This window comes from Pseudophryne corroboree, chromosome 8, assembly GCF_028390025.1.
Source record: "Pseudophryne corroboree isolate aPseCor3 chromosome 8, aPseCor3.hap2, whole genome shotgun sequence".
Classification (NCBI taxonomy): Eukaryota; Metazoa; Chordata; class Amphibia; order Anura; family Myobatrachidae; genus Pseudophryne; species Pseudophryne corroboree.
In genome coordinates this window covers 130,307,165-130,451,343 of record NC_086451.1, presented here as the reverse complement: position 1 = coordinate 130,451,343, position 144,179 = coordinate 130,307,165, and the positions used below count along the sequence as shown (strand labels likewise).

The 144,179-nt window shown below is 47.3% G+C and overlaps 1 protein-coding gene across 1 annotated transcript; it reads right to left on the bottom strand.

The window, feature by feature from the left end:
• Window positions 1–37,332: 37,332 nt before the first annotated feature.
• On the bottom strand, window positions 37,333–115,446 carry PDCL (phosducin like). The gene is made up of 4 exons (XM_063936923.1): window positions 115,239–115,446; window positions 63,055–63,214; window positions 39,536–39,717; window positions 37,333–38,257 (listed from the first exon to the last, which is right to left on the bottom strand). Exons 2-4 carry the CDS (start codon window positions 63,206–63,208, stop codon window positions 37,712–37,714), a joined length of 882 nt encoding a protein of 293 aa, XP_063792993.1. The 5' UTR covers window positions 63,209–63,214; window positions 115,239–115,446; the 3' UTR covers window positions 37,333–37,711.
• Window positions 115,447–144,179: the final 28,733 nt, after the last annotated feature.

Sequence of the window (144,179 nt, the reverse complement as noted above, 5' to 3'; positions counted from 1 at the left end):
CAATGGCATAGAACAGAAACGCGGACACACGCGTGTTCCGCCGTTACTCTGACAGCTTCGTCAGCTGTCTATAGCTGTCTATAGCTGTCTATAGTATTTTACAGCAGATAGACGTAATAGTTAATGACAGAGACCTGTATTCCTTCCAATGCCTAGGGACAATGCAATCAGTGCAAGATTAATTAACAGACGTTCTGATACAATTCAATGAAAAGACTCCAACTGCCTGAATTCAGTAGATATGTGCTGTATACTTATCATTATATAACAGGCAGACGGAATACTAAATGATAGAGATCTGTATTCCTTCCAGTGCTTATGGATAATGTAATTAGTGCCAAAGTAATTAGCAGATGTGCTGATATAATCTAATGAAAGGACACCTACTGCCTTAATTTAAGCAGATTCATGTTATATATCTATGCTAGTGAACAAGCAATGACAGACAATGTTGTGGATTAAACAAACATGGGAATGTTACAATGTTTCACATCCAATCCTTGAGGCCACCTGTTAGTCATGAGGAGACATTTATGATACAAATTCAACAATTGCTAACAGACTAAATGTATCAGTGTTAACTGGAACCTGTGCTATTTGAGAATAACTAGCCCAGACAACTCAGTACGTTTATATCTTTAGAGGCAATAATAAAGCCAGTAAAGTACAAATTATAATGTATAACCGTTTGGTTATCCGTAATTAAAAGGGGACATAATTATCTTCTCCTAATTGAGATATATTGAATTTATTGTCATAATAAGGTGCTCTCCCCAAGTGGGACATCAGCATCTGGTATAACCAAATGAATATAATAAATAGCTATACACTCACAACATTGACACTGAGAAATGAGGAAGGTATTTATTCTCATTACCTGAAATAGTATGATCTTTGTTACAGTCGCCCCATGTGATTACAGAGAGTCTCACTAAAGCCACAAGTATATTAAATATAATCTCTGAGACATACTAATACATTGCATTCTACTAGCACTATCTACAACTATAATCAGCACACAAGCACTATTTGGTGTAATTAATGTGCCAATTTTTAGGCAGAAGAATTTAATCTGCCCTCTCTATGAACGCCCCTTGGAAGGCTTAAGAAGGACGTATTAAAATACTGAACTACTGATACATATATAGTAATTCATACTCTTTCCTAACAAGGCTCTTCTACGTACAGAATAATAAATAGACAGCGTTGATATCTATATAATATATTATACTTGCTGTCTGAAGGATACTGTCAGCTGTCAACATAAAAATACGAGTGAAACAGTTCTGATACTATATATATATATATATCAACAAATGATCATATAAAGACATAGTGACCAATTGCTGACAACGATTATCAGACTGGTGTAAGATTGAGAGCAATATCATATAATAGGACATAAGAATCAATACGCGGACACATTTTTAATCTTTAATCACATTTATTATTCCAATTGCACTTGTGGTATATGTTGTATATGTCTTGATTTTAACCTCTATGTTTCATCTATACTCGTAGTTTGTGTGTTTGTTATTGTCACACTATTTTAATTTGACAACAATAAAAGTTAAATTTTAGGAATTTTTGAGAACGTGGTGATAATTAGGTCACTCTTATTCTTGTGCATCAACAATACAGCCTTTTCTTCTTTTTTCCTTGTAAACTTGAAAATGTCATGATTGTGAGAGACGCAGACCAAGTAACGTAAGCATTCCAGACCCTATGGTAAATCCGAGCAGAAGCCGGCTTACGGGTCTTCAACATAGTTTGAACGACCGCCTCAGAAAAACCTTTGGCCCTCAGGACGGAAGCTTCAAGAGCCACGCCGTCAAAGCCAGACGGGCCAAGTCCTGGTAAACACAAGGGACCTGAACAAGATCTGGTCATTGTGGAAGTAGTAGGAAAGGATCTAGTGAGAGGCCCTGTAGATCGGAGAACCAGTGCCGCCTGGGCCACACTGGAGCGATCAGAAGTAGGTTTCCTCCTTCTTGCTTGAACTTCCGTATTACTCTGGGCAGCAGTGACACTGGCGGGAACAGATACGGCAGCCGAAAGTTCCATGGGAATAACAGAGCATCCACGAACGCTGCTTGAGGATCCCTTGTCCTTGCTCAGAAGACCGGAACCTTGTGATTGTGTCGAGACGCCATCAGGTCCACATCTGGAAGGCCCCACATGTCCACGAGAAGTTGAAAACACCTCTGGATGAAGGCTCCACACTCCGGCGTGTACGTCCTGATGACTGAGAAAGTCCGCTTCCCAGTTTAAGAACCCCGAAATGAGCACTGCAGATATGGCCGGCAGATGGCGTTCTGCCCACTGAAGAATCCGTGATACTTCCCTCACTGCTATGCGGCTTCGAGTGCCGCCTTGATGATTGATGTACGCCACCGTGGTGGCGTTGTTCGATTGTACTTGAACAGGTCTGTTCTGTATCAAATGCTGGGCCAGTGTTAATGCATTGATCACTGCCCGCAGTTCCAGAATGTTTAATCGGGAGTAGACTCCTCCCTGGTCCACCGACCCTGAAGAGAGTGTTGTTCCAACACCGCACCCCAACCTCTCAGACTGGCATCTATCGTCAGGAGGACCCAGATGGATATCCAGAAAGGACGGACCCTGCTCAATCGTTGGTCTTGGAGCCACCAGCTCTGTGACAGACTGACCTACGGAGACAGGGAGATCGTATGTGATCTGATCCGGTGAGGCAGGCCGTCCCACTTGGTCAGAATTAACTTCTGTAGAGGGCGAGAATGGAATTGAGCATACTCCACCATGTCGAAAGCCGACACCATGAGACCTAGCACTTGTATTGTTGAATGTATCGACACTTGCAGACGACATAGGAAGCGTCAAATCCTGTCCTGAAGCTTCAGGACTTTCTCCTGAGACAAGAACAACCGCTGGTTGTGAGTGTCCAATAATGCTCCCAGGTGTACCATGCTCCGAGCAGGAACCAGGGAGGATTTCTTCCAGTTGATTACCCACCCGTGGGTTTTCATGAACTGGACTGTCAGTTCTAGATGAAACAGGAGTACTGTAGTTCTGGGGAATTTGCCAGGATCAACAAATAGTCCAAGTACGGTAGGATCCTGACCCCTTAACGGCGGAGTGTAGCCGTCATGACCGCCATTACTTTGGTGAAAACTCGGGCAGCCATTGTCAAACCAAAGGGTAACGCCCAAAATTGGTAATGAAGGTTGCCCACCGCAGACCTCAGGTACTGCTGATGAGCACTGCAATAGGAATATGCACGTAGGCATCCTGTATGTCCAGGGAGACCATATAGTCCCCAGGCTCCAAGGCCAGAACAAGAGAGCGCAGTTTCCATACGAAACGTGGAGACCCGCACATACTTGTACAAGGACTTCAGATTGAGAATGGGCCGCGAGGACCCGTTTGGTTTTGGGACTAGAAACAGCGGTGAATAGTGCCCCTTGCCTCTCTGAGCCAGAGGCACCTGTACTACCACTCCTGTGGTCAGGAAGGAATGTACCACCGAATGCAGAGTGTTTGCCTTTGCCGGGTCCAGAGGAACATCTGTCAGGCAAAATCGATGAGGGGGGCGATTCTTGAAGGGTATGGCGTAACCTCCAGTGACGACTTCCATTACCCAGGCATCGGAAGTGGTCTTCAACCATTCCTGGACAAAACCTAGAAGTCGGCCCCCCACCCTGGGATCTCCCAGAGGGAGGCAGGCTTGTCAGTTTTGGAAGCAGGCTGATGCTTCGGTCTGGGCTTGACAGGTCTGGAAGCATGAGCTTGCTTTGGGTACGACTGACCTTTTGCTTTACCTGGAGGACGAAAGGGCAGAGGAAAAGTACTTTTAGCCTTCTGCGTGGAAGGAGCCGTACTAGGTAGGCAAGCTGTTTTAGCAGTAGCCAGATCAGCCACAATCTTATTGAGGTCTTCTCCAAAGAGAATGTCTCCCTTGAAAGGAAGCACCTCCAGGGTTTTCTTGGAATCCATATCCACCGACCAGGATCTCAACCAAAGGATACGTCTGGCAAAGACGGACGTAGTAGCAGCCTTGGTCGCCTGTACGCCGGCATCGGAGGCCACCTCCTTAAGGTACAGAGAAGCCGTGGCAATATATGTGACATTGTCGAGCATGCTCAGATGCATTGGAAGGCAACTCCGCCTCTAGCTCCTGAGCCCACGCCTCAACAGCTTCATCAGCCCATGTTGCTGCAATGGTTGGCCTATTCACAGCCCCCGTTAGGGTGTAAATCACTTTCAAACACCCCTCCACACGTCTAATCGTCGTTTCCTTCAGAGAGGTGACGGTAGTTACTGGCAGAGCAAAGGAAACTACCATATGAGCCACATGAGAATCTACAGGCGTAGGAGTTTCCCAATTTTTACATAGCTCCGCAGAGAGAGGATAGGGAACCAACAGTCTCTTATGCGGTGTGAATTTCATACCTGGGTTTTCCCAGGATTCCTGACGTATGTCAGCCAGGTGTTGAGAATGAGGTAAAACTTGTTTAACCACTTTCTTACGTTTAAATCTGTCTGGATTTTTAGAGACAGCTGCAGGCTCGGGTTCATCAGACACCTGAAGAATGAGCCCGATAGCCTCAATCAAATCAGGGACATCCACCATTGACTTCCCTTCCCCATCCGAAGCATCTGAGTCAGTGTCTGTGGGGTCAGTATATGCACCATCCTCCCCAGAGGATATGTCTGGAATAGCAGTGGATTGTGAGGAAGTAGCGGCCCGTTTAGAAGACGTCTTAGTCTTAGGTGGGCGAGAGTGAGATTTAGATTTAGTCAGTGACCGATTCAAGTGCTGTAACTGAGTTGAGATTTGATCCGCCCATGACGGATTGACTGTAGGGACCATAAACTGCTGCATTTGCACAGGTGGTCCCACAGGGGTCGTCAGTTTAGTTACTTGCGTATTCAACAGTGTGGAAAAGGTAGCCCAAGGTGGGTCATTAGTTGCCCACGGTGCTACAGACCCACTGGGGGGTAAGAAACCCCCTGAACCTGAACTCTCTGCTGCCATATTTTCCTCAAAACTGTCTGCAGCATCACCACCATGCAATGTGGCAGAAGCCCCAGCTCCGTTGCCTCCCCCCTCAGGTTATAGAATATAGGAGTAGCACGCTGAGTGAAATACCTGAGATGGCAGCCACGCAGCAGATACATGCGCACACACATATATAGTCACAAGCGTACCATGCAGAAATTATACACCCGGCCGGTCCTCGGTCATCTGATAGATAACTTTGTGAGTCTTGTGCCTGACCAGGCCTGCTGCAGGCTCTCTTTATTCACTTCATCCAAAACATAACACAATGGATACTGTAATCTCTTTGTCCATTGGACACAGGGATGGTCATTCACAGTACAGGAGAGGTCATAGGTCTGTTTGAATAGGTGGGCGATGTCTATTTTCACTGCTCTTGTGGGTGGTCTCCTCTGGATTCCCGCCGCATACATAATGTACAGTAAATACAGTTTATATCTATATTCTGCTCCTGCACATAACTATCCGCAGGAACATGCGATCTTCCTCAAACCAACACCGGAATGTTTCCCTTAAAATACCCTACAGCTGGATACCAAACACCACCTTGTAACCTTGTTCTGTCCCCTCCTATCCTGTAAAGGTGAATCCCTTTGTTCTGTTACCATTTAAACTGATGTTAATTTCTGATGTGGTGCAAGGAGTTGTGCACTATTTGGATTAAATATGTAATGTATTTTGATAGCCTTCCATGCGTTCACAAATTCTACCATAAATACTCATACCACGCGCTAATGCGCAGGACCGCAGGAGTGACCATACGCAAATTGCGAATATGCGCACGCACAGCAGAGCAAGGACGCGCATGGAGGCCATCTGTGTGTAGTTTGTACATGATGTGTGTACTGCAATATTTTTCGACTTTGACAGTCCACCATTTGGCAGTCACCAATAACTGCCACTATCTAATCAATAAAAACAGAAAAATATCTACACAATATCTACAGAAGCTTGGAGTTGTCAGAGGAGAGTTGTAGGTGGGAAATGTATGACCTAGTGGGATAGTAAAAGTATGTATGTATGAATCCATGTCTGAGGGGCATGTATCATCGTGCCGTATATGTTCTACATAAGCTTCGAGGTATTGCGAAGTATACATTAAATCCTTCTCATCCCGTATTAAGGGTCTGTAAATGGGCCAACAAACACTACCAAGCTCTTTTCGGCTTCTTGTTCCAACAAATGGGGTGCACATTTGGTTGATGATACATGGAGGGGGAAACATAAGTGAGTGCTAGTATATGTGGATATCACCTGTCGACTATGTGTGCTATTAACTGAAGGTTGCAGAGATGAAGATAAGGCATATAAATAAAATACATTCACATAAACATTTTGGGTAGGGCTGATGTCTTTTTCCGGATGGATGTATCTGGGCAGAGGGGGAGACAAAAGAAAAACAGGTGAACGAAACAGGCCATGAAATTCATTTGCAATCCTTATCATTATCACTGTCTCTATGGAATGGTCATGAATTAAATCTGCTGCTATAACAGTACCCTTGCTCCTTAGACTCATCAACTTTGTGCCGTGCTTGCGCCGCGTCAGAATTCGAACACACCTAAATATCAAACCAATAATTATGCCGACTCCCAGGATACAAAGGAGAAACTTCCCTACACTCAAAATAACATTTTGAGCCCACTCTCCTAAACCTGAGAACCAATTTCGTGGGTTCAACCATGAGACCCAGCCGGTCAGTTCATTACTCACAGTTGCCAAGGTAAGGCTGTGTTTCCTCCTGAACTCCCACTTCAACTGCAAGATATCGTCCATCTTTTGATCGATGATCTCCGTTGGGTCGTCCGTACTGTTCGTAATATACGTACAGCACTTCACCCCATATTGAGTTGCCAGCGTAACACAGTACCCACCTGTCACGGCTGTGATATAATTAAGGACCATCCTGTGCTGAATCAGTTCCTTCTTGTAAGCTTGTAACTCCCTTCCCGTATACCTGAAGGTGTCGTCATACATCTCAGTGATATAATCTATCAAAAAAATGGTAATTTTCCTGATTGCGCAAAAAAACAACCAGTGGTGCAGCTATGAGAAAAAGGGGATTCTCCACAACAATCCCAATAACATGTAAAGCAAAAAGGGGTATTTTCTCAAATAAGCGCAAACACATACATGTAATAGTTTTCTTTTTCTCCTTCAACGGTAGAAAAGATGGTACCACAGTTTTAACTTCAAATATATGGAGGAATTTTCAGGCAATATTGGTTCTTTATAATGCCACAATCAGTAGAAGACGTTGGATCTCAAAATAGAAAGAAACTTCATAGTGCAATAATGCCATAAATTAAAATCAGTGTATTTATTATCAATTATGCACTCACAATATGTAAATAAAATAACAGCATATAACCATAAAAATGGTAGATGGTTCTCAGCCTGGGGACACAGCAGATAACACGGACACACCCTAAATGGAACAGATCCGGACTATTTCACAGAGAGGGACCGTTTGCAGCTCACCCGACCCGACCAACGTGACAGCTCACACAGCTTGAAGCTTTTCGGACATCCAGGTCCTTCGTCAGAGGCATAGTGAGCAGTTAAATGAATGTTAATTTTGTATACACCTGTTCCTCATGCTACTGATTATATGGGTTATTTAGTCTCTCTGTGCTTGACTGCTCACTATGCCTCTGACGAAGGACCTGGATGTCCGAAAAGCTTCAGGCTGTGTGAGCTGTCACGTTGGTCGGGTCGGGTGAGCTGCAAACGGTCCCTCTCTGTGAAATAGTCCGGATCTGTTCCATTTAGGGTGTGTCCGTGTTATCTGCTGTGTCCCCAGGCTGAGAACCATCTACCATTTTTATGGTTATATGCTGTTATTTTATTTACATATTGTGAGTGCATAATTGATAATACACTGATTTTAATTTATGGCATTATTGCACTATGAAGTTTCTTTCTATTTTGAGATCCAACGTCTTCTACTGATTGTGGCATTATAAAGAACCAATATTGCCTGAAAATTCCTCCATATATTTGAAGTTAAAACTGTGGTACCATCTTTTCTACCGTTGAAGGAGGAGAAAAAGAAAACTATTACATGTATGTGTTTGCGCTTATTTGAGAAAATACCCCTTTTTGCTTTACATATAATCTATCAAGTTCGCTAGCGCATGGATATACCTATAATTTATAGTTCCTCTGGCAGTACGGGTAATGTCTAATGCGAGAAGGATCTGAATCCCGGTGGATTCGTGGATCAAATTAGAGGCTGCGTGCTCTGTCCTATCTATGAGGTGTCTCTTGATGATGTGTTCATAGTGAGTATGAGTATAAGGAGCCTGAGCACTGCGGTGAACATCTTTCATTTTACCATGGGTTATGGTCATGACCTCTGGCAGTACTCTCCCAATATAACACAATCCCTCTGAGCTCGGGGCAAGCCACTTGTACACCTTCCTCCCACATATGAAATAGGTATCATCTGGGAGAACATAGGGGACAAAATATAACATCACCATATTACAAATTTTCCAAGTAAAGAAACCTATCCCTAGTTCTCCCATCTGCTCAGTACAAGTATCGGGCTGGATGATATGAGCACAATACCCTGGCGATACTTTTCCAACCCACATGGTCTTGCTTCCATGAGTATACCTATACCAAAAATACCTCCCACTGTTGGCTATTTGGCGTACAAGTTCAGAGTCTATGGGTATCCTATCAGCTCTGTGTGAAAAGGTCATTGTCTGGTTATTCCACATCACTTCCCAATTTCCCGGTTTTCGGTAATTGGAAATATTAAAACACAATAAGGACCTGTCTACATGATACTGGTGGAGCTTCAAACTAGGGGGTCTAGAGATATTGAATTTCTTGTCCACCGGTCTCCCACCCAGCAATTCGAGTACCTCATCTATTGCTAAAGGGTACGGTACTAATCCTGACTTGCTCTGACCTTGAGGTACCTGGGAGCACACCCAGCATTCTGCCTGGTTTAAGACCTTACCCACTAGTGAGTGGTAATCACTCAACGGATGATGGTCCATGTCGATATTAAGGTTGGACTGACATCTCTGGATGCACCCATCCTCAACTATATTCTCATAATTCCTACAAATACAATATTCATCAGACAATAACCCCTCACAGTGCCTCCGAGCTCCCTGACTACCAGAGCGCTTACTGATGCCAGCCTTTACTAAAGTGATGTGCTGATCCTGAGATCCTACAAATTCATACTTGCCATCAGAACCCATTCCAGATCCCTGCTCGACCTCTCTGGGACCCTCACAAAAACAAACTGTCCTTATCAAAACCAGAGTTACTAATAGAACCCGAAACGCAGTCTCTTGTGATCAATCCATTTCGTTTAGGGAAAGGAGGAAAATAAGGGGAAAAGACAGGAAAATGCAGGTGAAAAAAAAAAAAATTAGACTACAACCGTTCTAGATCTGTGCTCGGATGCCCTTCAACAGTCCTGCCTCTCAACCTTCCCGGAACAGACACTCCAGTGATACGAGGTTCTCTACACTCTGCTCTTTGTCACAAGTTCTCTCCGGGTCAGCGGCCTTTCTGTAGGGAACATAAATCTTGCATTTCAATGTGTTTAACTGTTGTGTATTATCAGTTGTGTGAAGTGAACCATCTGTGGAAAGTGAAAAGAGAAAGGAAATAATAAAAAGAAAATTTTTCAGATTTGCGTTCACCATCAGGCTGTCACACCATCATGCATATCGGTGTCTATGCACAGTCTCCCTTCACCAGTATTCTCATTCTTCACCCTTTGTGCATGACCAGGCACACTGCGTTAATACTGGTGTCCCTATGCTGGTGAGATATACTGGATTTGGGCAGAACTCTGAAAGAACGAGTAGGCCTGTGGCGTCTGAACTCTAACCCTGTCGGTGGGCGTAAGAGATGAAGAGGAAGCTTTGAAGACAAATCACATAGAGTTTAGTAACACATAAGTTGGTAGAGGCAAAGAAGATTTTACAAAGTTTGACATCTGGATTGGGCACTAAGGGGAATGATTCTCTACTCGGTCTGCTCCCCAAAAAAAAAAATCTATGTGTGTTATATCTCTACTGGGACTATCCCAGCCATCAATCCAGTGTCCTGTCCATTCTAAATTCATAGGGAACCCGGTATCTTTGAGATAATTTCCTCTACCTGTGATGGACATGTATCTAGAACAATGAAATGCAACCTTAGTCTTCGTGGGTATCCAACATAATTCGTACTTCCTGGGCAGGAGCACGCTATATGTATACCATCTCTAACAAAACTTCTGCTAAATTAATTAGAGGTCACTTCTGCTAGAGAAAGAAGCAGAAGTTTAGAGACCTCCTCCTAACCCCAGTAAGTTCTGTCAAAAGGGTAAAGTTGCATTTATCCCATTCTTCCCATTAACCGAATCTGTGTTTTCTATATGGCTCGTGACTCCTTACTATATGTCCCTTGATCCCGTCTATGTGTTTAATAACGTGGCTTGTTTTCTCTGTCTAGGGGTCTATATTGGCTATGTGTACTCTTGCAATCTCTAGCAAAATGTCCTTTATTTTTTTACAAATGTAACAATTTCTCTGTCTTTTCTAACCACTAGGGTTTTTGGGGTTTAGGCTGATGAGACTCTGATGTAAGAGCCTGTATACTTTCAATCCCCAGCCTCTCCTCCTGCAGTTCTCTACCCCTAGCAATATTCTTATGGTGTTCAATCGCGCACTCTCTACGACAAGCTATCCAATCAGGCAAAAAATGTTTGTACCCTGTCCCTTACTGTCTGATTGAGTCCGTCCATTAATACAGAAACAGCTACCTCCCTGTAATTCGCATCGTTCCCTGTATCTGATACCCCCATGTATCTATCTATTATTTGCAGGTCCTGATGGAAGTATTCAGATGTCATTTCATTTTCCCTCTGTTTTATGGAGAAAATTTTTCTCCACTTAACAGTTGTGGGGAAATACAACTCTAGTTGCATGTTAATTTGCTCTAAGTTCTCCTGATTGTGTTTTGTCAGTCATAAGACTACCCGACTCTAATCTACAATCAGTGATACATTTTTGGGTGTCAATATTAGGAGGTAGGCACGCTTTCAAAAATATCCGCCAGTGTTTGTTTGTCGGTTCATACGCATTACCCAGATCTCTGAAAAATCTGGCTAAATGCTTCCGAGGGTCGGGGAATTCTGAAATGATTGATCGCAGCTCATCTCTGGGCCACGGGCAATACATTGCATTATTGCTGGTGAGGATTATTCCCTGACTGTCGGTTCCCCCATTGGGGGTTACTATTTCCTAGACAGGGTGTAATCCTACCATTCCGTTCCTAATCTGTTTACTGTGAGGTGTTGTTGTCTCTGTGCAATGAACTGTCTCACACTTACCGGTACCTGTGACCTCACCAGTTCTTTCATTGGGGAATATTGTTACTGCTCTACCTGGTTGGACAGGCCCCACCTGAGTTTCCTGCAGCGAGGTGACTGCTTGGAGAAGAGCTGCGATTTGGCTGGATATATTTGTTATTAAAAAAAAAAGATATAGATTCAATATATATATTACAAAGTACAGTATACCTATAGTTACAACTCATACAGTAAGCAGTTAAAACATACAGTTACATACAGTTACAGGCCAGCGATACAATTACCATTCCCTCCAATGCATCTTATGTCTCTCTCTCTCTCTGTAAATAAATACAGGAACTGATCTGCCAGCAAGTCCATCATCCTCTTGTGACCTATAACCTTGAAAAGACTTCAAAACACAGGATACATCTTGCAAAAAAAATAATGAGGGTTAATACATTGTTTTTACATACTACTATATTTTACGGATATACCATTGACTGTAGCCATCTTCTCCCCCGCAATATACGGTAGTGGTGGTGCGGTCGCGATTGTTTTCCCGCTAGGTTTGGAACCTGCTGCACGAGCTAATTCCCTTTGCATATCCCCCTCTTGCTGCCATAATTTTAAACAATCATTATGTCTAATCCTTTGTTTTCTGGATTTAATCAGACATATCTTTAACCTTAAGTTCTGTAATACCTCTGGTTCAAAGCTGCTCACCTTAGGGAATGGTTCCCTATCATTGTTAGTCATACATACCCACTCATTGCATAAAACTTCTGTGTGTGAACCATGGAGGTCATTCCGAGTTGTTCGCTCGCAAGGCGATTTTAGCAGAGTTGCTCACGCTAAGCCGCCGCCTACTGGGAGTGAATCTTAGCATCTTAAAATTGCGAACGAAGTAATCGCAATATTGCGATTACACACCTCGTAGCAGTTTCTGAGTAGCTTCAGACTTACTCGGCATCTGCGATCAGTTCAGTGCTTGTCGTTCCTGGTTTGACGTCACAAACACACCCAGCGTTCGCCCAGACACTCCTCCGTTTCTCCGGCCACTCCTGCGTTTTTTCCGGAAACGGTAGCGTTTTTCCCCACACGCCCATAAAACGGCCTGTTTCCGCCCAGTAACACCCATTTCCTGTCAATCACATTACGATCGCCAGACCGATGAAAAAGCCGTGAGTAAAATTACTAAGTGCATAGCAAATTTACTTGGCGCAGTCGCAGTGCGGACATTGCGCATGCGCATTAAACGGAAAATCGCTGCGATGCGAAGATTTTTACCGAGCGAACAACTCGGAATGAGGGCCCATATTTTTCACACATGATAAACCTTGCTGAGCCTTTTGGCCACAATTCTGCCTGAACCCTGTCTAAACTTCTCTTACTTGAGCAACTGGCTCCCATATTTGTGGGTCTTTTCTATTAACTTTAAAAAAATTCCCACAAACACCAAAATACTCAATATAAGTAGACGGTGGAAGTATACCCGAGCGCCTTCCACTCGCCCACGCTGGCCAGTACAACGATACACTGTTGGTAGCGGATCGCAATGTACCCAACTTAGGGCTCCTATCAGACCTTACACCGTAATTTCTTTCGGTGAAAGTTCTGTTTGGAATATTTTCCTGAGAGAGGCAGTGAAAATTTCCTTTTCGCTAACTTTCAACTGGAATTGTTTGTAGGGTGAAAAACAGAGAAATTAGATAACTATCTTTCACCCTTTCCAGTGAAGCCCACCAGGGAGATTTCCCGAAGTTATCAAAGAAAAACCCCTTTGTCTATACAATCACGTCTGCGTATGCTCTTCCACAGCGCATATGACACAATAATATCACGTTGCGCTGTGCAGAACAAACGGACATGTGATGCAATAGCACAGCCTATAGATACTAGTTATCTATATGCCCTACGATTGCTGCAGACCACCTAGCCTAGACCACTTGAGACCACTAAGAGTTGTATGGGATACCACTCAGTCCACTAATTCCACCTAGTTAATAACGCAGGGTTGCAAACCTTATGCCACCGGGCCTCTACTAACCCAGTGTGTCCACCTAGACCACCTAGCTTAGACCACCTAGACCACTTCAGTTCTTGGGTTCAGTATCCACTCACTCCTGCATTCGCTCACTCAAATACACTTTATTTTTCTGTACAGAAAATTTAAATTCATTCAGATAGGCAGCCTTACCCCAGACAATACAGTTTTTTTTAAACTAAATTTAGAGTAACCTGCTTTTGAAATCTGATAGTTATGTGCTATTGTATTAAATGTCTACTATCCCACCTTTGAACTAAACGACACTATTGTATAATTTGTACTCAGCGCCCGCATTCTTACGCACTTTGCGCAAACAAGCGACCGTGCGTGTCCCTTACTTTGTCCGACACGTGTACAAAACCCTGCGTCCGCAATAGATCTCTTTCCACGGGAAAAACAAACTCTTAACCGATCAGTATCTAAACTTATTCCCAACTCCGATCTCAGCGTCGTTGGGATCAACAGCGATTCTTTGTGACGAAGAACTGCCAGAGAGAAACAACGAATTATACCATTTTTTTCTTGACCTCGCCGCAGTCAGGAGAGCGTCCCAGTACAGAAAAATAATGGCTCTTACTATAGAAGGAAACCATCATACCACCATCACTCAGGTGAAATGGCAATGACAATCCTGAATAGCAAAAATAGGTAAGTTTAATGCGGATGACACCGCACTGAAAACCTTTTTCTTCTTTTACAGGTCGGAAATCCCTGCCCTGAGAGATTCCAACCTGTAGTTCAACCATTTTAAGAAGAAAGTTTTTGGGATTGTTCTGACCGAGCTGTCCGGTCTCAGAATCACGAAAAAAACTGGATAACAGCTTATTCCCTCTTTTTTTTTTTTTTTGACAGGGACAGCAGGACAATGTCCTGACCCTGAACCAAGCCTTGTATGGCGTCGCCTACTAACTCCCCATTCATAGGAGAATCGGTAAGATCTATTTTAAAAATCAGCGAGGGGAATCATCTGGAAACTCGAGCATGTCCCCCTATGGACTGTATTCTTAACTCACTGTGTCAAGTCCATTCCAGGACTGACTGAGGAGTATTAGACGAGTTCCCACCGGTGTGGGCTCCAGCAAGATAGACCCAGCGATCTGCGGCAGACGTGGTAGAAACAGAGGACGATATCTTGCTCTGCGAACTTGAAAAGGCCGCAGACCTCTTACCTTTTCACCTTCCTCTACCTGCAAAGAAGGGGAAACAAAACGGTATTGAACCGGTCAAAATGACTGCATCCCACAAACAATGCGTCACCAACCGTTGTGAGGGAACATAGCTCAGGACGGTAGACATACCAGTGGTATCTGCCGAGATCCATTTAACCAATCCATCCCCAAACCAGATTATCCCTTCATAGGGAAGATGCTCCAGTATTTCTCGGAGTCAGTGCATACCTCTTGTAGTCGCTCGGCAGCAAGCTGAAATGGTCTAGACAAGACCCAAGGAATATAACATTTCTCCCCAGGGTAATTATCCCCAGGGTAATTATATCGGATAACAAACTAACCGACCATCTTTGAATACAAGTACATGCCCATGCGCATGTAATGCAAATATCATCAAAGCATATAATTAAAATTATAACTTAGCTTCCTGTATACGATCCTTGGTGACAGGGCCCCGTTTAAACCAGGGGTAGACATTCACTTTATTCCATCCACTGCGGGAGAAGAATAAACACTCGGACTCCTCGTGAGGATTCGAGACCATCATGTCATGGCTGACCTAGAGCTTCATCGACAGAGCGACCAGCACATGAGAAGGAATAACATTACTTCCGCATTCATAATAAATTGTAATATAACCGTACACATTTAAATACACATATACCTATATATACATCTCATATATATATATATATATATATATATATATATATATATATATATCTCCTATATATTAGCCCAAGTCTGACTCTGTGCCTGGCCGTAACGCTGGGCGGGGTCACAGTGGTGGGTGGAGATAGCAGCTCCTGCCCTGTTCCAGCACACCACTAGCAGAACGGAGCAGCAGCCACAGAATCTGCCCACCAGCCACAAGCCACCAGTGCATGGACGCCCCACAGTGCCAGGTAACCACGGACACCCCAATGCCACCCGCACACCCCAAAACCCCCCCCTCCACCAGTTCCCACATCCAGCCATGGACGGCCCAGACACCTCCAGCCCCGACGCCCGCATAACTGACACACTGCCCACTCTAACCCCACATCCATCAGTGGCATGGACACGCACCACGGCCGCACAGCACACCGCCCCTCCCATCAGCAGCACAAACCCACCTGCACCTCGCGCACCCTCCTGCCCCACCACGGACGGCCAGACTGCCGCAGCCCACACCACCGCTATCCCACCCGCCGCACAGCACCATCAGTTACCTTACAGCCGCGATGCGCCTGCACAGACCGCTCTCCCGCCCTCCCCACCACCCCAGCACAAACTGTCTCCCGACCCCAGCCCACACTGTACCGCCAGCCCCAGTCACCACAACGCCGGGACCCACTGCACTCGCACATCCCCGTCACCCGCACCCGTCTGTGGGGGTAATTCCAAGTTGATTGCAGCAGGTCATTTTTTAGCAGTTGGGCAAAACCATGTGCACCGCGGGGGGGGGGGGGCAGATATAACATGTGCATAGAGAGATAGATTTGGGTGTGGTGAGTTCAATATGCAATTTAAATTGCAGTGTAAAAATAAAGCAGCCAGTATTTACCCTGCACAGAAACAAAATAACCCACCCAAATCTAACTCTCTCTGCAAATGTTATATCTGCCCCCCCTCCTGCAGTGCACATGGTTTTGCCCAACTGCTAAAACATTTCCTGCTGCGATCAACTTGGAATTACCCCCTGTGTGCAGGCGACAGGGCTCTCGCTGCTCCAGCCCCCAGCTCCACATACACAAAGTCTCTCCCCTCCCAGCACCATACACCAGCAACCAGCCATCCCGCCCCCCAACCAGCCATCACCCCCCTCCCTATCAGCCATCACCCCACTCCCTATCAGCCATCACCCCACTCCCTATCAGCCATCACCCCCCACCCCCCCGTCAGCCATCAACCCCCCTTTCAGCCATCACCCCCCCTCCTTTCAGCCTTCACCCCCCCTCCTTTCAGCCTTCACCCCCCCTCAGCCATCCCCCCTATCAGCCATCACCCCCCCTTTCAGCCATCACCACCCCCCTCCTTTCAGCCTTCACCCCCCCGTCAGCCTTCACCCCCCTCAGCCATCACGCCCTATCAGCCATCCCCTTATCAACCATCCCCCCCTGTCAGCCACCCCCCTATCAGCCATCCCCCCATATCAGCCATCGCCTCCCATCAGCCATCACCCCCTAGCAGCCATCACCCCATGACCCCCCTTTCAGCCATCACCCCCACCCCCTATCAGCCATCACCCCAGCACCCCCCCTGTCAGCCATCCCCCACCCTTTCAGCCATCACCCCCCCCTTTTCAGCCATCACCCCCACCCCCTATCAGCCATCCCCCCTATCAGCCGTCACCCCCCCTTTCAGCCATCACCCCCCCTCCTTTCAGCCATCACCCCCCCATCAGCCTTCACCCCCCTCAGCCATCACGCCCTATCAGCCATCCCCCCGTATCAGCCATCGCCTCCCCTATCAGCCACCACCCCCTATCAGCCATCACCCCCCCTTTCAGCCATCACCCCAGCACCCCCCCTATCAGCCACCACCCCCTATCAGCCATCGCCCCCTATCAGCCATCACCCCAGCACCTCCGTCAGCCATCACCCCCTATCAGCCATCACCCCCCCATCAGCCACACCCCCCTCTATCAGCCATCCCCCCCTCTATCAGCCATCTCTCCTATCAGCCACCCCCCCATCAGCCATCCCCCCCCATCAGCCATACACCCCCCCCTATCAGCCATCCCCCCTCTTGTCAGCCATCACACACCCCTATAATCCATCCACACACCCCTATCAGCCATCCCCCGAAGGCCATAAATGAGCATGCCTCCCTTTTGCTCACATCTTACTCATCTCAGGGTGGGGGGGCCTGCGGTGCTCCCTTTTACACCCAAATATACCATGGTCTACTATACTTTTACTTACACACACACACACACACACACACACACACACACACACACACACACACACACACACACAGCCTGCACAACTTTCACACCTACCCCTATCACCCTCACACCACAATAACATACACAAATCACACACACACCCAACACACCTTCTTACACACACCCCGCACACCCTAAGGTCATCCCACACCCACCATAACCCCATACCTGCCAACCACCCACCGCAAATACAACACCCATCCAGCTTCTCTCCCCCTCCCCCTTAAAAAAAAAATATACCTCTGCCTTCACCCAATGCCACCCCCCCTTCCATACACACACCCCTACCCACCCACCCCCAAAAAAAACCCTCCACCCATCCATCACATATCAACACACTCCACCCATGCACACCTGCAACTCCATCACACACTGCACGTCCTGTCACCACCCCCATCCCTCACCCCTACACCAATACATATACAGGCACCCACCGCCACTCTATTCCGCAAGCACCATACATCACTACCCAACTCTTTTTCTTAACCCACACACACACACCAACGTACCCTTCCTACATAACACTCCAACACCCACATTCCCTTCCACACACTCCACAATCCTGTACAACACCACGCTACCCCTATTACACACCCACCTCTCTCTCTATACAGCCCATGGATTCTGTCACACCATCACCACAACAATTAGGCCACAACAGTACCCGTCTCACAACCAGGCACCCACATGCCAATTGCTGCCCCCACCCCCAACCTCCCAGCCACACACCACACACGACACTACCCTACACAAAGCAACCTATGCAGAAAAACCAAAGCCATGCCACCTTCCAACAAACTCACTCTAAAGCACACACATACAACTCCACCAACTACTACACCTCCTAACCCCTCACACCTAGCCTAACTTATACACTGGCCAGACCACATCCACCGTCCAACCTCACTCTGCTCAGCCCCCCAAACACACCATTTTCTCTACACCACGCACAATCTATGTACCCCTTCCACAACAAACTAAACACCAAACATGGTTTCTTCACCCCCCTCCACAATGCAGCATGCAATATATACAACACCTACCACGTACAAACTCTGACCCTCAACACGGATTATATCTACCCATCACAACCACTGATACCCCACAACACTACCCCTCTACCCTACAACCAACCACATGCACTACACACACATTTACAGCCCCACTCCACACAATCAACTTAACACACCCTACCACCACTCTAAAAATCACACAACATTCTTCATCCTCCACAAATCCTATCACAAGACACCACAACCCAAAACTCATAACTTCTATGCCCCTACCCCTAACCCGCCTACCTTTACACAAGTACAGCAGCTATGCACCCCCTCGACCATGCCCAACACCCCATTTAAAACCAACTATACACCAAACCACACACACACACACACACACACACACACACACACACACACACACAACCTCCCTTCAGACTCACACATTCACATCCTCCACACAGGACACCCACCACCACCACTGACTACAGCTACATAGACCTTTTTATAGTACACCTCTACAATAACAACCCCATCCACATCTCCCCTTCTATAACCACACAGACACCACACGCACAACCGTCGCCACCACATTCCCTTTTATCATACTACATCTACCCACGAACAAACCTCCCATTCCACCAACACAAACTATACAACTACTATTCTACACCTTCACTTTTCAGTAGAGATTACGGGGGCGTAGCCCCTTACGACGGCGTGAAGAGCGCCCGTAGTGCGCGATGAATCACCTAGTATATATATATATATATATATATATATATATAAAATCTGTCAGGAACATCAGGGTCCCTGGTGACATTTATGTGTTCTGAATGTGTATGAACATGTACTGAATGCCAACAGGAAACATTATGGCTGACATAGAACAAAGTATTCGTGTCGACGACAGGGAGTAGTGACTGGGCAAAATAACATTTTTGTGACCCCGAAGGATCTGAGGGAAACATACCTAATTTTACTAGGACGCCCCCACAAAATACTATCACGTCTGTGCTCGAGCTACAGCTCACTGCAAGGTACCATACATATATACACCTACAGGTATAGGTTATCCATATATATTCTTACACCCAGTCATCAGAGTTGGTGCCGACAGGGTCACCCACATACTTCTGTGTTCCCCAAATAGTGCTTACTCTGGCAAAGTTTACCACTACTGACATGCTGACACTTAATCTCACGAACCAAGTACCATCTGGAGTCGGCACTGCCGACAGAGAGATACCCATATCTGTTTGCGGTAGATCACTCACACATGTCGACACACGTGTACTAAATACCGACCAGAATTTCTAACATGGGCAGATTTCTGACAGGGAAACCACAGAAAACTCTAACCAACTCTGTGTACACACGCACCTTATATACATATATCTATAGTGCATCATGGTGAACCAATAAATGCACTACATAACTGTGCCCCCCCCCTCATTTTACACTGTTAGGTGTTTTGGCGGGCCCAGCATCTCTGTGAGGAGAAAATGGCGCTGTACAGAGTTGTGAGGGCTAAGCCACGCCCCCTTCTCGGCGCGCTTCAGCCCCATCTTTTTACAGTTTTATAGTGGCAGGGGTCCGTATACAGTGCCTATGCACTGTATACATCTTTGCCAGGTTTAAACTGTGAGGTATATTGCTGCCCAGGGCGCCCCCCCTGCACCCTTGTTGTGCCGCTGGTATGTGGGAGCAATGGCACGCAGCGCGACCACTGCACGTTACCTCCGAGACACTGAAGTCTTCTGCCGTCACTGAAGTCTTCTATTCTGCTAATACTCACCCGGCTTCTTTCTTCAAGCTTTGTGAGGGGGTGACGGCGCGGCTCCGGGAACGAGCAGCTAGGCGAACCAAGTGATCAGACCCTCTGGAGCTAATGGTGTCCAGTAGCCTAAGAAGCAGAGCCATGAAACTCACAGAAGTAGGTCTGCTTCTCTCCACTCACTCCCACGATGCAGGGAGCCTGTAGCCAGCAGGTCTCCCTGAAAATAAGAAACCTAACATAAAGTCTTTTCAGAGAAACTCAGGAGAGCTCCCCTAGTGTGAGTCCAGTCTCCTCTGGGCACGAAGTCTAACTGAGGTCTGGAGGAGGGGCATAGAGGGAGGTGCCAGTTCACACCCATTCAAAGTTTTATAGTGTGCCCATGTCTGCTGCGGATCCCGTCTATACCCCATGGTCCTTTTGGAACCCCAGCATTCTCTAGGACGTAGGAGAAACGGGGTTTTGTAAGAGAAAATCCCCCACCTGTGCCCTGCGTCCGGTGACTAGTGAAGTGGCTGCCCTTTACAGTGTCCACGGGCGCGCCGGATCGTGGTAATAGAGGGCCAAAGAGACCCCTTACCTCCCCTTGTACCTGCGGCCACGTGATCCCGGAGGTCAGCGGCAAGTGTGTGTGACTAACCGAAGGACACTTGAGCCTCCGCTGTAGTTACCCGGCAACCAGGGCGCGGGAGTATACAGCGCCGCTGGGGGAGTGATGGAGCTGCAGCAAAGGATGTCTATTTGACATACATAAAAGCTGCAGCCCTTGAAGTCTTAAAAAGTTCTTCTTTTCTTCTGAAATAAGCTATAATATGGGCAGCAATGGCAGCCCTCCTGTTGATTACCTGGAGGCGGGGTGATAGGAGGCGGCGCTGTGCATCTTGGGAACAGTCAAAGCTTTGAGCCTGTTGGTGGCTCGGATCAAGATCCTACTCTACACCCCGTACCCCACAGCAGAAATACATTAGTGATGAGCGGATTCGGTTTTACTCGGTTTTACTCGGTTTTACTCGGTTCTCAAAACGGCATCTTATTGGCTCACGGATGTCACGTGTTTTGGATAGCCAATAAGATGCCGTTTTGAGAACCGAGTAAAACCGAGTAAAACCGAACCTCGCTCATCACTAAAATACATTGTCCTGTACTGCATAAAGTCCCTTAAACATGGTAAAGTGGATTACACATACATAAAAAAATGTCAACACAGTTTCACCACCCAGAATATCTTCAGAGAGTCACAGAGCACAAGAAGCCAGCCACAGTGTGCCCTTATAGGCTTTTATAAAGATATAAACCCCGGTGACTAGCGTAACCTTAACAGGGTAGCTAGTACAGAATATCACTCCCCCCTTGTTTATTACACCTTTTACCTCAGTGTAGTTATGTGGAGGACAGCGTTCCCTGTCAGCGTGTGTCTGCAGGAAGAAAATGGTGCTGGATAGTACTTGATCCGCTCTGAGACGCTCCACCCTCCCCTTAATGGCGCGTCTTCCCGCACTTAGAGGTTATACTGGCCTGAGGTAATTTACGCAGCAAACAGTGGGTTAGACCTTGAAAGCTATGTTTGACCAGTGTAGGGTATCGCGCTGGCCCAGGACGCCCCTCACAGCTCCGTACACAGTATGCCGCCGAGCCTTCCACAGCGCAGCCCGTCAGAGCTGCGCTCCCACCCTTGTGCCGCCATTCTCGCCGGGGACCTGCTTACCGGGTCTCCGGCATCAGATTCACCACTCTTCTTCTGGCTCTGTTAGGGGGTGGCGGCATGATGCGGGAGTGAGCGGTCGCCTCAGGCGGCTAACGATCATCACCCTCAGGAATCAGTGTCCGCCGATCAGCGGAGGCGGTGGCCATTAACCTCTCTGGGTTGGACACTACTCCCCCCCCACCAAGTCCCACGAAGTAGGGAGGCTGTTGCCAGCAGCCTGCCTGTAAAATAACAAACTCTAGAAAACAATAAAACTAAGAAAACTCCTAGGAGCTCCCCTAGCTGGGACCGGCTCCTCCGGGCACATTTTCTAAACTGAGTCTGGTAGGAGGGGCATAGAGGGAGGAGCCAGCCCGTATTGTTAAACTCTTAAAGTGCCAGTGGCTCCCAAAGGACCCGTCTATAACCCATCATACAAAATGGAACCCCAGCATCCTCTAGGACGTGAGATAAATGCTGATATCGCGCCCATCAGCAGAAACAATTGAACAGCCGCCGGCGGGCGTGGGAAGGGGCAGAAACAATTGAATTCTGCCCAATGTGTGCAATTTGTTAAATTAATCTTATGGTCTGTAAATAGTTAGAGATGTGCACCGGACATTTTTCGGGTTTTGTGTTTTGGTTTTGTATTCGGTTCCACGGCCGTGTTTTGGATTCGGACGCGTTTTGGCAAAACCTCCCTGAAAATTTTGTGTCGGATTCGGGTGTGTTTTGGAGTCGGGTGTTTTTTTTTTCAAAAACCCCTCAAAAACAGTTTAAATCATAGAATTTGGGGGTAATTTTAATCCCATAGTATTATTAACCTCAATAACCATAATTTCCACTCATTTCCAGTCTATTTTGAACACCTCACAATATTATTTTTAGTCCTAAAATTTGCACCGAGGTCGCTGGATGACTAAGCTAAGCGACCCAAGTGGGCGGCACAAACACCTGGCCCATCTAGGAGTGGCACTGCAGTGTCAGACAGGATGGCACTTAAAAAAATTAGCCCCAAACATCACATGATGCAGAGATAAAAAAAAAAAAAGGTGCAAGATGGAATTGTCCTTGGGCCCTCCCACCCACATGTTGTATAAACAGGACATGCACACTTTAACAAACCCATCATTTCAGTAACAGGGTCTGCCACACGACTGTGGCTGAAATGACTGGTTGGTTTGGGCCCCCAATCAATCTCTCCTTGCACAAACTGGCTCTACAGAGGCAAGATGTCCACCTACTCCTCGTCCGATTCCTCACCCCTTTCACTGTGTACATCCCCCTCCTCACAAATTATTAATTCGTCCCCACTGGAATCCACCATCTCAGGTCCCTGTGTACTTTCTGGAGGCAATTGCTGGTGAATGTCTCCACGGAGGAATTGATTATAATTCATTTTGATGAACATCATCTTCTCCGCATTTTCTGGAAGTAACCTCGTACGCCGATTGCTGACAAGGTGAGCGGATTCACTAAACACTCTTTCGGAGTACACACTGGAGGGGGGGCACCACCAAATTCAATGTATGTGCAAAACATGGGACGTGCTGGAATTTGCCCACATGTAATGCCCGCACAATATTGGTGGCGTTGTCCGATGTCACAAATCCCCAGGAGAGTCCAATTCGGGTAAGCCATTCTGCGATGATGTTCCTCAGTTTCCGTAAGAGGTTGTCAGCTGTGTGCCTCTTATGGAAAGCGGTGATACAAAGCGTAGCCTGCCTAGGAACGAGTTGGCATTTGCGAGATGCTGCTACTGGTGCCGCCGCTGCTGTTCTTGCTGCGGGAGGCAATACATCTACCCAGTGGGCTGTCACAGTCATATAGTCCTGAGTCTGCCCTGCTCCACTTGTCCGTGGTTAAGTGGACATTGGGTACAACTGCATTTTTTAGGACACTGGTGAGTCTTTTTCTGACTTCTGTGTACATTCTCGGTATCGCCTGCCTAGAGAAATGGAACCTAGATGGTATTTAGTATCGGGGACACAGTACCTCAATCAATTCTCTAATTCCCTGTGAATAAACGGTGGATACCGGACACACGTTTAACACCACCGCAGCTGCCAAGACCTAAGTTATCCGCTTTGCACAGGATGACTGCTGTGATATTTCATCTTCCTCGCAAAGGACTGTTGGACAGTCAGTTGCTTACTGGAAGTAGTACAAGTGGTCTTCCAACTTCCCCTCTGGGATGACGATCGACTCCCAGCAGCAACAACAGCAGCAGCAGTAGGCGTTACACTCAAGGATCCATCGGAGGAATCCCAGTTAGGAGAGGACTCGTCAGACTTGCCAGTGACATGGCCTGCAGGACTATTGGTGTTCCTTTCTAAGGAGGAAATTGACACTGAGGGAGTTGGTGGTGTGGTTTGCAGGAGCTTGGGTACAAGAGGAAGGGATTTAGTTGTCAGTGGACTGCTTCCGCTGTCACCCAAAGTTTTTGAACTTGTCAATGACTTCTGATGAATGCGTTCCAGGTGACGTATAAGGGAGGATGTTCCTAGGTGGTTAACGTCCTTACCCCTACTTATTACAGCTTGACAAAGGCAACACACGGCTTGACACCTGTTGTCCGCATTTCTGTTGAAATAATTCCACACCGAAGAGGTGATTTTTTTTTTTGTAATTTGACCAGGCATGTCAATGGCCATATTCATCCCACGGACAAAAGGTGTCTCCCCGGGTGCCTGACTTAAACCACCTCACCATCAGAATCCTCCTTGTCAACTTCCTCCTCAGCGCCAGCAACACCCATATCCTCATCCTGGTGTACTTCAACAGTGACATCTTCAATTTGAATATCAGGAACTGGACTGCGGGTGCTCCTTCCAGCACTTGCAGGGGGCGTGCAAATGGTGGAAGGCACCACCTCTTCCTGTCCAATGTTGGGAAGGTCAGGCATCGCAACAGACACAATTGGACTCTCCTTGGGGATTTGTGATTTAGAAGAACGTAGTTCTTTGCTGTGCTTTTGCCAGCTTAAGTCTTTTCATTTTTCTAGCGGGAGGATGAGTGCTTCCATCCTCATGTGAAGCTGAACCACTACCATGAACATAGAACAGGGCCTCAGCCGTTCCTTGCCACTCCGTGTCGTAAATGGCATATTGCCAAGTTTACGCTTCTCATCAGACGCTTTTAATTTTACTGAACTTTTGTTTTTTGGATTTTACATGCTCTCTACTATGACATTGGGCATCGGTCTTGGCAGACGACGTTGATGGCATTTCATCGTCTCGGCCATGACTAGTGGCAGCAGCTTCAGCACGAGGTGGAAGTGGATCTTGATCTTTCCCTATTTTACCCTCCACATTTTTGTTCTCCATTTTTTAATGTGTGGAATTATATGCCAGAAATATATCAATAGCAATGGCCTACTGTACTATATATGTATACTGTTGGTCACCAAAATGCTGCACTGTAATACTAGAAGCTATAGAAAAGTATATATTATTGTGTGTGTGTATATATATATATCTATATCTATCTATCAGTACAGAGCAGTGTAACTGTGACACGTGTGTCCTGAAAAGCAGTATAGAAGCTATAGAAAATGATTCAAAATGATTGTATATAATTCAGTACAGAGTGGTGTAACTGACCATGTGTCCTGACAAGCAGTATATAAGCTATAGAAGTGTGTGTGTGTGTGTATATATATATATATATATATATATATATATATATATATATATATATATATATACATATACATATACATATACATATACATATACATACACGTATGACCGGCACTCCAACAAAAATATGTAAATACCTGGGTGCCCTCCCGTGGCACTACAAGGCCCAGCAGACAGCACGGATTGGTGGGCGGCACTCCAAGGATTTGAAAAAAAGAGTCACAGCTACGCAAGCATTATGTCTTCAACGTTTCAGACGCCTTTTATTTGCGCCTTTCGCCTGACGAAAGGCGCAAATAAAAGGCGTCTGAAACGTTGAAGACATAATGCTTGTGTAGCTGTGACTCTTTTTTTCAAATCCTTGGAGTGCCGCCCACCAATCCGTGATTATATATATATATATATATATATATATATATATATATATATATATATATATATATATATATATACATATACATATATATATATATATATATACATACATACACACATACTGGTGATCCCCAGTCCCCACAATGCAGCACACTGATCAGATATTTGCAGCTCACTGAGCACAGATATGGAGCGTTTTCAGGTTGAGAACGTAGATATTTTCAGCACACTGAGCACAGATATTTTCAGCACACGGAGCACAGATTACGGAGCTTTTCAGGGAGAGAACACTGCCACGTCCTCTCCGTTCAATCTCCAAAGCACGAGTGAAAATGGCCGCGGCGCGCAGCTCCTTATATAGAATACGAATCTCGTGAGAATCCGACAGCGGGATGATGACGTTCGGGCGCATTCTGGTTAACCGAGCAAGGCGGGAAGATCCGAGGCTGCCTCGGAACCGTGTAAAATGGGTGAAGTTCGGGGGGGTTCGGATCCCGAAGAACCGAACCCGCTCATCTCTAGTAAATACTGAACAATGTTATAAATTTTTGTTCTGTCACTTACAGGGGAGAGACAAGTGTACAGTACCTAAAGAAATGCAACTAATACCCCTTTCACATCGCACAAATAACCCGGTATCGACACGGCCTATTGCCATGTCGACACGGGTCAGTGTGCGATGTGAAAGCACTTTCCGAGAATTAGCGGGTCGTCTGACCCGGTAATTCAACCCGGTATAAAAGAAGGATTATACCCGGGTTGAATACCGGGTCAGGCGCAGTGTGAATGGGAGCCGCGTCGATGCAACACGGTTCCCATTCACAGCATAGGGAGAGGCGGCGCAGGAGATGAGCTCATCTCCCAGCGCCGCCTCCACCCCCGCCCCTGCTGCGCCCTTCTCCATCACGATAATGCACCTGACCACAAGTCCAAGAAAATTGAGGGTTTTCTGGCCCATGAATGCATCCATCCACCGTACAGTCCAGACTTGGCCCCCTGCAAATCTTTTGTGTTCCCACAAATCAAGCGCAAAATGCGTGGGTTTGTTTTGAGTCTCCTGAAGCTTTAGTGGAGCCCTTTTGCTTCCCCAAGTGGTTTGAGCGCATGCAGCTTTGCATAGACTTCTCTGGCGAATACTTTGACAAAATATAATGTTCACTTTGTAAATAAAATACTCTTTGTGGATCCAGAAACATATTGCACACCCCTCGTATATTAGATATAGAGAGTACTTCCAAAAATTTCTCATTGCTGCTGTTGTAGACCGCTCATCCCTCAAGATTTTTGTATTTTTTTTTCCCCTCTTTCTTTCTCAATAGTGGAGCCTGGACTATTCAGAGTAGGGTTAATCAACATGCGGCCATCCAGCAGCTGTGTAACTATACATCCCAGCATGCCCTATTACAGCTCTATTAGGGAATGCTAAAACAGTGGCAGGACATGCTGGGATGTGTAGATCCAAAAGAGACTGGGAGGACTGCATGTTGGCAAACCCTGATTAAAGGGGAAGAAATAGGTCTGGTACTGTATTATTACATCCAGATTACAATATAGAGAAAAAAATAAGAATTTACTTACCGATAATTCTATTTCTCGGAGTCCGTAGTGGATGCTGGGGTTCCTGAAAGGACCATGGGGAATAGCGGCTCCGCAGGAGACAGGGCACAAAAGTAAAGCTTTTACAGGTCAGGTGGTGTGTACTGGCTCCTCCCCCTATGACCCTCCTCCAGACTCCAGTTAGGTACTGTGCCCGGACGAGCGTACACAATAAGGGAGGATTTTGAATCCCGGGTAAGACTCATACCAGCCACACCAATCACACCGTACAACTTGTGATCTAAACCCAGTTAACAGTATGATAACAGAGGAGCCTCTGAAAGATGGCTTCCTAAACAATAACCCGAATTAGTTAACAATAACTATGTACAAGTATTGCAGATAATCCGCACTTGGGATGGGCGCCCAGCATCCACTACGGACTCCGAGAAATAGAATTATCGGTAAGTAAATTCTTATTTTCTCTATCGTCCTAAGTGGATGCTGGGGTTCCTGAAAGGACCATGGGGATTATACCAAAGCTCCCAAACGGGCGGGAGAGTGCGGATGACTCTGCAGCACCGAATGAGAGAACTCCAGGTCCTCCTTTGCCAGGGTATCAAATTTGTAAAAATTTACAAACGTGTTCTCCCCTGACCACGTAGCTGCTCGGCAGAGTTGTAATGCCGAGACCCCTCGGGCAGCCGCCCAAGATGAGCCCACCTTCCTTGCGGAATGGGCCTTAACAGATTTAGGCTGTGGCAGGCCTGCCACAGAATGTACAAGTTGAATTTTGTTACAAATCCAACGAGCAATCGACTGCTTAGAAGCAGGTGCACCCAACTTGTTGGGTGCATACAGTATAAACAGCGAGTCAGATTTTCTGACTCCAGCCGTCCTTTAAATGTATATTTTTAAGGCTCTGACAACGTCCAACAACTTGGAGTCCTTCAAGTCGTCTGTAGCCGCAGGCACTACAATAGGCTGGTTCAGGTGAAACGCTGATACCACCTTAGGGAGAAAATGCGGACGCGTCCGCAGCTCTGCCCTATGTCGAATGGAAAATTAAATAAGGGCTTTTATAAGACAAAGCCGCCAGTTCAGATACTCTCCCGGCCGAAGCCAGGGCCAGTAACATAGTCACTTTCCATGTGAGATATTTCAAATCCACATTCTTTAGTGGTTCAAACCAATTGGATTTTAGGAAATCTAAAACTACATTTAGATCCCACGGTGCCACCTTAGGCACCACAGGAGGCTGTATATGCAGTACTCCTTTGATAAAAATCTGGACCTCAGGGACTGAGGCCAATTCTTTTTGGAAGAATATTGATAGGGCCGAAATTTGAACCTTAATAGATCCCAATTTGAGACCCATAGACAATCCTGATTGCAGGAAATGTAGGAAAACGACCCAGTTGAAATTCCTCCATCGGAGCACTCCGCTGCTCGCACCACGCAACATATTTTCGCCAAATACGGCGATAATGCTTCGCGGTGACTTCCTTCCTTGCCTTTATCAAGGTAGGAATGACTTCTTCTGGAATGCCTTTTCCTTTTAGGATCTGGCATTCAAACGCCATGCCGTCAAACGCAGCCGCGGTAAGTCTTGAAAAAGACAAGGACCCTGCTGAAGCAGGTCCCTTCTCAGAAGTAGAGGCCACGGATCGTCCGTGACCATCTCTTGAAGTTCCGGGTACCAAGTCCTTCTTGGCCAATCCGGAGCCACTAGTCTTACTCCTCTTTGCCGTATAATCCTCAATACCTTTGGTATGAGAGGCAGAGGAGGAAACACATATACCGACTGGTACACCCAAGGTGTTACCAGCGCGTCCACAGCTATTGCCTGCGGATCTCTTGACCTGGCGCAATACCTGTCCAGTGTTTTGTTGAGGCGAGACGCCATCATGTCCACCATTGGTTTTACCAAACGGTTTAATAGCATGTGGAAAACTTCTGGATGAAGTCCCCACTCTCCCGGGTGAAGGTCGTGTCTGCTGAGGAAGTCTGCTTCCCAGTTGTCCACGCCCGGGATGAAAACTGCTGACAGTGCTATCACGTGATTCTCCGCCCAGCGAAGGATCCTGGCAGCTTCTGCCATTGCCCTCCTGCTTCTTGTGCCGCCCTGTCTGTTTACATGGGCGACTGCCGTGATGTTGTCCGACTGGATCAACACCGGTCTTCCTTGAAGCAGAGGTTCCGCCTGGCTTAGAGCATTGTAGATTGCTCTTAGTTCCAGAATGCTTATGTGAAGAGACTTTTTCAGGCTCGACCACACTCCCTGGAAATTTCTTCCCTGTGTGACTGCTCCCCAGCCTCTCAGGCTGGCATCCGTGGTCACCAGGATCCAATCCTGCATGCCGAATCTGCGGCCCTCCAATAGATGAGCCTCCTGCAACCACTACAGAAGGGATACCCTTGTCCTCGGCGACAGGGTTATCCGCAGGTGCATCTGAAGATGCGACCCTGACCATTTGTCCAACAGATCCCTTTGCATGGAATCTGCCGAAAGGGATTGCTTCGTAAGAAGCTACCATTTTTTCCCAGGACTCTTGTGCATTGATGTACAGACACCTTTCCTGGTTTTAGGAGGTTCCTGACCAGGTCAGATAACGCCTTGGCTTTTTCTTCGGGAAGAAAAACCTTTTTCTGAACTGTGTCCAGAATCATCCCCAGGAACAGCAGACGAGTTGTCGGCATTAATTGGGATTTTGGAATATTCAGAATCCATCCGTGCTGCTTTAGCACCTCTTGAGATAGTGCTAAACCCATCTCTAGCTGTTCTCTGGACCTTGCCCTTATTAGGAGATCGTCCAAGTATGGGATAATTAATACGCCTTTTCTTCGAAGAAGAAATATTATCTCGGCCATTACCTTTGTAAAGACCCGAGGTGCCGTGGACAAACCAAACTGTTTTTATTTGGGTATTTTTTCCCCAATAGTACTACAGGTACCAGCGGACCCGTTTTTCTCCCGCATGCTGGTACTTGTGGTTCTCCAAGTACCAGCTTGCGGGGGAGGCTTGCTGGGACTTGTAGTACTGCTGGAAAAAACAATATCTTTTTATTATCACAAAAGGCTATCAGCCCCCCCATCCGCAGCCCATTGGATGGGGGGGACAGCCCCGGGCTTCACCCCTGGCCCTTGGGTGGCTGGGGGGGGGGGACCCCTTGATTGAAGGGGTCCCCACTCCCCCAGGGTACCCCGGCCAGGGGTGACTAGTTGGATATTTAATGCCACGGCCGCAGGGCACGGCATAAAAGTGACCCCCGGCTGTGGCATTATCTGTCCAGCTAGTGGAGCCCGATGCTGGTGTTAAAAATACGGGGGACCCCTACTCTTTTTGTCCCCCGTATTTTTGGCACCAGCACCAGGCGCAGAGCCCGGTGCTGGTTTTAAAAATACGGGGGATCCCTGGCCAATTTTTCCCCTGCATTTTTAGAACCAGGACCAGCTCGATGAGCCCGAGGCTGGTTATGCTTTGGAGGGGGGACCCCACGCCATTTTTTTTCCGGGTTTTTCACGTTTTTTTACAGTTTTTTTAAAATCGCGGCAAAATCCGCCAAATCGGACGATTTTCGCCCGCGACTCTGGCGAATCCGTTTTTCATTGAATATGGTGAAATCCGGAAGCCACCTTCCGGGATTCACCTGTCGAATTGAGTCGAATTAAAAAACGGCGAAAATTGCCGCAAATTCGACCGCAATTGCATATACCCCTTAGCCTTTGTAAGGTGCCTGGTGATGATCCAGCCATGCTTCTGAGAGCTTTGTTCTGAGTGTAGCTACAGTACATCTGTCCTCTGAGGCCATAAGCGACTGAACCCTGACCTCTTCTCTAGCCAGGAACTACATTCCTGTGTGACTAGTTCCTGGGGGAGGGGTCTCTCTTGCTTTGTATATGCTGATCAGGTTCAGCCCTGAAACTACCAAAAGGGTTGTCTTCAGTTCCCTGTTCACTGCATTGTTCTAACAAAGTGATTTTTTAGCTTTTATACATATAATCATATCTATCCGCTGCAATGTCCCACAACTTCGCAACAAGTATCAAATTAATCTACACACCAATCTGCTTGTTTCAATATTAAACATGACGGGTATCTCTGGTTCTGTTCAAATAATACACATTAATGACATTAATTCATTAGCTAATTTTAAATCTCCATGATGTCTGGTGCTTGATATTATTATAATTATGTACTGTATGAAATAAGTGTCGAATCCATCTCTGTGCCATGTCCGTGTAAATGCGTGTGTTACCATATATTGCTGTGCTCGCTGCGCATATTTGCAAGTATAGCGACTTAAATGTGTGCAGTTTGTATGTTCTCTCTATGTAATATTTTTGACTTTGACAACAGTATGACAATAACATAGCATCAGTTCACGCCCGATGCAACAATAACGTAACCCTTATTGAAGCAATAACTATATACAAGTATTGCAGAAGAAGTCCGCACTTGGGACGGGCGCCCAGCATTCTCTACAGACTACGAGAAATAGATGTACCGGTAAGTAAAATCTTATTTTCTCTAACGTCCTAGAGGATGCTGGGGACTCCGTAAGGACCATGGGGATTATACCAAAGCTCCCAAACGGGCGGGAGAGTGCGGATGACTTTGCAGCACCGATTGAGCAAACATGAGGTCCTCCTCAGCCAGGGTATCAAACTTATAGAATTTTGCAAAGGTGTTTGTACCCGACCAAGTAGCAGTTCGACACAGCTGTAGTGCCTAGACCCCTCGGGCAGCCGCCCAAGAAGAGCCCACTTTCCTAGTGGAATGGGCCTTGATCGATTTAGGTAACTAATCCTGCCGTAGAATGCGCCTGCTGAATCGTGTTACAGATCCAGCGAGCAAGAGTCTGCTTAGAAGCAGGGCCGCCAAGCTTGTTGGCTGCATACAGAACAAACAGTGCTTCTGTTTTTCGGACTCTAGCCGTCCATAAATTTTCAAAGCCCTGACCACATCAAGGGACTCGGAATCCTCTAAGTCCCGTGTAGCCACAGGCACCACAATAGGTTGGTTCATATGAAAGGATGAAACCACTTTTGGCAGGAACTGATGACGTGTCCGCAATTCCGCTCTATCCATATGGAAAACCAGATAGGGGCTTTTATGTGATAAAGCCGCTAATTCCGACACTCGCCTAGCCGAAGCCAGGGCTAATAACATGACCACCTTCCAAGTGAGATATTTCAACTGCACAGTTTTCAGTGGTTCAAACCAGTGTGACTTTAGGAAGCCCAAGACCACATTAAGGTCCCAAGGCGCCACCCGAGGCTGAATATGCAGTACTCCCTTAACAAAAGCCTGAACTTCTGGGAGAGAAGCCAATTCTTTTTGAAAGAAAATGGATAGGGCCGAAATCTGGACCTTAATGGAGCCTAATTTAAGGCCCAAATCCACTCGTTTGTAGGAAGTGAAGGAAACGGCCCAGATGGAATTCTTCCGTAGGAGCATTCCTGGCCTCACACCAAGAAACATATCTTCGCCATATACGGTGATAATGTTTTGCTGTTACTTCCTTCCTAGCCTTCATCAGCGTAGGGATAACCTCCACCGGAATACCTTTTTCCGCTAGGATCCGGCGTTCAACCGCCATGCCGTCAAACGCAGTCGCGGTAAGTCTTGGAACAGACAGGGACCCTGTTGCAACAGGTCCTGCCTTAGAGGAAGAGGCCACGGATCTTCCGTGAGCATTTCCTGCAGATCTGGACACCAGGTCCGTCGTGGCCAATCTGGAACAACGAGGATTGTTCTCATTCCTTTTCTTCTTACTATTCTTAACACCTTTGGTATGAGAGGAAGAGGAGGAAATACATAGACGGACCGGAACACCCACGGTGTCACGAGGGCGTCTACCGCTACTGTCTGAGGGTCTCTTGACCTGGCGCAATACCTCTGCAGCTTTTTGTTGAGGCGGGACGCCATCATGTCTATCTGTGGCAGTTCCCACTGACTCACAATCTGTGCAAAGACTTCTGGATGAAGTCCCCACTCTCCCGGGTGTAGGTCGTGTCTGCTGAGGAAGTCTGCTTCCCAGTTGTCCACTCCCGGAATGAACACTGCTGACAGTGCACTTACATGATTCTCCGCCCAGCGAAGAATCCTGGTGGCTTCTACCATTGCCGCTCTGCTCCTTGTGCCGCCTTGGCGGTTTACATGAGCCACTGCGGTGATGTTGTCCGACTGGAACAGAACTGGTTGGTCGCGAAGTAAGGCCTCCGCTTGACGTAGGGCGTTGTATATGGCCCTTGATTCCAGGATGTTGATGTGCAGACAAGTCTCTTGACTTGACCAAAGACCCTGGAAATTTCTTCCGTGTGTGACTGCTCCCCAACCGCGGAGGCTTGCGTCCGTGGTCACCAGGATCCAATCCTGAATGCCGAATCTGCGGCCCTCGAGAAGGTGAGCACTCTGCAGCCACCACAGGAGTGACACCCTGGCCCTGGGGTACAGGGTGATCAACCGATGCATCTGTAGATGTGATCCGGACCACTTGTCCAACAGATCCCATTGGAAAGTCCTCGCATGGAACCTGCCAAAGGGAATGGCCTCGTATGAGGCCACCATCTTTCCCAGGACTCGAGTGCAATGATGCACGGACACCTGTCTTGTTTTCAAAAGGTTCCTGACCAGAGTCATAAGTTCCTGGGCTTTTTCTATCGGAAGATAAACCCTTTTCTGGGTCGTGTCCAGAATCATGCCCAAGAAGGGCAGACGAGTCGTAGGAACCAACTGCGACTTTGGGATATTGAGAATCCAGCCGTGTTGTTGTACGCTGTTCAGAAACTGCTCTCTTGATCTCGCTTTTATGAGGAGATCGTCCAAGTACGGGATAATTGTGACACCCTGCATGCGCAGGAGCACCATCATTTCCGCCATTACCTTGGTGAAAATCCTCGGAGCCGTTGAGAGACCAAACGGCAACGTCTGAAATTGGTAATGACAGTCCTGTACCGCAAATCTTAGGTACGCCTGATGAGGTGGATAAATGGGGACATGAAGGTACGCATCCTTTATGTCCAGTGACACCATAAAATCCCCCCCTTCCAGGCTGGCGATGACCGCTCTTAGCGATTCCATCTTGAACCTCTTCAAGTATAGGTTCAGAGATTTTAAATTCAATATGGGTCTGACCGAACCGTCCGGTTTCAGAACCACAAACATGGTCGAATAATACCCCCTTCCCTGTTGAAGGAGGGGAACCGACCACCACCTGCTGAAGATACAATTTTTGTATTGCATTTAACACTATCTCCCTCTCTAGGGGGGAAGACGGTAGGGCCGATTTGAAAAACCGGCGAGGAGGCACCTCTTCGAATTCCAGCTTGTAACCCTGAGACAATTTCTATTGCCCAGGGATCCACCTGGGAGTGAACCCACATGTGGCTGAAATTCCGAAGACGCGCCCCCACTGGCCCCGACTCCGCCAGTGGAGCCCCAGCGTCATGCGGTGGATTTTGCAGAGGCCGGTGAGGACTTCTGTTCCTGGGAACTAGCTGTATTGTGCAGCTTCTTTCCTCTGCCCCTCCCTCTGGCAAGAAAGGACGCACCTCGGACTTTGTTTCTTTGTGAACGAAAGGACTGCATTTGATAATGCGGTGCTCTCTTAGGCTGTGAGGGAACATAAGGCAAAAAATTTGACTTTCCAGCCATAGCTGTGGAGACCAGGTCCAAGAGACCTTCACCGAACAATTCCTCACCCCTGTAAGGTAAAACCTCCATATGCCGTTTTGAGTCGGCATCACCTGTCCATTGCCGAGTCCACAGGACCCTTCTGGCAGAAATTGACATTGCGTTTATTCTAGAACCCAGCAGACTAATGTCTCTTTGAGCATCTCTCATATAAAGGACAGCGTCTTTAATATGCCCCAGGGTCAATAAAACAGTATCCCTATCTAGGGTATCAAACTCCTCTGATAAGTTATCAGTCCATGCCGCTACTGCACTACAGACCCAGACCGACGCGATTGCCGGTCTGAGCAAGGTACCTGAATGTGTATAAATGGACTTCAGGGTACCCTCCTGTTTGCGATCAGCAGCATCCTTGATGGTAGCCGTATCCTGCGACGGCAGGGCTACCTTTTTGGATAAGCGAGTTAAAGCTTTGTCCACCCTAGGGGAGGATTCCCATCGTAACCTGTCCGTTGGCGGGAAAGGATACGCCATAAGAATCCGTTTGGAAATCTGCAGTTTTTTATCTGGAGATTCCCAAGCTTTTTCACATAACTCATTCAGTTCGTGTGAGGGGGGGGAAAGTTACCTCAGGTTTCTTTCCCTTATACATATAAACCCTTGTGTCAGGGACAGGGGTTTCCTCTGTGATGTGCAAAACCTCCTTAATTGCTATAATCATATATCTGAGTGATTTAGCCAACTTTGGCTGTAACTTTGCATCATCGTAATCGACACTGGAGTCAGAATCCATGTCGGTATCTGTGTCAACAATTTGGGATAGTGGGCGCTTATGAGACCCTGACGGCCCCTACGACATAGGATCAGGCACGGGTTGAGACCCTGACTGTCCCACTGCATCAGCCTTGTCTAATCTTTTATGCAAAGAATTAACATCATTTAAAACCTTCCACGTATCCATCCAATCAGGTGTCGGCGCCGTCGGCGGAGACACCATTCATTTGCTCCCGCACCTCTCCCACATAGCCTTCCACATCAGACATGTCGACACAAGCGTACCGACACACCACACACACAGGGAATGTCCTTTCTGAAGACAGTTCCCCCACGAGGCCCTTTGGAGAGTCAGAGAGAGAGTATGCCAGCACACACCCCAGCGCTATATAACCCAGGAATAACACAGTAACTTAATGTTAACCCAGTAGCTGCTGTTGATATACTTTTTTTGCGCCTAATTATGTGCCCCCCCTCTCTTTTCAACCCTCTTCTACCGTGTATCAGCAGGGGAGAGCCTGGGGAGCTTCCTCTCAGCGTGCTGTGGAGAAAAAATGGCGCTGGTGAGTGCTGAGGGAGAAGCCCCGCCCCCTCGGCGGCGGGCTTCTGTCCCGCTTAAATTTTATTTCTTTGGCGGGGGCTCCTACATATATACAGTGCCCAGCTGTATATATGTGTTTATTTGCCAGAATGAGGTCCCAAATGCTGCCCAGGGGCGCCCCCCCCTGCGCCCTAACAGTGACCGGAGTATGTGTAGGTGTGTGGAGCAATGGCGCACAGCTGCAGTGCTGTGCGTTACCTCCAGTGAAGATCACAAAGTCTTCTGCCGCCTGTGAAGTCTTCTTGCTTCTCATACTCACCCGGCTTCAGTCTTCCGACTCTGCGAGGGGGACGGCGGCGCGGCTCTGGGACGGACGGCGAGGGTGAGATCCTGCGTACCGATCCCTCTGGAGTTAATGGTGTCCAGTAGCCTAAGAAGCAGGACCTAGCTTCAGAGAGTAGGGCTGCTTCTCTCCCCTCAGTCCCACGATACAGGGAGTCTGTTGCCAGCAGAGCTCCCTGAAAATAAAAAACCTAAAAAAAAAAAAAAAAAAAAACCTTTCTATCAGCAAACTCAGGAGAGCTCACTGAAAAGCACCCAGCTCCTCTGGGCACAGAATCAAACTGAGGTCTGGAGGAGGGGCAGAGAGGGAGGAGCCAGTGCACACCAGGAACTAAATTCTTTCTTAAAGTGCCCATGTCTCCTGCGGAGCCCGTCTCTCCCCATGGTCCTTACGGAGTCCCCAGCATCCTCTAGGACGTTAGAGAAAATAACCATTTTAAAATACTACTTTAAATATACAAGAACATAAACCTGAAATACAGTGTGGGTGAATTACATTTAACTATAATAAGCATCAATGGTGAACTTAATGAGAAGAAGGTCAAGTTTATTATTATAGTCCACAACTTGTTATTTATTGGTAAATGGTCTTCCCGTTTCACATCTGCCACTTTTGGAAATGCATAAATTACCCTGTAGCTACTAATATACATAAATATAGAAAGTATTGGGATTAATAGAAACAAACACAAAGTATATGAAATGAAACTGGTTTCTTGCGACTTCATAGCTAATGAGAGATTGACAAACATTATGCTAAAACAGGTTACACTTTATTTTACCTCTTATATATTTAAAAAAAATATATATATATAAAAAAAAAATTGTATTAAATAGTATGTAAATAATGTTGCTTCTATGTACAATTACTGGCAGGATAGCTCTGAACTAGTGATATTCATCATTTAGTCTATTTCTAGGTCGCTGTCATCACTATAGCAATGAATAGACGGATTACAAATTGTAGAGCATAACAGATCCTTCTCTGGTAATAAGCTGCATTCGTGCAAAAACGATTCCAGGTCAACAGCAAAAAAGTCTTCTCCAAGTTGATCTGTTATCCGAACAAAATTCCCAATCAATTCCCCCGCTTTATATACAAGTAGAGCTGGCAAAGCATTCTTGGTGAATTTAGTGCTGGTTCCTAAAAGAGAGCTTTTTACTTTACAGAATTTCACTCCGGGGTACTCTGACGCCAGGCAGATGATGCTGCCATTTGCAGCCTCTGCACCAGGAATATCATCCTCGTAAATGAGAATTAGCACAAGAGTATTTTTATGTTCTTTATCTACAGTATCCAAGAATTCCTCAGCACTGTTAATTTCATACACTTGCTTGAAGAGCTTAGATTGGCAGAGTTGATTTTTCATCTCCTCTATTCTTTGTTTCCTGTATTGCTGCAAGAAATCTTCATCTTCCTCATTCAGCTTATTGTATTCTTGCAAGTTCATCTGAAAAGAAGAATGAAAACCTCAGCAATATTTGACACTATTACAATTGCTATCCTCCCCAATATTCTTTTCAGTGTTACTGCTGTCTCTTAGGCTGGGTACACATCAGACGATGTATCGCACACACTGTCTGCTGTATACTCGTTATTGCGCACTCCCATCTGCCAATATTGGGGTAGTCACACATAATGTTCTGCAGTCATGCGCTATATCGTTTTGTGTATGGGTGACCAATATAGTCATCTGTCAGCCACGATTCAGCTGGTCGTGAGGTGTACCCAGCCTAAGAGGACAAGATTGCCATAATGTGTATATTGTTACTAGGACTATTTTATCTCGTGAACTGGTAAAGTGAGTTGACAGACTGGTTACTGTCAAATATGAATTGCAGTCAGTGTAAGTCAAATCAGAACGTAAGGCTAGCGCTAAGTGAATACGCAAACCTGGAAAATGAATCCATGAAATGTGCTGTAGAAACAGCGAGAGATTTTTAGTTATTTTAAAATTTATTAATTACATTTTTATTAATTTATTTCTTAATTATATCATGCCAATATTTTGTATAAATGGGATTTAAATTTTTTTTTTTTACATTTTCATAAAATGTGTTCACATAATTGGTTTTCTAAGAATTTCAGTGTTTTAGCAGCCCGGCGTACACATACAGTAGAATCGCACACTGGCACAGCGAATTTACACTTGCCCTGGGGGCGGCGACTATCTGAACGCAGGACAGCAACATCAGCAGCCCAGAGATAAGGTCTGAATCACCCCCTAAGATATCTGTCCCACCATTCACTAATGCGCCATAGATACTATTTCTCAGGCTAACATTTAAGTTATCCTTCCAGCACTGGAGAAAACCTTGATCTTATACTATTCAATATAAGGCCATTGGCACATGAGTAAATGTACCTTATATTCGTTATAAAGAAGTTTGATCACTATTTTTGCCTATACCACACACAAGAGTTAGTAATAAGATCCACACTGCTGTAAAACCATTTACTTTATTTTTAAAAGACAAACCTAGTCCGGAAAAGGGATAAAGTAAACAAAAAAGTAAATAAACTCTAATGAATTTCAAAAATGATTGTATTATGTGAAAAATATTGTATGCTAATCTGCATCCTGTTAATAAGCAACATAATAAATATTCTACAAACGTTTAAAATCTCAATTCCCTTGATGTATCGCTATGAAACAATTAAGCAGATATGAAGCAAAATGCTAATTACAAATGGAGCTTCAAGTAATTAAAATGTTATTAGATTTTACCTTCCCATTTATCTTTTCTTGAAGATCTTTCTGTTTCTGTTTGTCCTTCTCTTCATCAAGGTGAGATTTACACGTCATAGAGAGCTTCTTAATAAGCTGCTCCATCTCCCTCCGTTGTTCCTCGTTTTGCTCAGTCTCCATCTGTTTGTAAAGCCTCCAGTCATTAATGACCCCTTTTGGACCTATAGAGCAAAAAGCATAGAAACACAGAATTTGATGGCAGGTAAGAAACACTTAGTCCATCTAGTCTGCCCTTTTTTAACCTTATGAAAGTTGCTCCTAAATGCGGTTCTAAAGGCACCCCAAAGGTCCAGGTTTTAAGGATATCCATGATTGAGCACAGGTGAATTAATGAGTACCTCAGTCACTTTGATTTAAGAATCTGTGTTTAGCCATGGTTATACTTAAAACTTGGACCGTTGGGGTGCCTTGAGGACCCATGTTTTGGAACCAGTGCTTATGGTAACCTAAAATCCTATGTGATCCTTATTTCTTTGTAAGGATATCCTTAAAGTTTACCTCAAGCATGTTTACATTGCTCTACCACCTCTGATGGGTGGCTATTCCATAAATCCACTACCCTTTCTGTGAAGTAAGTTTTCCTCAAATTTCCCCTGAACCTACTTCCTTCCAAAAAGCATGGAAAGCAGAATGCATAAAAGGAGACTGTACATTGCATCAATACAGTTATGCTGTGACTAACGCACAATTAAAAAAGTTGTATTTGCACTTTAGGTTACAATTTTATTTTTTAAACCCGTTTTATTATTTGTTCAGATGTAATGGTTTTTCAGTAGTTCAGATAGATTCATTATTAAAACCACCACCTATTAAGCCTCCAAAATATCACTACTGCACTTTATTAAGTAATGCTGCTTCAACAGATCAGCATACTAGTGCTCAGTGGGGAACTACCTACCCCTCCTTACACTTTTGTTATGGTATGTGTGCCCCAGAGGGATGTTCACAGAGCATTCTGGGGCACGATTTCAGGAGTGATGTTGCCACTCACAATATTACTCCTTGGGTGGCTGGAATAGGAGGAGGAGATCCGTTCTGTATACGTGCTGAACGCATTTCCTCCATAATAGACCAGGACACAGCAGACAATACATACACATGGTATGCAGCAGTGTCATGTAAAGCCCACCTGGCTGCGGTTGCAGCCCATGTGGTAAAGCCAGGTAAGTGGTTAAGGCAATGGGACTGCAAACCTACCTAATGAGATCAATATAATACCCACTGACACAATATGCTCCTTATTCGTTAAACATCAGCCGTTTACACAACAGCATTCAAAGGGTTAACACAGCCTCTTGTTGCATGCTAAGGGTTAATAAAACCCATTCACAGCTAAAGCAATAGTTTTCTTCATAAATGGCTTATGAATTAAAGTATTAAAGGACAATACCTATTGCATTTTAGATTGAATACAGAAGGGATTTAATGTAGTTTATATCATCTGTATGCCCAGGAAAAGGCAGAATAAGCTGGACAGACCTTCAACTGCAATAGGCCACCAGAACCAATAAAATTTTTATAACATGTAGGTTGTTGTTTTTTTTTTGTTTAAAACTTTCTCTCCCGGGAAGTCATTCTGGGGTCAGTGCTTATGCTTAAGGGGAGGAAATCCTGAGTGTGAATTATAACTTAATCAGTAAACAGTACAAAACCTTTTACATCTTTTCTGATACTTTACAGACATGATCACAATTCAATCCAATCTGTTTGCATACAAAATATATTATATTATCACATTAATAATGCTCATTTCAGAAGATATACAGTATGTGACACATGTAGAAACATAGAATTTGACAGCAGATAAGAACCACCTGGCCCATCTAGTCTGCCCCCCTTTTTTTTTTATCCTTTAGGCCAGGGGTGGGGAACATCCGGCCCGTGAAGCCGTTTGCTCCTGCCCACCTGCTTCTGTCAGTGAGACATGCCGCCGCTCAGTCCGGCGGCAGCGTGTCTCAGCTGTTAGGACAGGGAGAAGAGCGCGGCGATGTTGGATGACGGCGGCGGCGTGTAGGACTTCAAACTAGCCGCCACTTCGTGAGCCAATCAGGAGCCACAGCTGCCGGCCCGCGAGCTCTGATTGGCTCTCGCACCTGCGGCTGGTTTGAAGTCCTACACGCCGCCGCCGCCACCCGACATAGCCGCTCTCTCCTCCCCGTCAGCAAACAGCGGTAGCAGCACGGGTGGGGGGGCATCTGTATAGCTGGCACGGTGGGGGGCATCTGTATACCTGGCACGGTGGGGGGCATTTGTATACCTGGCACGGTGGGGGGCATTTGTATACCTGGCACGGTGGGGGGCATTTGTATACCTGGCACGGTGAGGGGCATTTGTATACCTGGCACGGTGAGGGGCATTTGTATACCTGGCACGGTGAGGGGCATTTGTATACCTGGCACGGTGGGGGGCATTTGTATACCTGGCACGGTGGGGGGCATTTGTATACCTGGCACGGTGAGGGGCATTTGTATACCTGGCACGGTGAGGGGCATTTGTATACCTGGCACGGTGAGGGGCATTTGTATGCCTGGCACGGTGAGGGGCATTTGTATGCCTGGCACGGTGGGGGGCATTTGTATACCTGGCAAGGTGGGGGGCATTTGTATACCTGGCAAGGTGGGGGGCATTTGTATACCTGGCACTGTGGGGGGCATTTGTATACCTGGCACGGTGGGGGCATCTGTATACCTGGCACGGTGAGGGGCATATGTATACTTGGCACGGTGAGGGACATTTGTATACCTGGCACTGTGAGGGGCATTTGTATATCTGGCACTGTGAGGGGCATTTGTATACCTGGCACTGTGAGGGCAATTGTGGATCTGGCACTGCACTATTGGGGGCATATGTGTATCACGTCCCATTTTAACTGGCCATACCCATTTTTTGGGGCGCGCACACACAGTACCTCTAAGGGGCAGACCTACTGGGGGGGCAGGGTAATTTTTTTAAATTGAGAATTTTTGTATGGCCCCCGAAGGATTTTATAAATATCCAAATGGCCCTCGCTAGAAAAAAATGTTCCCCACCCCTGCTTTAGGCAATCTCAACCCCTTTTGAACCTTAATTCTTTGTAAGGATATTCATATGCCTATCCCAAGCATGTTTAAATTGCTCTACAGTCTTAGCCTCTAACTCCTCTGATGGGAGGCTATTCCACTTATCCACTACCCTTTCTGTGAAGTAATTTTTCCTTAAATTTCCCCTGAACCTCCCCCCCTCCAGTCTCAGTGTATGTCCTCGAGTTCTAATACTTCTCTTCCTTTGAAGAATGTTTCCCTCCTGAACTTTGTTTAGACCCTTGATATGTTTGAAAGTTTCTATCATGTCCCCCCTTTCCCTTCTCTCCTCCAAACTATACATGTTAAGATCTTTTAGCCTTTCCGGGTAAGTTTTGTGATGTAGGCCATGCACCATTTTAGTTGCCCTTCTTTGTACACACTCTAATGTATTTATATCCTTCTGGAGATATGGTCTCCAGAACTGGACACAGTATTCCAGATGGGGACGTACCAATGACCTATACAGTGGCATTATCACTTTTTTTCCTGCTACGGATTCCTCTCCCTATGCAACCAAGCATCTGACTTGCCTTTCTCATTGCTTTGTTGCATTGCTTTCCTGCCTTCAAGTCACTTGAAATAGTGACTCCTAAATCCCTTTCCTCCTCAGTAGTTTCCATTATAGTACCCTTGATACTATATTTAGCCTTTGGGTTTTTGAGACCCAAGTGCATGATTTTGCATTTTTTAGCATTAAACTGTAGTTGCCACGTTCTTGACCATTTCTCAAGCCTACCTAGGTCATCCATCATTTGTTTAACCCCTCCCGGTGTGTCTACTCTGTTGAATAACTTTGTATCATCTGCAAAAAGGCATACCTTCCCTTCAATACCATTTGCAATGTCACCAACAAAGATATTAAAGAGAACTGGACCAAGTACAGATCCGTGGGGTACTCCACTGGTAACATTTCCCTCCATAGACTGCACTCCATTAACTACAACTGTCTGTTTCCTATCCTGCAACCAGTTTCTTATCCATTTAACTGTTTTATAATCCACCCCCACGCTTTCAAGTTTATTTAGCAGTCTGCGATGTGGGACAGTGTCAAATGCCTTACTAAAGTCTAGATATGCTACATCTACAGTTCCCCCTTGATCTATTATTTTCGTCAGAGTCAAAAAATAAGATTTTAAACCTACCGGTAAATCTTTTTCTCCTAGTCCGTAGAGGATGCTGGGGACTCCGTAAGTACCATGGGGTATAGACGGGCTCCGCAGGAGACATGGGCACTATAAAGAACTTTAGAATGGGTGTGCACTGGCTCCTCCCTCTATGCCCCTCCTCCAGACCTCCGTTAGAGAAACTGTGCCCAGAGGAGACGGACAGTACGAGGAAAGGATTTTGTTAATCCAACCGCAAGATTCATACCAGCCCACACCATCCACACCGTATAACCTGGAATATACGAACCAGTCAACAGTATGAAACAAACAGCATCAAAGACCGATCAAAACTGTAACATAACCCTTATGCAAGCAATAACTATATACAAGTCTTGCAGAATGTTGTTCGCACTGGGACGGGCGCCCAGCATCCTCTACGGACTAGGAGAAAAAGATTTACAGGTAGGTTTAAAATCTTATTTTCTCTTACGTCCTAGAGGATGCTGGGGACTCCGTAAGGACCATGGGGATTATACCAAAGCTCCAAAACGGCCGGGAGAGTGCGGATGACTCTGCAGCACCGATTGAGCAAACATGAGGTCCTCATCAGCCAGGGTATCAAACTTGTAGAATTTTGCAAAGGTGTTTGAACCCGACCAAGTCGCCGCTCGGCAAAGCTGTAATGCCGAGACGCCTCGGGCAGCCGCCCAAGAAGAGCCCACCTTCCTAGTGGAATGGGCCTTTACCGAATTTGGTAACAGTAATCCAGCCGTAGAATGAGCCTGCTGAATCGTGTTACAGATCCAGCGAGCAATAGTCTGCTTAGAAGCAGGAGCGCCAACCTTGTTGGCTGCATACAGGACAAACAGTGCCTCTGTTTTCCTAACCCGAGCTGTTCTGGCTACATAAATTTTCAATGCCCTGACCACATCAAGGGACTCTGAATCCTCCAAGTCCCGCGTAGCCACAGGCACCACAATAGGTTGGTTTATATGAAAAGAGAAAACCACCTTAGGCAAAAATTGAGGACGAGTCCGCAACTCAGCTCTATCCACATGGAAAATCAGATAGGGGCTCTTGCGAAACAAAGCCGCCAACTCAGACACTCGCCTTGCCGATGCCAAGGCCAACAACATGACCAACTTCCAAGTGAGATACTTTAAATTCCACGGATTGAAGAGGCTCAAACCAGGGAGATTTAAGGAATTGTAACACCACGTTAAGGTCCCATGGTGCCACTGGAGGCACAAAAGGAGGCTGGATATGCAGCACTCCCTTCACAAAAGTCTGGACTTCTGGGAGAGAAGCCAATTCCTTCTGCAAGATAATGGATAGGGCCGAAATCTGAAGCTTAATGGAGCCTAATTTTAGGCCCATATTCACCCCAGTCTGTAGGAAGTGGAGAAAACGGCCCAGATGGAAATCTTCCGGAGGAGCATTCTTGCTTTCACACCAAGAGACATACTTCCTCCAGATACGGTGATAATGTCTCGCTGTCACCTCCTTCCTAGCCTTTATCAGAGTAGGGATGACCTCGTCCGGAATGCCCTTTCCGGCTAGGATCCGGCGTTCAACCGCCATGCCGTCAAACGCAGCCACGGTAAGTCTTGTAACAGACAGGGCCCCTGGTGCAACAGGTCCTCTCTGAGAGGAAGAGGCCACGGATCTTCTGTGAGCATTTCCTGCAGATCCGGATACCAGGCCCTTCGAGGCCAATCTGGAACAATGAGAATTGTCTGTACTCCTTTTCGTCTTATGATTCTCAATATTTTTGAGATGAGAGGAAGAGGAGGGAACACATAAACCGACTGAAACACCCACAGTGTCACCAGGGTGTCCACTGCTACCGCCTGAGGGTCCCTTGACCTGACAATACCTCGGAAGCTTCTTGTTGAGGCGTGACGCCATCATGTCTATTTGAGGAAGCCCCCAAAGACTTGTTATTTCTGCAAAGACTTCTTGATGAAGACCCCACACTCCTGGATGGAGATCGTGTCTGCTGAGGAAGTCTGCTTCCCAGTTGTCCACTCCCGGAATGAATACCGCTGACAGAGCGCTTACGTGATTTTCCGCCCAGCGCAGAATCCTGGTGGCTTCCGCCATTGCCACTATGCTCCTTGTCCCGCTTTGGCGGTTTACATGAGCCACGGCTGTGACGTTGTCGGATCGAATCAGAACCGGTAGGTCGCGAAGAAGATTCTCCGCTTGACGTAGGCCGTTGTATATGGCCCTCAATTCCAGTACGTTGATGTGTAGACAAGCCTCCTGGCTTGACCACAGTCCCGGGAAGCTTCTTCCCAGTGTGACTGCTCCCCATCCTCGGAGGCTCGCGTCCGTGGTCACCAGAACCCAGTCTTGAATGCCGAACCTGCGACCCTCTAGAAGGGGAGTACTCTGCACCCACCACAAGAGAGATACCCTGGCCCTGGGGGACAGGCTGATCTTCTGATGAATATGTAGATGGGACCAGGACCACTTGTCCAGAAGGTCCCACTGAAAAGTCCTCGCATGGAACCTGCCGAAGGGAATGGCCTTGTAAGACGCCACCATCTTTCCCAGAACTCGAGTGCATTGATGGACCGACACCCTTTTCGGCTTCAATAGGTCCCTGACCAAGTTCTGGAGTTCCTGGGCCTTTTCCATCGGGAGAAAAACCCTTTTTTGTTCAGTGTCCAGAATCATGCCTAAGAAAGGCAATCGGGTCGTTGGAACCAACTGTGACTTTGGTAGATTAAGAATCCAGCCGTGCTGCTGCAACACCCTCAGGGAGAGTGACACGTTGTTCAGCAACGGTTTTCTCGATCTCGCTTTTATCAGGAGATCGTCCAAGTACGGGATAATTGCGACTCCCTGCTTGCGCAGGAGCACCATCATTTCCGCCATTACCTTGGTGAAAATCCTCGGGGCCGTGGAAAATCCAAACGGCAACGTCTGAAATTGGTCATGACAATCCTGTACAGCAAATCTCAGGAACGCCTGATGAGGAGGATATATGGGGACATGAAGGTATGCATCCTTTATGTCCAGAGACACCATATAATCCCCCCTTCCGGGCTGGCGATGACCGCTCTGAGCGATTCCATTTTGAATTTGAACCTGTTCAAGTATAGGTTTAAGGATTTTAAATTCAGAATGGGTCTGACCGAACCGTCCGGTTTCGGGACCACAAACAGGGTTGAGTAGTACCCCGTCCCGTTGAAGCAGGGGAACTTTGACCACCACTTGTTGAAGACACAGTTTTTGAATTGCACTTAAAACTACCTCCCTCTCTGGGGAAGAAGCTGGTAGGGCCGATTTGAAAAACCCGCGAGGAGGCACCTCTTCGAGTTCCAGCTTGTAACCCTGGGAAACAATATCTATTGCCCAGGGATCCACCTGTGAACGAACCCAGACGTGGCTGAAAAGTCGAAGACGTGCCCCCACTGGGGCGGACTCCCTCAGCGGAGCCCCAGCGTCATGCGGTGGATTTAGTAGAAGCCGGGGAGGACTTCTCCTGGGAACTAGCTGTAGCTGGCAGCTTTTTCCCTCTGCCCTTACATCTGGCGAGAAAGGAAGATCCCCGTACTCTTTTGGATTTATGCGACCGAAAGGACTGCATCTGATAATGTGGCGTTTTCTTTGGCTGTGAGGAAACATAAGGTTAAAAAACTGATTTACCTGCGGTAGCTGTGGAAAACAGCTCCGTGAGACCTTCCCCAAATAAGTCCTCACCCTTGTAAGGCAAAACCTCCATATGCCTCTTTGAGTCGGCATCACCCGTCCATTGGCGGGTCCACAGGGCTCGCCTAGCAGAAATCGCCATGGCGTTGGCTCTGGAACCCAATAGGCCAACGTCTCCCTGAGCATCTCTCATATATAGGACAGCATCCTTTATATGACCCAAGGTCAGTAAAATGGTATCCTTATCTAGGGTATCAATGTCAACAGACAAGGTATCTGTCCACGCTGCTACAGCTCTACAAACCCAAGCCGACGCTATCGCCGGTCTGAGCAAGGTACCAGTATGCGTATAAATTGACTTCAAGGTAGTCTCCTGCCTGCGATCAGCAGGATGCTTGAGGGCTGCGGTATCTTGCGATGGCAGCACCACCTCTTTAGATAAGCGCGTTAACGCCTTGTCCACCCTGGGGGAGGATTCCCACCATATCCTGTCCTTAGCCGGGAAAGGATACGCCATAAGAATCCTTTTGGGAATCTGCAGTTTCTTGTCTGGAGTTTCCCAAGCCCTTTCAAACAACTCATTTAACTCATGGGAACCTCCGGTTTCTTTTCTTTAAATATGTGGACCCTCGTGTCCGGTACAGAGAGGTCATCCGTGATATGCAACACATCTTTTATTGCAATAATCATATAATGAATACTTTTTGCCAACTTTGGCTGCAACCTCGCATCATCGTAGTCGACACTGGAGTCAGAATCCGTGTCGGTATCAGTGTCTGCTACTTGGGATAGTGGGCGCTTCTGAGACCCAGAAGGGCCCTGTGACATAGTAAAAGGCAAGGATGGACTCCCTGCATTTTCCCTGGACTCCGCTTTGTCCAACCTTTTATGTAATAAATTCACATTTGCATTTAAAACATTCCACATATCCAACCAATCAGGTGTTGGCGTTGCCGACGGAGACACCACACATTTGCTCCACCTCCTCCCTAGAAGAGCCTTCCGCTTCAGACATGCCGACACACGCGTACCCACACCTCCACACACACAGGGAAATATCCAATCTGGAGACAGTCCCCCAATAAGGCCCTTTGGAGAGACAGAGAGAGTATGCCAGCACACACCAAGCGCCAATGACCCTGGAAAACAATTTCCCAGACACACAGCGCTTTAATATTATTCAATATACATTCACTGCCAAATTAAGTGCCCCCCCCCCCCCTCTTTTTAAGCCCTGTGTCACAGTGTTCAGCAGGGGAGAGTCCGGGGAGCCAGCTTCTCTGCAGTGTGCTGTGGAGAAAATGGCGCTGGTCAGTGCTGTGGAATCAAGCTCCGCCCCCTCAGCGGCGGGCTTCGGTCCCGCTCAAAAATACAATACTGGCGGGGGATTTGTATATATATTGCCTCCGCAGCCCATATATACTAAAATGCCAGCCTAGAGGTTTTATATTGCTGCCCAGGGCGCCCCCCCTGCGCCCTGCACCCATCCGTGCCTCAGTGTGTGTTGTGTGTAGGAGCAATGGCGCGCAGCAGTGAAGATCAGAAGTCTTCTGCCGCCTGTGATGTCTTCTTTCTTCTAATACTCACCCGGCTTCTATCTTCCGGCTCTGCAAGGAGGACGGCGGCGCAGCTCTGGGACGAACGGCTAGGGTGAGACCTGCGTTCCGATCCCTCTGGAGCTAATGGTGTCCAGTAGCCTAAGAAGCAGATCCTATCACTTAAGTAGGTCTGCTTCTCTCTTCTCAGTCCCACGACGCAGGGAGCCTGTTGCCAGCAGGGCTCCCTGAAAATAAAAAATCTAACAAAATTCTTTTAATCAGAGAAACTCAGGAGAGCTCCCCTGTAATGCACCCAGTCTCCTCTGGGCACAGGATCTAACTGAGGTCTGGAGGAGGGGCATAGAGGGAGGAGCCAGTGCACACCCATTCTAAAGTTATTTATAGTGCCCATGTCTCCTGCGGAGCCCGTCTATGCCCCATGGTCCTTACGGAGTCCCCAGCATCCTCTAGGACGTAAGAGAAAAGTCAATAAGATTTGTTTGACATGATCTCTCACCAGTAAATCCATGCTGTTTTGGATCCTGTAAGTTCTTTGATTTAAGATATTCCACAACTCTTTCTTTTAATAGTTTTTCCATTACTTTCCCCACTACTGATGTAAGGCTTACTGGTCTGTAGTTACCTGCTTCTTCCCTGCTTCCACTCTTGTGCAGTGGAACTACATTTGCTCTTTTACAGTCCTCTGGAATGGCACCTGTACTTAGAGACTGGTTAAATAATTCTGTTAAAGGTGTAATCAGCACATCTTTTAGCTCTTTGAATATCCTTGGGTGTATCCCATCTGGCCCCATTGATTTATCCACTTTTAGTTTTGAAAGTTCTGCTAGGACCTTCTCCTCTGTAAATGTACTTTCATCTACCAGATTTTTATGAATGTCCTTGCAACTTAACTGTGGCCCCATACCTTCTTCTGTAGTAAATACTGACCAAAAATAATTTAGGTGATCTGCTATTGCCTTATCTCCCTCCACCAAATGCTCACGCTCTGCCTTAAGTCTTATTATTCCTCCATTTGATTTTCTCCTTTCACTTATATACTTAAAAAAAAAGTTTTGCCCCCTTTATCTACTGACTGGGCCATTTTCTCCTCGGCTTCTGCCTTTGCATGTCTTATCACTTTCTTAGCATCCTTCCTGTCCAGATACACCTCTTTGTCGTTATTATTTTGAGTCTGTTTGTATTTCCTAAAAGCCATCTTTTTTACCTTCACACTAGTTGATACTTCTTTTGTGAACCACACTGGTTTCCTTTTCCTGGTGCTTTTCCTAACCCTTTTGATACAAAGATCTGTTGCACTTAGTATTGCACTTTTCAGTTTTTCCCACCTCTCCTGCACTCCTTCCAAGTTCCTCCAGTCTGCCAATGAATCACTTAAACATCTCCCCATTTTTGCAAAGTCAGCATTTCTAAAATCCAACACCTTTGTTTTTGTGTGACAGGAGTTGGATCCTGTCTTTATACTAAACCATACTGCTTGATGATCACTGGATCCCAGGTGCTCACCCACATACGTGTCGGATATCCTATCACCATTTGTAAGAATTAAATCTAATATTGAGTCTTTGCGAGTGGGCTCCCTCACCAATTGCTTGAGATGCGCTCCCTGTAAGGAATGTAGAAATTTGCCACTTGTAGCTGAACTAGCAAAAGACCCCTCCCAATTTACATCTGGTAAATTAAAGTCTCCCATGATTATGACTTCTCCCTTTAAAGCCATTTTAGTGATGTCCAACAATAGGTTCCTGTCCAAATCCTGCCCCTGGCCTGGTGGTCTATAGATCACCCCAATGCAAATAATGTCCTTCTCTGCAGTTTCTATGGTGACCCAGAGGGCCTCAGTTTTGTCTTCAATATTTTGTATTAAAGTAGCATTTATGCTTTTTTTCACATACATTGCTACCCCTCCTCCCATTCTTCCTATTATATCCTTCCTAAATAAATTGTATCCTGGTATAACTATGTCCCAGTCATGATTCTCATTGCACCATGACTCTGTAATTGCCACAAAATCCAGGTTATCCCTTGTCATTATTGCAACTAGCTCTGGAATTTTGTCTCCTAAGCTCCTAGCATTTGCACACAAAGCTTTAAGAATTTTGTCTGTGCATTTGTTATTAGTAGCCATGTCCAGACAGTACAAAATAATTGACAAGTTTAAAGTTGAAATGACCTGTTTGGGGATGTTGCTCAGGGTTTGATGTAAATTGGTTGTTCATTATTTGAATAGCTTAGAAGCAATTCAATTGAATGCAAAGTAGGGTTGATGTGCCATTAGGATGGTGTACGAGTTCTGACAATGACACCCATCATTGTTCTAACATCATGCATTTTACATTGCACACCGATAGTGGCAAGCAGAAAAATACACAATGTCAGGCTACCTTATAAATGAGTGGTGTATGAGCAGTGTAAAGTGTGCAAATGTGCAATGTTACACTGCCTTTAACTAAACTGAGCCGCTAATCCGCTTTTGGTCCCTGAAGTTGGCACACGGATTTCATTAAAACATGAATTAATTTGCAGGAATATACTATAGTTAAATATGTGCAATTGACTTGCCAGCTGTCTGGACTCTTGGCGCAGCTATGTTAAGCTAAATTCCTGAGTAGCTGTCCCCTTTGATATGGCTTACTAATATCTTCCCATGAGGTTCTCTATATATACACACAGTGATATGCTTCTCAGCACTGCATATTGTGCGATTCACACAGCTGAGTAGCATTACAAGTCCAGAGCTTTACTGTACTGAATACTATGGCATGTATGCTTGGTACCTCAACATTGGCCTTCAAGTATTATTTCTTTCAGCTCTACTATAATACATCTCAGAATAAATCCTAGTGAAAAATAAGAATTTACTTACCGATAATTCTATTTCTCATAGTCCGTAGTGGATGCTGGGGACTCCGAAAGGACCATGGGGAATAGCGGCTCCGCAGGAGACTGGGCACAAAAGTAAAAGCTTTAGGACTACCTGGTGTGCACTGGCTCCTCCCCCTATGACCCTCCTCCAAGCCTCAGTTAGGATACTGTGCCCGGACGAGCGTACACAATAAGGAAGGATTTTGAATCCCGGGTAAGACTCATACCAGCCACACCAATCACACCGTACAACTTGTGATCTGAACCCAGTTAACAGCATGATAACAGAGGAGCCTCTGAAAAGATGGCTCACAACAATAATAACCCGATTTTTGTAACAATAACTATGTACAAGTATTGCAGACAATCCGCACTTGGGATGGGCGCCCAGCATCCACTACGGACTATGAGAAATAGAATTATCGGTAAGTAAATTCTTATTTTCTCTGACGTCCTAGTGGATGCTGGGGACTCCGAAAGGACCATGGGGATTATACCAAAGCTCCCAAACGGGCGGGAGAGTGCGGATGACTCTGCAGCACCGAATGAGAGAACTCCAGGTCCTCCTCAGCCAGGGTATCAAATTTGTAGAATTTAGCAAACGTGTTTGCCCCTGACCAAGTAGCTGCTCGGCAAAGTTGTAAAGCCGAGACCCCTCGGGCAGCCGCCCAAGATGAGCCCACTTTCCGTGTGGAATGGGCTTTTACAGATTTTGGCTGTGGCAGGCCTGCCACAGAATGTGCAAGCTGAATTGTACTACAAATCCAACGAGCAATAGTCTGCTTAGAAGCAGGAGCACCCAGCTTGTTGGGTGCATACAGGATAAACAGCGAGTCAGATTTTCTGACTCCAGCCGTCCTGGAAACATATATTTTCAGGGCCCTGACTACGTCCAGCAACTTGGAATCCTCCAAGTCCCTAGTAGCCGCAGGTACCACAATAGGCTGTTTAAGTGAAACGCTGAAACCACCTTAGGGAGGAATTGAGGACGAGTCCTCAATTCTGCCCTGTCCGTATGAAAAATTAGGTAAGGGCTTTTATAGGATAAAGCCGCCAATTCTGAGACACGCCTGGCTGAAGCCAGGGCTAACAGCATTACCACTTTCCATGTGAGATATTTTAAGTCCACAGTGGTGAGTGGTTCAAACCAATGTGATTTTAGGAACCCCAAAACTACATTGAGATCCCAAGGTGCCACTGGAGGCACAAAAGGAGGCTGTATATGCAGTACCCCCTTGACAAACGTCTGAACTTCAGGAACTGAAGCTAGTTCTTTTTGAAAGAATATTGACAGGGCCGAAATTTGAACCTTAATGGACCCTAATTTTAGGCCCATAGACAGTCCTGTTTGCAGGAAATGCAGGAAACGACCCAGTTGAAATTCCTCTGTAGGGGCCTTCCTGGCCTCACACCACGCAACATATTTACGCCAAATACGGTGATAATGTTGCACGGTTACATCCTTCCTGGCTTTGATCAGGGTAGGGATGACTTCATCCGGAATGCCTTTTTCCTTCAGGATCCGGCGTTCAACCGCCATGCCGTCAAACGCAGCCGCGGTAAGTCTTGGAACAGACATGGTCCCTGCTGGAGCAGGTCCTTTCTTAGAGGTAGAGGCCACGGGTCTTCCGTGAGCATCTCTTGAAGTTCCGGGTACCAAGTCCTTCTTGGCCAATTCGGAGCCACGAGTATAGTCCTTACTCCTCTCCTTCTTATGATTCTCAGTACCTTGGGTATGAGAGGCAGAGGAGGGAACACATACACTGACTGGTACACCCACGGTGTTACCAGAGCGTCCACAGCTATTGCCTGAGGGTCCCTTGACCTGGCGCAATATCTGTCCAGTTTTTTGTTGAGGCGGGACGCCATCATGTCCACCTTTGGTTTTTCCCAATGGTTCACAATCATGTGGAAGACTTCTGGGTGAAGTCCCCACTCCCCCGGGTGGAGGTCGTGTCTGCTGAGGAAGTCTGCTTCCCAGTTGTCCACTCCCGGAATGTACACTGCTGCCAGTGCTATCACATGATTTTCCGCCCAGCGAAGAATCCTTGCAACTTCCGTCATTGCCCTCCTGCTTCTTGTGCCGCCCTGTCTGTTTACGTGGGCGACTGCCGTGATGTTGTCCGACTGGATCAACACCGGCTGACCCTGAAGAAGGCCTTGCCTGACTTAGGGCATTGTAAATGGCCCTTAGTTCCAGGATATTTATGTGAAGTGACGTTTCCATGCTTGACCACAAGCCCTGGAAATTTCTTCCCTGTGTGACTGCTCCCCAGCCTCTCAGGCTGGCATCCGTGGTCACCAGGATCCAGTCCTGAATGCCGAATCTGCGGCCCTCTAGAAGATGAGCACTCTGTAACCACCACAGGAGAGACACCCTTGTCCTTGGAGACAGGGTTATCCGCTGATGCATTTGAAGATGCGATCCGGACCATTTGTCCAGCAGATCCCACTGAAAAGTTCTTGCGTGGAATCTGCCGAATGGAATCGCTTCGTAAGAAGCCACCATTTTTCCCAGGACCCTTGTGCATTGATGCACTGACACTTGGCCTGGTTTTAGGAGGTTCCTGACTAGGTCGGATAACTCCCTGGCTTTCTCCTCCGGGAGAAACACCTTTTTCTGGACTGTGTCCAGAATCATCCCTAGGAACAGCAGACGTGTCGTCGGAATCAGCTGCGATTTTGGAATATTTAGAATCCATCCGTGCGGTCGTAGTACTACTTGAGATAGTGCTACTCCGACCTCTAACTGTTCTCTGGACCTTGCCCTTATCAGGAGATCGTCCAAGTAAGGGATAATTAAGACGCCTTTTCTTCGAAGAAGAATCATCATTTCGGCCATTACCTTGGTAAAGACCCGGTGTGCCGTGGACAATCCAAACGGCAGCGTCTGAAACTGATAGTGACAGTTCTGTACCACAAACCTGAGGTACCCTTGGTGAGAAGGGCAAATTGGGACATGGAGGTAAGCATCCTTGATGTCCAGAGACACCATATAGTCCCCTTCTTCCAGGTTCGCTATCACTGCTCTGAGTGATTCCATCTTGAATTTGAACCTTTGTATGTAAGTGTTCAAGGATTTCAGATTTAAAATAGGTCTCACCGAGCCGTCCGGCTTCGGTACCACAAACAGCGTGGAATAATACCCCTTTCCCTGTTGTAGGAGGGGTACCTTGATTATCACCTGCTGGGAATACAGCTTGTGAATGGCTTCCAATACCGCCTCCCTGTCGGAGGGAGACGTTGGTAAAGCAGACTTCAGGAACCGGCGAGGGGGAGACGTCTCGAATTCCAATTTGTACCCTGAGATACTACCTGCAGGATCCAGGGGTCCACTTGCGAGTGAGCCCACTGCGCGCTGAAATTCTTGAGACGGGCCCCCACCGTGCCTGAGTCCGCTTGTAAGGCCCCAGCGTCATGCTGAGGACTTGGCAGAAGCGGGGGAGGGCTTCTGTTCCTGGGAAGAGGCTGCCTGCTGCAGTCTTTTTCCCCTTCCTCTGCCCCGGGGCAGATATGAGTGGCCTTTTGCCCGCTTGCCCTTATGGGGACGAAAGGACTGAGCCTGAAAAGACGGTGTCTTTTTCTGCTGAGAGGTGACCTGGGGTAAAAAGGTGGATTTCCCAGCCGTTGCCGTGGCCACCAGGTCCGATAGACCGACCCCAAATAACTCCTCCCCTTTATACGGCAATACTTCCATATGCCGTTTGGAATCCCCATCACCTGACCACTGTCGCGTCCATAACCCTCTTCTGGCAGAAATGGACAGCGCACTTACTCTTGATGCCAGAGTGCAAATATCCCTCTGTGCATCTTGCATATATAGAAATGCATCCTTTAAATGCTCTATAGTCAATAATATATTGTCCCTGTCCAGGGTATCAATATTTTCAGTCAGGGAATCCGACCAAGCCACCCCAGCACTGCACATCCAGGCTGAGGCGATTGCTGGTCGCAGTATAATACCAGTATGTGTGTATATACTTTTTAGGATATTTTCCAGCTTCCTATCAGCTGGTTCCTTGAGGGCGGCCGTATCAGGAGACGGTAACGCCACTTGTTTTGATAAGCGTGTGAGCGCCTTATCTACCCTAGGGGGTGTTTCCCAACGCGCCCTAACCTCTGGCGGGAAAGGGTATAATGCCAATAATTTTTTAGAAATTAGCAGTTTTTTATCGGGGGAAACCCACGCTTCATTTAATTCATCTGATTCAGGAAAAACTACGGGTAGTTTTTTCACACCCCACATAATACCCTTTTTTGTGGTACTTGTAGTATCAGAAATGTTCAAAACCTCCTTCATTGCCGTGATCATGTAACGTGTGGCCCTACTGGAAAATACGTTTGTTTCCTCACCGTCGACACTGGAGTCAGTGTCCGTGTCTTGGTCTGTGTCGACCATCTGAGGTAACGGGCGCTTTAGAGCCCCTGACGGTGTTTGAGACGCCTGTACAGGTATTAACTGATTTGCCGGCTGTCTCATGTCGTCAACAGTCTTTTGTAAAGTGCTGACACTATCACGTAATTCCTTCCATAAGACCATCCAGTCAGGTGTCGACTCCCTAGGGGGGTGACATCACTAATACAGGCAATTGCTCCGCCTCCATACCATTTTCCTCCTCATACATGTCGACACAACGTACCGACACACAGCGCACACACACAGGGAATGCTCTGATAGAGGACAGGACCCCACTAGCCCTTTGGGGAGACAGAGGGAGAGTTTGCCAGCACATACCAGAGCGCTATATAGATAGATATATATATATATATATATATATATCTATATATATATACACACACACACACATACACAGGGATAACCTTATATAAGTGTTTTTCCCTTATATAGCTGCTGTATAGATTTATCTGCCAAATTAGTGCCCCCCCTCTCTTGTTTTACCCTGTTTCTGTAGTGCAGGACTGCAGGGGAGAGTCAGGGAGCTTCCCTCCAACGGAGCTGTGAGGAAAAAATGGCGCCAGTGTGCTGAGGAGATAGGCCGCCGAGAAGGGGGCGGAGCCTTTCTCCCGCTTTTTTAAGGAAAAATTGGCAGGGGTTAAATGCATCCATATAGCCCAGGAGCTATATGTGATGTATTTTTTGCCATATAAGGTGTTTTTATTGCGTCTCAGGGCGCCCCCCCCCAGCGCCCTGCACCCTCAGTGACCGGAGTGTGAAGTGTGCTGAGAGCAATGGCGCACAGCTGCGGTGCTGTGCGCTACCTTATTGAAGACAGGACGTCTTCTGCCGCCGATTTTCCGGACCTCTTCAGTCTTCTGGCTCTGTAAGGGGGCCGGCGGCGCGGCTCTGGGACCCATCCATGGCTGGGCCTGTGATCGTCCCTCTGGAGCTAATGTCCAGTAGCCTAAGAAGCCCAATCCACTCTGCACGCAGGTGAGTTCGCTTCTTCTCCCCTTAGTCCCTCGGTGCAGTGAGCCTGTTGCCAGCAGGTCTCACTGAAAATAAAAAACCTAATTTAAACTTTTACTCTAAGCAGCTCAGGAGAGCCCCTTAGTATGCACCCTTCTCGTTCGGGCACAAAAATCTAACTGAGGCTTGGAGGAGGGTCATAGGGGGAGGAGCCAGTGCACACCAGGTAGTCCTAAAGCTTTTACTTTTGTGCCCAGTCTCCTGCGGAGCCGCTATTCCCCATGGTCCTTTCGGAGTCCCCAGCATCCACTAGGACGTCAGAGAAATAGGATTTTAATTACCTACCAGTAAATCCTTTTCTCGTAGTCCGTAGAGGATAGTGGGGTCCATATTAGTACCATGGGGTATAGACGGGTCCACTAGGAGCCACTGGCACTTTAAGAGTGAGTGTGGGCTGGCTCCTCCCTCTATGCCCCTCCTACCAGACTCACTAGAAACTGTGCCCGAGGAGACTGACAACTTCGAGAGAAGGATTTTACACAGATAGTGGCGAGATTCACACCAGCTCACACATACAAGGCAAACCAAGCTAACCAGCTTGAAAACTGAGCAACGGTTGAACAAGATTACTTAACCAAGTACACAGTACTTAACCAAGAACCAAGCAGTACTGAACTAAGTAACCACAGCAGGATCACGAAGCGCTGGGTGGGCGCCCAGCATCCTCTACAGGACTACGAGAAAAGGAATTACCGGTTGGTAATTAAAATCCTATTTTCTCCTACGTCCTAGAGGATGCTGGGGTCCACATTAGTACCATGGGGATGTACCAAAGCTCCCAAAGCAGGAGGGAGAGCGCGGAGGCTCTTGCAGAACTAATTGACCAAACTTCAGGTCCTCAGAGGCCAAAGTATCGAACTTGTAGAACTTAGCGTGTGCGACCCAGACCAAGTAGCCGCTCTGCAATATAGTATGGATAGTGAACCTGATCCAGCGATATGGACACCCTAGTTTCTTGGGGTCATACAGGACAAAAAAAAAAAAAAAAAAAAAAAAAAAGTCAGATTTTCTGTGACGAGCAGTCCTCTTCACATACATTTTCAGAGCCCTTACAACATCCAAGGACTTTGATGAAATTGAGGAGTCAGTAGCAACTGGCACCACTATAGGTTGGTTGATATGAAATGCGGGACACAACCTTCGGGAGGAACTGCTGACATGTCTGGAGTTCAGCCCTATCTTCATGGAAGATCAAGTATGGACTCTTACAAGACAATGCCCCAACTCCGACACACGTCTAGCAGAAGCTAAGGCCAACAAAGTGACCGCCTTCCACGTGAGAAACTTGACCTCAACCTCCGGTAGAGGTTTGAACCAATCCGATTAGAGGAACTGTAACACCACTTTAAGATCCCAGGGAGCCGTAGGTGGCACAAAGGGAGACAGGATGTGCAGAACCACTTTCAAAAAAAGTCTGAACCTCAGGGAGGGAAGCCAACTGTTTCTGGAAGAAAATGGATAGGGCGGACCTTTACGGATTTCAACCGCAGGCCCATATCCACACCTGCTTGCAGGAAAAGGAGGAGAAAATGTCCCAGTTGAAACTCCACCGTAGGAAACTTCTTGGACTCAAACCAAGAGACATACTTTTTCCAAATGCGATGGTAATGTTTAGAAGTTACTTCTTTCCTAGCCTGTATCAGGGTAGGAATAACCTTGTTCGGCATGCCCTTCCGAGCTAAGATCTGGCGTTGAACCTCCATGCTGTCAAACGTATCCACGGTAAGTCTTGATAAGCGAACAGCCCCCTGCTGCAGCAGGTCCTCGGCTCTTCCAGCAGTAGATCCAGAAGATCCGCGTACCAAGCCCTTCTTGGCCAGTCCGGAGCAATGAGGATTGCATGAACTCCTGTTCTCCTTATGAGCGTTAGAATTCTTGGAATTAGTGAAAGTGGAGGAAACGCGTACACCGACTGGAACACCCACGGAGTTACCATGGCGTCCACCGCCACTGTCTGCGGGTCTCTTGACCTGGAGCAATACCGTTAAAGTTTTTTGTTGAGGCGGGAGGCCATCATGTCTATTTGAGGAACCCCCCCAAATGTTGTCACCTCCGTGAACACCTCTGGATGGAGGTCCCACTCTCCTGGATGGAGATAGTGTCTGCTGAGGAAGTTCGCTTCCCAGTTGTCCACTCCTGGAATGAAGATCACTGACAGCACCACTACGTGCTTTTCCGCCCAGAGGATGATTTTTGTTACCTCTGACATTGCAGCTCTGCTCTCCTTCCGCCTTGTCGGTTTATGTAGGCCACTGTCGTCACATTGTCTGACTGAACCTGAATGCCCTGATCTTTCAGAAGATCTGCCGCTTGCAAAAGACCGTTGTACACAGCTCTTAGTTCCAGAATATTTATTGGAAGACCGGATTCCAAGCTTGACCACCTTCCTTGGAAGGTTATCCCTTGAGTGACTGCGCCCCAGCCCCGGAGACTTGCATACGTGGTTAGAAGGATCCAGTCCTGAATCCCAAACCTGCGGCCCTCCAGAAGGTGAGGCATTTGTAGCCACCAGAGTGAAATCCTTGCTTTCGGCAACAGACGTATCCTCAGGTGCATATGTAGATGAGAACCCGACCACTTGTCTAGGAGATCCAATTGGAAGGATCGAGCATGAAACCTTCCGAACTGCAGAGCCTCGTAAGAGGCAACCATCTTCCCCAGAAGACGAATGCACTGATGAATCGATACCCGGGCTGGCTTCAGGACATCCCGGACCATTGATTTTATCACCAACGCTTTCTCCATCGGTAGAAATACCCTCCTCTGCACTCCCGTGTCAAGGATCATCCCCAGGAAAGACAATCTCCTCATCGGCACCAAATGTGACTTTGGAAGGTTCAGGATCCAACCATCGACCCTGAGCAGATGAGTCGTGAGAGCAATGGACTGCAACAACTTCTCCCTGGACGACGCCTTTATCAGCAGATCGCCCAGGTATGGAATTATGCTCCTCCGCAGACAGGGAGTGAAAACCATCATCTCTGCCATCACCTTGGTGAACACCCTTGGTGCCATGGAGAGACCGAATGGCAGTGCCTGAAACTGATAGTGACTGTCTAACAGTGCAAATCTGAGATAAGCTTGGTGCGGAGGCCAAATCGGAATGTGGAGATACGCATCCTTGATATCTAAGGATACCAGAAACTCACCCTCCTCCAGACCTGAGATCACCGCTCTCAGAGACTCCATTTTGAATTTGAACTCCTTTAGAAAAGGGTTTAACGATTTCAAGTTCAAGATTGGTCTGACCGAACCATCCGGTTTCGGTAGCACAACAAGGTTTGAATCGTAACCCACGTTGTGCATATGAGGTGGAACTGAGACAATGACCTCTGACATTTCCAATTTCTGGATAGCCTCTAGTAGGACAGTTCTGTCTGTCAATAAAGCTGGCAAGCCTGATATGAAGAATCGGTAAGGTGGGGTTTCTTGAAACTCCAGCCTGTACCCCTGGGACACAATATCCTGTACCCAGGGATCCAGGCCGAACGACACCCAGACGTGGCTGAAACGTCTGAGTCTCGCCCCCACCAGCCCGTCCTCCAGGCTGTGGGGTCCACCATCATGCTGGGGATTTTGAGGTACCAGAAGCAGGCTTCTGGTGCTTGGAGCCTGCGGGTGCAGGCTTTTTAGATTTTGCCCGTCCACCTCTAAAGAAGGTGGTAGGAGGCTTGGACTTTGTCTTAGCGGTCCGAAAGGACTGCGATGCCGATGAAGAAAAAGGTTTCTTCGTAGAAGGCGCAGCTGAGGGAAGAAAAGGTGACTTACCCGCGGTTGCCGTGGAAATCCACGCATCCAATGATTCCCCAAATAGAGCCTGACCTGTAGGTTGGATTCCGTGTCTGCAGATCATTGGCGTAGCTAGAGACCCCTGCGAGCTGAGACAGACATGGAAGATATCCTTGCAGTCAGCGTACCCAGGTCCTTCATGGATTCCACCATGAATCCCGCAGAATCCTGAATGTTACGTAAAAAGAATTCAATGTCACTTCTATCCAGTGAATCTAAATCCTCTAGTAATGTGCCTGACCACTTTACTATAGCTTTAGAGATCCATGCGCAGGCAATAGTAGGCCTCAACGCCACCCTTGAAGCAGTGTATATAGATTTGAGCGTAGTATCAATCTTACGATCCGCCGGTTCTTCTAACGCGGTAGATCACGGGACAGGTAAAACCACCTTTTTCAACAGTCTGGATACAGACGCGTCAACTATGGGTGGGTTTTCCCATTTTTCCTACCTTCCTCAGGGAAGGGAAAAGAAACCAGAACCCTTTTTGGGATCTGGATTTTTTTTCTCCGGGTTTTCCCAGAATTTTTCAAATAAAGCGTTTAATTCTTTAGATACAGGGAAGGTTAGCAAGGTTTTCTTATTGTCTGTGAAGTAAGCCTCCTCAACCTGCTTAGGTGTTGTGTCAGTAATATTTAACACATCTCTAATGGCCTCAATCATTAGCTGCACCCCTTTCGCAAGGGATGCCGTCCCCCCTCAGCACATCCCAGTCACCGTCTGCCATGTCAGAGTCGGTCTCCATGTCATCTTGATTAATTTGGGCAAGTGCACATTTCTGTGGGTTTCAGTCTCAGTATGAGTTACCCTAGTAGAGATCTGAGAGATCATACCCTCAATAGAGGTTAACCACTCAGGCTTATTAATAGAGCTCTGAGATAAGACATTACATTCCTGTGCACATGGAATGGATTCCTCCTGAGAGTCCCTAGACATGGCTATGCGAGATAACACACACATACACACAGGGAAATGTCAGACACATAGACCCCCCCCCCCCCCTCAAGTATGCCACAGAGAAACACAAAGATTGGAGTCAACCCACATACAGCGCTTTCCTTGGTAGATACAATACCACTACCTGGCGCTTACTGTGTACCTTAATAGACTACACAGTGTTTACACAGCCTCCCTTCCCCCTTCTACAACCCCCTGGAGTTGCTTGGAGGGACAGCTCTCCCTGTCAGAGTCTCTGTAGAGGATCTGCAGGCAGGAAAATGGTCCTGAACGCTGCTGGGTCCGCTCTGAGGAGAAGCTCCACTCCCTTAACATGGCGCTGCTTCCCGCTCTTTAGCTTTTTTATACTGGCCTGAGGATTGTTGCTGGCAGTGTAACCGAGGTCCCCGACAGGCTTGCGACCAGTGTAGGGTATAGATGCTGGCTCAGGGCGCCCCTCACAGCGCTGCACTATGTACCGCTGAGCCTTCGGAGCGCAGTTAATACTACGCTCCTACCCTGTTGCTGCCATTTTCACACCGGCTCCCCGCTTGCCGGGGGGAGGGGGGGGGGGCAGTGACTCACTCGCCACCGGAATATTCTGGCTCTGTAAGGGGGTGGCGGCATGCTTTGGGAGTGAGCGGTCGCCTGGGGCGGCTAACGATCATTACCCTCAGGAGCTCAGTGTCCTGTCAGCCGAGATAGTGGCTCAGACCCCTCAGGTCGGACACTATTCCCCCCCCCCCCTTAGTCCCACGAAGCAGGGAGGCTGTTGCCAGCAGCCTCCCTGTGCCTAAGTAACTCTTAGATAAAAAATAAAACTAAAGAAGCTCTAGGATCTCCCCTAGCTGTGACCAGCTCCTTCGGGCACATTTTCTAAACTGAGTCTGGTAGGAGGGACATAGAGGGAAAAGCCAGCCCACACTCTCAAACTGTTAAAGTGCCAGTGGCTCCTAGTGAACACTTCTATACCCCATGGTACTAATGTGGACCCCAGCATCCTCTAGGACATAAGAGAAAAGCTACTGAACCATGACTGTGGGATAAATACTCCACCAAAAATAAATAAATAAATGGCTACAGCTTTTGAAGTTACCTGTATTAATAGCGCTTCCTTCTTTCCCACCATCTGATTCTCCAACCTCGCCTTGTCGTATGTTGCGATCCTGTTCGCTGTCTTCATCATCACTGCTGCTGCTGTAGTAGTACTGACACTTTTCTCCCAGCAGCTTATCATCAAGTGTAGTCATAATGTCCTAAGCATATACAAAGAGGAGTGAATCAGGAGATTGTAATATAGATATTTATTGCAGATATGGATTTCTTAAACACTATAGGCATATCTTCCAACACTTACCAGGGAAAGCAGACTAGGGTAACCCCCCCCTCCCCGAACCCATGCAATGCCCACTCACTCACACCTACTTTCTGATGAACTACCGCCAAGATCTACAAATCGGGGCGGTTGGGAGGTATACTACAGATCTTATTTAATAAAAGACTGCAAGTAGAACTTACTCTGTAGCATATTACCTTTACAATAGACCTACAATGCAAGACTGTCCAAAGCCAATGGGTTGCTATGGAATACAGAACATAACTCCTGTTCGCATCAATTTATTTACTGTGCGGCACCTTGGTTTCATACGGCTGTGTCAATTGGAATTGGCACAGCCATATGAAACCAAGATGCCACACATTATATAAACTGGACATTAAATAAACAAATTTTCGTTCTGTGAACTATAAATTGCATGATGGTATGAATATGCAATTCATGGTTCACATAACAAAAATAATGGATAAATGGGGTTAGATTCTCTGACATTTTGGAACAATTACTCCTTAATACTGGATACAAAGACACAAAACAATAAAACATGTGCATGCATGCTATATGCAAAAATAGGATTTTAATTAACTACCGGTAAATCCTTTCCTCGTAGTCCATAAGGGATATTAGGGGAAACTAGTACGATGGGGTATAGACGGGGTCCAAAGGAGCTGGAGCACTTTAAATTTCTTCACTGGTTGTGCTGGCTCCTCCCCCCCTATGCCCCCTCCCACAGGCAGTTATAGCTAAAACAGTGCACAAAGGAGAAAGGACATATATACGAGAAGGAACATGAAAACAAGGAGTGGTGAGATTTATATACCAGCACACCACTAACATAACCAGCAACGGCTAACAACAACAACAACAGGTAAACACATAAGAGAGACCCTGCAGAAAAAGTCAACGAACTGAGGCAGGCGCCCAATATCCCTTACGGACTACGAGAAAAGGATTTACCGGTAGGTAATTAAAAACCTATTTTCTTTAGCATCAATAAGGGATATTGGGGAAATCTAGTACGATGGGGATGTCCCCAAGCTTCCAGAACGGGAGGGAATGTGTGGAGACTCCTGCAGCACCACCTGCCCAAACTGGGTATCCTCTTTGGCCAGGGTATCAAACCCGTAGAACTTAACAAAAAAAGTGTTCTTCCCAGACCAGGTAACTGCTCGGCACAGTTGAAAAACCGAGACTCCACGGGCAGCAGCCCAGGAAGACCCCACCGATCTTGTAGAGTGGGCCTTCAGAGACTTAGGAACAGGCAAGGCTGCAGACACATAGGCCTGTTGGATAGTAAGTCTAAGCCAACGAGCAATGGACTGCTTTGAAGCAGGACAACCATTTTTCTGCACATCCTAGAGCACGAACAAAGAATCCGTCTTTCTGATCCGAGCCGTTCGCTTGACATAGATCTTCAAGGCTCGCAGAGCATCCAATGCCTCTGGAGGAGTAGAAGAATCAGGACTGGAAGGAACCACAATAGGTTGATTCAGGTGAAATGCAGAGACAACCTTCGTCAGGAACTGCTGTTTAGTCCGGAGCTCCGCTCTGTCCTTGTTAAAGACCAAGCACGGACTTTACACGATAAAGACCCCAATTCTGAGACACGTCAAGCAGAAGCCAGGGCCAGTAACATCACAGTCTTCCACGTGAGGTACTTGTCTTCCACAGTCATCAGAGGTTCAAACCCGGAGGACTGTAGAAAGTCCAACACCACATTCAAATTCCAGGGTGCCGTAGGCGGCACAAAAGATAGTTGTATGTGGAGTACCCCCCTTGCAAGAAGGTCTGCACTTCTGGCAACGCGGACAATTTCTTCTGGAAGAAAATGGAAAGAGCTGAAATCTGGTCCTTAATGGAACCCAGACGCAATCCCTTATCCACACCAGCCTGCAGGAAACATAAGAAACGTCCCAAGTGGAACTCTGCAGGCGGATACGTGCGTTCCTCGCACCAAGAGATATCTCCTCCAGATACGATGATAGTGTTTTGATGCGCAAAATTCCTGGCCTGAACCATGGTAGCAATAACCTTTTCGGAAAGGCCCTTGTGAACTAGGATATTTCGCTCAACCTCCATGCCATCAAACGAAGTCGCCGTAGATGAACGGTCCTTGTTGAAGATCCCTTCTGAGTGGTAGAGGCCAAGGGTCTTCGATGGACATGTCCAGTAAGATCCGCATACCACGCCCTCCGAGGCAATCAGAATTGCCTGAACACCTTGATTTCTGATTTGCTTGAGCACCCTTGAGAGCAACGGAATCAGAGGAAATAGGTAGACCAGCCGGTAAGGCCAAGGCGACGTCAGTGCATCCACTGTTCTCACCTGAGTGTCCCTGGTTCGTGAGCAATACCAGTGAAGCTTCTTACTGAGTCGAAAAGCCATCATGTCTATTTGTGGGCAGTCCCACCGGTGGATGATCTGCTGGAACACCGGATGGTGGAGTCCCCACTCCCTCGGGTGGAGATCGTGACGACTTAGGAAGTCTGCTTCCCAGTTTTCCACACCCGGAATAAAGATTGCTGACATGGCTCTTGCAATTCTTTCCGCCCAGAGGAGTATCTGACACCTCTCGCATGCAGGCTCTGCTTTTTGTTGATTGTATATACGCCACTGCTGTGGCGTTGGCTGACTGTACTTGGATCGCGTGATCCTTGAGCAGAGGAGAGGCCTGAAGAGAGTATTGTAGATCGCCTGAAGTTCCAGAATGTTGATCGGAAGGAGGCTTTCGTGGGCTGACCACCTGCCCTGGAACTGCGCCCCTTGGGTGACAGATCCCAATCCTCTCAGACTCGCATTCGTCATGAGGAGGGTCCAATCCTGAATCCCAAAAGTCTGGCCTTCCAAGAGATTGGAGGACTGTAACCACCACCAAATGGAAATCCTTGGCCTGAGGGGACAGCAGGATTAGCTGGTGCATCTGTTGATGTGAGCCAGACCACTTGCTCTGGAGATCCAAATGAATTGTTCTGGCATGGAACCTCCCATATTGGATTGCCTCGTATGAGGCAACCATCTTTACCAGCAATCGTATGCAAAGATGGATGGACACTCGAGTAGGCCGGAGCACCATTCGGACCATCTCCTGAAGGGTTCTCGCCTTGTCCTCTGGTAGGAACACCTTCTGTACCACAGTATCCAGCAACATCCCCAGGAACAGGAGCCGCTGAGTAGGCTCCAGGTGGGACTTCCATAAATTGAGGATCCACCCATGGTGTGACAGAAGATGGATAGTGCGATGATATGAAGCAATAAAAGCTCCCTGGATCTTGCTTTTATCAGAAGATCGTCCAGGTAAGGGACCACATTGACCCCCTGGACCATCATCTCCACCATTACCTTCATGAAAACCCGCGGAGCTGTGGACAGGCCGAAGGGCAGGGCCTGGAACTGGTAGTGATCATCCAGCAGGGCAAGCCTCAGATACGCTTGATGAGGTGGCCAAATCGGAATATGAAGGTAGGCATCCTTGATATCCAGGGAGACCATGAATTCCTGTTCCTCCAGGCCGACAATCAGTGCTCGCAAGAACTCCATTTTAAACCTGAAAACCTTAAAATACGGGTTCAAGGACTTGAGATTCAAAATGGGCCTTACCAAACCATCTGGTTTCGGTACCACAAACAGGTTGGAGTAATAACCCTTGCCTCGTTGTGGTATAGGTACTGGAACAATGACGTTGGACTGGACCAAGTTTTGTTTGGCCTGTTGCAATGCAACCTGCATATCCTCCAAAGCTGGTAAGCTTGATTTGAAAAATCGTTGGGGAGGGACACAGTCGAACTCCAGCTTGTAGCCCTGAGAAAGGAGATCCTTGACCCAGGTATCCTGGCAGGAAACCTCCTAGACGCAGTTTAAGTGACAGTCGAGCTCCCACCTCGAGATCCCCTCGAGGTGGGTGGGCACCCTCGAGATCCCCTCGGGGTGGGTGGGCACCCTCATGCTGAGGTGTTAGCAGAAGCAGAACTGGTGGTATGGTCCTGAGAGCTCGTGCTTGCAGGTTTTCTTGACTTACTTCTGGTGCCTCTAGTTGCAGTTGAGGCACCTCTGGCCTTAGATCGAAATCTGTTAGACCGAAAAGACTGCACAGACTGCCCCATGTAGGAACGTCTCGCCGATGGGGCCCCAGATGAGAGAAACCTGGATTTCCCATCCGTTACTTTGGAAATCTACATATCCAACTCAACCCCAAAGAGCCATTCCCCCGAAAAGGGGAGGGATTCCACACTGATCTTTGATTCTGCGTCCGCAATACACAGACGCAACCACAAAGCCCTGCGTGCTGACACCGCCATGGCAGAAGTCCTAGCAATAATATTTCCCATCTCCTTGAGCGAATCACATAGGACACGTGTAGTGTCCTGAATTTGCTTGAGGAGAGTCACCATAGTGACCAGGGGCATAGCTCCGGAGAGGCCCTCCAGCATCCAGCTATGACCGGCCTTTGCGATACACCTGCCTCCATGTAAATAGATTTTAGTGTAGTCTCTATTGTCCGGTCCACAGGATCCTTTATGGCAAAGGAGGCAGGGACAGGCAGCACCACCTTTTTAGACAGTCGAGAGTCTGATACGTCAACTCCTGGGGGTTCATCCCAAAACCTCCTGCCTGCAGGAGCAAATGGGAAAGTGAACAAAAACTTTGACACTTGGAATTTTTTTGTCTGGATATTTCCAGGCTAAATTGAATAGGTCATCTAACTCTGCAAAATCAGGGAAAAATAAGAATTTACTTACCGATAATTCTATTTCTCGTAGTCCGTAGTGGATGCTGGGGACTCCGTCAGGACCATGGGGATTAGCGGGCTCCGCAGGAGACAGGGCACATCTAAAAAGCTTTTTAGGTCACATGGTGTGTACTGGCTCCTCCCCCTATGACCCTCCTCCAAGCCTCAGTTAGGTACTGTGCCCGGACGAGCGTACACAATAAGGAAGGATCTTGAATCCCGGGTAAGACTCATACCAGCCACACCAATCACACCGTATAACTTGTGATCTGAACCCAGTTAACAGTATGATAACAAAACGAAGTAGCCTCTGAAAAGATGGCTCACAACAATAGTAATAACCCGATTTTTGTAACAATAACTATGTACAAGCATTGCAGACAATCCGCACTTGGGATGGGCGCCCAGCATCCACTACGGACTACGAGAAATAGAATTATCGGTAAGTAAATTCTTATTTTCTCTAACGTCCTAGTGGATGCTGGGGACTCCGTCAGGACCATGGGGATTATACCAAAGCTCCCAAACGGGCGGGAGAGTGCGGATGACTCTGCAGCACCGAATGAGAGAACTCCAGGTCCTCTTTAGCCAGAGTATCAAATTTGTAAAATTTTACAAACGTGTTCTCCCCTGACCACGTAGCTGCTCGGCAAAGTTATAATGCCGAGACTCCTCGGGCAGCCGCCCAGGATGAGGCCACCTTCCTTGTGGAATGGGCATCTACATATTTCGGCTGTGGCAGGCCTGCCACAGAATGTGCAAGCTGAATTGTACTACAAATCTAGCGTGCAATAAACTGCTTAGAAGCAGGAGCACCCAGCTTGTTGGGTGCATACAATATAAACAGCAAGTCAGACTTTCTGACTCCAGCCGTCCTAACTATATAACTATATATATATATATATATATATATATATATATATATATATATATATATATATATATATATATATATATATATATATATATATATATATATATATATATTTATATATTTTTAGGGCCCTGACAACGTCTAGTAACTTGGAGTCCTCCAAGTCCCCAGTAGCCGCAGGCACCACAATAGGTTGTTTCAGGTGACAACGCTGACACCCCTTTAGGAAGAAACTGGAGACGAGTCCCAGTTCTGCCCTGTTCAAATGGAAAATTTTAATATGGGCTTTTGTAAAACAAAGCCGCCCATTCTTTTTGACAATCGCCTGGCCGAGGCCAGGACTAACAACATGGTCACTTTCCATGTGAGATATTGGTCAACAGCATGGTCACTTTCCATGTGAGATATTTCAAATCCACAGATTTGAGCGGTTCAAACCAATATGATTTTAAGGAATCCCAACACTATGTTGAGATCTCACGGTGCCCCTAGAGGCACAAAAGAACTGTATATGGAATACACCCTTTACAATCTGGACTTCAGGAACTGAAGTCAATTTTTTCTGGAAGAAAATCTACAGGGCCGAAATTTAAATCTTAATGAACCCCAATTTGAGGCTCAAAACACTCCTGTTTTCAGGAAGTGCAGAATCGACCTAGTTGAATTTCCTTCGTGGAGCCTTCCTGGCCTTACCCACGCAACATATTTTCACCACATGTGGTGATGACGTTGTGCGGTCACCTCCTTCCTGGCTTTGACCAAGGTAGGTATGACCTCTTATGGAATGCCTTTTTCCCTTCAGAATCCGGTATTCAACCGCCATGCCGTCAAACGCAGCCGCGGTAATTCTTGGAAAAGACATGGTACTTGCTGAAGCAAGTCCCTTCTTAGCTCCCCAGGCCCTTAGTCCTCTGTGAGCATCTCTTGAAGCTCCGGGTACCAAGTCCCTCTTGGCCCATCCGGAGCCACTAGTATAGTTCATACTCCTCTATGTCTTATAATTCTCAATACCTTGGTTATGAGAAACAGAGGAGGGAACCCATACACTGACTGGTACACCCACGGTGTTACCAGAACATCCACAGCTATCGCCTGAAGGTCTCATGACCTGGCGGAATACCTGTCCCGTTTTTCGGGCGGGACGCTATCATGTCCACCTTTGGTCTTTGCCAACGGTCCACAATCATGCTGAAAAAACTTCCCTATGAAGTTTCCACTCTCCCGGGTGGAGGTCATGCCTGCTGAGGAAGTCTGCTTCCCAGTCGTCCACTCCCGGAAAGAACACTGCTGACAGTGCTATCACATGATTTTCCGCCTAGCGAAAAATCCTTGCAGTTTTGTCACTGCCCTCCTGCTTCTTGTGCCGCCCTTTCTGTTTACGTGGGCGACTGCCGTGATGTTATCCCACTGGATCAATACCGGCTGACCTTGAAGCAGAGGTCTTGCTAAGTTTAGAGCCTTATAAATTTGCTCTAAGCTTATTTATGCAGAGAGAATTCTCCAGACTTAATCACACTTCCCTGGAAATTTTTTCCCTGTGTGACTGTTCTCCAGCCTCTCAGGCTGGCCTCCGTGGTCACCGGCATCCAATCCTGAATGCCAAATCTGCGGCCCTCTAGAAGATGAGCACTCTGTAATCACCACAGGAGAGACACCCTTGTCCTTGGATATAGGGTTATCCGCTGATGCATCTGAGGATGCGATCCGGACCATTTGTCCAGCAGATCCCACCGAAGAGTTCTTGCGGGAAATCTGCCGAATGGAATTGCTTCGTAATAAGCCACCATTTTTACCAGGACTCTTGTGCAATGATGCACTGACACTTTTCCTGGTTTTAGGAGGATCCCGATTAGCTCGGATAACTCCCTGGCTTTCTCCACTGGGAGAAACACGTTTTTCTGGACTGTGTCCAGAATCATCCCTATGAACAGTAGACGTGTCATCGGAAAAAGCTGCGATTTTGGAATATTTAGAATCCACTCGTGCTGTCGTAGAACTATTTAAAATAGTGCTACTCCGACCTCCAACTGTTCTCTGGACCTTGCCCTTATCAGGAAAGCGTCCATGTTTCCTTTTAAGAAAAATCATCATTCCGGCCATTACCTTGGTAAAGACCCGGGGCGCCGTGGACAACCCAAACGGCAGCGTCTGAACTGATAGTGACAGTTCTGTACCAGGAACCTGAAGTACCCTTGGTGAGAAGGGCAAATTTGGACCTGTAGGTAAGCGTCCCTGATATCCAGTGACACCATATCGTCCCCTTCTTCCTGGTTCGCTATCACTGCTCTGAGTGACTCCATCTTGATTTGAACGCTTGTATGCAAGTGTTCAAATATTTCAGATCTCACCGAGCCGGTTGGCTTCAGTACCACAATATAGTGTGGAATACTACCCCCTTCCATGTTGTAAGAGGAGTACTTTGATTATCACCTGCTGGGAATACAGCCTGTGAATTGTGTGAGGGGGAGATGTCTCGAATTTCCAATGTACACCTGGGATACTACATGTAGGATCCCAGAGTTCCCTTGCGAGTGAGCCCCCTGCGTACTGAAACTCTTGAGATGACCCCCTACCGCACCTGAGTCCGCTTGTACGGCCCCAGCGTTATGCTGCGGACTTGGCAGAAGCTGTGAGGGGCTTCTGTTCCTGGGAATGGGCTGCTTGCTGCAGTCTTCTTCCCTTTCCTCTACCCCTGGGCAGATATGACTGGCCTTTGCCCGCCTGCCCGTATGGGGACGAAAGGACTGAGACTGAAAAGACTGTGTCCTTTTTTGCCGATATGTGATTCGGGGTAACAAAAGGTGGATTTTTCAGCTGTTGCCATGGCCACCAGGTCCGATGGACCGCCCCTTTATACGGCAATACTTCCACATGCCGTCTGGAATCTGCCTCACCTGACCACTGTCGTGTCTTCGTCTGGCAGATATGTACATCACATTTACTCTTGATGCCAGAATGCAAATATCCCTCTGCGCATCACGCATATATAGAAATGCATCCTTAAAATGCTCTATAGTCAATAAAATCTTGTCCCTGTCAAGGGTATCAAAATTTTCAGTCAGGAAATCCGACCAAGCCCCCTCAGCGCTGCACATCCAGGCTGAGGCGATTGCTGGTCGTAGTATAACACCAGTATGTGTGTATATACTGTCATGATATTTTTCAGCTTCCTATCAGCTGGCTTCTTGAGGGCGGCCGTATCTAGAGACGGTAACGCCATGTTTTTATAAGCGTGTGAGCGCCTTATCCACCCTAAGGTGTGTTTCCCAACTCGCCCTTACTTCTGGCGGGAAAGGGTATACCGCCCATAACTTTCTATCGGAGGAACCCCACGTATCATCACACACTTCATTTAATTTATCTGATTCAGGCAAAACTACAAGTAGTTTATTCACACCCTACAAAATACCCTTATTTGTGGTACTTGTAGTATCAGAAATATGTAACAGCTCCTTCATTGCCCTTAACATGTAACTCGTGGCCCTAAAGGAAAATTACGTATGTTTCTTCACCGTCGACACTGGGGTCAGTGTCCATGTCTGTGTCTGTCGACCGACTGAGGTAAATGGGCGTTTTTACAAGCCCCTGACGGTGTCTGAGACGCCTGGACCGGTACTAATTTGTCCGCCGGCCATCTCATGTCGTCAACCGTCTTGCAGCGTGTTGACATTATCACGTAATTCCATAAGTAGACCATCCATTCCGGTGTCGACTCCCTAGAGAGTGACATCAACATTACAGGCAATTTGCTCCGCCTCCTCACCAACATTTTCCTCATACATGTCGACACACACGTACCGACATACAGCACACACACAGGGAATGCTCTGATAGAGGACAGGACCCACTAGCCCTTTGGGGAGACAGAGGGAGAGTTTGCCAGCACACACCAAAAGCGCTATAATGTATATAACAACCCTAGAAGGTGTTGTTTCTATATATGCGCTCTTAATATATCATTATATCGCCAATTTATGCCCCCCTTCTCTTTTAACCCTGTTTCTGTAGTGCAGTGCAGGGGAGAGTGGGAGCCTTCCTCACCAGCGGAGCTGATCAGGAAAATGGCGCAGTGTGCTGAGGAGAATAAGCTCCGCCCCCTTTTCGGCGGGCTTTTCCTCCCGGTTTTTTAATAACTGGCCTGGGTTAAAATACATACATATAGCCTTAATGGCTATATGTGATGTATTTATTTGCCAAATAGGTATTTATATTGCTGCCCAGGGCGCCCCCAGCAGCGCCCTGCACCCTCCGTGACCGTGTCAGTGAGCCGTGTGACAACAATGGCGCACAGCTGCAGTGCTGTGCGCTACCTCTCTGAAGACTGTGAAGTCTTCTGCCGCCTGTTTCCGGACCTCCGTTCCGCCGTCTTTCTTCAGCGTCTGTAAGGGGGATCGGCGGCGCGGCTCCGGGACGAACCCCAGGCTGACCTGTGTTCCGACTCCCTCTGGAGCTCAGTGTCCAGTAGCCTAAGACTTCAATCCTCCTGCACGCAGGTGAGTTGCAAGTCTCTCCCCTAGGTCCCTCGTTGCAGTGATCCTGTCGCCAGCAGGAATCACTGATTAGAAACCTAAAAAAAAACTTTACTAAATAGCTCCTTAAGAGAGCCATCCAGTTTGCACCCTTCTCGGACGGGCACAAAAACCTAACTGAGGCTTGGAGGAGGGTCATAGGGGGAGGAGCCAGTACACACCATGTGACCTAAAAAGCTTTTTAGATGTGCCCTGTCTCCTGCGGAGCCCGCTAATCCCCATGGTCCTGACGGAGTCCCCAGCATCCACTAGGACGTTAGAGAAATAGGATTTTAATTACCAACCGGTAAATACTTTTCTCATAGTCCGTAGAGGATGCTGGGGTTCCATTTAGTACCATGGGGTATAGACGGGTCCCTTGGGAGCCATGGGCACTTTAACAGTTTAATAGTGTGGGCTGGCTCCTCCCTCTATGTCCCTCCTACCAGACTCAGTCTAGAAAACTGTGCCCGAGGAGACGGACATACTTCGAGAGAAGGAAACACACAGATAGTGGCGAGATTCACACCAAACTGAAAAACCATGCTGACCAGCATGCAACATGGAGAAACCATGCCAACCGACATGCAACGTGAAGAAACCATGCTAAGCAGCACGCAACATGAAGACACCATGCTAACCAGCAGGAACAAGAAGAAACCATGCTAATCGGCAGGAAATAGGAACAGAAACAGCTGAACCAATACTTTAAGTAACAATGCAAGAAAACTAAGCGCTGGGCGGGCGTCCAGCATCCTCTACGGATTACGAGACTAGGATTTACCGGTAGGTAATTAAAATCCTATTTTCTCTTACGTCCTGGAGGATGCTGGGGTTCCATTTAGTACCATGGGGATGTACCAAAGCTGGAAGAAAATGGACAAGGCCGAAAACTGGACTTTGATGGAACCCAAAAGTAGGCCCATATCCACACCTGCTTGTAGAAAGAGGAGAAACCGTCCTAGTTAAAACTCCATCGTAGGAAACCTCTTGGATTCACACCAAGACACACACTTTTTCCAAATTCGATGGCAATGCTTAGACGTTACTCCCTTCCTAGCCTGTAGCAGAGTAGGAATTACCTTTTTCGGAATGCCCTTCCGAGCCAATATGAGGCGTCCAACCTCCATGCAGTCAAACGTAGCTGCGGGAAGTTTTGATAGGTTAATGGGCCCTGGTGCAGAAGGTACGCGAAGAGGAAAAGGCCTCGGATCCTCCAGCAGTAATTCCAGAAGATCCGCGTACCAAGCCCTTCTTGGCCAGTCCGGAACAATGAGGAACGCCTGAACTCTCGTTTTATGAGTTTGAGAATCCTTGGGATGAGTGGAAGTGAAGGGAACCCATACACTGACTGGAACACCCACGGAGATACCAGGGAGTCCACCGCCACTGCATGTGGGTCTCTCGACCTGGAACAGTACCTCCAAAGCTTCTTGCTGAGGCGAGAGGCCATAATGCCTTTCTGAGGTACACCCCATCAGCTTGTGACCTCTCTGAATACCACCGGATGGAGGCCCCATTCTCCAGGAAGGAGATCACGTCTGCTGAGGGAGTCCGCTTCCCAGTTGTCCACTCCCGGAATGAAGATTTCTGTCAGCACCACCGCGTGATATTCTGCCCAGAGGAGGATTCTGGTCACCTCTGACATTACAGCTCTGCTCTTCGTTCCACCCTGTTGGTTTATGTAGGACACTGCTGTTACATTGTCCGACTGAACCTGAATGGACTGATCTTGAAGATGTGCCGCTAGCAGAAGGCCATTGAACCCGGCTCCAGAATGTTTATCGGAAGGATTGATTCCGGACTTGACCACTTTCCTTAGAAGTTTCCCCTTGGGTGACAGCTCCACAACCTCTGTCGAGAAGGTGATAAGTTTGCAGCCACCAGAGGAATGAAATTCTGGCTTTCGGCAACAGGCGTATTTGCTGGTGCATGTGAAGAGGAGATCCCTACCATCTGACCAGAGATCCAGTTGGAAAGCCCATGCAAGGAACCTTCCGTACTGTCGAGCCTCGGAAGAGGCAATCATCATCATCCCCATAAAGGGAACGCACTGATGAACAGATACCCAGGCTGGCTTCAGGACATCCCGGACCATTGATTGGATCACCAACGCTTTCTCCACCGGTAGAAACACCCTCTGCACTTCCATGACGAGAATCATCTCCAGGAAGGAACACCTCCTTGTCGGTTCCAAAGGTGAAATTGGAAGCTTCAGGATCCACCCAGGATCCTGAGACAGTTGATGTGAGAGAGCAAAACTCTAACAACATCTCCCTGGAGGATGTTAAGGTCGTCCAGATACGGATTTATGTCCACTCCTGGTCTGTGGAGTAGGAGCACAATCGCTGCCATGGACTTGATGAACACCTCCAGTGTTGCGTAGAAGCCAAGTGCAGTGTTTGGAACTGGAAGGGATATCGTTGTAGTGCAACCTTAGATAGGTCTACAGAGGCGGCCAGATTGGAATGTGAAGGTACGCACCCCGATATCCCAGGATACCAGGAATTCCCCTATATCTCGACCAGAGATCACCGCTCTCAGACTCTATCCTGAATTGAACACCCACCAGTAGAGGTTCATTGACCTTAGGTTGGAATAGTCACCCCTGTTACGTAAATGAGGTGGAACTGGAATAATGACAATTGTTTGACAAATTGTAGACTAGCTTCCAGCAGTATTATACTTTCAGCCTAAGAAGCTAGTAAGCCTGATATGAAGAATCTGTGAGGCAGGAGTACTAGAAACTCCAGTCAGCACCCCTGGGCAGCCCAACGTTTCCCAGGGGACTAGGCAGGATGTCGCCTAGATGTTTTACCGAAATCTTTTTAGTCTCTCTCCCACCTGCTTGATCCCCAGGCAGTGAGGTCCATTGTCAAAACGAAGGTTTTGAGAATACCGAACCCGAAATCCGTTCCTAGGAACCTGGCGGTGGAGGTTTTCTGGAATTCCCCCACCATCCTCTAAAGGAAATGGAGGAACCCTTGGAGTTATGTGTAAACATTGCGGTTTGAAGGGATTGCAGTATAGGTGTAGGATCTAATTTCCTGGTCTGCGCAGCTGCGTAAGGAAGATTTGTCCACTTACCCACAGATGGCTCGGATACACACGTATCCGGAGCATCCCAACAGGGCCTCACCCGTGAAGGGCTGACTCACCCTACCTTCCTCGGATTCTGTATCCGCAGTCAACTGGTGAAGCCGCCATCCCATGTGTGTCGAAACTGCCAGAGTAGTGGTCCCAGCGTTATGCAGGCCAACCTGCTTCATGGCGTCCAGCCGTGAAGCCAGTAGATTCCTGTATATGACATAGAAACAAGTACATTTCACACCTACACAGAATCTAAATCATGAAGTATGGAGCCTGACCACGTTACAATGGCCCCAGAGATCTACGTAATAGTGGGTCTCCGAGTCACACCTGCAGCAATGTACAATATTAGAGATTAGTCTCCATCTGCGATCAGCCTTTATGAATGCTGTACCAGGGACCGGTAACACAACCTTTTTTGACAATTTAGACACTCTTTAGGGATGTGGATAATATCTCTGGGTGTATTCAGGTGTTCCCAAATAAGGAGTTTAATGCCCTAAACAGTGGGAAGGTATTTATTAGAGAATATAATATAATATATATATATATATATATATATATATATATATATAAAAAAAAAAAATATTCCTCATCCCTAATAGCGTAAAACATATGTTGCCCCCCTCATATGTCATGCAGTATATGGGCAAGTGTATGCTTGTTAGGGTACGTAATTGGGGTGAGAGGCACAGCTGTGGGATGTTAATCCCCAGACTTCTCAAAGCTGCGGCTTCTTCCCAGTATGGGATATATTTGAAGAAAACGAGATTTATGGTAAGACCTTACCGTTGTTAAATCTTTCTGCGAGGTACACTGGGCTCCACAAAAAAGGACATTGGGGTGTAGAGTAGGATCTGGATCCGAGGCACCAACAGGCTCAAAGATTTGACTGTTCCCAGAATGCATAGCGCCGCCTCCTCTATAACCCCGCCTCCGAGCACAGGAGCTAAGTTTTTTGTTAACCAGTCCAGTGCAGTGGCAGGCAAAAGAGGCCCCACCTGTCCACAAGAAGTTGAAAACACTTCTGGAAGGAGGCTCCACTCTCCGGCGTGTATGTCCTGATGACTGAGAAAGTCCACTTCCCAGTTTAGGACCCCCGGAATGAATACTGCCGATATGGCTGGCAGATGGCGTTCCACCCACTGAAGAATCCGTGATACTTCCCACATTGCCATGCAGCTTCGAGTGCCGCCTTGATGATTGATGTATGCCACCGTGGTGGCGTGGTCCGACTGTACTTGAACAGTTCTGTTCTGTATTAAATGCTAGGCCAAGTTCAATGAGTTGAACACCGCCAGCAATTCCATAATGTTTATATCGGGAGGAGAGACTCCTCCTTGGTCCACTGACCCTGAAGGGAGTGTTGCTCCAACACCGCACCCAACCTCTCAGACTGGCATCCGTCGTCAGAAGGACCCAGTTAGAGATCCAGAAGGGATGACCCCTGCTCAATCGTTGGTCCTGAAGACACCAGCTCAGTGACAGACGGACATCCGGAGACCAGATCATTTGAGACTTGATCCGGTGAGGCAGGCCGTCCCACTTGACAAGGATCCGCTTCTGCAGAGGGCGGGAATGGAATTGAGCGTACTCCACCATGTCGAAAGCCAACACCACGAGACCTATAGCACTTGCATCGCCGAATGTATTGACACTTGCGGACAAGATAGGAAGAATCGAATCCTGTCCTGAAGCTTCAGGACTTTCTCCTGAGATAAGAACAACCGCTGCTTGTGAGTGTCCAACAACGCCCACAGGTGCACAATGCTCTGAGCAGGGACCAGGGAAGATTTCTTCCAGTTGATGAGCCACCCGTGGGCTTGCAGAAACTGGATAGTCAGATCCAGATGGCGTAGGAGAATTTCTGGGGAATTTGCCAGGATCAACAAGTCGTCCAGGTACGATAGGATCCTGACCCCTTGACGGCGGAGTACAACCGTCATTACCGCCATGACCTTGGTGAAGACTCGCGGAGCCTTGGTCAAACCAAAAGGTAACGCCCGAAATTGGTAATGGAGGTTGCCAACCGCAAACCTCAGGTACTGCTGATGAGACACTGCAATGGGAATATGCAGCTAAGCATCCTCTATGTCCAGGGAGACCATATAATCCCCAGGTTCCAAGGCCAGAACAATAGAGCAAAGAGTTTCCAAATGAAACTTGGAGACTCTCACAAATTTGTTCAAGGACTTGAGGTTGAGAATGGGCCGGGAGGACCCCTTCGGTTTCGGGACTAGGAACAGTGGTGAATATTACCACTTGCCTCTCTGAGCCAGAGGCACCTGTACTACCACTCCTATTTCCAGGAGGGACTGTACCACCGAATGAAGTTTTTGCCTTCATCCGATCCGAAGGGACGTCTGTCATGCAAAATCGATGAGGGGGACGATTCTTGAAGGGTACGGCGTAACCTCGAGTCACGACTTCCCGTACCCAGGTATCGGAAGTGGTCCTCAACCACTCCTGGGTATACCCTAGAAGTCAGCCCGCCACCCTGGGATCCCCCAGAGGGAGGCCCGCCCCTTCATGTGGCAGGCTTGTCAGTTTTGGAAGCAGGCTGACTAGCAGCCTAGGCCCTTTTAGGTTTGGGCTTACTGGGTTTGGAAGTGCGAACCAGTTTTGGGTACGCTTGACCTTTTGCTTTCCCTGAAGGACGAAAGGAGAGAAATGGAGTACTCTTAGCCTTCGGCACCGAAGGAGCAGTACTAGGTAAACATGCTGTTTTAGCAGAAGCTAAGTCAGCCACTATCTTGTTGAGAGGTCTTTGCCGAAAAAAGAAAAGAAAAAAAGTCTCCCTTAAAAGGGAGTACCTCCAGGGTTTTCTTAGAGTCCATATCCACAGACCAGGACCATAACCAGCGAATCCGGCGAGCCAAAATGGATCAGAAGCCGCTTCCTTAATGTAATGAGACGCTGTGACAATATATGACAAGCATTGTCTAGCATGATCAAAAGCGTTTGACGGCAACTCCGCCTCCAGCTCCTGAGCCCACGCTTCCACAGCTTCTGCAGCCCATGTCGCTGCAATGGTGGGCCTATGCGCAGCACCGGTTAGGGTGTGAATTGCCTTTAACCAACCCTTCACACGCTTATCCGTCGGCTCTCTCAGGGACGTGACGGTAGTTACAGGCAGAGCGGAGGATACCACCAGCCGCGCCACCTGCGAATCCACTGGCAGGGGTGTTTCCCAATTTTTACTAAGCTCTGCAGCGAGGGGGTAGCGAGCCAGCATCTTCTTGCGAGGCATGAATTTCTTTCTTGGATTTCCCCAGGACTCCTGACGTATGTCAACTAAATGGTCAGAGTGAGGTAAAACTTGTTTAACCACTTTCCGACGTTTAAACCTGTCCGGTTTCTTAGGGGCAGCATCAGGCTCCAGGTCATCATCAACTTGAAGAATGAGCCTGATAGCCTCCAACAAGCCAGGAACATCCACCTGTGAAACAGCTTCCCCATCAGAAGATTCGGGATCAGAATCTGTGGGTTCAGTATAAACGCCATCCTCATCAAACGAGGCGACTGGGATGTTGGTAGATTGTGAGGACGTAATTGCCCGCTTAAAAGGACCCCTTGGTCTTAGGCGGGCGAGGGTTAGACTTCTGAGTAGTCAGTGATTGGTTCAATTGCTGTAACTGATTGGACAGTTGATCTGCCCACGGCGGGTTAACCGCGGGGACCATAAGCAGTTGTACCGGCACAGGAGGTCCCATAGGGGGGGCGTTAGTCTAGTTACCAGCGTATTCAATAGCGTGGAGAAGGTAGCCCAAGGTGGGTCATTTTTAACCCCCATTGCTACAGTCCCACTGGGGGGTAAGGAACCCCCAGAACCTGAACCCTCAGCTGCTATGTTATCCTCAAATGTGTCTGCAGTGTCAACACCACGCAATGTGGGATCAGACCCAGCACCGTTGCCCTTTGTAGCTGACAATCAAAAGCTCAATGCAAGGCAACACAGTACAATATCAGCAGCACAATAACGGACAAGAACCCCCTGTACAGTGTATTTCAGCACAAACAGGGAATTCTAGAGTTATATGGTGACTAGAAATCAGAGAAAAATACACACTAAGTATATCCTGTGAACTACCTATATTAATGATAAACCTGATGCACCTAGCCCCCTCAGGTTATAGAATATAGGGATAGCAATCTGAGTGAGATACATGAAATGGAGGTAACACAGCAGCTATATGCACAGAGTCACAGTTTGTACAATGCAGAAATGATGACATGCAATAAAACTGCACTGGACTAGCAATACATAGTAGTGCTAAGTATTAATAGATATAACAATGCACAGTAAAGACTGGATGTATATCACAGGGTACTTGTATATAACCTTGACTAAATGCACTTTCTTAACTAACACTGTCAGCAAAATACTTAAGTGTCCTGTTAAATGCACAGCGCTGACAGGCAGGCGGCTTTACAGAGGAGGATTTGCCCAAACAGTCCCAGGATCAGCTCAGCTTGTCCTAATGGATCCCAAACGCTGACAGGGACTGTGGGAGAGAGAGATATGCAGCTCCAGGGCGGGAACATTTACTATAAATGGCGCCCTGGGGCTGGGGGAGGGGCTAGAGGTCAAAACCTTATCCCCCTGCTGGACTTCACCACCGGGTACTGGGGGCTTAAATAAATGGTTTTATGAGAGAAAACCTACCTGTGCCCATGCCCTGGTGGTCTAGTGGGGTCACTGTACTGCCACAATGTCAATGCCAGTGCGCGCAGCCTGCCTCCCACCGGCCGCGTGGGATCGCGATTTACAGTGGGTCCCGCCGGGTGGACCCACTTACCTCCTCCCTGAGTGCGGCCACACGATCCAGGAGAGCAGCGGTCGTGAGTGTCTAACAGGAAGAAAACTGGAGCCTCCGCTGTAGGTACCCAGCAACCAGGACGCGGGTGTGTACAGCTCCGCTGGGGGAGGTGATGGAGCTGCAGCAGGAGATGTCTGACTGACATACAGCACTTACAGTGCCTCTGCTGCAGCCCTTGAAGTCTTCATTTTTCTTTAAAAAGCTTTTTCCTAGGGCTGCTGGAGCAACCCCCATGTTGTATGCCTGCTTACTGCATGGCACCAACTACAAAACTGAGCTCCTGTGCACGGAGCCGGGGTTATAGAGGAGGCAGCGCTATGCATTCTGGGAACAGTCATAGCTTTGAGCCTGTTGGTGTCTCGGCTCAAGATCCTACTCTACACCCCAATGTCATTCCCTGTGGAGCACAGTGTACCCCGCAGCAGAAATATACTTTAAAGTACACCTTATGGACGCGAAACCAGTGGGATCTGCCACCGAAGCCTGAGGGTTGTACAGTTTTTGGCATGGTATAGACTCCTCAGGAGAAGATATACATTCTGCAGTACAGGACAAAGTCCCTTAAATATGGTACAGTGGTTACACACAGGAAAATGTCAACACAGTCCCCCCCCCCCAGAATATCTTCATTCACAGAGTACATAAGCCAGCCACAGCCACTTATAGGCTTTTATTATTATAAAAAAACCCAGCTGACTAGCTTAACCTTAACAGGGTCGCTAGTACATAATTCACTCTCCCCCCTTGTATATAACACCTTGTTCCTTCAGTGTAGAAATGTGGAGGACAGTGCTCCCTGTCAGCGTGCGTCTGCAGGGAGAAAATGGCGCTGTTGAGTGCTGGCTCATGCTTTGAGAAGCCCCGCCCCCTGTAATGGCACGTCTTCCCGCACTTATTGTATTATACTGGCCTGAAGTTTGCAGCTAACAGTTGGATAAGTCCCTGGTAGCCATCTGTAACCAGTGCAAGGTGCTTGCGCTGGCTCAGGATGCCCCTCACAGCGCCGTACACAGTGTGCCTCTGAGCCCCGCTCGCACCCTTGTGCCGCCATTCCCGCTGGTGACCCGCTTTCCGGGCGGCCGGCATCATACTCACCACTTTTTTCTTCTGGCTCTGTTAAGGAGTGGCGGCCGTGCTGCGGGAGTGAGCGTTTGCCTCGTGGGCTTGTGATCAGCGCCCTCAGGAACTCAGTGTCCTATCAGTAGAGATAGAGAACCATTAACTTCTAGAGTTGGTTCCTACTTCCCCAAGTCCCACGAAGCAGGGAGGCTGTTGCCAGCAGCCTTCCTGTGCCTAACAATCTTAGAAAAACAATAGAATTAGAAAAACTCCTAGGAGCTCCCCTAGCTGTGACTGGCTCCTCCGGGCACATTTTCTAAACTGAGTCTGGTAGGAGGGGCATAGAGGGAGGAGTCAGCCCACACTATTAAACTCTTGAAGTGCCCAAGCTCCCAAGGGACCCGTCTATACGCCATGGTATTAAATGGAACCCCAGCATCCTCTATGACGTAAGAGAAAGTGACATTAGGCTGGTTTTGTGTAAAGAATAACAACTGCTGTGACGCAGTGTCCTCAGTGATCGCGCCGAGCTAAAAAAAATTGTGGGTCCCAGGGACCTATTACGTTAAAAAATTGGGGTCCTATTCCACTGTTTCGGGGTCCTATCACGTATTATGGGGGTAAAGGCAGGGAGAAGCTGGTTAGAGCTGGAGGTAGAGGCAGGGAGAAGCTGGTTAGAGCTGGAGGTAGAAGCAGGGAGAAGTAAGGGTAGAGCTAGGGGTAGAGGGGGTAAGGGCAGGAAGTGCTGGGGGTAGAGAGGGGTAAGTGCAGACAGCAGTTGGGATAGTGCTGAGGGGCAAGGAAGGGGATAGGGGCAGGCAGTGCTGGGGGTAGTGAGGGGCTAAAGGTAGATAGCAATTGGGGTAGTACTGGGGGGGCAAGACGGGGGTTAGGGGCAGTCAATACTGGGGGTAAGGAGGAGGAAAGGATAGATAGCAGCAGGGGCAAGTAGTGTTCAATGCTGTAAGTGTAATAACACTTAAAAAAATCCTGTGATCCTAGCTCACTGCTCTGTCACTACAGCCACACACTGCAATCACTGCACCCTTATTAAAGACACACTATAATCACTGCACCCCCACTACAGCCACACACTGCAACCACTGTGCCCTTATTAAAGACACACTATAATTACTGCACCCCCACTACAGCCACACACTGCAATCACTGCGCCCTCACTACTGCCACACACTGCAATCACTACTGCCACACACTGCAATCACTGCGCCCTCACTACTGCCACACACTGCAATCACTGCGCCCTCACTACTGCCACGCACTGCAATCACTGCGCTCTCACTACTGCCACGCACTGCAATCACTGCGCTCTCACTACTGCCACGCACTGCAATCACTGCGCTCTCACTACTGCCACGCACTGCAATCACTGCGCTCTCACTACTGCCACGCACTGCAATCACTGCGCTCTCACTACTGCCACGCACTGCAATCACTGCGCCCTCACTACTGCCACGCACTGCAATCACTGCGCTCTCACTACTGTTACGCACTGCAATCACTGCGCTCTCACTACTGCCACGTACTGCAATCACTGCGCTCTCACTACTGCCATGCACTGCAATCACTGCGCTCTCACTACTGCCACGTACTGCAATCACTGCGCTCTCACTACTGCCATGCACTGCAATCACTGCGCTCTCACTACTGCCACACACTGCAATCACTGCGCCCTCACTACTGCCACACACTGCAATCACTGCGCTCTCACTACTGCCACACACTGCAATCACTGCACCCTCACTACTGCCGCACACTGCAATCACTACTACCCTGCCACTACAGCGACACACTGCCTTCTATGTACTTTCTCTGCATCCCCTTCTCCGTTATTATTGCAACTATGTCCTGCCTGCAGCGGCCCGTCACCTTGTGGATGCCCGCCTCTGGCGGTCCTGTCCTCTGTTGGAGGTCCCCGCGAGGTGAGGCATCGGCCTGTCTGGTTCACCAATCCAGGGGGCAGTGCTCTCAGGTGGCCAGCTCCCCTCTGCCGATAGAACAGCAGCACGGTCTGTGGAGAACTGTGGAGCGGCGCTGAGGCCACGGGGTATCGGCAGGGGCATAACTAGAACTTTGGGAGCCCCATAGCAAAATTTTGTAAAGGGCCACCTTTCTACAGAGAGGGGAGGTAGAGGGTGACAAAAACCCAAAGGTAGAGTGGGAGTACAGGGTAACACAGAAACGGGTAGCGTGTGCGTACAAGGTGGCATAGGGGGTACAGAGTGTCACACAGGGGTAAGGGGTGTACACTGTGCCCTACACACAGGGGTATGGGGTACAGGGTGCCATACACATATGGGTAGAGGAGTACAAACACACACGGGGTAATGGGTGCAGGGTGTTACGCACAGGGGAAGGGTGTGTACACTGTTTCACACATACACAGGGGTAGAAGGTACAGTGCAGGGTGTCATGCACTGGGTGGGTACAAGGGGTAACACACACAGTGGTACAGTGTGTCACACAATGTCTGCGTGGGCAGTAACAGGCAGGGTACGGTCCCCGGGCTGTAAGTTACCTGTGTCCAGCACGCAGCAGTTCAGCGTTGTCCTGCTAGCCCTGGCTCCTGGGCACACACCAATTCACAAGCTGGGAAGAGCTGCCCATGTCCCCCTGGGACACCCGGCAGCTCCTGCTTGGCTCCCCACTCATGCAGGGCCAGCCGTACGTGTGACCGCTCACAAAGAATACCCCAAAACCTGGGCACAGCAGATTCCGCCCAGTGGCGGGTCCCTCTGCGCAGTCTCTCCGAACTGCAGTCGCCGCTTCAGCCCGCTACCCACCGGAGAAGGGATGTTTGCAGTGTGTCTGATGCGGGGGATGCGGCCCACGGTATCGGGATTCCAGCGGCTCTGGCATCGGCTGCAGGTGTTGTTCGCCGCAGGAGGGACTAGTGGGCAGGTGGAAGTTAACACTCCTGAGCGCGGCTCCCTGCTGACGGCACATGTACTTTTTCAGAATGGGTGGGGGTCAGTGGGGACGCTCTCCTGTGGGATTGGCTATAATTTTAATGAACGTCTGCCTTGCCCGGCAACTCCTCCTCCACTTGTATAGTTCTCTCTGCAGCTGGGCAAGGGAGACATCAATTATTAAACCTGTAGCCAATCCAGACGGAGCGCGTCCCCGGGGACCCACCCACTTTGAAAAAATTAGTCACCGGGCACCAATATCGCGTAAAATACGCGCCATAGCGCGTTTTTGCGAACACTGGTCCTCTAGAGGGAGCTTTAACACGTCCCGTATAGCCAAAATTAGCAGAATCTGAATCCCCACTAACGGGATCCAAGTCGTCCCCATCCTCCTGTATATCCTCATCTGTATCAGAGAGCCCCCTCTCTCATGCAGGTCCACAAAAGCGTGGTCTACCTACTTAGCTGCTAGGGCAGATGTTACACAGCCCCCCCGGCTGTGTAACATCTGCCCTAGCAGCTAAGTCTACAACAGCTTGTTGTAGTAGCTGAGTTTTCTGTACATTAGCAGTGAGCTAGGATGACATATCAGATATCATAGTTTTAAGACACCCTAGCCAGTGGGGCTCTGGACCCTCTCCCCCAGCTCCTTCACTGATTTGTGATGATTGGCTGAATTGTTCACAAGAAACAGAATCAGATGACAATGGAGAGAATCTGGTGTGGCATACACTGCACAGTTCGCGTTTACATATGTTTGCAGTAAGCACAATGACACACACACACAGTAATACTTTGGCAGAGGGAGGGAGGGAAGAGAGAGAGAGAGAGAGAGAGAGAGAGAGAGAGAGAGAGAGAGGGAGGGAGGGAAGAGAGAGAGAGAGAGAGAGAGAGAGAGAGAGAGAGAGAGAGAGAGAGAGAGAGAGAGAGAGAGAGAGAGAGAGAGAGAGAGAGAGAGAGAGACACACACACAGACACCAGCACCCCACTAACTGCACTGCCCTAGTGAGGCTGACAGCTATCTATAACACAGCAAATACTATCCAGGAGAGATCACAGAACGTGTAGAATAGCAGCTCTCCCCCTTTGCTACACCCTGTACCAGACTTCCAGCATGTCTTGTGAGGCAGAAAGCACTGTGCGCGCTGTCCGTGGCTGTATTAGGCGGAGGAAGGCGCCAAAATGCCTCTGGTCCCACTCCGAGTTAGCTCCGCTCCCTCCAATGGCGTCGGAGCTATAATGATATTTATACTGTACTGGCAAAGTCTCCTGTGTGGCTTAAAAAGTCATACAAATGCTAGTTCAAGTGCTACATGGGGGGCTTTAGCGGGACCCCCCCCAGGAGGGTCCCGTATGCCGCGCCCGCATTCAGCCGCACTTTGAACCGGGGGACCCCCCTAGCGGGGCCCCCGGTTTGTACTCACACCAGACGTCATCTTCAGGCTAATTTTAGGGGTGTGCGGCGTGCTGCGATTGCGACAGCCAAGGCACAGTGCCCCGCTGAACAACCTCCCTCTCAGGACGGTGGTCCTGGAGCGGGGAAGCTTCTCTGCACCTCGCAAGGCCGGTGACCCCCTCAACTCCCATGGTACAGGTATGCTGTTGCCCAAACAGCATACTGAAAAGAATAATAAAGTTGAAAAGAAAGCTCTCTGGAGTTGCAGAGATGTGCATCCTCTACTGAGGACACTTTTTTCCAAACTGCCTGTGGGAGGTGGCATAGAGGGTCTTCACACCCAGTAAATAAATTTGAAGTGCACTGGCTCCTTTGGACCCCGTCTATACCCCATCATACTAGATTCCCCCAATATCCCTTATGGATGCTAGAGAAATATGCAGGATTCCAATGAGTCTGCCCAATGTTTTAAAGTGGCAATACTTTAAAAGGCTAAACCACGGGGATGTAGTTGGAATCCCAGCGGTCAGAATCTTGACGGTCAAAATACTGACGCCGGAATACCAACCGCCAGCGGCGGCACAGCTATTCCTACTCCTGGGTGTCCACGACATCCATGCAGTGGGAATAGAACCCGTGGTGAGCAAAGCCAGCCACCGAGCCCGCAGGGGGCTTCGTTCCCCTCTCGCACCCCTGCCGGCATTCTGTTGGTCAGGATTCCGGCATTTGGATTTTGAACGCGGGATACCGTACCCAACCGTGTTGGTTTTGCCTTTTACATGATTCCCACTTTAAAACATCTCCCCAATTTGTGTCAAGATCTGTCCTGTTGGTCGATTATTATGGCATGATATACAGTATGTGAGACGCAATAGCTCTCCATGTAATGAACAGTTCGAAAAAACAGCGACATACAGTACTGCACAAGGAAGATAAAATAAATGCAGTCGGGCTCCGCTTGAAAAAGCTTACAATCTATTGGAATGAAAGCAGACCACCACAAAAAGAGTTTAGATTAATTATTATGGTCTTCTTTAAAAAAAAAAAAAGGAAAAGAAAAATACAATGCAGCACGTTTAGAACATTCCTAATACGTGAAATGGGAAATACAGCTTTTTGACCTTGAAATCTAAGCATCAGAACCATTTTTTAGTCTCCATGGCAATTTAGCCGGGATTTATCGAGGCATAGACAGATGTCTAAGCTCTAGTGAGCAAGGTCCATAGAAGGGCTCACCTTCTGTTTCACTGTTTGTCCTGTATTGGTTTCTTGGTGGTGGTGGCAATAAGAATAATAATAATAATATCATCATCATCCTTTATTTATATGGCGCCTCAAGGGTTCCGCAGCGCCCAATTACAGAGTACATAAACAAATAATCAAAACATGAAAGCAGCAACTTACAGTTGAGGACAATATAGGACAAGTACCGGGTAAATAAACATAGCATGTTCAATGTAAAATTGTATAATGGTTTTATTTTTGCAAACAAAGAAGCGTATCGGAATTTAGGAATGAAGTAAGTGTTTTGTGGTAATATAGGAATTGCATGACCTTCTCAATCTGATGGTGGCAGTAAAACAGTGACGATACAACGTTAGAGCAAATGTAATATGTACTCTCACTGTCCGTTTCAGTATAACTTGTTTCATATATATGTACTGTGTATTGGGGTACTGCAAAGAAGCATGCAAGTGAGCACCTGCCCATAGTAACAGACATAACACTATTTACAGATGCAACTCCAGTGTTACACTAAGGAGTAGATTCAATTAGCCACACGGCTGCAGCTCTGCCCAGAGATAATAAGATATTAAACCTACCGGTAAATCTTTTTCTCCTAGTCCGTAGAGTATGCTGGGGACTCTAAGGACCATGGGGTATAGACGGCTCCGCAGGAGACATGGGCACTTTAAGACTTTAGAATGGGTGTGCACTGGCTCCTCCCTCTATGCCCCTCCTCCAGACATCAGTTAGGACTGTGCCCAGAGGAGACTGACAGTACGAGGAAAGGATTTTTGTTAATCTAAGGGCCAGATACATACCAGCCCACACCATACACACCGTACAACATGGTATATACTAAACCAGTTAACAGCATCAGCCAGAGACTGATCTCAACTGTAACATAACCCTTATGTAAGCAACTATATACAAGCCTTGCAGAATTTTTCCGCACAGGGACGGGCGCCCAGCATCCTCTACGGACTAGGAGAAAATAAGAATTTACTCACCGGTAATTCTATTTCTCGTAGTCCGTAGTGGATGCTGGGAACTCCGTAAGGACCATGGGGAATAGCGGGCTCCGAAGGAGGCTGGGCACTCTAGAAAGATCTTAGACTACCTGGTGTGCACTGGCTCCTCCCACTATGACCCTCCTCCAAGCCTCAGTTAGGTACTGTGCCCGGACGAGCGTACACAATAAGGAAGGATTTTGAATCCCGGGTAAGACTCATACCAGCCACACCAATCACACCGTACAACTCGTGATATGAAACACAGTTAACAGTATGAAACAATAGAGCCTCTCAACAGATGGCTCAACAATAACCCGATTTAGTTAACAATAACTATGTACAAGTATTGCAGATAAACCGCACTTGGTATGGGCGCCCAGCATCCACTACGGACTACGAGAAATAGAATTACCGGTGAGTAAATTCTTATTTTCTCTGACGTCCTAGTGGATGCTGGGAACTCCGTAAGGACCATGGGGATTATACCAAAGCTCCCAAACGGGCGGGAGAGTGCGGATGACTCTGCAGCACCGAATGAGAGAACTCCAGGTCCTCCTCAGCCAGGGTATCAAATTTATAGAATTTTGCAAAGGTGTTTGCCCCTGACCAAGTAGCAGCTCGGCAAAGTTGTAAAGCCGAGACCCCTCGGGCAGCCGCCCAAGATGAGCCCACCTTCCTTGTGGAATGGGCATTGACAGATTTTGGCTGTGGCAGGCCTGCCACAGTATGTGCAAGCTGAATTGTACTACAAATCCAACGAGCAATAGTCTGCTTAGAAGCAGGAGCACCCAGCTTGTTGGGTGCATACAGGATAAACAGCGAGTCAGATTTTCTGACTCCAGCCGTCCTGGAAACATATTTTCAGGGCCCTGACAACGTCTAGCAACTTGGAGTCCTCCAAATCCTTAGTAGCCGCAGGCACCACAATAGGCTGGTTCAGGTGAAACGCTGACACCACCTTAGGGAGAAACTGGGGACGAGTCCTCAATTCTGCCCTATCCATATGGAAAATCAGATAAGGACTTTTACATGATAAAGCCGCCAACTCTGACACTCGCCTGGCTGAAGCCAAGGCCAATAACATGACCACTTTCCACGTGAGATATTTCAGATCCACGGTTTTTAGTGGCTTGTCTGAACTTCAGGTACTGAAGCTAGTTCTTTTTGAAAGAAAATTGACAAGAGCCGAGATCTGTACCTTAATGGAGCCCAGTTTTAGGCCCATATTCACTCCTGCTTGCAGGAAATGCAGAAATCGACCTAGTTGAAATTACTCTGTTGGGGCCTTTTTGGCCTCGCACCATGCAACATATTTCCGCCATATGCGGTGATAATGCTTTGCTGTAACATCTTCCCTGGCTTTAATAAGCGTAGGAATGACTTCCTCCGGAATGCCCTTTTCCTTCAGGATCCGGCGTTCAACCGCCATGCCGTCAAACGCAGCTGCGGTAAGTCTTGGAACAGACAGGGGCCCTGCTGCAGCAGGTCTTGTCTGAGCGGCAGAGACCACGGGTCCTCTGAGATCATCTCTTGAAGTTCCGGGTACCACGCTCTTCTCGGCCAATCCGGAACCCCGAGAATTGTGCTTACTCCTCGCTTTCTTATTATTCTCAATACCTTTGGTATGAGAGGTAGAGGAGGGAACACATAAACTGACCGGTACACCCACGGTGTCACTAGAGCGTCCACAGCTATCGCCTGAGGGTCTCTTAACCTGGCGCAATACTTCTCTAGTTTTTTGTTTAGGCGGGACGCCATCATGTCCACCTGTGGACGACCCCATTGATTTACAATCATTTGGAAGACTTCTGGATGAAGTCCCCACTCTCCCGGGTGGAGGTCGTGCCTGCTGAGAAAGTCTGCTTCCCAGTTGTCCACTCCCGGGAGGAACACTGCTGACAGTGCTAGTACATGATTCTCCGCCCATCGGAGAATTTTTGTGGCTTCTGCCATCGCCGTCCTGCTTCTTGTGCCGCCCTGTCGATTCACATGGGCGACTGCCGTGATGTTGTCTGACTGGATCAGCACCGGCTGGTGTAGGAGCAGGGATTTTGCTTGACTTAGGGCATTGTAAATGGCCCTTAGTTCCAGAATATTTATGTGCAGGGAAGTCTCCTGACTTGACCATAGTCCTTGGAAATTTCTTCCCTTTGTGACTGCCCCCCAGCCTCGTAGGCTGGCATCCGTGGTCACCAGGACCCAGTCCTGTATGCCGAATCTGCGGCCCTCCAGAAGAGGAGCACTGTGCAGCCACCACAGAAGAGACACCCTGGTTCGTGGAGACAGGGTTATTAAACGATGCATCTGAAGATGCGATCCGGACCACTTGTCCAACAGGTCCCACTGAAAAATTCTGGAACCTGCCGAATGGAATTGCTTCGTAAGAAGCTACCATCTTTCCCAGGACCCGCGTGCAGTGATGCACCGATACCTGTTTTGGTTTTAGGAGGTCTCTGGCTAGAGAAGACAACTCCCTGGCTTTCTCCTCCGGGAGAAACACTTTTTTCTGGGCCGTGTCCAGAATCATTCCCAGGAACATTAGACGTGTCGTGGGGACCAGCTGTGACTTTGGGATATTCAGAATCCAACCGTGCTGGCTCAGCACTTCCTGAGATAGTGCTACTCCCACTAACAACTGTTCCTTGGATCGTGCCTTTATTAGGAGATCGTCCAAGTATGGGATAATTAAAACTCCCTTTTTTCGAAGGAGTATCATCATTTCCGCCATAACCTTGGTAAATACCCTCGGTGCCGTGGAGAGTCCAAACGGCAGCGTCTGGAATTGGTAATGGCAATCCTGTACCACAAATCTGAGGTACTCCTGGTGAGAATTGTAAACGGGGACATGCAGGTAAGCATCCTTGATGTCCAGGGATACCATGTAATCCCCCTCGTCCAGGCTTGCAATAACCGCCCTGAGCGATTCCATCTTGAACTTGAATTTTTTTATGTATGCGTTCAAGGATTTCAAATTTAAAATGGGTCTCACCGAACCGTCCGGTTTCGGCACCACAAAAAGTGTGGAATAGTAACCCCGGCCTTGTTGAAGTAGGGGTACCTTGATTATCACTTGCTGGGAATACAGCTTGTGAATCGCTGCTAGCACCGCCTCCCTGTCTGAGGGAGCAATCGGCAAGGCGGATTTTAGGAAACGGCGGGGTGGAGTCGACTCGAATTCCAGCCTGTATCCTTGAGATACTATTTGAAGGATCCAGGAATCCACCTGTGAGCGAGCCCACTGATTGCTGAAATTCCTGAGGCGGGCCCCCACCGTACCTGGCTCCGCCTGTGAAGCCAAACCGTCATGCGGCGGACTTGGAAGAGGAAGCGGGGGAGGACTTTTGTTCCTGGGAACCTGCTGTTTGCTGCAGCCTTTTTCCCCTGCCTCTGCCTCTTGACAGAAAAGACCCTCCTTTTCCCCGCTTGTTTTTCTGGGACCGAAAGGACTGAACATGATAAAATGGCGCCTTCTTAGGCTGTGAGGGGACATGGGGTAAAAATGCTGACTTCCCAGACATTGCTGTGGAAACTAGGTCGGAGAGACCATCCCCAAATAATTCCTCCCCCTTATAAGGCAAAACTTCCATGTGCCTTTTGGAATCTGCATCTCCAGTCCACTGGCGAGTCCATAAGCATCTCCTAGCAGAGATGGATAATGCACTTACTTTAGATGCCAGCCGGCAGATTTCCCTCTGTGCATCTCTCATGTATAAGACTGAGTCTTTGATATGGTCAATTGTTAGCAGGATCGTGTCTCTGTCTAACGTGTCAATATTTTCTGACAGTTTATCTGACCACGCAGCGGCAGCACTGCACATCCATGCTGACGCAATAGCTGGTCTGAGTATAATGCCTGAGTGTGTATATACAGACTTCAGGATCGCCTCCTGCTTTCTATCAGCAGGTTCCTTAAGGGCGGCCGTATCCTGGGACGGTAGTGCCACCTTTTTAGACAAACGTGTGAGCGCTTTATCCACCCTCGGGGGTGTTTCCCAACGTAACCTATCCTCTGGCGGGAAAGGGAACGCCATTAGTAGCTTCTTAGGAATTACCAATTTCTTATCAGGGGAAGCCCACGCTTCTTCACACACTTCATTTAATTCATCTGACGGGGGAAAAACTACAGGTAGTTTTTTCTCCCCAAACATAATACCCTTTTTTGTGGTACCTGGATGTAAATCAGAAATATTTAACACCTCTTTCATTGCCTCAATCATGCAGTGAATGGCCTTAACGGGCATTAAATTTGACTCATCGTCGTCGACACTGGTGTCAGTATCCGTGTCGACATCTGCTTGTGCCACCTGAGATAGCGGGCGTTTCAGAGCCCCTGATGACTTTTGAGACACCTGGACAGGCACGAGCTGAAGACTCGGCTGTCCCACAGTCGGCATGTTGTCAAATTTTTTATGTAAGGAGTCTATACGTGCACTCATTTCCTGCCATAATACCATCCACTCAGGTGTCTGACCCCCAGGGGGTGACATCCCTGCTAAAGGCATCTGCTCCTCCTCCACATCATTATCCTCCTCAAACATGTCGACACAGCCGTACCGACACACTCCACACACACAGGGAATGCTCAAACAGAGGACAGGACCCACAAAAGCCCTTTGGGGGGACAGAGTAAGAGTATGCCAGCACACACCAGAGCGCTATATATATATATATATATATATATATATATATATATATATATATATATATATATATATATATATATATATATATATATATATATACACATACATACATACACACACATATACACACAGGGACTAACTGAGTTATGTCCCTAATAGCTGCTTTTCAATATAATATACTGTATACAGTGCCAATTTTAATGCCCCCCCCCCTCTCTTTTCCCTCTTACTGTACTGTAGAATTGCAGGGAGGAGCCAGGGAGCTTCCTTCCAGCCGACCTGTGAGGGAAAAATGGCGCCAGTGTGCTGAGGAGATAGGCTCCGCCCCTTTTTTGCGGCGTATTCTCCCGCTTTTTATGGGATTCTGGCAGGGGTATTTACCTCATATATAGCCCCAGGGGCTATATATTGAGGTATTTTAGCCAGCCAAGGTGTTTTTATTGCTGCCTCAGGGCGCCCCCCCCCAGCGCCCTGCACCCTCAGTGACCGGAGTGTGAAGTGTGTATGAGGAGCAATGGCGCACAGCTGCAGTGCTGTGCGCTACCTTGGTGAAGACAGGATGTCTTCATGCCGCCGATTTTCCGGACCATCTTCTTGCTTCTGGCTCTGTAAGGGGGACGGCGGCGCGGCTCCGGGACCGAACATCAAGGCTGGGCCTGCGGTCGATCCCTCTGGAGCTAATGGTGTCCAGTAGCCTAAGAAGCCCAATCCGGCTGCAAGCAGGCGAGTTCGCTTCTTCTCCCCTTAGTCCCTCGCTGCAGTGAGCCTGTTGCCAGCAGGTCTCACTGAAAATAACAAATTCTAAGACTATAACTTTCTAAGAGCTCAGGAGAGCCCTTAGTGTGCATCCAACCTCGGCCGGGCACGAAATCTAACTGAGGCTTGGAGGAGGGTCATAGTGGGAGGAGCCAGTGCACACCAGGTAGTCTAAGATCTTTCTAGAGTGCCCAGCCTCCTTCGGAGCCCGCTATTCCCCATGGTCCTTACGGAGTTCCCAGCATCCACTAGGACGTCAGAGAAAAAGATTTACCGGTAGGTTTAAAATCTTATTTTCTATTACGTCCTAGAGGATGCTGGGGACTCCGTAAGGACCATGGGGATTATACCAAAGCTCCAGACCGGGCGGGAGAGTGCGGATGACTCTGCAGCACCGATTGAGCAAACATGAGGTCCTCATCAGCCAGGGTATCAAACTTGTAGAATCTTGCAAAAGTGTTTGAACCCGACCAAGTAGCAGCTCGGCAAAGCCGTAATGCCAAGACGCCTCGGGCAGCCGCCCAAGAAGAGCCCACCTTCCTAGTGGAATGGGCCTTTTAAGAATTTTGGAACCGGCAATCCAGCCGTAGAATTAGCCTGCGGAACCGCGTTACAGATCCAGTGAGCAATAGTCCGTTTAGACGCAGGAGCGCCAACCTTGTTGGCTGCATACAGGACAAACAGTGCTTCTGTGTTCCTAACCCTAGCCGTTCTGGCGATACAAATCTGGGACTTGGAATCCTCCAAGGCACCCGTAACCACAGGCACCACAATAGGATGGTTCATATGAAATGACGAAACCACCTTAGGCAGAAAATGAGAACGAGTCCCCAACTCTGCTTTATCCGCATGGAAAATCAGATAGGGGCTCTCGTAAGACAAAGCCGCCAAGTCGGACACCCGCCTTGAAGATGTCAAGGCCAATACCATGACCCCTTTCCAAGTGAGAAACTTCAATTCAACCATTTGAAGAGGTTCAAATCAGTGTGATTTAAGGAACTGTAACACCCCGTTAAGGTCCCACGGTGCCACTGGAGGCACAAAAGGAGGGTGGATGAGCCACACTCCCTTTACAAAAGTCTGGACTTCCGGGAGAGAAGCCAATTCCTTCTGAAAGAATATAGATAAACCTGAAATCTGCATCTTAATGGAGCCTAACTTCAGGCCCATATCCACACCTGACTGCAGAAAATGGAGAAAACTACCCAGTTGAGAATCATCCTTAGAGCATTCTTGGCTTCACACCAAGACACATTTTCTCCCGATATGGTGATAGTGTTTCGCCGTTACCTCCTTCCTAGCTGTAATAAGAGTAGGAACGACTTCATCCGGAATACCTTTCCTAGCTAGGATTTGGTGTTCAACCGCCATGCCGTCAAACGTAACCGCGGTAAGTCTTGGAACACACAGGGCCCCTGTAGTAACAGGTCCTCCCTGAGAGGAAGAGGCCATGGATCTTCTGTGATCATTTTCTGAAGATCTGAGCTCCAGGCCCTTCGAGGCCAATCTGGAACAACGAGTATTGTCTGCACTCTTGTTCGTCTTATGTCCGAAGCTTTCTGTTGAGGCGTGACACCATCATGTCTATTTGAGGAAGTCCCCAACGACTTGTCACCTCTGCAACGACTTCTTGATGAAGTCCCCACCCTCCTGGATGGAGATCGTGTCTGCTGAGGAAGTCTGCTTCCCAGATGTCTACTCCCGGAATGAAGACCACTGACAGAGCGCTTACATGATTTTCCGCCGAGCGAAGAATCCTGGTGGCTTCTGCCATTGCTGCTCTGCTTCATGTCCCGCCCTGGCGGTTTACATGCGCCCCGGCTGTGACGTTGTCTGACTGTAACAGAACAGGTAGGTTGCGAAGTAGATTCTCCGCCTGTCGGAGGCCGTTGTATATGGCCCTTAATTCCAGTATATTGACGTGTAGACAAGCCTACTGGCTTGACCATATTCCCTGAAAATTGTTTCCCTGTGTGACTGCTCCCCATCCTCGGAAGCTCTCGTCCGTGGTCACCAGAACCCAATCTTGAATGCCGAACCTGCGACCCTCTAGAAGGGGAGTACTCTGGAGCAAGAGAGAGAGAGAGAGAACCTGGCCCTGGGGGACAGGGTATCTTCCGATGTATCCGCAGATGGGACCCTGACCACTTGTCCAGAAGGTCCCACTGAAAAGTCCTTGCATGGAACCTGCTGAATGGAAAGGTCTCGTAGGCCGCCACCATCTTTCCCAATACTCGAGTGCATTGATGAACTGACACTCTGTTTGGCTTTAACAGGTCTTTGATCATGTTCTGGAGTTCCTGGGCTTTTTCCACCGGGAGAAAAACCCCTTTGTTTTCCCGTATCCAGAATCATGCCCACAAAAGACAGCAGAGTTGTCGGAACCAACTGTGACTTAGGTAGATTTAGAATCAAGCTGTGCTGTTGTAGTACTCTCAGGGAGAGCGACACGGTTTTTAATAACTGTTCCCTTGAACTCGCATATATCAGGAGATCGTCCAAGTATGTGATACTTGTGACCCTTTGCTTGCGCAGGAGCACCATCTTTTCCGCCATTACCTTGGTGAAATTCTCAGGGCCGTTGACACCATAAAATCCCCCCCTTTCCAAGCTGGATATCCTTGCCTTGAGAGATTCCATCTTGAGTTTGAACCTCTTTAAAATAGGTTTAGGGATTTTAGATTCAGAATTGGTCTGACCGAGCCACCCGGCTTTGGGACCACAAATAGGGTTGAATAAAACCCTTTTCCCTGTTGCCCTAGGGGGAACCATGATAATCACTTGCTGTTGACATAGCTTTAGTATGGCAGCCAAAACTATTTTCCTCTCCGGGGTAGTAGCTGGCAAGGCCGATTTGAAAATTGGTGTGGAAGCACCTCTTTGATGGATTTGGTAGAGGCCGGGGAGGACATTTTTCCTGTGAACTAGCCGTAGCCGGTGTTCTTTTTCCCTCTACCTCTGGCGAGGAAAGAAATCCATGCCCCATACTGAACTTACGCGACCGAAAGGACTGCATTCTGTTATTAGGGTGTTTCCTTTTGCTGTGGGGATACGTAAGGCAAAAAAGACGACTTACCCGCGGTAGCTGTGAAAACCAGGTCCGCGAGGCTCTGCCCAAATAAAACTTCACCCTTGCAAGGTAAAGCCTCCATATGACTCTTTGAGCCAGCACGACCTGTCCATTGACAGGTCCGCAGGGACCTACTAACAGAACCTGCCATGGCATTAGCTCTTGAACCCAAAAGCCCAATATCTCTCGCAGCCTCTCTCATATATAGTGCTGCGTCCTTGATGTGACCTAAGGTCAACACCATACTATTTTTATCCAGGGTGTCAATGTCATAAGACAAGTTATCAGCCCAAGCTGTAATTGCGCTACCTTCCCCTGCCGACGCTACTGCAGGTCTAAATAGGGCTCCCGTAGTCGCATAAATTGATTTTAAGGTATATTCCTGCCTACGATCCGCAAGATCCTATAGAGCCGCTGTATCAGGGGACGGTAATGCTACCTTTTTTGGACCAGCGCTTTAACGCCTTGTCCAGCGTGGGCGAGGATTCCCACCGTAACCTGTCCTTTGAGGGGAAAGGATACGCCATAATAATTCCCTTGGGAACCTGCAGTCTAATGTCAGGAGTCTCCCAAGCTTTTTTTTTCTCTTTTAATAAAACGATCAGCTCATGAGTTAGTTTACTTTCCTTTAAACATGCCGACCCTTGTGTCAGGGACAGAGGAATCCTCTGTGATATGCAAAACATTTTTATTGCAATAATCATATATTGAATACTTTTGCGACCCATGGGTGCAACCTTGCATCATCCTAGTCGACACTGAAGTCGGAATCCGTGTCGGTATCAGTGTCTGCTAACTGGGTAAAGGGACGTTTATGTGACCCCGAAGGGTCCTGGGACACAGTAAAAGCCATGGGTTAATTCCCTGCTTGTCTTTGGACTCTGCTTTGTCCAATCTGTAATAAAGCCACATTAGCATTCAAAACATTCCACATGTCCACCTAATCAGGTGTCAGCTGTGCCGACGGAGACACCACCACCATCTGCTCTGCATCCTCCCTAGACGAGCCTTCCGCTTCAGACATGTCGACACACACGTACTGACACCTCCACACACACTGGGATAAATATGGGGACTGACCCACAATAAGGCCCTTTGAAGAGACAGAGAGAGAGTATGCCAGCACACACCCAGCACCACAATATACTGAAACCAAGGTCTCAGCCTAAATAGCGCTAATATGTATGTATATATATATATATATATATATATATATATATATATATATATATATATATATATATATATATATATATATATATATATATCTCTCTCTCAGGGGTCTGGCACTCCGTAGTTATATTGGTATGTTGCGGTGCCTTCGCTTGGAAAATGTAGAAATGGTCTCGGTGGCGCGGCACTCACGTCTTATATATGAATAAATAATGCGGACTGCAGTCTGCTATCAACGTTTCAATATTATTCAATATTTTCCTGACGAAAATATTGAATAATATTGAAACGTTGATAGACTGCAGTCCGCATTATTTATTAATATATAAGACGCGAGTGCCACGCCACCGAGACTAATAAATATATATATATAAATAAATATAAAATATGTACAATCTGCACCAAATAAATGTGCCCCCCCCCCCCCCCCCTCGTTTTTGCCCCCGTTATTGTTCAGCAGGGGAGAGTCCGGGAGTACTTATTTGCAACATGCTGTGGAGAAAATGGCGCTGGCTAATGCTGGAGGATCAAGCCCCACCCCCTCGACGGCAGGCTTCGGTCCCGCTCAATTTCTTTTTTATACTATACTGCCTCCGCAGTATCCGAGACCTGTGCCAGTGCTGTTTTCTGAGGTAAAAATTGCTGCCCAGGGCGCCCCCCCTGCGCCCTGCACCCGTACAGTGCCGTGTGTGTGTGTGGGCGGGGGGGGTGTGTGTGTGTGTGGGCGGGGGGGGGGTGTGTGTGTGTGTGTGTGTGTGTGTGTGTGGGGAGCAATGGCGCGCAGCGTTACCGCTGCGAGTGTACCTCATTGAAGATCTGAAGTCTTCTGCCGCCTTTGAAGTCTTCTTTCTTCTCATACTCACCCGGCTTCTATCTTCCGGCTCTGTGAGGACGGCGGCGCGGCTCCAGGACGAACGGCGAGGGTGACGACCTGCGTTCCGACCCTCTGGAGCCAATGGTGTCCAGTAGCCTAAGAAGCAGAGCCTATCATTTATGTAGGGCTGCTTCTCTCTCCTCAGTCCCACGATGCAGGGAGCCTGTTGCCAGCAGTGCTCCCTGAAAATAAAAAACCTAACAAAAGTCTTTTCAGAGAAACTCAGTAGAGCTCCCCTGCAGTGCATCCAGTCTCCACTGGGCACAGGATCTAACTGAGGTCTGGAGGAGGGGCATAGAGGGAGGAGCCAGTGCACACCCATTCTAAAGTCTTAAAGTGCCCATGTCTCCTGCGGAGCCGTCTATACCCCATGGTCCTTACGGAGTCCCCAGCATCCTCTAGGACTTAAGAGAAATTCAATTACTGCCCGCAACCCCACACGGTAAGCCAAGAGGGTGCGCCTAACACCAATTTTCCTCACAGCATCCAGAGCTGCAAGGAAAAAACGGTTTTAAGTGCACCCTTTGGGGCTTACAGTGTGGAGTAATTCCATAGCTCCAGGCACTTAAATCAAGAGCTACAGATATGTCCACTTACATCTAGTCTCCCAGGACGTTATACAGCCCTTCTAGTCACGTCATGCCACAGTGTAACTCAGTAGCATTGATAGTCTTCACTTTCGACTTTTTCCATTAAAATGTGTCTTATTCGCATCCATATGAGAATAGGATGCATAAGTGGACTCTGCTGATTAAAATTATATGCCTATATTCTGCGAGTCACAGTGGCTGTATCTGCATACGAAATGGTACGTTACCTAAAAATATACGTTATGGTAAGAATTTACCGTTGATAACAGTATTTCTCCCAAGTCCACAGGATAACAATGGGATATGATGGAGCGACAGCGGATTGGCACCAAACGATGAAAAGCTTTCAGGCCTCCCAGGATGCAAAAGGACCGTCCATATATCCCCGCCCACTGGCTCGGGCAAATCAGTTGTATTCCAAAGCACTAGGCAGGAGCATCATGTAGAGCCCTAATCAGTCGAGAAGAACACACATGCACACCCTTCCGTACAAGAAGGAAGAGGTTAGTGAGTAGAAGAATCCTCACATCCGGTGCATCAGGGACTTAAGAACTTACCGTTGATAACGGTATTTCTCCTAACATAACGTATATTTCTCCGGCGGGGTCCACAGGTTATCCACAGGATAACAATGGGATTTCCCAAAGCAATTTAGTGGTGGGGACGCTCCTGATTGGACAGGAGAACCTTGCGGCCAAATTCAGTGTCATGAGAGGCAAAAGTGTCCAAGGCATAATGTCTAATGAATGTGTTAATGGAAGACCATGTGGCTGTCTTACATATCTGTTCTGCTGACGCACCATGTTGTGCTGCCCATGAAGGACCTACCTTACGAGTAGAGTGAGCAGAGACATTAGCCGGAACAGGCAGATCAGCTTGAGAGTATGCTTCTGAAATAGTCATTCGAAGCCATCTTGCCAGCATCTGTTTAGTAGCAATGAGAGAGAGAGAGAGAGAGAGAGAGAGAGAGAGAGAGAGAGAGAGAGAGAGAGAGAGAGAGAGAGAGAGAGAGAGAGAGAGAGAGAGAGAGAGAGAGAGAGAGAGAGAGACGAGAGAGAGAGAGAGAGAGAGAGAGAGAGAGAGAGAGAGAGAGAGAATCTCCCGCAGAAAGTCCTGATACCTGAAAGGCCGGGACTACAATTTCTTCATTAAAGGTGGAATTTAGACAACACCTTAGGAAGATACCCAGACCTAGTTCTAAGAACTGCTTTATCTGGATAAAAAAATATAAAAAAAAAAAATATATATCAGAAAAGGAGAACGACACGACAGTGCTCCTAAATCTGACACTCTTCTAGCTGATGCCATAGTCAGTAGAAAGAGAACTTTAGCGGTCAACCATTTAAGATCCACTTTATTAAGTGGTACAAACGTAGCAACTTGCAAAGCTTTGAGGACTAGACTTAAGTCCCAAGATGCTGTGGGAAGAACAAAAGGAGGTTGAATGCGCAGCATTCCCTGGAACAAAGTACGCACATCCTGTAAATTGGCAATTTCCTTTTGGAACCACAGTCAATGCGCATACTTGAATTCTCAAGGAAGCCACCTTCAAACATTTATCCATTCCTGCCTGAAGGAAAGCCAAGACCCTGGAAACTCTGAAGGATTCCGGGTCCGTACGTCTCTCAGTGCACCACTGAATATAGGTCTGCCATATTCTGTGACAAATACGAGCTGAGGAGGGTTTCCTTGCTCTGAGCATTGTTTGAATTACCTGTTGTGAGAATCCTCTTGACTTCAGGATAGAGGTTTCAAGAGCCACGCCGTCAAAGACAGTCGATCCAGATGCCTGTGATAACAAGGACCCTGCATTAGTAGATCTGGACGTTGAGGGAGCAGAATTGGAGCATCCATCGACAATCTCTGCAGATCCGTGTACCAATGCCTTCTGGGCCAAGCCTGAGCTATTATAATCACGGCACCCTTTGCTTGCTTTATTTTCCTCACCACCCTGGGTAACAGGGTGATCGGGGGAAAACAGATATGCCAGATGAAAGTTCCATTTCACCGACAAGGCGTCCACAAAAATTGCTTAGGGATACTTTGTTCTTGACCCGTATGCGGGCACTTTGTTGTTCAGACGGGATGCCATGAGATCTCTCTCTGGCAATTCCCACTTGTCTACTAGAGTCTGAAAGACCACTGGGTGTAGAGCCCATCCGCTTGCCTGAATGGCATGTCGACTAAAAGTCTGCTTCCCAGTTTAGGACTCCCGGAAAAAAATACTGCGGACAAGGCTGGGAGATGGAGTTCTGCCCACTTTAGAATATGACTTACCTCCTTCATTGCTTTTTGGCTGAGAGTTCCTCCCTGATGGTTGAGGTACGCTACTGCCGTCGCATTGTCCGTGCGGATCTGGACTGGTTTTCCTTGAAGAGTGTCCTTTGCCTGAATCAGTGCCCTGTATGTGGCCCAGAGTTTTAACAGGTTAATTGGCAGGCAACTTTCTTCTGTGGTATATTGTCCCTGGAACCATAATTTTCCGGACATTGCTCCCCAGCCCTGAAGACTGGCATCTTGTCAGGATCTCCCAATCTGATATCCAAAAGGGTCTCCCCTTGTCTAGATGGGATGTCTGTAGTTATCAGGCTAATGACTTTCTTACCTTTACTGGAAATACCATCGTCTGTTTCTTTATTGTCTGATGTACTCCATTCCATCTGGCCAGAATCAGATGCTGCAGAGGCCTCGAGTGGAACTGCGCATACTCCATCATGTCAAATGTTGACACCATCAAACCCATCACTCGCATTGCTGCGTGAATTGATACTGTTTGACTGTGTAACAAGTCCTGAATCTTTGACCGTACCTTGGATATCTTGTTCCGAGGTAAAATTACCTTCTGCAGACTTGAATCCAGTACAGCCCCCAAGTGAGTCATACGTTGTGACGGAACCAGAGACGGATTTGCCCAATTTATGAGCCACCCGTGCCTCTGTAGACATGTTATGGTCTGTTGGAGATGGCACAGGAGCACTTCCTGTGATTGTGCCAGGATTAAAAGGTCGTCGAGGCATGGAAAAATTCTTATCCCCTGCTTGCGGAGATAAGCTGCCATAACCACCATGATTTTAGTAAAAACTCTGGGTGCTGTGGCTAACACAAAGGGTAAGGCCTGGAATTGAAAATGCTGCTGGAGGATGACAAACCTGAGATAACACTGATGGGACAGTGCTATAGGAACATGTAGGTATGCATACTGAATATCCAGGAATACCATATAATCCCCCGGCTCCATGGCCAAAACTATGGAGCGCAAGGTCTCCATGTGGAACTTCGGCACCCAAATATATTTGTTTAGCATTTTGAGATTGAGAATGGGCCGAAATGACCCATTTGGCTTCTGGACCAAAAATAGGTTTGAGTAAAAACCCTGCCCCCGTTGTGCCGGGGGTACTGGAATGACTACTCCTGACTGAAACAATTTCTGAACTGCTTCTTGCAAAGCCCTGGCTTTTGTCTCTACCCGAGTCAGGCTGGTGCAGAAAAACCTTAGAGGAGGATGCTTCTTGAAGGGGAAAACATAACCTAGAGATACCGCTTCTTACACCCAGGCATCTGTTGTAGAGTGTTGCCAAATCTGTGCAAACTGAAGAAGCCTGCCCCCTACCCTGGGATCCCCCAGGTGGAGGCCCGCACCATCAGGCAGATGGCTGATCATCTGGTTTGGAAGCTGATCCTCTGGTAGCCCAATGCTTTTTTGATTTACCAAACTTATTGTATTGGGGCTGTTTACAACCACTTTTTTTCCTTTGGTTTTCCTTGAGAACGAAAGGGCCGGAAGCTCGGACCCTAGATTTGGGCTATATGTGGAAGGAAACTTGACCTTCTCAGAGTCTGCTTCTGACTCCGGAATATCTGTCAATTCTTTACCAAACAGAATATTTCCCGAAAAAGGCAAAGATTCCAAAACTTTCTTGGATTCTGAATCAGCTTTCCAAGTACATAACCAAACTGCTCTGCGAGCAGCTATCGTTGAGGCTGATGCCCTAGAAGCAATAGTACCCATATCTAGTGCAGCTTTTTCCAAGAACACTGCTGCTTGTTTAATATGGGCTATATAGGATTTTTGCTCTCTAGAAGCTTATGAAAAATCCCCTTCCAATGCCTCAGCCCAGGCAGCCACTGCCTTTGCTATCCAAGCAGAAGCCATGGCTGGCCTTTTGACTGCTCCAGACAGGGAAAATATGGTTTTTAGAAAACCATCCACTCTCCTATCTGTGACATCATTTGATGTTGATGGCAAAGGCAATATAGATTTTTGCACTAATCGAATCACGTGCGTATCTACCTTAGGAGCTACCTCCCTTTTTAAACAGTCCCTGGATGGAAAAGGATAATTAGAATCCCATTTTTTGGGAATTCTATATTTTTTGTTCGGTGCTGCCCAAGCCTCTTCCATAATTTTCCGTTAGTTGGTCTGACCCTGGAAACTCAGTCTTAACTGTCTTGGGACGTTTAAACACAGGTGCCTTGGTTTTTAACACAGGCTCTGCTGAACCTTCTAAGGACAGAATAACCTTCATCGCTCTGATTAATTCAGCTAAATCCACTGAGCCGAGAGCTTCTTCCTCCTCTTCGTATACTGAAGTAGAGTAAATAGAGCTTTCATCATCCAATGAATCATGTGTAGCATGTGAAGTTGAAGATTTACTTACCATCGGTTTATCAGCTTGTTTCATTTGAGAAGCTGCTGGGGGAAATGATATACCGTAGGTAGGGAGCTGAATGTATGGGTACCCTACACCTGGTACCGAAGCTGTAGGAATTATCCGTTCAGCTATACTGGACAAAGTCTGTGCAAACAAAGCCCAAGGTGGATCCATCTGTACCTGATGTTGTACAGGGATCTGCCTTGTGTTCTGCTGAAAAGCAAAACAATTTGCACATAAACTGTCCTGAACCAGATCCTGAGAGGATAATACAGTTTTGCAAGTCAAACATGATACGAGTGTTGCTGTGAGTGTACCTTCGTCACCTTTGCCGCTCTTAGACATGATAAATAATCAGCACTTTCACAGTGAACTACACAATTTGTGACTGTATTCACTTTAACCTTCACCAGCATTGAGGATCAGAAGAAACCAACTGACAAACATATTAAAGTCAGCAATCACACTAGCAGTCAGTCACATGTTATATATTAGTCTGAGCATATCATCAACTACAAACACTTTTTAAAGTATGTAGGCGAACATTTTACTGAATCCTGTATAAACAGATCTAACGTATTCAGATGCAATGCGAAGAAAACCACAGTAAATGTACACAGACTCATATGCAATAGGCACTTAACTATTCGTACTTGACAAAGTAGATAGAAATTTAGTGCTGTATAGCCCGTACTCAGTAGAGTGGGATACAGGGAGACTCACCTCGCTTCCAGTGATCGATCAATACGTTAGCAAACGCTGAGTGGATCCAGATGCTACTAGTGTACCCTGCCACTACAGGAACCTATAGCGGACACAGACGCACCGGTCTTATGGTAACATTCAGTGAACACAGACGCAGTGATCACACAGCCGCCTATGATGCGACCGGATCTCCTGTGGAAGTGCTTAGTGAACACTGATGCAGCGGCCTATGCTGCGACCGAGTCCCCTCTGGTAGCGTCTGAGACGAAAGCGAGGAAACAGTTCATGGCGGGAGACTCAACGGAAACTGGTCATGAACCGGCGGGGGGGGATGGGGGGGGGGGGGGGGGGGGGGAGACCAGGAGAGCGTCTGACTCCCCACCGCTGACATCAACCCTATGGATCGCAGCCTCACAATATTCCTAGTGCCTCTGATCCCTAAGGCCTAGCGCTGGAGCACCCGTGGTGGTGTCGCGTCAGCTACTGTTTGGTATTCTCCTCCCAAAACAGTGCGGCTGTGTCCGTATTCCATCTACTAAGCGGAATCGATGCCTTACCTTCCCTCCGTACTCCGGCCATAGCCTGGTAACGTATAATGGACCAGCTAGTATATCCAACACAGCTGCCCACCGAAAAAGCACTGTACTCGTGGGTAAGCGTTGTTGTGACCCGGCGGAGAGTTGTTGGGAGCGACTCTTTCCAATATGCATATAAGACGCTATTTGGAAAGATCACTCAAGAAAAAAAAAAAAAAAAAACTGTAAGACTATAAAAATAAAATAAGAAAGCTTGGGCTGCTCGTGAAACAGCAGCCCTCTGACCATGGTCCGGCTCCTGCCGCACCAAACAAAAAACTGATGTGCCTGAGCCAGTGGGCGGGGATATATGGACGGGCCCGTTGCATCCTGAGAGGCCTGAAAGCTTTTGATCATTTGGTGCCAATCCGCTGTCGCTCCTTCATATCCCATTGTTATCCTGTGGATAACCTGTGGACCCTGCCGGAGAAAACACTAAATGCACCATGTCGTGTAAAGTCACCGCCGCAGACGCACATAGAATATAGGCATGACATATTTTAATGAAAACATTTTTTTTTAAACGGGATCTGTCACCTAACACACGCCAGGCATCTCCCGCTATGGGGTGTATTGAGGCAAGATGTGCGAGGACACGTCTGTTTAAAGGAGCATACACCCCATTTTTGGCTAGCGTGTATGCACAACGATGATCATGAACATCGCTGCAGGAAAATAGCTCAGTGCATACACAGTGAGCGATTTTCTCTGTGCCCAGCGATGTTCATAGGGGGGTGAAGCATTATCCACAGTAGGAGACAGCGAAATATTAACAATAGAATAGTAGATGTGTCAAAAGGATAGAAATAGTGTTTTAAAAAAAGTGTTTAGAGTATTTTAGACTCTCAATGCCCTCTATTGGCCTTTTTTTTTTAGTGCGCCACAAACTCCTTTCTATCCCTTTTTTGAGTTAACATGCATTTAGCCATGTGGTTCCATACATGGAAATGCCCAAATAATTCAATAGCTCCCGGTGTTAAACCTGGTGACTGAATCTGCCCCTATGAGCTAAATTCACTCAGTGCACTTTTCAATGTTGTTGCATTTTCAATTGCTGAATTTAAAGGAAAAATTATATTCAATACACAAACAGGCGTATTTAAATCAACAAAAAAAATGACAAAATCACACTATAGTAAATTTAGTCTTAAAAAACTTTTAGGATGGGGTCACTGGCAATCCAAACACCTGTCTTCAAGCTAAAAAAAGTAAGAATTTACTTACCGATAATTCTATTTCTCGTAGTCCGTAGTGGATGCTGGGAACTCCGTAAGGACCATGGGGAATAGCGGCTCCGCAGGAGACTGGGCACAAAAGTAAAGCTTTAGGACTACCTGGTGTGCACTGGCTCCTCCCCCTATGACCCTCCTCCAAGCCTCAGTTAGGATACTGTGCCCGGACGAGCGTACACAATAAGGAAGGATTTTGAATCCCGGGTAAGACTCATACCAGCCACACCAATCACACCGTACAACCTGTGATCTGAACCCAGTTAACAGCATGATAACAGCGGAGCCTCTGAAAAGATGGCTCACAACAACAAAAACCCGATTTTTGTAACAGCAACTATGTACAAGTATTGCAGACAATCCGCACTTGGGATGGGCGCCCAGCATCCACTACGGACTACGAGAAATAGAATTATCGGTAAGTAAATTCTTATTTTCTCTAACGTCCTAGTGGATGCTGGGAACTCCGTAAGGACCATGGGGATTATACCAAAGCTCCCAAACGGGCGGGAGAGTGCGGATGACTCTGCAGCACCGAATGAGAGAACTCCAGGTCCTCCTCAGCCAGAGTATCAAATTTGTAGAATTTAGCAAACGTGTTTGCCCCTGACCAAGTAGCTGCTCTGCAAAGTTGTAAAGCCGAGACCCCTCGGGCAGCCGCCCAAGATGAGCCCACCTTCCTTGTGGAATGGGCTTTTACAGATTTAGGCTGTGGCAGGCCTGCCACAGAATGTGCAAGCTGAATTGTACTACAAATCAAACGAGCAATAGTCTGCTTAGAAGCAGGAGCACCCAGCTTGTTGGGTGCATACAGGATAAACAGCGAGTCAGATTTTCTGACTCCAGCCGTCCTGGAAACATATTTTCAGGGCCCTGACTACATCCAGCAACTTGGAGTTCTCCAAGTCCCTAGTAGCCGCAGGTACCACAATAGGCTGGTTCAGGTGAAACGCTGAAACAACCTTAGGGAGAATTTGAGGACGAGTCCTCAATTCTGCCCTGTCCGTATGAAAAATTAGGTAAGGGCTTTTATAGGATAAAGCCGCGAATTCTGACACACGCCTGGCCGAAGCCAGGGCCAACAGCATTACCACTTTCCATGTGAGATATTTTAAGTCCACAGTGGTGAGTGGTTCAAACCAATGTGATTTTAGGAAATGCAGGAAACGACCCAGTTGAAATTCCTCTGTAGGGGCCTTCCTGGCCTCGCACCACGCAACATATTTACGCCAAATACGGTGATAATGTTGTGCGGTTACATCCTTCCTGGCTTTGATCAGGGTAGGGATGACTTCATCCGGAATGCCTTTTTCCTTCAGGATCCGGCGTTCAACCGCCATGCCATCAAACGCAGTCGCGGTAAGTCTTGGAACAGACAGGGTCCCTGCTGGAGCAGGTCCCTTCTTAGAGGTAGAGGCCACGGGTCCTCTGTGAGCATCTCTTGAAGTTCCGGGTACCAAGTCCTTCTTGGCCAATCCGGAGCCACGAGTATAGTTCTTACTCCTCTCCGTCTTATAATTCTCAGTACCTTGGGTATGAGAGGCAGAGGAGGGAACACATACACTGACTGGTACACCCATGGTGTTACCAGAGCGTCCACAGCTATTGCCTGAGGGTCCCTTGACCTGGCGCAATACCTGTCTAGTTTTTTGTTGAGGCGGGACGCCATCATGTCCAACTTTGGTTTTTCCCAACGGTTCACAATCATGTGGAAGACTTCTGGATGAAGTCCCCACTCTCCCGGGTGGAGGTCGTGCCTGCTGAGGAAGTCTGCTTCCCAGTTGTCCACTCCCGGAATGAACACTGCTGACAGTGCTATCACATGATTTTCCACCCAGCGAAGAATCCTTGCAGCTTCTGCCATTGCCCTCCTGCTTCTTGTGCCGCCCTGTCTGTTTACGTGGGAGACTGCCGTGATGTTGTCTGACTGGATCAGCACCGGCTGACCTTGAAGCAGAGGTCTTGCTAGGCTTAGAGCATTATAGATGGCCCTTAGCTCCAGGATATTTATGTGAAGTGATGTCTCCAGGCTTGACCACAAGCCCTGGAAATTTTTTCCCTGTGTGACTGCTCCCCAGCCTCTCAGGCTGGCATCCGTGGTCACCAGGACCCAGTCCTGAATGCCGAATCTGCGGCCCTCTAGAAGATGAGCACTCTGCAACCACCACAGGAGAGACACCCTTGTCTTTGGTGACAAGATTATCCGCTGATGCATCTGAAGATGCGACCCGGACCATTTGTCTAGCAGATCCCACTGCAAGGTTCTTGCGTGGAATCTGCCGAATGGGATTGCTTCGTAGGAAGCCACCATTTTTCCCAGGACCCTTGTGCATTGATGCACTGAGACTTGGCCTGGTTTTAGGAGATTTCTGACTAGCTCGGATAACTCCCTGGCTTTCTCCTCCGGGAGAAAAACCTTTTTCTGGACTGTGTCCAGGATCATCCCTAGGAATAGAAGGAGTGTCGTCGGGATCAGCTGCGATTTTGGAATATTGAGAATCCAACCGTGCTGCCGCAACACTATCTGAGATAGTGCTACCCCGACTTCCAACTGTTCCCTGGATCTTGCCCTTATCAGGAGATCGTCCAAGTAAGGGATAACTAAAACTCCCTTCCTTCGAAGGAGTATCATCATTTCGGCCATTACCTTGGTAAAGACCCGGGGTGCCGTGGACAAGCCAAACGGCAGCGTCTGAAACTGATAGTGACAATTCTGTACCACAAACCTGAGGTACCCTTGCTGAGAAGGGTAAATTGGGACATGTAGGTAAGCATCTTTGATGTCCAGAGACACCATATAATCCCCTTCTTCCAGGTTTGCAATCACTGCTCTGAGTGACTCCATCTTGAATTTGAACCTCTGTATGTAAGTGTTCATGGATTTTAGATTTAAAATTGGTCTCACCGAGCCGTCCGGCTTCGGTACCACAAACAGTGTGGAATAATACCCCTTTCCCTGTTGCAGGAGGGGTACCTTGATTATCACCTGCTGGGAATACAGCTTGTGAATGGCTTGCAATACTGCCTCCCTGTCTGAGGGAGACGTCGGTAAAGCAGACTTTAGGAAACGGCGAGGGGGAGACGTCTCGAATTCCAATTTGTACCCCTGAGATACCACCTGAAGGATCCAGGGGTCCACTTGGGAGTGGGCCCACTGCGCGCTGAACTTCTTGAGACGGGCCCCCACCGTGCCTGAGTCCGCTTGTAAAGCCCCAGCGTCATGCTGAGGACTTTGCGGAGGCGGGAGAGGGCTTCTGTTCCTGGGAACTGGCTGTGTGCTGCAGCCTTTTTCCTCTCCCTCTGCCACGGGGCAGAAATGAGGAGCCTTTTGCCCGCTTGCCCTTATGGGGCCGAAAGGACTGCGCCTGATAATACGGCGTCTTCTTATGTTGAGAGGCTACCTGGGGTAAAAATGTGGATTTTCCAGCAGTTGCCGTGGCTACCAGGTCTGATAGACCTACCCCAAATAACTCCTCCCCCTTATAAGGCAATACTTCCATGTGCCTTTTGGAATCCGCATCACCTGACCACTGCTGCGTCCATAACCCTCTTCTTGCAGAAATGGACAGCGCGCTAACTCTTGATGCCAGTCGGCAAATATCCCTCTGCGCATCACGCATATATAAAAATGCATCTTTTAAATGCTCTATAGTCAGTAATATACTGTCCCTATCTAGGGTATCAATATTTTCAGTCAGGGAATCCGACCACGCCACCCCAGCACTGCACATCCAGGCTGAGGCGATTGCCGGTCGCAGTATAACACCCGTGTGAGTGTATATACATTTTAGGATATTCTCCTGCTTTCTGTCGGCAGGTTCCTTTAGGGCGGCCGTATCAGGAGAGGCTAGTGCCACCTGTTTAGACAAGCGTGTGAGCGCTTTATCCACCCTAGGGGGTGTTTCCCAACGTGCCCTATCCTCTGGCGGGAAAGGGTATGATGCCAATAACCTTTTAGGAATTATCAGTTTTTTATCGGGGGAAACCCACGCCTCATCACACACTTCATTTAATTCCTCGGATACAGGAAAAACTACAGGCAGTTTTTTCTCACCAAACATAATACCCTTTTTAGTGGTACTTGTATTATCAGAAATATGTAAAACATTTTTCATTGCCTCAATCATGTAACGTGTGGCCCTACTGGAAGTTACATTTGTCTCATCATCGTCGACACTGGAGTCAGTATCCGTGTCTGTGTCTGCCATCTGAGGTAACGGGCGTTTTAGAGCCCCTGATGGCGTTTGAGACCCCTGGACAGGCACAAGCTGAGTAGCCGGCTGTCTCATATCGTCAACTGTCTTTCGTAAAGAGCTGACATTGTCACGCAATTCCTTCCATAAGCTCATCCACTCAGGTGTCGACTCCCTAGGGGGTGACAACTCTATTATAGGCAATTGCTCCGCCTCCATCTCCTTTTCCTCCTCAAACATGTCGACACAATCGTACCGACACACCGCACACACACAGGGAATGCTCTGATAGAGGACAGGACCCCACTAGCCCTTTGGGGAGACAGAGGGAGAGTATGCCAGCACACACCAGAGCGCTATATATAGACAGGAATACCACTATATAACGTGCTTTTCCCTTTATAGCTGCTATTATCAAAACTGCGCCAAATTAGTGCCCCCCCTCTCTTTTTTACCCTTTTCTGTAGTGCAGGACTGCAGGGGAGAGTCAGGGAGACGTCCTTCCAGCGGAGCTGTGATGGAAAATGGCGCCCGTGTGCTGAGGAGATAGGCTCCGCCCCCTTCTCGGCGGCCTTTTCTCCCGCTTTTTGGTGAATTCTGGCAGGGGTTAAAAAACATCCATATAGCCCTGGGGGTTATATGTGGTGTATTTTCGCCAGCCAAGGTGTTTTACATTGCTGCTCAGGGCGCCCCCCCCTAGCGCCCTGCACCCTCAGTGACCGGAGTGTGAAGTGTGCCTGAGGAGCAATGGCGCACAGCTGCAGTGCTGTGCGCTACCTTGTTGAAGACTGATGTCTTCTGCCGCCGATTTTTCCGGACCTCTTCTTGCTTCTGGCTCTGTAAGGGGGCCGGCGGCGCGGCTCTGGGACCGGACTCCGAGGCTGGGCCTGTGTTCGGTCCCTCTGGAGCTAATGGTGTCCAGTAGCCTAAGAAGCCCAAGCTGGCTGCAAGCAGGCAGGTTCGCTTCTTCTCCCCTTAGTCCCTCGATGCAGTGAGCCTGTTGCCAGCAGGTCTCACTGAAAATAAAAAACCTAAAACTAAACTTTCACTAAGAAGCTCAGGAGAGCCCCTAGTGTGCACCCTTCTCGGCCGGGCACAAAAATCTAACTGAGGCTTGGAGGAGGGTCATAGGGGGAGGAGCCAGTGCACACCAGGTAGTCCTAAAGCTTTACTTTTGTGCCCAGTCTCCTGCGGAGCCGCTATTCCCCATGGTCCTTACGGAGTTCCCAGCATCCACTAGGACGTCAGAGAAAATGTGAATTTCTACTTTTTGCACTTCCGTACTGTCATTATTGAATTTATGTCACATGGACTAATACACTGCACAAACTAGGGACCTGATTCGGATAGCATGGTGGGTGCACCGATTCATATTGCATGGCTGGTGCACTGTGCGTGTGCAGAATGGGTCCTGCATTTTCACTTGCAGTGACTCTAAGTAGCAGCACGCCGTTTGGGGGCGGGACAAAGGTGGCAGCAGGCATCATTCTACAAAACACGGATGTGCCGGGCTAGGAAATTAAAACGATGCAGAAAAGCCCGGCCATCCTGGGTAACCCGCAGGTTACACAGATGGCCAATGTTCACACAAATGATCCAATGCTGCATCCTTGGACGCAGCATCAGATTACACATGCATGAAGGAGGCGTCTATTTACACCAGACGTTTCCTGCTGCATTAGCATATATTAGTATTGCCGCTGCTAATAAGGTATATGCTAAGGAAGCAGCAGCGATACCAACACTTACAAATCAGAATAGGGCCCTAGATGCATAATGTTCCACAGTTAACTGTTGCTCATGTGACATCAAAACAGAAACTTTGATTAATAAAGACCCCAAATATAAATGGTGATGAAATGTGCAACATTCACCAGCCACACAGGCCAATCAAGAAAGTGCTAAAGTACATATGTGCAAGGTTTTTTGTTTAAGCTCAAATGCACATTATCCACCTTGCACACAACCCCATTTCCACTTTTTGGAAACTACCCTACTTTTCGTATATCTGTCTGAAAATGTGTATAATAATCGTCAAAAATGTCACTATAAAATGCTACCTATGGAAAGTTCACGGAGGGAAACCCTTTTCATTGGCATTAATTATTTAGGATTGATTAAATTTAGTGTGATACCACGATGGAGTGCAAACACCAGAGGTAGATCTTGTAGGCCAGACACGGCATATTTTTATACACAGCTGCGAAAATGTGGGGTGACAATGAAGGGTGTAGTTGCCAGCATTCCAACGGACATCATGGGCATCGCCCCTAACGGAATCAACACCATAGAGGTTTCTTCTAAAATACTCCCAAATCCAGTCTAATTGTACATTAATCATACTCTGTGATCCTCAAACTGAAGCATGCGCTGTCACCGTAGACTGGGAGTTGACATAGGGAAAGCAATAGTGGCCATTCATTCCTTCTAAACAGACTGTCTCTAGCAATGGCGTCAGCTGTATTTTCCATAGATGGTAGAAAACCATTAATGGTTTTAACTATCAATGGACACATGACAGCAGCAGTAAAATCTAAGGCAGAGCTAAGCGATGAGCAACAGAAAACAAAACAGCCTCATCACGAGGGTTGTATTAAGGCCTGTGGGGGCTCCAGGGCTACAAATTTGCATGTGTCCCCAGGAATAAAAACTGTCAAAGTGACATATTGGCAATGTTATAATAATAGTATAATGTGTTAATATCCCCACTGAGTCCCCCTTCTCATTATGCCCCCCAGCTCACATTGGGGGAGATGTACTAAATTGTGAAAACAGACAATCAGCTCCCGACATGTCACAGGCTGGATCTGGAAAATGAGTTAGAAGCTGGTTGGTTGGTGCTTGATCACCGTGAAATGTATCACTTTCAAGGTTTAGTACATCTATACCAGTATCCTTCTCCATTGCTATTGTCACTTCTTGCAACCTGCGCTATGACACCCTATGGGTGAGCCCACTGCTAGTAGAGTTACCTACGTGCAAGTTAGCGACAGCCCCAGGATGGCCACCCCGTGGATAGTATGAAACTGCTTATCACCATCGGAGCTCACCCACTAATGGAAAACCATGAATAATTGCTACCCTTTGGTGCCCAACCCAACCAAGTCAGTTATATCAAACAGTGAACGCAATAAGGGATGACCAAATGTACTCGGTAACAGCAGCGACATCAGAGTCAAGAATTTCGACCCGGTAATTTGCAGATCAACACGGGTATTCTGTCTGTGTGAAAGGGTCAACCCGGGTCGAAATTCCAGGGTCTAAATCCAGGGAATTTCAACCCAGGTTGACCCTTTCACTAAGGACCTGCTTTTTTCATTATATTACCAGGTAGAACTGATTCACCAGGTAATTTCAGTTTCTGGGGAATATAAAATATAAATACTCCCGCTGTTTCTTCTGGGTTTTGTGGTCGGCCTATTTGATTGGACGGCCCATTAAAAAGTGCATTTTCACCCGAAAATACACAGGTTCAGTGAAACCTGTGTGTTTTCGCGTGAAATAGCCTGCTGCTATCGAGGATCTTGCTTCGCCTGCGGGTGAAACATAATCCCGGATTAGCTGCGGCACGCGCCGCCTTATCGGGGCTAATTGGATAGCCCCCCATACTTTTACACCCGCATTGGGTGCGGGTAATTGCATATCCCCCAGAGGGAAATTTCTGTCTGAAAGGGGTATAATAGATCTCCGGGGTGCCAGTAGGCTGTCACAGGCCGCACTGCTGCCTTTGCAAAAGGAAGGCTGATCCAAAGCGGATCAGAGCCGGAACACACCGTGCGTCAGTATCTACACTATAGTGATGCACCGGCACAGCCACCAGGACACGCGGCGCACACAAGATACATACAGTGGCCGCTGTTACCGCTCCGTCCTCCTCCCGGTCCTTGTTGTATTTCAACAATGAAACAGCACGGCCGCAGTGTTTTCTACCGTACAGAGCAGCAGTCCAACACCGAGCAACCACTGCAGCGATTGGTGGATTCCTGAGTCGATTAGTGTCACAAGGATGTCGATTTGCTCAATCTTACTTCCCGTTTCCGGGCGATCTGATTGGACCTGAGCGTGAAAGAGGGAGCTCATCTTCCGCCGCTGAATGGACGAAGGGGCACGACAACCATTCGCTGATTGGCTGCTGCGACCATCACACTGCCCACTCACGGCATAGCAGGGACGCGATTCAGGTGCAGCAGCAGCTGAGCAATACTTGCATAGAGCGAGTGCCGGATGTACAGTCACAGACAGCGCCCCCTGCTGGGCGACATGCGAACACGTGTTATGTGAATAGGTGTAAATAATACATGGTTTTGTGCAAGATGTAGGTTTGGAAATGATTTAAGGCATCGCGATTGAGCTGTGTTGGGAGCTCTGTTGTCTGCTTTGGTTTGTAAAAACTCATTTCCCTTTTTGGCAAACTTGCGAAGACATGGTACAGGGGCATTTTTATTAATATTTGGGTCTGAAACCTGATAATTATGCTGTGTGCAACTTGATCACATTCACAAGCCCTTCTTTGGCCCTTTGGAGCTGTAGGCAGGGCCATGGTTAGTTCTAAATCCAAGTTGCTGGTTAAGGGACCTCTGATGTCACCATGGGAGGAGCTACGTCACCAGGAGGTGGAGCCATGCCTGAACAAGGTACCCAAAATGTACCCTCGTGGTGAGCTTAGAGCACAGTGGCTCGCTCCGCTTCGCTCACCACCGGATTACTAAAGGTAGTAGTTGGTGGCGAGGATAGTAGAAGAACTATCCCGCTGCCCTAGCACCTCCCCCTGGTGACGTGGCTCCTCCCCCTGATGCCATAGGTCCTTTAGGCCACTTGATTCTAGCATCTACCGCAGGGCCATAAGATGATATCCCATGACAACAAATCAGCTTAGAGATAGCATCTATCAAGTACATTCTATATAATGATAGGAAGATGCTGATTGGTTGCTATGGGCAACTTTATTTCCATTCTTCACTACTTGATACATCAGCGTACCCTCCAAGTGTAACTTTTTTTGCCAGGTACCTGAGGTACAGCAGTGACGTGCGGTGGGGTGAGGCAGGTGAGGCAGAGCCTTTCCTGCCATACTAACGTTTGTGCCAACATTTTGACTGTATAAAGTATATGGAAAATGCAAAGAATTTGTTTGAAATATCTTCTTTGCATTATTCTAATAATTTTAATAGCCAAAACTATGGAGTGAAAAGTCTCTGGCAGATGAGGCAGTGCCTCACCTGCTTATCTTCTGATCAACACTAACCAAATTTCCAGGAGTTTATACTGCTGCACCTGTGTATAATGCCCAGATGTACGCTTTGGCTCATATATTGCATGTAAATCTGGTTCTGGTGCTAGCCAGTGGCTCCTAAGCCATTTAGCTCACCGCACATCCCTGAGGTACAATACCTTTTCTCTTACGTCCTAGAGGATGCTGGGGACTCCGTAAGGACCATGGGGTATAGACGAGCTCCGCAGGAGACATGGGCACTCCAAAGACTTTAGATGGGTGTGCACTGGCTCCTCCCTCTATGCCCCTCCTCCAGACCTCAGTTAGATCCTGTGCCCAGAGGAGACTGGATGCACTGCAGGGGAGCTCTACTGAGTTTCTCTGAAAAATACTTTTGTTAGGTTTTTTATTTTCAGGGAGCACTGCTGGAAACAGGCTCCCTGCATCGTGGGACTGAGGGGAGAGAAGCAGACCTACTTAAATGATAGGCTCTGCTTCTTAGGCTACTGGACACCATTAGCTCCAGAGGGTTGGAACGCAGGTCTCATCCTCGCTGTTCGTCCCGGAGCCGCGCCGCCGTCCTCCTCACAGAGCCGGAAGATAGAAGCCGGGTGAGTATAAGAAGAAAGAAGACTTCAAAGGCGGCAGAAAACTTCAGATCTTCACTGAGGTACAGCGCAGCGGTAACGCTGCGCGCCATTGCTTTCACATTCACACACACTGACGGCACTGTATGGGTGCAGGACGCAGGAGGGGCGCCCTGGGCAGCAATAATAAACCTCAAGGGACACTGGCTGACATATATATACTGCGAAGGCAGTATATTACATAAACCCCCGCCAGTATAAAGAATTTGAGCGGGACCGAAGCCCGCCGTTGAGGGGGCGGAGCTTGATCCTCCAGCACTAACCAGCGCCATTTGCTCCCCGGACTCTCCCCTGCTGAACACAAGTACAGAGGGCAAAAAGGAGGGGGGGGGAGCACATTTATTTGGCGCAGTGAGTGTATTATTGATATATAAAAGCGCTGTGCAGACTGGGATTTTGTCTCAGTGTCCAGTGGCGCTGGGTGTGTGCTGGCATACTCTCTCTCTCTGTCTCTCCAAAGGGCCTTATTGGGGGACTATATATATATATCCCAGTGTGTGTGGGGGTGTCGGTACGTGTGTGTCTGAAGCGGAAGGCTCGTCTAAGGAGGAGGTAGAGCAGATGATTGTGGTGTCTCCGTCGGCACAGTCGACACCTGATTGGATGGATATGTGGAATGTTTTAAATGCAAATGTGTCTTTATTACATAAAAGATTGGACAAAGCAGAGTCCAGAGAAAAAGCAGGGAGTCAATCCATGGCTTTGACTGTGTCACAAGGCCCTTCAGGGTCTCATAAACGTCCCCTGTCCCAGGTAGCAGACACTGATACCGACACGGATTCTGACTCCAGTGTCGACTACGATGATGCGAGGTTACACCCAAGGGTGGCCAAAAGTATTCATTATATGATTATTGCAATAAAAGATGTTTTGCATTTCACAGAGGACCCCTCGGTGCCTGACACGAGGGTATGCATGTTTAAGGAGAAAAAACCTGAGGTAACCTTTCCCCCATCTCATGAGCTGAACGCTTTATTTGAAAAAGCTTGGGGAACTCCAGACAAGAAACTGCAGATTCCCAAGAGAATTCTTCTGGTGTATCCTTTCCCCACATAGGACAGATTACGGTGGGAATCCTCGCCCAGGGTGGACAAGGCTTTGACGCGCTTGTCCAAAAAGGTGGCGCTACCGTCTCCAGACACGGCAGCCCTCAAGGTTCCTGCTGATCGCAGGCAGGAGACTACCTTAAAATCAATTTATACACATACGGGGGCCTTGCTCAGACCGGCAGTAGCGTCGGCATGGGTATGTAGCGCAATAGCAGCATGGGCAGATAACTTGTCATCTGACATTGACACCCTAGATAAGGATAGCATTTTATTGACCTTGGGTCATATAAAAGACGCAGCGTTATATATGAGAGACGCTGCAAGAGACGTTGGGCTGTTGGGTTCAAGAGCCAATGCCATGGCAATTTCTGCTAGGCAAGCCCTGTGGACCCGCCAATGGACGGGTGATGCCGATTCAAAGAGGCATATGGAAACTTTGCCTTACAAGGGTGAGGTTTTATTTGGGGAGGGCCTCGCGGACCTGGTTTCCACAGCTACCGCAGGTAAATCTTCTTTTTTGCCTTATGTTCCCCCACAGCAAAAGAAAACACCTCAATATCAGATGCAGTCCTTTCGGTCGCATAAGTCCAGAAGGGGCCGGGGCTCTTCCTTCCTCGCCAGAGGTAAGGGTAGAGAGAATAGAATGCCTGCTACGGCTAGTTCCCAGGAACAGAAGTCCTCCCCGGCTTCTACAAAATCCACCGCATGACGCTGGGGCTCCACTGCGGGAGTCCGCGCCGGTGGGGGCACGTCTTCGACTATTCAGCCAGATCTGGGTTCTGACAGATTTGGATCCTTGGATGATAGAAATTGTATCGCAAGGCTACAAACTGGAATTCGAAGAAGTGCCTCCTCGACGATTTTTCAAGTCGGCTTTGCCAGCCTCTCCCCGAGAGGGAAATAGTATTACTTGCGATACAAAAGCTGTGTCAACAGCAAGTGATTATCAAGGTTCCCCTAGTGCAACGGGGGAAGGGGTACTTTTCAACTCTATTTGTGGTCCCAAAACCGGATGGCTCGGTCAGACCCATTCTGAATCTAAAATCCCTAAACCTGTATCTAAAAAAGTTCAAATTCAAGATGGAATCTCTCCGGGCAGTGATCTCCGGCCTGGAAGGGGGGGATTTTATGGTGTCACAAGACATAAAGGATGCATACCTTCATGTCCCCATTTATCCTCCTCATCAGGCGTACCTGAGATTCGCTGTACAGGACTGTCATTACCAGTTTCAGACGTTGCCGTTTGGGCTGTCCACGGCCCCGAGGATTTTCACCAAGGTAATGGCGGAAATGATGGTGCTCCTACAATTATCCCATACTTGGACGATCTCCTGACAAAAGCTAGATCGAGAGATCAGTTGCTGAAAAGCGTGTCACTCTCCCTGAGAGTTCTGCAGCAACACGGCTGGATCCTAAATCTGCCAAAATCGCAGTTGATTCCAACGACTCGGCTATCATTTTTAGGCATGATTCTGGACACGGGAAAGAAGAGGGTTTTTCTCCCAACGGAAAAAGCCCAGGAACTCCAGAGCATGGTCAGAGACCTGTTAAAGCCAAAAAGAGTGTCAGTTCATCAATGCACTCGAGTACTGGGAAAAATGGTGGCGGCCTACGAGGCTATATCCTTCGGCAGGTTCCATGCAAGGACATTTCAGTGGGACCTTCTGGACAAATGGTCGGGGTCCCATCTACAAATACATCAGAAAATAAGCCTGTCCCCCATTGCCAGGGTGTCTATCCTGTGGTGGCTGCAGAGTTCTCACCTTCTAGAGGTTCGCAGGTTTGGCATTCAAGACTAGGTTCTGGTAACCACGGACGCGAGCCTCCGAGGATGGGGAGCAGTCACACAAGGAAGAAATTTTCAGAGACTGTGGTCGAGCCAGGAGGCTTGTCTACACATCAACGTGCTGGAATTAAGGGCCATATACAACGGCCTACGACAAGTGGAGACTTTTCTTCGCGACCTACCTGTTCTGATTCAATCAGACAACGTCACACCAGTGGCTCATGTAAACCGCCGAGGCGGGACAAGGAGCAGAGTGGCAATGGCGGAAGCCACCAGGATTCTTCGCTGGGCGGAAAATCACGTAAGCGCGCTGTCAGCAGTCTTCATTCCGGGAGTGGACAACTGGGAAGCAGACTTCCTCAGCAGACACGACCTCCATCCAGGAGAGTGGGGTATTCATCAAGAAGTTTTTGCAGAGATAACAAGTCGTTGGGGGCTTCCTCAAATAGACATGATGGCGTCACGCCTCAACAAGAAACTTTGGAGGTATTGTTCCCGGTCAAGGGTCCCTCTGGCGGTAGCTCTAGACGCCCTGGTGACACCATGGCTGTTTCCGTCAGTCTATGTCTTCCCTCCTCTTCCACTCATCTAAAAAATACTGAGAATCATAAGACGAAAAAGAGTCCAGACAATACTCATTGTTCCGGATTGGCCTCGGAGGGCCTGGTAATCAGATCTTCAGGAAATGCTCACAGAAGATCCGTGGCCTCTTCCTTCCAGGGAGGACCTGTTGCAGCAGGGACCCTGCGTGTTCCAAGACTTACCGCGGTTACGTTTGACGGCATGGCGGTTGAACGCCAAATCCTAGCTAGGAAAGGTATTCCGGGGGAGGTCATCCCTACTCTGATAAAAGCTAGGAAGGAGGTGACGGCGAAACATTATCACCGTGTCTGGAGGAGATATGTATCTTGGTGTGAAGCCAAGAATGCTCCTACGGAAGATTTTCACCTGGGCCGTTTTCTCCACTTTCTGCAGACAGGAGTGGATATGGGCCTATTAAGGTACAGATTTCGGCCCTGTCAATATTCTTTCAGAAGGAATTGGCTTCTCTCCCAGAAGTCCAGACTTTTGTAAAGGGAGTGCTGCACATCCAGCCTCCTTTTGTGCTCCCATTGGCACCATGGGACCTTAACGTGGTGTTACAGTTCCTTAAGTCACACTCGTTTGAACCTCTTCAAACAGTTGAGTTGAAATTTCTCACTTGGAAAGTGGTCATGTTGTTAGCCTTGGCATCTGCAAGGCGGGTGTCTGAATTGGCGGCTTTGTCTCACAAAAGCCCCTAGCTGATTTTCCATGTGGATAGAGCGGAGTTGAGGACTCGTCCTCAATTTCTGCCTAAGGTGGTTTCATCGTTTCATATGAACCAGCCTATTGTGGTGCATGTGGCTACGGGGGACTTGGAGGATTCCAGGTCTCTTGATGTAGTCAGGGCCTTAAAGGTTTATGTAGCCAGGACGGCTCGGTTTAGGAAAACAGACGCACTGTTTGTCCTGTATGCAGCCGACAAGGTTGGCGCCACTGCTTCTAAGCAGACTATTGCCCGCTAGATCTGTAACGCGATTCAGCAGGCTCATTCTACGGCTGGATTGCCGGTACCAAATTCGGTAAAGGCCCATTCCACTAGGAAGGTGGGCTCTTCTTGGGCGGCTGCCCAAGGTGTCTCGGCATTGCAACTATGCCGAGCGGCTACTTGGTCGGGTTCAAACACTTTTGCTAAATTCTATAAGTTTGATACCTTGGCCGAGGAGGACCTCATGTTTGCTCAATCGGTGCTGCAGAGTCATCCGCACTCTCCCGCCCGGTCTGGAGCTTTGGTATAATACCCATGGTCCTTACGGAGTCCCCAGCATCCTCTAGGACATCAGAGAAAATAAGATTTTAAACCTACCGGTAAATCTTTTTCTCCTAGTCCGTAGAGGATGCTGGGCGCCCGTCCCAGTGCGGACTAAATTCTGCGAGACTTGTATATAGTTATTGCTTACATAATGGTTATGTTACAGTTTTGATCAGTCTCTGGCTGATGCTGTTTTGTTTCATACTGTTGACTGGTTCGTATGTTCCAAGTTGTACGGTGTGGAGGGTGTGGGCTGGTATGTATCTTGCCCTTAGATTAACATAAATCCTTTCCTCGTACTGTCCGTCTCCTCTGGGCACAGTTCTTTAACTGAGGTCTGGTGGAGGGACATAGAGGGAGGAGCCAGTGCACACCCATCTAAAGTCTTTAGAGTGCCCATGTCTCCTGCGGAGCCCATTGATAGAGTCAGTTGTCTACCTTTTAACATTAGCTATATACTAATACCGTGTAGCCGTAATGGCCGCTAAACCACGTGCACATGCTACGCCCACCGTACGCTATTTGCGTATGAAGGCCTCGCACGTGGTACGCAAATTACGTACACACGCTACGCTGGGTGTATGGAATACACACAGCGAGCGTACACACAGACAGTACTTTTATAAACTTTAAACACAGAGCCTGATTATACTGTAAGTCTTAGTATTGAGATACTGCAATGATATACCACTGGTTAACCTGGATATTTAAGCAAGCTGTTTGAGTGATTGAGATACATTGAAACCCTTTGTACTAGCTAGAGAAACACAGACACCCTGCTGAGGTTCCAAAACCTTTACTAACGAGATTTAGTTATGTAAAAAAGGAAAAATACAGTTAACATCTTATACACTACAGACTAACATCAATACCTAAACATGATAACTACACATATACAATATACAACAGTTTAACAATAACAGAGAGAGAGAGAGTATGGCAAATACAAACAGAGAACAAGTTGGTTACAGAGAAAAACTTACACACTGGGGAATGATCGCTGCGCAGTCCTGGTCACCAGCTCCATAGTTAGTCAGTGAGGAAAACCTTTTGTGGAGAGTAGACTAAGCTGGCCCAAACTGGCTGTTCCTTATATACACTGCATACAGTATACTACAAAGGGACCTATATCTCATTGTTCATTGGACACAGGAATCTGTCTTCACATTACAACAAAAGGTCATAGGTTTGTTTGAACAGGTGGGCTGTGACTATTCCAGACTGCTCAGGTGGGAGGGAATCTCAGGATTCCTACCACATGGACAATGAACTGCAAATATAGTAAATGTCCATTAACTTCTTATAGACATAACTATTCGCAGGAGCGATTCATTTCTCTCAAACCAATACCGGAATGTTTCTAATAATATACTCTACCGTTGCATACTAAACACCACTGCTCAAAAACCTGTCTGACCCTTCGTATCATGCAAAGAGGGATTTCTCTGTCCATAAACCAGTTACACTAAACAAACTTACTGATATTATTAAGGAGACCATAACCTACAAAATGCACTATTTGGATTAACTATGTGACGATTGAGTCGCCCGCCAGATGCACACAAACTCTACCGTAAATGCACATACCACGCGCTTGAGCGCCTGTCCGTGGAGGCGCCGTCACGCAACTGCGAATATGCGCACGCACGGGAGAGAATGTGCACGTGCAGCGGGCAAGCGCATGGGGTTAGTACAAGGCATGAGAATAACGATATTTTTCGACTTTGACAGTCCACCCTTTGGCAGTCACCAATAACTGCCACTTCCTAAACAAAACAGAAAAATATATGTCATCATGTAAACACCTTTTTATGATTGGGTAAGGGGAGGAGAGGAGAAGGTGGGAAAAGTATGACCTAGTGAGATAGTAAAAGCATGTGTGTATGAAATCCATGTTTGAGGGGTCATGTATCATCGTGCCGTACGTGTTTTAAATCAAGCTTCGAGGTATTGCGAAGTATACATTTGAATCCTTCTTATCCCGTATCAAGGGTCTGTGGATGGGCTGTCAAACTCTACCGAGCTCTTTTCGGCTTTTGGTTGCAACAAATGGGGAGCACATTTAGTTGATGATACATGAAGGGGGGAACATGTGAATGCTGATATATGTGTCTATATTCCCTGTCGACTATGTGTGTCATTACCTGGAGGTTGTAGAGATGAAGATAAGAAACAATCGTTATAAATGCAGTCGTAAACTATGTGAGTTTATATAAACAGTCGCCGATTGAGGTCTTGTCTGATGTCTTGTCTTGATGTACATGTTGTCTGATGTCTCTCGGTGCTTTTGCTATAAATAACGAGCAAAAGCTTGTCCATTGTCCATAAAGTTACAGTCTCTAAAGTATTGGGCTATCGTAAAAGTTAAAGTCACTAGGGATATTGGGGGCTTGTGGCATAGTTCATCAATGGTCTGTATAAAAGAGGTTGTCAAATTCTTCTTCCAAGCGGATGTCTTTGTACCTTGGAGGAAAACAAAGGAGAAACGGGTGAAAGAAACGGACCGTGGAATCACATTTTCATCACAACATTGTCTCTATCGTTGGGTCATAAATCAAATTTGTTGTTGTTATTACAGTGTCCTCGCTCCTCAGACTCATCACTCTGGTATTACCTTTACACTTCGTTAAAATCCGAACGCATCTAAATATCAGGCCAACCAATGTGACGACTCCCAGAATACACAAGAGAAATTTCCCTACATCCATAATAATACCTTGGGCCCATTCTCCTAAACCAGAGAACCAATTTCGTGGGTTCAACCATGACACCCAACCGGTCAGCTCATTACTCACAGCAGCGAGAGTGAGATTATGTCTCCTTCGGAACTCCCACTTTAATTGTAAAATGTCATCCATCTTTTGGTCTATGACCTCGGCCGGGTCCTCGGTGCTGTTTGTAATATACGTGCAGCACTTTACTCCATATTGAGTTGCTAGGGTAACACAATACCCGCCTGTCACTGCTGTGAGATAATTGAGAATCATCCTATGCTGAACCAGCTCTGTTTTGTAGGCTTGTAACTCTCTCCCAGTATACCTGAATGTGTCGGTCGTCATACATTTCGGTGATATTGTCTAACAAATTTGCTAGCGCAGATATATATCTATAGTTTAACACTCCTCTGGCGGTACGAGTGATATCTAACGTGAGTAGGACTTGAATCCCGGTGGATTCATGGATCAGGTCAGAGGCCGGATGCTCTGTTCTTTCTATCAGGTGCCGTTTAACGACGTGCTCGTAATGAGTGTGAGTATAAGGAGCTTGGGCACTGCGGTGAATGTCTTTCATTTTTATATGGGATACAGTCATTACTTCAGGCAGTACTTTTCCAATGTAACACGATCCCTCTGAGTTTGGGGCAAGCCACTTATACGCCTTCCTCCCGCATATGAAATATGCATCATCGGGGAGAACATATGGGACGGAGTGTGACATTACCATGTTACAAATTTTCCATGTGAAATCTCCTAACCCTAACTCTCCCATCTGTCTAGTACATGTATCAGGTTGTACGATATGTGCACAGTATCCTGGTGATACTTCTCCAACTCGCATGGTCCTACTTCCTAGAGTATACCTATACCGGAAATATTTTCCACTGTTGGCTATCTGGCGTATAAGCTCTGTGTCTATGGGCATTCTATCGACTCTATATGAAAATGTCATGGTTTGATTACTCCATGACACTTCCCAATTTCCCGGCTTTCGGGGATTGGAAATGTTAAAGCATACTAAGGACTTATCCACATGATATTGGTGGAGCTTCAAACTAGGAGGACTAGAGATATTAAACCTCTTGTCCACCGGCCTCCCACCACTTAACTCAAGTACCTCTCCTACAGTTAAAGGGAATGGTACTAGTCCTGATTTGCTATGACCTTGAGGTACTTGAGAGCATACCCAACAGTCTGTCTGGTTTAACACTTTACCCACTAGGGAGTGATAGTCACTCAATGGATGTCGGTCCATGTGGACATTAAAACTGGACTGACATTTCTTGATGCACCCATCCTCAACTATATTGTCACAATGCCTACAGATGCAGTTCTCTTCAGCTAACAATCCTTCACAATTCCTTCTATTGTCAATGCTACCAGATCGTTTTCTGATACTCGCCTTTACTCGGTGATTGTGCTGCTCTTGGAAAACTACGCCTCCATCCTGGTCATCAGAACCCATTCCAGATCCTTTCTCGACCTCCATGGTACTCTCACCGAAACAGATGGTTCTGGTCAACATCATGGTCAACAGGAAAATCCGGATCACAGTCTCTTGGGGCAAGTCCATCTTACAGGAGCACAAAGAGAAATTTGTAATGGGGGGACAGAAAATAATTGTAGGGGAAAAAAAAAATGTTACGATGTCTTTTGTCCTCTAGTCTTGTTGTTCTTCTTGCTCTGTTGTCATCTCTAAGGTGCTGTCTCTCAGTCTTCCAAACGAACATTCTGGTGATACAATATTCCTTCCAAATCTGCGATCTTTCTGTAAGGAGCAAAAATCTTGCATTACCATTTGTCTAACTGATGTGTGACATACCATCTTTAAAGCATGAGAACATGAGAGAGAAGAGGAAAAAAAACAAACGAGAGAGAGAACAATTCATATATATATTACATAAAACAACAAACAAAAAAAAACATTGTCAGATCTTCCGTTCACCATCAGGCTGTCACACCAACACATCCATTGGTATCTTTGCGCAGTCTCCCCCACCAGTATTTCCACACTTCACCCTTTTGTGCCTGGCCAGGACACACCGATGTCGGTAGGTCACACTGGGGTTAGGTAGACTTCTGCAAAGACCAAGTAGCTATGTGATGTTTGAGTTCTGCCGATGAACGTCAGAGATGGGGAAAAAGAAACATTTACAGATAAATTACAAAGTTTACCGGGCCGTTCCTGTGTCTACACGGAACTGACCTCCCAATATCATTAACTGTAACCTCAGGTTTACTACCAGGCCTAATGATCAACTTTCCTGACTGCATATTACAGGTGCGACCCAAAATTCTTCTTATGTGATCCCTGATTACAATTTCGTGTATCATGACTTTGCTCATGTTTTTTTTTTTTTTTAGGGGGTTGATATACCTTTTGTGGATCTTTAAACCTACAACTTCGTGCAAAATGACCTTCCTTCTGGCAATTATAACATCTTATCACCTTTGACTTACCCACAGGGATCTGAGGCTTCTTACCTCCCTGTGCTTCCCTGTTTCTTTGGATATCATGGTCATGTCGTTGTCTAGGGGGTTGATATGACTTTTGTATATTTCTTGATCTACAATCTCTTGCAAAATGTCTCTCTTTGTGACAATGATAACAAACCATCACATTTGAATTTCTCACAGGGGTTTGGGGCTAAAGCTGGTGTGGCTTCCTTGTCAGGGCTTGTCTACTGATTGTCATTTGCTTACTGCCCTGTGACTCCAGGTGTCTTTTGATGTTCCATTCAATTATAACATCATCTTGTGTTGGTTCTACAATATGAGATACATTTGTTTGTGCGTGATATATAACAGGTACTGTGGACACGACCTCACCTGACCCTCCGTAAGGGGGTTTGACTACTGCCTTTACCGATTTGGTCGCGTCCACCTGGATGTCTTGTATGATGGCTGCTGGAAATGGTGCCGACCTCGTGCTGGGCTCACTTTCTTGCTTGTAATCCTGAGGGAAGTTTAACATGGAGTGCAACTTGCACGGGTTAACAGTTGTACGTTTAACAGTTTTACTTTTATCATTGTTACATTCGTTACAATTATTCTTATCATCTATACAGTTACTAAGTGCATGTTTATCATACCCCAGTGTGCCATTCTCTGTAACCACTCTCTCTCTTGTTGCCATATTTTTCTTACCAAAGTGAGAGTCAGTTGTGTAAGCTAATTCCCTTTGTATCTCACCTTCCTGTTGCCATATTTGTAAACAATCATAATGTTTAATTCGTTGCTTCCCGGATTTTATGAGACAGATCCTTCGCCTTAAATTATGCAATACCTCTGAGTCAAAACTACCTATCCCAGGAAATGGTGCTTTATCCCCCACAGTTATTCGTGTCCATTCCCGTAATCTGATAGCTCTCCCCAGAGGCATTACAGTAAAGTAAGGTATTTAAACTAAATTTTTGGAAACTGAAATCAATTTGTGCTATTATCGCGTTGCTTCCGTATCGCCTACTAAAACAATACTATCGTGTGATTTGTATTATGTGGGCGTACCCATAAGCTACGTGTGTAAGCCCTTGCGTCGCGTACGCTTGTCCCGCCCTTTGTTAGGGACACGTGTACACCGGCCAGACACGTCCACAGTAACACAAGTAACACGTTTATATCAATGTAAATGATCTTTAACTGTAATCATTTACTGAACACCACACAGAACTTCCTTGTATCTTAGGCAAGCCGTGTGCTTGTTTTACAAATTACTCCTTTACGTATTATTTTTACTTTTAACTACCAATAGCAACAAATCTTTCTCAGCACGTTATCAATGATAAATGGCAAACAGGAAAGTGAGATATGTGAAAATACACAGGTGAAAATGCAATTCTAAATTAATCTAATGCCATACATTAATGTAAGCACGCACATATAGATATTACATCTATGAGACCCTATTCAGTGCTTCTAATTTGCATATGAATGTGCTTTTTAACCATCTGTGAATGCGATTTCTTTCACTGCTGAGAGAAAAAAACAAAACAAAACCCAGTTACACAGGTTCATTTGCATTTCAATGGCCCATCTCACAAGTAGCAGAGTTAAACAGGCTCTTGAAGGGAGGAAAAAGAGAAAAGAAAAAAAAACAACCCACAACTTTGTTTTATTTGTGTATTTCCTAAATCAAATATTCATTTTACTATTAACTTATGTTAAACTCTATCTGAACCACTTATGATTGACTATTATATGGATTAAATAAATGCATTAAAAACTCATTAAATGATGATTTCTTTTTGACAATGGATGGCTGATTATTTCCCGAGTCAACTGAAAATCAGCCATTCAGAGAGAAAAAAAATTTGACCTTCCCAAAATGGCCGCTGCTCCTCCCCCTTCCATATCCATGAGGTTTACACAAAATGGAGGACAGACCATGTGGCTTCTTTTGTCACAAAGAAAATCATCATTCCAGCCCCTTAAGTTATTCTAGGCCTGAGCTAAAAATAAAACTATCAAGCCATGCAGAGCGACCAAAAATACTTTTAAACCTATTTAAACAGACAAGCAATCCAATCTGCGTGTGCAGTTGGCACCAAATAGAAATAAAAACCAGATTTAAAAAGACAATAGCTTAATGTTCCTACCTTCTTCGGATTCCACCAGCATCCCTACAAACCAAAAGAATCAGACGCAGACTCTCATCTGATCAGCACTACAGGATACTACCTTTCCCCTTTTGCTGATCGATAAAGTCTGCGCGTTTTCGCCTGACTGCGGATATGGGGTGGACCGGACTTGAGCCCCCAATTGATAGAGTCAGTTGTCTACCTTTTAACATTAGCTATATACTAATACCGTGTAGCCGTAATGGCCGCTAAACCACGTGCACGTGCTACGCCCTCCGTACGCTATTTGCGTATGAAGGCCTCGCACGTGGTACGCAAATTACGTACACACGCTACGCTGGGTGTATGGAATACACACAGCAAGCGTACACACAGACAGTACTTTTATAAACTTTAAACACAGAGCCTGATTATACTGTAAGTCTTAGTATTGAGATACTGCAATGATATACCACTGGTTAACCTGGATATTTAAGCAAGCTGTTTGAGTGATTAAGATACATTGAAACCCTTTGTACTAGCTAGAGAAACACAGACACCCTGCTGAGGTTCCAAAACCTTTACTAACGAGATTTAGTTATGTAAAAAAGGAAAAATACAGTTAACATCTTATACACTACAGACTAACATCAATACCTAAACATGATAACTACACATATACAATATACAACAGTTTAACAATAACAGAGAGAGAGAGTATGGCAAATACAAACAGAGAACAAGTTGGTTACAGAGAAAAACTTACACACTGGAAAATGATCGCTGCGCAGTCCTGGTCACCAGCTCCATAGTTAGTCAGTGATGAAAACCTTTTGTGGAGAGTAGACTAAGCTGGCCCAAACTGGCTGTTCCTTATATACACTGCATACAGTATACTACAAAGGGACCTATATCTCATTGTTCATTGGACACAGGAATCTGTCTTCACATTACAACAAAAGGTCATAGGTTTGTTTGAACAGGTGGGCTGTGACTATTCCAGACTGCTCAGGTGGGAGGGAATCTCAGGATTCCTACCACATGGACAATGAACTGCAAATATAGTAAATGTCCATAAACTTCTTATAGACATAACTATTCGCAGGAGCGATTCATTTCTCTCAAACCAATACCGGAATGTTTCTAATAATATACTCTACCGTTGCATACTAAACACCACTGCTCAAAAACCTGTCTGACCCTTCGTATCATGCAAAGAGGGATTTCTCTGTCCATAAACCAGTTACACTAAACAAACTTACTGATATTATTAAGGAGACCATAACCTACAAAATGCACTATTTGGATTAACTATGTGACGATTGAGTCGCCCGCCAGACGCACACAAACTCTACCGTAAATGCACATACCACGCGCTTGAGCGCCTGTCCGTGGAGGCGCCGTCACGCAACTGCGAATATGCGCACGCACGGGAGAGAATGTGCACGTGCAGCGGGCAAGCGCATGGGGTTAGTACAAGGCATGAGAATAACGATATTTTTCGACTTTGACACCGTCTATACCCCATGGTCCTTACGGAGTCCCCAGCATCCTCTACGGACTAGGAGAAAAAGATTTACCGGTAGGTTTAAAATCTTATTTTTTTTATGGTCTGTATTGATTTTTAACTCTCCAAATTCCCATTGAAAGTATAGGAAAGGGCCCCTTTACCCGTGGCCACGCCTCTTTCCTAATTTGTACCGCTTTTTATGTGTAAAATGTTGGTATGCATCAATCCCTGTGTGTAGTACTGTGCATGCGCGTGGTGAATTGTCCTTTGCGATTTTAGCTGCAATTGTACAAGCATACGGAGTTACTAAATGATATGTTTGCGATCAGTGGCAGGATGTATTGCATTCCAGAAGGGTCAGGGACTCCCAATGTTTTGCGTAGTCCCAAGACCCCCGGAAGAGTGAAAGGATCTCCAGCATCTCGCCTACTTTGAAGGGGAGTAGGCAGGAATGAAGGGGATGGGGCTCCGAGCTTGATTGAGGGGCCCAGGTCTGCCGCCGCCCCCTTTTCCTGTCATCAGCAGCTTTGCTCTCCAGCCAGCACACGCTGCTGTGTGCTCACACTTAGCAGCAGTATCAGTCTCTTGTGCTGTTACACTGAATGCACCCCCCCCCCCCCCTGGATTTGCCCCTGCCTGAGGAGCACAGTAGTGCCCCCCAGATCTGCGTCAGCTCCGCTTCCTGGCACTGAAAAGATTTCTTTCCCTCATCATTTGCATAAGGGGGCATGATGCCTCCTGTGATTAGGCCACGCCCCTGTACCTGGGCCTGCAATAGCTTTCTACAGCCCTGCAAATAGACTCATGATTTTCAAAATTTTGCAGCTACATTCGGGGACTTGAACCCTGTCGTCAGGACCAGAGCAAGAAAAGTGAACAACAGTAACACAAACATTTACCCATATACTCACACACAGGATGAGTTGTCGCTGCTGATGTCCACCGATCAGCATCCCGCTCTTGGGCTCACTTCCGCCGCCGTATTTCCGGTCCCTGCATCTCCTGTTACCATGGGAACCACAGCATGCGGTTCACATAGCCAGCGCTGTGCGTTCCAGGACACCTCTTTCAGCACAATCACTGCCACAGGAGGGGCGCTGTAAAGGGAAAACAAAAACCACAGAAATGCAGCAATAACAGGATTTTGATACCTACCGGTAAATCCTTTTCTCCTAGTCCTTAGAGGATGCTGGGGTCCACTTCATGACCATGGGGTATAGACGGTTCCGCAGGAGCCATGGGCACTCTTAAGACTTTTCAATGGTGTGAACTGGCTCCTCCCTCTATGCCCCTCCTCCAGACCTCAGTTATAGGAACTGTGCCCAGGGAGACGGACATTTCGAGGAAAGGATTTACTTTAAACTAGTGGTGAGATACATACCAGCTCACACCTCAACCATGCAGCACAACATGTCATTCAACATAACACACGCCAACAGGCATGAACCAATTACAGCAACATGCTAAAACTAATATAACACAACTTGTGTATCTCTAATAACAAAACTGCAGGTAAAGTACGCACTGGGACGGGCACCCAGCATCCTCTACGGACTAGGAGAAAAGGATTTACCGGTAGGTATCAAAATCCTGTTTTATCTTACGTAGTAGAGGATGCTGGGGACTCCAAAAGGACCATGGGGTATAGACGGGATCCGCAGGAGACATGGGCACACTATAAGACTTTGAATGGGTGTGAACTGGCTCCCCCCTCCTCCAGACCTCAGTTAGATTTTGTGCCCAGAGAGACTGGACACACACTAGGGGAGCTCTCATGAGTTTCTCTGAAAATACTTTATGTTAGGTTTTTTATTTTCAGGGAGACCTGCTGGCTACAGGCTCCCTGCTTCGTGGGAGTGAGGGGAGAGAAGCAGTCCTACTTCTTCTGAGTTCAAAGGCTCTGCTTCTTAGGCTACTGGACACCATTAGCTCCAGAGGGTTCGATCACTTGGTGCGCCTAGCTGCTTGTTCCTGGAGCCGCGCCGTCAACCCCCTCACAGAGCCAGAAGAAAGAAGCCAGGTGAGTATAAAGAAGATCAGAAGACTTCAGTGACGGCAGAAGACTTCAGTAATGAGGTACCGCGCAGCGCGAGCGCTGCGCGCCATGCTCCCACACACACTTCGGACGGCACTTGCAGGGTGCAGGGCGCAGGGGGGGCGCCCTGGGCAGCATGATTACTGGAGTACAGCACTGGCCAAAATATTTATATTATAGGTGCCTAGGCACTAAATATAGCCCCCGCCAGTATAAATATTTAAATTTTGAGCGTGACTACAGCGCGCCGGTGAGGGGGCGTGGCTTAGCCCTCATAGCTTACCAGTGCCATTTTCTCTTCACAGGAACAGAGACGCTGGCCCGGACCTCCACTCTCCTGCACACGTAACAGGGAGCAGAACGGGGGGTGGGTGACAATAATTTGGTGTAATTAACCCATTAATAACGGCGCTAACGGTTCTGAGGCACGGTGTATTTGCTCTCAGTACTGGGATAGGCACTGGGGTGTGAGCTAGTAAACTCCCTCTGTGTTTTCTCTAACAGGCTTTCCTGTAAGTCTGTCCCCTATAGCCAGTGTGTTTGTGCGTGTCGGTAGGTGTGTGTCGACATGTCTGAGGCTGAGTGTTCCTTCCCGGAGGAAGTTACAGTGGGGGCAGATAAGGCGCCGGGAGTGACTCTGTCGGCACCGCCGACTGCTGATTGGGTGGATATGTTGAGTACTGTAAATACCAAATTGCTTTTCTAACAAATATTTAAAATGCCCCCTCTAATATATACTGCAGACGCCAGGCGCATCTTATTACCATATACGATAAAAGTGCGCTGTACGTCTCAAAACACTACATCCCTTAAGAGAAAAGAAAACACCCACACATTGTCTGAGTTCCAAAGCTCATTGATGTATATATTTGTTATTAAAAGGTTATGTATTCAATATATCACATTGTACAGTATATATATATATATATATATATATATATATAGTTACATGGTTACAATTTACAGTAAGCAGATAATACAAACTAAATCAAATACTTACAGTTACAGGCCAGCATACAATACCATTCCCTCAATGCATCCTCCGCTCCATATCTCTCTCTCTCTCTCAGAAAATAAATACAGGAACTGATCTGGCAACATCTCCACCATCGTCTGGGACAAAACAGCAACTCCTGTGTGTCTGATCAGCAATGTGCTATCTAGTTTGGGGGAGTGCACACATCTAGTCTAAGGGAGGGAACTTTCTCATTCATGATGAGTCACTGGTCTGTTCGTATGGTAACAAAGTTCAGCCTTGAAGACATCAAAACGGCTGGCATGAGTTTCCTGTCCACCAACTGCTTGGAATGTCCATTGTTCTAATAAGAGTGACTTTAGCTTTCATACATTTAATCATAACTACTTGTTGCAATGTCCTACAACTTAATAACAAGTATCAAATGAATCTACACATTAATCTGGTTACTGTAATACCAAGCATGACATGTCTATCTTGCTCTGCTCCAATAATACACATACATGACATTACTCCATTATATAATTTTAAATCATTATGATGTCTGGCGCTTGATATGTTATAAATATGTGCTGTATGAAATATGTGTCGAATCTATCTATGTGGCATGTCTGTGTAAATGCGTATGTTACCATATATTGCTGTGCTCGCTGTGCGTATTTGCAAGCATAGCGACTTATAATGTGTGGAGTCTGTATGTTCTCTCTATGTAATATTTTTGACTTCGACAGTACATTGAATGCAAATGTGACTTTATTGACTAAAAGGTTGGATAAATCTGATTCTCAGACACAAACGTGGAGAAAATCCATGGATGACGCCTTGTCTCAGGTACAGGCCCCCTCAGGGTCACAAAAGCGTTCATTTACCCAGATGGCGGATACTGATACCGACACAGAATCTGATTCCAGTGTCGACTATATGATTGTGTCAATTAAAGATGTTTTACATATTTCAGAAGTACCTACTGTTCCCGATACAAGGGTTTGTTTGTATAAGGGAAAAAAGCCTGAGGTGACGTTTCCCCCCTCTCATGAGCGGAACGCTCTTTGTGAAAAAGCTTGGGAATCTCCTGACAAAAGGTGGCAGATTCCCAAGAGAATTCAAATGGCATATCCTTTCCCCTCTGACGACAGGGAAAAGTGGGAGTCATCTCCCAATGTGGACAAGGCTCTATCACGGCTGTCCAAGAAGGTGGCGCTTCCGTCTCCTGACACTGCTGCCCTTAAGGACCCTGCGGATCGTAAGCAGGAAACGACCTTAAAATCCATTTATGTCACTACGGGTGCGTTGCTCAGACCTGCCGTGGCGTCGGCATGGGTGAGTAGTGCTATTGGTAAGTGGGCAGATAATTTGGCATCTGACATGGATACCCTGGATAGGGATAACATTCTTTTGACTCTCGGTTATATCAGGGATGCTGCAGCTTACCTAAAGGATGCGGCGAGGGATATTGGCCTCTTGGGATCAAGGGCCAATGCTATGGCAGTCTCGGCCAGGAGAGCGCTGTGGATTCATCAATGGAATGCTGATGCCGACTCTAAGAAAGCTATGGAAGCTCTCCCATATAAAGGTAGTGTCAATTCTGCAACAATATGGTTGGATTCTAAATTTGCCAAAGTCACAGTTGATTTCGACAACTCGGCTGTCTTTCTTGGGCGTGATCTTGGACACGGAACTGCAGAGAGTGTTTCTCCCAGCGGAAAAAGCTCTGGAAATCCGGACCAGGGTCAAGGAGATTCTGAAACCGGCAAGAGTGTCGATTCATCAATGCACTCGGGTGCTGGGGAAGATGGTTGCAGCTTACGAAGCCATTCCGTTTGGCAAGTTTCATGCCCGGGTATTTCAGTGGGACCTGTTGAACAAGTGGTCCGGGTCTCACCTGCACATGCACCGGAAAATAAGTCTATCTTCCAGGACCAGAATTTCTCTCCTGTGGTGGCTTCAAAGTTCTCACCTCCTAGAGCAGGCATTCCCAACCGCGGTCCTCAAGGCACACCAACAGTGCAGGTTTTAGTGATATCCAGGCTTCAGCATAGATGGTTAAATCAAAATAACTGAGGTGCTAATTAAGTCACCTGTGTCCAAGCCTGGATATCACTAAAACCAGGACTGTTAGTGTGCCTTGAGGACCGCGGTTGGGAAACACTGTCCTAGAGGGACGCAGGTTTGGGATCCAGGATTGGGTCCTGGTGACCACGGATGCAAGTCTCCGAGGCTGGGGAGCAGTCACACAAGGAAAAAATTTCCAGGGAAAATGGTCAAGCCAGGAAGCTTGTCTGCACATAAACGTTCTGGAATTAAGAGCCATCTACAACGGCCTTCTGCAAGCGGAACACTTTCTTCGGGGTCTGCCTGTCCTGATTCAGTCGGACAACGTAACAGCGGTCGCGTACATAAACTGCCAGGGCGGAACAAAGAGCAGAGCGGCGATGGCGGAGGCCATAAAAGTTCTCCGCTGGGCGGAAAAGCATGTAAGCGCTCTGTCAGCGGTCTTACTTCCGGGCGTGGACAACTGGGAAGCAGACTTCCTCAGCAGACACGATCTCCATCCAGGAGAGTGGGGTCTTCATCACGAGGTTTTTGCAGAAGTGACAAGTCGTTGGGGAATTCCTCAAATAGACATGATGGCGTCTCGCCTCAACAAGAAGCTTCAGAGATATTGTTCCAGGTCGAGGGACCCTCAAGCCTGTGCAGTGGACGCCCTGGTAACTCCGTGGGTGTTTCAGTCGGTATATGTGTTCCCTCCACTTCCACTCATTCCAAAAGTGATAAGGATCATAAGAAGAACCAGGGTTGAGGCGGTAATCATTGTTCCAGATTGGCCATGGAGGGCCTGGTATCCGGATCTTCAGGAATTGCTCATAGAGGATCCCTGGCCTCTTCCTCTCAGAGAGAAAAGGATTTACCGGTAGGTATTAAAATCCTATTTTCTCATATGTCCTAGAGGATGCTGGGGTCCACTTCATGACCATGGGGTTTATACCAAAGCTCCAGTACGGGCGGGAGAGTGCGGATGACCCTGCAGCACCGATTTACCGAACTTGAGGTCTTCATCGGCCAACGTGTCAAACTTGTAGAATTTTGCAAATGTGTTTGACCCCGACCAAGTAGCTGCTCGGCAAAGTTGCAATGCCGAGACTCCCCGGGCAGCCTCCCAGGATGAGCCCACCTTCCTAGTGGAATGGGCCTTCACCGACGTCGGTAATGGCAATCCAGCCGTAGTATGAGCGTGCTGAATCATACTTCTGATTCAACGCGCAATAGTCTGCTTAGAAGCAGGACACCCAATCTTGTTGGGAGCATACAGGACAAACAAAGACTCTGTTGTCCGTATTCGAGCTGTTCTAGCGACATAAATCTTCAAAGCCTTAACCACATCTAGAGACTTTGACTCAGTGAACGTGTCAGTAACTACTGGCACCACAATAGGTTGGTTTATGTGGAAAGATGAAACCTCCTTCGGAAGAAAATGTTGATGAGTCCTCAACTCTGCCCTATCTTCATGGTAGATCCGGTAAGGGCTCTTGTGAAACAAGGCCCCCAATTCAGACACCCACCGTGCAGATGCCAATGCCAAAAGCATCACCACTTTCCAAGTGAGAAACTTTAACTCTATCTCTTGTAGAGGCTCAAACCAATCCGATTGAAGGAACTGCAACACCACGTTAAGGTCCCATGGTGCCACTGGAGGCACAAATGGAGGCTGGATGTGCAGAACCCCTTTCACAAAAGTCTGAATCTCTGGAAGAGAGGCCAATTGTTTTTGGAAGAACACTGACAAATCCGAAATCTGGACCTTGATTGATCCCAATCGGAGACCCGCCTCCACACCAGCCTGCAGAAAATGGAGAAAACATCCCAACTCAAACTCTTCCATAGGAGCCTTCTTGGATTCACACCAAGACACATATTTTCTCCAAATACGGTGGCAATGTTTCGACGTTACTCCTTTCATGGTCTGAATAAGGGTGGGGATGACTTCCTTGGGAATACCCTTTCGGGCTAGGATCCAGCGCTCAACAGCCATGCCGTCAAACATAGCTGCGGTAAGTCTTGATACACGCACGGCCCTGCTGCAGCAGGTCCTCGCGAAGAGGAAGAGGCCAAGGATCTTCTATGAGCAACTCCTGAAGATCTGGGTACCAAGTCCTCCTTGGCCAGTCTGGAGCAATGAAGATTACTCGAACTCTTGTTCTTATGATCCTGAGCACTTTTGGGATCAGCGGAAGTGGAGGGAAGACATACACCAACCGGAACACCCACTGGGCCACCAGTGCATCCACTGCTATTGCTTGAAGGTCTCTCAACCTTGAACAATATTTCTGAAGCTTCTTGATGAGACGAGATGCCATCATGTCTACTTGAGGAACTCCCCAAATACTTGTCACCTCTGCGAAGACTTCTTGGTGGAGGCCCCACTCTCCTGGATGGAGATCATGTCTGCTGAGGAAGTCTGCTTCCCAGTTGTCTACTCCCGGAATGAAAATTGCAGACAGAGCCTTTACATGTCTTTCTGCCCAGAGTAGGATCTTCGTCACCTCTGCCTTTGCCGCTCTGCTTTTTGTTCCGCCCTGCCTGTTTTATGTACGCGACTGCTGTTACATTATCCGACTGGATCTGCACGGGATGATCTTGAAGAAGATGTACTGCTTGTTGAAGGACGTTGTAAATGGCTCTCAATTCCAGCACGTTTATGTGAAGGCAGGCTTCCTGACTTGACCATTTTCCCTGGAAGCTTTCTCCCTGAGTGACAGCTCCCCAGCCTCGGAGACTTGCATCCGTGGTTACCAGGAGCCAGTCCTGAATCCCGAACCTGCATCCCTCTAGTAGGTGAGAACTGTATAGCCACCACAGGAGCGAAATCCTGGCTTTTAATGACAGGATTATCTTCCAGTGCATGTGAAAGTGGGATCCCGACTACTTGTCCAACAGGTCCCACTGGAATACTCTGGCATGGAACCTGCCAAACTGTATGGCCTCGTAGGCCGCCACCATCTTCCCCAACAACCGAATGCACTGATGGATCGACACACTTGATGGTTTCAATATTTGTTTTACCATTTTCTGGATTTCCAGAGCCTTTTCCACTGAAAGAAAAACTCTCTGAACTTCTGTGTCCAGAATCATCCCGAGAAAAGACAATCTTGTCGTCGGTTCAAACTGTGACTTTGGATAATTTATGATCCAACCGTGTTGTTGGAGTATTGACAGGGAGAGTGTGATGTTTTGTAACAACTGCTCCCTGGATCTCGCCTTTATCAGGAGATCGTCTAGATAAGGAATTATATTGACTCCATTTTGACGCAGGAGGACCATCATCTCCACCATCACCTTGGTGAATACCCTCGGCGCCGAGGAGAGACCGAAAGGTAACGTTTGGAATTGGTAATGGCAATCCTGAACCGCGAATCTCAGCTAAGCCTGGTGAGAAAGATAAATGGGAACATGCAGGTAAGCATACTTTATGTCTACAGACACCATGTAGTACTCCTCCTCCAGACTGGAAATCACTGCCCTCGGTGATTCCATTTTGAACTTGAATCGTTTCAAGTAGAGATTCAGATTTTTTAGGTTTAGGATCGGTCTGACCGAGCCGTCCGGCCTCGGAACTACAAAAAGGCTTGAATAAAACCCTTCTCCTTGTTGTGACAAAGGTACCAGGACTATGACCTGATCCTGACATAATTTTTGTATTGCCGCTGCTACTGCTTCCCTTTCCGGAAGAGTATCCCTGGGACACTATTTGCAACACCCAGGGATCCAGGCCAGACTGAATCCAACCTTGGCTGAACAGTTTGAGACGTGCCCCCACCCGAGCGGCCTCCCGCAAAGGAGCCCCAGCGTCATGCTGAAGTTTTGGCAGAAGTAGGGGTAGACTTCTGCTCCTGGGAACCTGAAGTCACTGTGGACTTCTTTCCCTTTCCCCTTCCCCTTCCTGCAAAGAAGGGGGAACCTCTTGCTTTTTTGTATTGGGCCGAAAGGACTGCATGTGTGGGTGATATGTCTTTTTTGCCGGGTCAGGCGCAGAGGGCAAAAATGTCGACTTACCTGCGGTAGCCGCCGAGACCAACGCATCCAGTCCATCACCAAATAAGGCCTCACCTTTATATGGGAAAGCCTCCATATTTCTTTTGGAATCTACATCCGCGTTCCATTGGCGAATCCACAACGCCCGCCGAGCCAATGCTGCCATGGTAGAGGCTTGTGAACTCAAGAGTCCAATATCTTTCATCGCTTCTAGCATGTGTGCGGCAGCATCTTTGATATTCCCTAACTTAAGGAGTATCTCATCTTTATCAATCGTGTCAATTTCTGATGACACGCTTTCTGACCATTTTTCAATAGCGCGACTCACCCACGCGCAAGCAATAGTGGGCCTGAGCAGCATACCATTGGCAACATAAATGGATTTCAATGTAGTTTCCATCTTTCAGTCTGCCGGCTCTTTTAGTGAAGCCGTGCCAGGTGCAGGGAGAATTACCTTCTTTGTCAACCTGGACAGTGCACTGTCTAACATAGGAGGTGTCTCCCATTTTTTCCTGTCCTCCACCGGGAAAGGATAAGCTATCTGAATTCTCTTGGGAATACGAAATGTATTTTCGGGATTCACCCACATCCCTTCAAAGAGAGTATGTCCCTAAAATGGTTTCCTCTGGGGAACTCCCTGCCTCTGACATGTCTTACACACGTGTACAACACACACACAGACACACTGGTACTTATAGGGGACAGACCCACAGTAAAATCTGTCAGAGAGACACAGTTTAGGAGCAGCCAGTTCACAACCCCAGCGCCAGTATCTAATGCCTGTGAACACAGAATGCCCACTGGGCACACTTGTAAAGCACCAAATTCGCTTGTGCCCCCCCCTGTTTTGCACCCTGATACTTGTTGTCAGAAGTGAAGGAGGACCAGGGATGTCTCTGCAGCCTGAGGAGAGAGAAAATGGTGCTGAGCAGTGTGCTGGCTGCCTGAGGAAGAAGCTCCGCCCCCGCAATGGCGCGTTTTTACCTCAGAGACTTTGTGTAATATTTATACTGGCGGGGGTAGGGCTGTGCCTGGGCATCTTATGCCCCCTTTGCCAGTTTATAGAGGTGTTTTGCTGCCTAGGGCGCCCCCCCCGTGCCCTGCACCCTGCAGTGCCTGTGTGTGTGGGCAGCAATGGCGCGCTGCGTTCCCGCCAGCCGTGCTGTACCTCAGCCGTCACTTTTCTTGATAGAAGATCTGTCTTCTACTCACCTGTCTTCTGACTTCTGGCTTGTGAGGGGGGTGACGGCGTGCTGTGGGAGTGAGCATCTAGACACGGCTAGCATTCAGTACCCTTCAGGAGCTAATGGTGTCCTGTCAGCCAGAAGCAGTTGGTTCCTACTTCTGCCCCCTCAGTCCCACGAAGCAGGGAGACTGTTGCCAGCAGTTCTTCCTGAAAATAAAAAACCTAACATAAGTCTTTTCAGAGAAGCTCAGTAGAGCTCCCCTAGAATGCATCCAGTCTGCCTGGGCACATTTCTAAAACTTATGTCTGGAGGAGGGGCATAGAGGGAGGAGCCAGTTCACACCCATTGAAAAGTCTTAAGAGTGCCCATGGCTCCTGCGGAACTGTCTATACTCCATGGTCATGAAGTGGACCCCAGCATCCTCTAGGATGTATGAGAAATTAAACAATAATACAAAGAATAGCACAGTGTGATAATATATATCAACACATACATATAGAGAACACAGATACATATACACAAATTAATCCTAATGTAGAGGCAGAGAGACAGATCAAACTCCAGAGTTTCTACTCAGAGGCAATAAATCTAATGGAACCTAGCAAAAAGTAAAGATAGAGTATGGGTGGCCAGAACCAAAGGAATAAGAGTCATTACCCAGAGAAAGAATCGCTAATTTTCAATCTGTCTGACTGGATACTTGACCCTATCGAGACGGCGGTCCTATGCAAAGGACTTAGTTTCGTCCCCACCAATTTATTTGACCCGTTTAATTGGACAAGAGATCTACATGCCTTCTCGCGAAAGCTGCGGCTCAAAGAACACTTTCAAGATGTTCCTACCAACGTTGATCGCTTTATTTTTGCTAACTACTTAAAAATATCTTCAAGATCTGCATTTGACCCGCATTCTACCAATGCATCACTTAAATCATTTCATAGACTGCTGGATGATTCAGTCATCAAATATACATCTGCTCCAGCTAAAAACAAATTTAACCTCTCCAAATCTGAGATGAGAGCACTCAAGGCACTAGGTAGCTATGATGACATCATAATTAGGCCTGCCGATAAAGGCGGGGCCATTGTTATTCTGAACATTCAAGACTACCGTGAAGAAATTTATTCACATCTATCGGATACCACTGTGTATTCTAAGTTGCAATTTGACCCCACTGGAACCTATCAGAAGGAACTGGATACCATCTTGAAATCAGCTAAAGTGTTTGGCAAACTCCCAGAGAAGATTTGTAAAGCTCTTTGTACTAACCATCCTAGAGTTCCCATTCTGTATTCTCTGCCTAAATTACACAAGAACAGTTCTAAACCTCCGGGCAGGACGTTTATCTCGGCACCGGACTCTTTATATCGATCAGTGGCACAGCTATTAGATTACATTCTTCAGCCGCTTTTGTGTAATCAGAGGACATTTTTGAAAGACACTACCTCTTTTTTTTTTTAAATTACAAGCACTAGACAAGCTACCGGATGGGACACTATTATGCTGCCTTGATGTCTGCAGCTTGTACACAGTAAATCCTCACTCTGGGGGTCTGCATGCTATGAAAGGCTTTTTTTTTTTTTTTAATCAGAATTACTACCTTCTTTATTTAATCATGACCTATTCTTGACTCTATTGGAATTGACTCTTTATAGAAATAATTTTCTATTTGATGGACATTTTTATCTACAACAGAGAGGGTGTGCGATGGGGTCGCCAGTGGCTCCAACATACGTGTATGTGTATATATATATATATATATATTTGAGCAGGAGAAGAAAATGTTTTTCGATAATACTGATATTTCTTGTCAGATTCTTATGTACTGCCGGTATATAGATGACGTATTTTTGTTGTTGACGGGGGGTCAAGATTCTTTTGTTGAATTGATGGAGGTAATTAACAACCTTGGATCACTAATCACATTTTCTTACTCTTTCAGTTCTAGTGAGGTACACTTTTTGGATGTTAAGAACAAAGTTACTGAGGGTAAAATTGCGACAGAGGTTTTTCATAAACCTACTGATCGCAATACATTACTAGCGGCCTCCAGCCACCATCCTGTATCTTTTAAAAACTGGCCTACCCCATTCACAAATGATGCGGATAGGCTGTATAGTTAGTGACACCTCTAAATTGGAAGCTGAATTAGATCTTCTCATTAACAAATTCAAAAATCATGGTTACGATAATAATATGTTACTACACCAGAAACAGGAAGTTTTGAATATGTCCAGACAATCTTTATTGGAACCGGTGAACAAAGATCTTAAAAAAAGAATCCCACTACCTTGTGACTATACTACATCTAGTCCCTTGGTAAGAAGGGCATCTAAGACACTGTGGCCCATTGTGTCTTCAGATCCTGATCTGAAGACATTTAAACATACCACACCCATGGCAGCATTTTGACGTGGTAGAAACATCAGAGATCGTATTGTTCGTACTGACATCACTGGATGGGTATTCCTAGAATCCCTAATGTATACTATAAACCACTAGGATGTTATCGATGCAGTGGGTGTGCTACATGTCGTCATATGAACAATTGTACATCTTTTCAACATTGGCATTGTAAAAATAAGTATGATATTAGCTTTGTTCTAACGTGCTCTACTACTTTTGTGGTATACATTATTGTATGTCCTTGTGAACTATACTATGTCGGACAAACTATTCATAAATTTTCTGAGAGAATGGCTGCACATAGATCAGCCATCAAAATGACCCTGGAAAGTAAAGCAGTAGACCAACCAGTTACTAAGCATTTCAAACAAGCCAAACATACATTAGAATCCCTTCGCTACATTATGATTGATCATGTGCCCTTGTTTTTATGGGGAGGTGACAGAGCTACGGCTCTGTTGACCAAGGAAGCACGCTGGATTACCAGGTTTGGGACTACCAGCCCTGGTGGTCTGAATGAAAAAATTAATTGGAATTCGTTAATGTAGGTCTCCTGACGAGGGTCCAAATAATAGAGCTATTGGTAATAAATGTATTAGTAATACTTTATCTTTACTTTTTGCTAGGTTCCATAAGATTTATTGCATCTGAGTAGAAACTCTGGGTTTTGATCTGTCTCTCTGCCTCTATATTAGGATTCATTTGTGTATATGTATCTGTGTTCTCTATATGTATGTGTTGATATATATTATCACACTGTGCTATTCTTTGTATTATTGTTTAATATTGCTGCATTTCTTTGGTTTTTGTTTTCCCTTTACAGCTCCCCTCCTGTGGCAGTGA

Coding starts and splice junctions, on each gene's coding strand:
- PDCL (XM_063936923.1), bottom strand. CDS start 63,208: ATGACTACACTTGATGATAAGCTGCTGGGAGAAAAGTGTCAGTACTAC. Junction 39,718..63,054: donor AGGAAGCGCTATTAATACAG/GTAACTTCAAAA, acceptor TTTGCTCTATAG/GTCCAAAAGGGGTCATTAAT. Junction 38,258..39,535: donor AAGAAAAGATAAATGGGAAG/GTAAAATCTAAT, acceptor TCTTCTTTTCAG/ATGAACTTGCAAGAATACAA.